This window comes from Marmota flaviventris, chromosome 2, assembly GCF_047511675.1.
Source record: "Marmota flaviventris isolate mMarFla1 chromosome 2, mMarFla1.hap1, whole genome shotgun sequence".
Taxonomy (NCBI): domain Eukaryota; kingdom Metazoa; phylum Chordata; class Mammalia; order Rodentia; family Sciuridae; genus Marmota; species Marmota flaviventris.
This window is the reverse complement of record NC_092499.1, coordinates 176,846,549-176,965,744: the sequence shown is the minus strand read 5'-3', so window position 1 is coordinate 176,965,744 and position 119,196 is coordinate 176,846,549. Positions and strand designations below refer to the sequence as shown.

The window sequence follows — 119,196 nt, the reverse complement described above, 5'->3', positions numbered from 1 at the left end:
GGCCCTGGCTTCCCTGCCGGAGGGGACAGAGGGGAGGGGAGGGGACAGAGGGGAGGGGAGGGGAGGGGAGGGGAAGGGAGACACGGACAGCGGACAGCGCACTCGCACCGTGTCCCAGCCTTCCACCCCTGTGCCTCCCGAGGACCCAGCCCCTCCCCCTTCCCAGCCCCTCCAGCGTCCCCTCTGGTTCCAGCTGAACTCCAGGGAGTGACCCCCAGCCCCAGAGCAAAAGGGGGAGGGGGTGGGGCGAGGCCAGAGAAGTGGGTGCCCCTGGGTGCTGGCTCCTGTCCTCACTCTTCCCTGGGCCTGGGGGATGTCATACCCTGGGGTGGCCCTGGCTCAGCAGCTGTGACACAGTGAGTTGTCATGTCCTGGGCTAGGCTGTCCCGGGGCGCCTGGGACTGGAGTGAGGCGGTGGATTGTGGGGAGAAGAGCTTGGGGTGCTCAAGTGTCTTGGCCGAGCCCCCCACTCCCACCCCCCAGAACCAGGGGAGACTAGAACTCAATCCCCCCCTCCACGCTTGGCCGGGACACCTCGGGTGGGCAGCTCTGGGCCTCCGTCCCCCGACTGTAGGCTGGTGTGACCCCGTCCCTCACGTGGGGAGGGCATGTGAGTGTGCAGGGTGGAGACTGAGGAATTCTGTTTGTTGGTTACAATCTGGCTCCACTACCTATCAGCTGTGTGACTTTGGAAAGTCACTTAACCTTTCTGTGCCTTCATGGTGCATGAAAATCAAATGGGTCTGGGAAGTGCTGGCACCAGGTGAGCACAAAGTCAGTGTTTTCTGTTTCATGTCTGTGTGTCTTCCTCCCCCAGCCCACGGAGTTCAGATCCCAGGGGGGCAGGTTGTGTCCCTGGGGCCACAGTTGCCAGGCCAATACGGCCAGGTCAGTGGGCTCTCCCGAGTGGGTGGCCTTTGGGCTCTGCCTGCTGGCCAGCTGGGCCTCTCTCCCTGCCTCTTTCCCGCTGCCCGCTGGGCCGGGCTGTGCTGTGTTTTCCTGAATCCTGGTGGAGATTTGAACGGACAGGGGTCCTCCTGACCAGGGCTCCCCCCGGGGGCCTGAGGACACTGAGCCAGGTGTGGGGCTCTGGCAGGAAGAGCAGCCACAGCTGGGATCAGCCACCAGCAGGGCCTGGCCTTCCTGTGTGCGCAGGGCCAGCGCTGCCTCAGTTCCCTCCAGGGTGGATGAGGCCCCGGGAGGGGGAAGCGCACTGCTACAGGGACAGATGCTTGCACCCCAGTGCTGGGTGCAGCCCAGCCCAGCCCAGAGTGGGTGGCGCTGTCACTACCACGGTGCTGGCGGGGCAGGTTGATGATCCCAGTTAGGCCGGAGCTTTATTCTCCTCATTTTATAACAGGGAAAAACTGACCTCCACCTGAGTGATTTGCCCAAAATCACATGGGGAAGCAGATTCACCCCTTTGCAGGAGGAATGTAGGCAGGAACACAAGTGCCCAGTGGATGTGGTGGTGTACCCCGTCTGCTTGGGTCCCAAACTGGGCCCCAGAGTCTCCAAGCCAGCCCTGCCCACCTCTGTGACTTCCCTTCAGCTCTGCCTTCTCAGTGCTTTGCCTCAGGACCTTTGCACATGCTGCTCTCACTTTCCAGAGCTTTGCTGACCACCCAGCACTGTTCCTTGTTTCCTTATTGCTCCAGTCACTGTGGCTGCCGACAGATCACCTCCGTGCTTAGTGTCATTTCCTCCTTCCCCTGTAGCACCTGGGCTGCCCTGGTGGCTTCAGGCAGCCGGGTGTCTCACAGGGACGCTGAGGGCTACGAAGATGCTCCCCCAGGAGCTGGGAGGAGACGGTATCATGTTCATGACCCATTCAGAAGCCACTTGCATTCTGTCTGGGGCCCATAGATTACGGAGCTGGCTCTGCCCAGGAGAGCTTCTCCCTTCCCCTGTCCTGTCCCTGCTGTCCCATCAGACCTCTGGCCCTTCAAACGTTTCTTTCCCCTGCCCTCTCCTCACTGTTGAGGGTGGACTGGAGCCAGTCTGTCTGGACTGGAATCCTGGTTGTGCCTGTTGGGTGTGGTTTTGCCCAATTTGCTCAACCTCCCTCTGACCCTCGGTTTCTTCTTCATTGCCTAGTAATGTTGCCTAAGAGGTTAAAAAGCTCATCCCCGGAAAGGGGTTAACACAGAGCCTGCTGCACACTATGTGCTCAATAAATGACAGCTGTCACCATTCCCCTCTGCTAGGATCTGAGTGTCGCCTGTCCTGTGCTCAGGCTGACTGCAGTTTCCACGAGCGTTTATGGAATGAATAATCCCCACTCCTGAGGGGGGCGGGGAGCTGGAGCTGGAGGCCAGGTTACTTTTCTCTGCCAGCCTGTGGCTACCATGGAGACGGAGCCTGGAGAATACACTAATAACATCTGAAGACTTTCACGGTTGCTCAGCTCATGGGAAACGGGAGCTTATTGGCCAGTGTCATTGAAAAGTTCAAGGGGTCTGGCTTCAGATATGGCTGGATCTAGGTGTTTAAATGCTACTGGGATTCCCGCTGCCCCCACCCCAGGCCCTGATTTTCCTCTGTGGGCTTCACCCTCTGACAGTTACCACCCCTGGTAGCAGCAGCTGCAATCTATCAATCCCCACCGCCCCTGAATGGAATGCCTGTTTCCTGATACCTCTGGGGAAAGTTCCACTTTAGGTCACGAGGCCATTCCTGGACTGGTCACTACAGCCAGAGGAGTGGAATAATCGGGTTCATTGGACTGGGCCATGGATCCAGGCCTGGAACTGTGGGTTCAGGTCAACCTCGTGGGACCCAAAGGGACTGAGTATGGGGTGAAGTGACCAGAGGGGGTTGGACGTTGGTGGGCACGAAGCACCTGTCCCCTGCCCACTGCCTGCCCAGCCTGGCCATTTGCCAAGTGAATCCATTTCCCCCCATGAACCAGGGGAGTGTCAGAGTCACTGGGGGTTCCAGGGTCCTCAGGGCTCACTTAGGTCACCAGGAAACTCATGTCCACCAGGAAGGCCACAGCCCAGAGCCACGCCAGGATCTCTTGTCCTGAAAGAAACTGATCTGTTCCTGGGAATGAGGGGGACCACAAGCTGATCTGGGCTCATCAGGTATCTGCATTCAGAAGAAGAGGATTGTCACCAGCCTGGGTCCCCACTGCTAGCTGGCTGTCATCAGCTGGACATCAGTTTCCTGCCGTCCGATGCTTCTCTGGCCCCACATCTCAGGGCCCAGGGTGGATGTGGAGGGTTGTAAACTGGTCAGCTTACGGCGGACCCCAGGCCTCTGTACCGCGCTGTTCGGTCCCCGAGGCCATCACCTGGCACCCCCACAGCCATTGACAGGCGTGTGGTGAGGTCCTGACAGGAAGCCCTGGGGCTGAGGACAACCCCGGGGGCCAGTCTGTCAGAGTCCCCAGGAGGCCAGATGTGAATCTTTGAAGCAAGTAATCAGTGTCCCTGTGAGTATGTCCACCCAAACAACAATCTGTCACCTGTCCCCTCTCTGCCTCCACCCCCAGACCCAGAGCCCCAGCACGACTGTGCTCAGGACGAGCCGGGGCCGGATGTGGCCTCCGCTGTGAGCCGGACCCAGTGCTCAGGAGGCCCCGGGGCTGAACCCTGATCCTGCTCCTTTGGCAGGTGAGACCCGGCTTCCGCGTCTGCGGGGAGAAGGGTCCTCCGTGGGCAGGCCCGGGGGTCTAGGTCCCTGCACTGGGTGGCCAGGCACCCCAACTTCGCGTACTGTGACGGTTTGGACGGGAGGCGTCCCTCGCGGCTCAGGTGTGAGCATGCAGGTGCTTAGTGTGGGAGCGCTGGGGCGGTGACAGCCAGGACCCAATCAGCGGCTCAATCCCCTGAGGTGGGTGAACTGAGGGTGACTGTCCTGAGGTGTGGCTGGAGGAAGTGGGTCCCTGGGGACGTGCCGTGGGCTTCATGCTGGGTCCCTGGTGAGTGGGGCGCTCTCCTCTCTGCTCCCCGGTGCCACACCAGGGCGGCTGTCCCCCCACCTGTGATGTCGTCCCTCACTTGGGCCATGGAGTCGGCTGACCGTGGGCTGAACCTCAGAAACCATGAGCCCAAATAACCCTTTCCTCCTCTCTGTTGTGCCTGTCGGGTCTTTGGGTCACAGTGACAAATCAGCCGACCTAAACGCTCACACCTCTGGGGCCACGGACAGGGTCAGCAGAGGCTCAGCTCTGTCAGCTGAAGCAGCAACTCGAAGGCTGAGGTCCCGAGGCACTGAAGCTCCTTCACCCACACAGCAGACTGTCACCAGGACAATGACATCCGCCTCCTCGCGTGGCCGGGGCTCCAAGAGCAAGAGTCTCCAGGGACAGTGTCGGCAGAAGACACGCAAAGTCACGCAGGACCGGGTTCCTCTGCCTCCTATTCCCAGGGGCAGACAGAGTCACGGCCAAGTTCAGGGGAGGGGCAGGCGGTGGCCCTCGATGGGGAGCATGCAGGATGGGAAACACAGCTGAGGCCACTTTGGGAGAGGTCCACTGGCCAGAGGAGGCTGGGTTCAGAAGGCCTTCAAGTGCTCGGCACCTGAGTTCTCCACGGATGGTGTGAGTGACCCCCTGGCTGTCACTGGAAGGACCCGGAGCCTCTTTGCACAGACCCGGTGACAGCTCAAGGTGCAGGAGGAGGCAGAACGATTCCCACTGCACCTGCCGGAGAAATTGGCCCATAAGTGTGTTGGGATTTGTCCCAAGTCACCCAGTCCCAGCGCCCAGTCCCAGCAGACGGGCCTCGGACTCAGCAGCCTCCGCTGTGAGCGATGCTGCCTCTCTTTCTAGGTGTCCTCCCTGGCCTCAGTCTCCCCTCTCCACCATGGGACTGCCTGGCTCTGGTCCCTCAGGGGAGCCGGGTGGAAGATCGGCGCCCTCTCGGCCGTGCCCAGCCCGGGCCCCCAGCCGTGCCCGTCCTCTCTCAGGCCTGGGGAGCTCAGCGGCCACTGAGCCCGCCTTGGCACTCACTCCAGGACATGAGGAATGGGCCTGCCAGGTCGGAGGGCAGGTCTGTTTTGGAACCTGGGACCCGTGGAGGCCCAGAGGAGCCTGTGACCCAGAGAACCAACAGCCCCTCTGTATTTTGTTTGTTGTTATTAAACAAGCACAGCGTGTCCCTCGTGGAACAGTCAGAAAGTCCACACTGTCAAGCGGGAGAAAATAAACGCAGCCTGTGCTACCAACAGCCAGAGGCAGAAGCACAGCTAAGGTCCTGGGGTTGTCCCCTCCACCACCTCCTGCTGCCTGTAGATGCATATGGTGGTTTGTTGAGGGGAGGGGAGTGTCAAAGATGGAACCCAGGGGCCCCCCGCCACTGAGCCACATCCCCAGCACGATTTTATATTTTTTTAGAGACAGGGTCGCCCTGAATTGCGTAGTGCCCCAGTAACAGCGAGGCACTGAACTCGAGATCCTCCTGCCTCAGCCTCTGGAACCACTGGGATTATAGGCATGCACTGCGCCTGGCATTGCATAGGGTTTTTTTTTGGTGGGATTTCTAGAAGGAGAAGGAGAAGGAGGAGAAGAAAAAGCAGCAGCAGCAGCTGTAAACCATTTTACCATTTTCTAGATTTTGTTTTACTTATTTTGGACTTATCTTTTGGGAAAAAAGATGAGACAAATTCAGGTGGCCCACGCCTGTAATGCCAGCAGCTGGGGAGGCTGAGACAGGAGGATCAAAGCCAGTCTCAGCAATGGCCAGGCACTCAGCAGCCCGGTGAGACCCTGTCTCTAAATAAAATACAAAATAGGGCGGGGATGCAGCTCAGTGGTGGAGTTCCCCTGAGTTCAATCCCTGGTGCACCGCCCGGAAATCAGACAAATGCTCAAGATCGTACAACATCCCCCACATCCTATCCTCCCACTGGGCACGTGTCAACCTTGGGCCTATTTGTCCTAGATTTGGAAAGAAACGAAAGGCTCCAGGTGAGGCCGGCCTCCTTCCTCTCCCTCCCACCCCTGGGGACACCGCTTAGTGCACCAACAGTGCATCATTTTTTTGTGTGTTTTCAAAACTTAAATACATGCTATTATGCAGGCTGCCGTGTTCTGCCTGCACTCTGTATTTTCCAGATTTATCCAAATTACACACAGAGGTCCTGTGACCAAGGTCATCTTCTCGCTGCTGCGGCCGCGGCATCTATCATTAGCCGCTGTTTGTTTACCCGCCCTCGGCGGACGGATCCCTGGGCCGGTTCGGTTCTTCTGTTCCTCCTCGCCTGCTGTTGCCGTCCACCCAGGACTTGGCTTTCCTGCGGGGCCAACCTGCTGGCCAGCAAAGGTAACCCAACAGGACAGTGACCTCTTCTCGTGGACTCTGTGTCAGGAACTGCTCTCCTCAGCGCAATGTCTGTCTCTAAGCGCACGTTCAGGGTGACGCGGGGGCTGCCTGCTGGGATTTCCCCCGTGATCCCTCCTGGTTGGACACCAGGGTTTGCTTCTGTGGGAGACTTGAACCCCACCCCAGACCCGCTGGTCCCTGCCAGCCTCTCTGCTGCAGGGCCTCCTCCCTCCGCCCTGGCTTTGGCCCTGTGAACTGTTTGGCCCATGCGACGTTTTTCCAAGGCGCGGCTTGGACAGGGTCCTGCACTGGGACTCTCCCGCGCATGCTCCCTGGAGGCGCGTGACCACCAGGTGAATGCACCCGAGGCCTCCATCCCTCCTCCCAACCCAGCAGCCCAGGGCCAGCCTAGACTGTGGCCAGCTGAGCTGCCCAGGCCAGAAGAACGAGCCCGGGGACCCAGAGAGCTGAGAAAGGGTGACTTTTGCTTTAAGCCACCAGCCTTGGGGCAGTGCTAGAGGGAAGAGCTGATGCCCCCCAGCCCGGCTCCCCCTCTGATGGCCCAGCTCCTGGCTGTGACCCTCAGGCTCAATGTTGAGCTTGTTTCCGGAGGATAAGGACACTTCCCCGCAGGCCTGTCCTGACTGAGCGGTGGTGGAGCTGTGTGCACGGGCGCCCCGGGCCGTCAGCTGAGCCTCTGGGAGGCCTGCAGGTCCAGTCTCGGGACTTGGCGGCCCTCTGCCTAGAACTTCCTCCTTCACGAGCAGGAAAACATTGCAAGCTCATGGCATGGAATCTTGAAGAGTTTGTTAAAAGCGAGAATATTGGGCGAAGAGATTTGTGGCCTATCATTAAGGTTTAAAAAACACAAAACTTCCGCCAAGACTTCTCAGATCAGGCGGTGAATCATGGAAGATGGGTGAATTAAACGTCATCAAAATGAATCATTTTTATTCCTCTGAAGATACTAATAAGATAATAAGGAGAAGAACAAGCCACAGACCAGAAGAAGATATTTGTAAAGCACAGATTTCATAATGTACGTCTGGAAGACGCACAGAGATCTCAACATGCGATAATAAGAAAACAACCCAGTGAAAAGACGGGCGAAGTTTTGAACAAAAGCTCAATGAAAGAAGAGACCTGATGGCCAAGACGCAGGTGAACAGGTGTTCAGGATCAGGAGGCACTGGGATGCAACCCCAGACCTAGCCAGGTGCCACTGCTACACACCAAATGACTGATGAAAAATGCTGTGAGCCTACAATCCCAGCAGCTCAGGAGGCTGAGGCAGGAGGATCGAAAGTTGGAGGTCAGCCTCAGCAATTTAGCAAGGCCCTAAACAACGTGGCGAGACTCTGTTTCCAAATAAAAACGGCTGGGGATGTGGCTCAGAGGTTAACCACCCTCAGGTTCAGTTGCTGGCGATAGGTGCTGGGGACGAGGGGAGGAGGTGGAACTCGGAGTTGCCCCATCACAGGTGGAAATGCAAAATGGTGCCACATTGTGGGAGACAGATGGACAGCTTCTCGTGAAGTTAACATATACTTACCTTATGACTCAGCAATTCCCCTCCCGCAGGACTGTGCAGTGGAGACCACGGGGCGCACGGGCAGGACGGGCCAGGCCGGCCTGGAAGCCCCGAAGGCCGCGTGCTCCTGCAGATGTCGCCTCCTTGGCACATCTGAGCGTTGGCAGCCGAGGAGGCCCTGCGAGGCCCACACGGGGGAGGGGAGGCCGGCGCCGGCGGAGCTTCCCCACCTCTCTGCTCATCTGCCGGCTTCCGGTCACTGAAGCCCACCTCGGGGCTCTGCATGGCTCTCCTGGGCCTGGAAGCGCGATTCCTGCTGCGTCTGGCCACCCCTGGGGGCTCCCAGGTCCCTGCAGGGGCGCGCCCCCATGAGCCCTTTCCCATCCTTGCTTTGGCGTCTCTGTGCCACCTGGCCGCCGGTCACTGTTCCCAGGTCCTCTGCTCGGGGTTTGCTGGTCCTCCCCCCCTGGGTCTGTGCAGGCTGTCACCAAACACCAGCGCCCGGGAGGCCTAGGAACCACGGCAGCTCGACTCTCAGTGCCCAGGCTGTGGGGGCCACGGGGAAGGCGCAGGCAGTCCCACACGGGGACTTCTCGCTGGGACCTCACGTGGGGGGTCAACCAGGCCTCTCTCATAAGGGAGCTGTTTCCAGCCAAGAGGGATCCACTGCAGTGGCCCAGTCACCTCCCAGAGGCCCCGCCTCCTAACACTGTCACCCTGGGGATTCCGCTGCAGCAGGTGAATTCAGGGGTGGGGTCATCGTTCAGACCCCAGCTCTCCTCCGTGGGGCCCTGAGCTCTGGAGAGCAAGAGCTCCACCTGAGCCCTCATCTCTGCATCCCACTTGCCTTCAGTGTACTTGCATACAGTAGGTGCTCAATATATGTTCATGGATTAGATGGAGGAAGTATTATGCTCTCTCATTCCGGCATTTCCTGAGCACCTACTGTGCGCCATGCCTTGAGCTAGGGACACAGAAATACTTGGGCAGAGTCCTCGGTGTCCAGAACACTGCTATGAAGGGAGGAGCTCCTAATGAGCCCCACAGCGGGCACGGCTGGAGCTGGCACCTCCAGCACCCTCAACTATGCAGACGAGCGGGGGCAAGGAGGCAGTCACCAGGGCCTGTCCATGATGGGACGGTTCACCTGCTCCAGTGACTGCTCCACACAGCAGCCCCCTGTAGAGGTTGAGCATCAGGAACTCGGAGGTGAAACCTGCCCAAAGCAAACTGCCGGCAGCATGAGGACTGGGACCGGACGGCCAGATTCCAAACTTTGAGGGCCAGCCTCTCCACCACGGGGCCTCTCCTGCTGAGGGGAAGAGGGCAGGCCCAGCTGCAGCGGGTTCAGCAGAGGACTGTCTACGTGTAATTATTATCGTTATTATTTTGCTTGTGTAATACAGACGTCCAAGAGTGGTGACCTTCAGGTGTGGCTGGATCCAGCATCTCTAACGACCTCAATAGAATTGATTCCATTCTAAGAAGGGGCTCTCGTGTCACAGTGGACTGTGTCTTCCAATCCCCCCTCCTCCTTCAAGGACCAAGACCCAGGGGTAGAAGTGCCTCATGGGGGATTGATTAATTCAGAGCCTGTCTGCCTCCTCCTGTCACCAAGGCTGGGTGGTCAAATGTCCCCCTTTCTGTCTCTCAGACAGCTGAGCTGCCATGTGACAGATGTGGACCAGTAAGCCCTAAGCTGGAGGAAGTGGCGGTTGTGCTTTGCGATCCCAGGGCAGCTGTGGGTGCTTCCCGGGCCGTGATGCCTCGAGACCGCTCTGTCGGGCAGCCGTGAGGGAAGAGAAAGCAAAAATCAAGACCCTGCGGCTCCGGCTCCTCCTCTCGACCCTCCTGGGGGAGAAAGCGAGTCTTGCTGCTTAAGCCAGGCACTAAGTCCCTGTTCCTTAGTAGCCAGACGCTTCCCCAAGGGATGTGCCATCCCGTCCGTCCCAAGTCCCCATAACTCCCGGGAAGTGCTGCGTCGGCCAACGGCCACTCTCCCTCAGGCCAGCCTCCCACGCCCTAGGCACCCTCCTGTCCCTACCGGGGACATGCGCCAGTTTCTTCCTCTGGTGTTGGAGGTGCTGGGGTCGAGCCAGGGCCCGGGTGTGCGCGGCAGCAGGTGACCCCTGTGGCTCCTTTACCCGCGGCTCCTCACGGGGAAGGGTGATTTGGAGGAGCTGTCCAGCGAGGGGACCGTCCTGCAGACAGAGGACAAGCCATGAAAAGTGCATCAGGCTCCTCTGGGCCGCGTCTGCCCCGCGCTCAGGCCCGGCGGTGGCCTCGCCAGGACACTGGCCCATCCTGACCCTCCTCTGTCCTGCGACCCCGAGAAGATGAGGACCCCTCAGCCCCCAGCCTCTGCCTGCCTGGAAGAGCCTCAGCCAGCACACCTGCGTCCCAACCTGCCTCCGTCTCGCCGGCAGGGGGTGACCTGGCACCCGGCAGGGGGTGACCTGGCACGTTATCGCACCTGTGGCTCCACAGAGGGGACAAGAGACTCACTTTTGTAGCCCAGGAGGCTGGCAGGAGAAAGGGGGGACCAAGCACCACCCTGGGGCCCTGTGGCCAGCAGAACACCGACGGCACTTTCTCTGCAAATCCTTCCCGGCGGTCCCAGGGCCCTGGATAGGAAATCTGCTGCAGCCGGGCATGGTGGCGCATGCGTGTGAGCCCAGCCACAAGGGAGGCTGAGGCAGGAGGATCGCGAGTTCAGAGCCAGCCTCAGCAATTTAGGAGGCCCTAAGCAGCTCAGTGAGACCCTGTCCCTAAAGGAAAAACAGAATAGGGCTGGGGATGTGGCTCCGTGGTTAAGTGCCCCTGGGTTCAATCCCAAAAAAGAAAAGAGAACATCTCCTGGCACCTGAGGCTGGACCCAGAGCAAACCCACCGGCCCGTGGCCCGGCCGTCCCCAGTCTCCCTTGCTGTGGCCATGTGACTGAATCCCACAGTCCAGTCCTTCCACGGGCTTGAAGCACTGGACCCGAGACCCCAGAGCCTGAGGGAGGTGTGGGGTGACAGGGGTGAAGGGAGGCTGGGTCCAGATCGCTGCCCGAGGCTGCTGCTCTGGGAGCCGGGCCTGGACTCTGGTGAACGAGAAGCAAGACTCTGGCGCGGGGTGCATTGTGTCTTTGTGGACTAATGCCACCCTGCAGCCACCGCAGGGGACACCCTCGAGAGGTTTGCAGGATGAGCACCGGGTGCGGGCAGAGGGAGAGGGGGAGAGGCCGGGGGCTGGTGGAGACCTCAGTGGGGCTGAGCCCAGACTGGCCTCGGGCCCCCACTGGGCTCCCTGACCACAGCCCCCGACGGGCCTCGGACAACCCCCACGCCCAGGACGGTAGTGACCAGGACGGTAGTGACGGCCGTTGCTGCCATTTCCAGGGCGCGAGCCGCTCGGCAGGGCCCCGCTGGCCGCCTCCCTGCATGGCCTTGGGCCTGTCCTTCAGCCCCTCGGGGCCGTGTCTGGGCTGAGCACGACGTGGGAAGAACAGGTGGCACCTGGACTTGGCTGAGCCGAGCCTCCAGCGCAGGGCAACGAGCACTCGGGCACCCGCACAAACAAGAGGACTCAGAGGAGGACGAGACCTGAGGACGCTGCCGGGCAGCCCGAGGAGCAGGGGTGGGCATCTCCATGTCGGGGACACGCCCCGCCACGTCCCCCAGGCTGCTGCAGAGCTGAGAGCATGGAGCCGAGGAGGGAGCCGTGGGAGGCTGCGGAGAGGCTTCCTGGCAGAGGGAGCGGCACGTGCAAAGGCCCTGAGTCTGGAATGGGCCTGTCAGGCTGCAGGGGGAGGGGACAGAAAGGACAGAGGCGTGGCTGGAGTGGAGGAGCAGGGGGAGCTGGGCCAGCACAGAGGGCAGGCTTTGGTGAGCAGTCGGTGGGGGGCACGGAGGAGTCCCCTGTAAGGACTCCTCTGTGTGCCAGCTCCAGGGTGGGGGTGGGGAGGGAATGTCCCAAGAGGAACAGGTCAGAAGAGGCTTTCTCCCTCTTTTTCTGTCCCCCAAGCCTCTGTGAGAAGAGGCTGGATTCCCTGGGAGAATGAGGCTCAGGCTGGGGTCCAGGCTTTTGGAATAACAGGGAGCCTGGCATGGAGCAGATGGAGGGCACTGCCTGGAGAGTCGGGGCCCCTGCCTTGCCTCTAACTCGCTGTGTGACTTGGAGTTGGTCTCTGCCCCTCTCTGGGCCTCTCTTTTCTTCTCTATTTGAGGAGGGGAGCTGGTCTCTCACCATCATTTTCCAGCTGTGTGTTCTTGGGCAAGTTATCAACCTCTCTGAGCCTCATCTCCCGGTTCCTGGGGTTAAACTCTTGTCGCTCTCGTCCTCTTGCTGCCCTGTGGCTTTTGCTAGTGTCGTCCGTTGGGCCATCAAGGCAGATCCTGGCTGGGGTCCCTTCTGGCTCTCACACTGGCCAGGTTCCGTGGTCAGTACTGGGGACAGTGTCCATCCACCTCTCCTGTCCTGCCTGCCAGCTCTCGGGGACACTTCTGCAGCAACTCAAGGTTTACTCCTGGAAAAGTTTCCACCAGGAAGGGAGGGGACGGCCGGGAATTGTCCCCAAGGCCTAACAGGCCACGAGGGCCGATGGAGGTGGAGGGAAGGAGGCGGACAGGAGGAGGAGAAGGCCTCCCCTGCCCACTGCCTCCAGCTCCCAGCCCCGCCTGCGGGGCCCAGCCTCTCCCTCCTTCTCCGGTCCATCCTCCAGTCTCCAGCAGAGCAGCAACTTGAGCTGGGCTCTCTGCCTGTCCATTAAGATGCAGAGGCCTCCCGTCCAGGACGCTTGGCTCCGCCGGCCGTGCTCACTCCCAGCCTTCTTGGCTGACTGGCCGGCGGCTCCTGGCTGCCCTTCTCCAACTCTGGAAGGGATGAGGGAGCAGGGGCCAGAGTGGACCACAAGCCAGGCTGCAGACTCCCTGCCCCAGGTCCAGGCCAGGTGGGAAGGTCTGGGGTGGACGGTGGGGTGGGCGGCCCGGGGTCCCCCCGGAGGCAGGGCTGGGCGTGGTTGGTGTCAGGCAGCCTCCGCCCGCAGCCCATGTTTCTGTTGCTCACTGTGAAGGGGGTCAGCCCTCGGGGCTTCAGTGTCCTTGTCTGTAAAATGGGAATGACAAGGACAGTGTCACGCGTAGGACGAGCCTGATGAGCAGGTGCTTGGCAGCCCCACCGGGGGACGCCGGCCCCCCCACTCCACTGTCCCACTGTTCCCCGATCCTGGCCCCAGCTCCCAGCTCCTCCACCAAAACTGCTCCTCACGAGGCACATGGGGCCACTTCCAGGGACGGGGCCTCCACACCTGTGCCCCAGCCCCGGCCACCAGGGGCTCAAGATGCCTCCCTGGGATTCGGGCTGTTCCGTGATGCTGGGGGCTGCCCACTCTCTGCACCTCAATATAACAATTGTTAGTTCTGTGGGAAAAAGTTCTAGAAGGGTTAAAAGTGCCTCCACCCCTCCCCTCCTGGCCCCCCGTTCCGCCCGCTCCCAGCTGCCTGTGCATACGGTTGCCCTGGTTGCGCACTGCACCGCTGCCCAGCAGCGTCCTCTGTCCTCAGAACAATGGGCTTGGAGGAGCCCTGTCGGCACAGGGGCCTGCGTCAGGCCTTTTTCGTCACTGCATAGATTTCCGCAGTGTGGCTGGGCCACCCTCTGGGCGCCATCTGCTGCTGAGAGACACCTGGGCTGTGGCCAGGATCCTTCAGTTCTGACAGGGCTGCAGGAAAGCCCTTGTGTGTGTGTCTCCTGGTCCTCATGGGAGGCCCCCAGGTGGGGTCTGTCCAGTCCTGCCTCCCCCCTGGGCTGACCTAGACAACTGTGCCCCCAGGGGCGAGGTGCCCGTGACCCCCAGCCCTCCGTCTTGGGCTGCTCCAGTCCCCTCCAAATGGCCACAGTCCCCCTAACCCACAGCTTTGGCCAGCAACACTGGTGGAGACCCGTGTTCATCTCCATTCAGGGGACACTGTCACAGGTCCCCCAGGCATCGAGCACCAGTGGGAAAGAGGTGTGGGAACACCGAGGCAGCACAGGGAGGGCCTTGCAGTGGGCGCTCCGGAGCCAGGTGCCCTCTGCCGTCTGTGGGCTGTGTGACGTTGGACAAGTTACTCAGTGTCTCTGAGCCTCAGAAGAGTCATCAGAAAAACCGAGTGGGAGGAACATGTAGCTCAGACGACTGATGTGCAGTGTGGATGGACTAGTCTGCACTTCTTGACTAGCCACCCTGGGCATGTGGGCTGTTGGGATTATTATTGGGTCACCTGCAGGGTGGTCCCAGGCCGGGAGGGCCATCCAGAGACAATGACCGCTCTCATTAGTGAGCGCTGACGTCCAGCGTACCTGGCGTCGGTGCGGGGAGCCTGTGAGGTGAGGGGCCAGCCGGCTGCTCTCTGGGCCACCTCTCCACGTGTCCCGTGGGGAGCTGCAGCGCAGTGGGGAGAGGGGACCGAGGGTGGCCCAGCGCGGCGGCGACTGGGATTCCAGGCTGGCCCCCCCGTCCACGGCTCCGGCCTGACGAGCCCCAGCTGCGCAGCCGGCCCACCCACCTCCTCTGCAGCTGGGTGGGGTGGCGATGGCCTCCAGATGGGCTCTGCCCTGTGCAGCACCCCAAGGGACTCCGTCTGGGTCCCCAGGGCGCCCTCCCTGGCTCTCAGTCCCTCTGGCCCTGTAGATGCCTGACACCGTCCCTTGGGAGTGTCATCTGTGCTCAGAGCCTCAGTTTCCCCGTGGGAGAGAGAAGCCTGCTCCAGGCACTGGCTGCAGGGAAGCCCGGTGGGGTCTGTCCAGCTGCAAGGCTGCCCACCCGCAGGTGCCCAGAGCAGGCTTGACTTCAGAATGGGTGATATGTGTCCTTGGCAAAAGGGCTCAAAGGGACACAGGTGACACAATTCAAAGCTGTCTCTCTCCCATCCCTGCCCTCTAGACCCCCGACTCCTCTTCCCCGACGCAGCCCCGTCACTCAGGTCCCGGGAATCTTCCCACAGCAAGCAAAGGAGCCTCACCCAGGAGCTGCACCCGACGTTGGTGGCCCGTGCCCTCTGCCCTGGGCTTCCTGACCTGGTGGCATCCTCTCGAGAGCTCCCATGTGGCTCCATGAACATGCTGTGTTCTTCTGTTGCCTGAGCAAGAGTCTTCAGAATGACCCCCGCTGTTCAGCCTGGACACCCGTCAGCTGAGTAGCTTCGGGCAGGGCGCAGCCTGTGGCGGGCAGGGGCCGAGGGCCGGACGCCAGCTCTGTGCTCGCAGTTTTCTGTCTCGGAGGGACCAACCGGCCGGCGAGGGGTCCTCAAGGGAAGGCCACAGTTGATTTCCCGTGTCTTCTCTTTCTGTCCAGGTTGTGAGAGTTGTCCATTTCATACCTTTGTGGGGCAGGATATGGAGGGAATTCTCTAGAAGTGAAATTGCATCCATATGTTAAAAAACCAACCCACCCCACCTCACGCCGCACACAGGGACTGACTTGAAACGGACCCAGATCCATTGTACCAGCACATTCCCACACAAACACAGGAGGAGAATCTTGGTAGCCTTGAATGAGGCAGGTTTTTTCTAAAGACATAAAAACTATGAATCATTAAAAAATGATGAATTTGACCTAAAATTTAATGGCCCGGCTCTTCTAATGACCCTGGTGATGAAAAGATAAGCCCCAGACTGGAAGAAGATATTTGCAAAATCCATGTCTGATAAAAGTCCTGCACCCAGAATACAGACACAGAGCATCCACGGCTCAGTCATCAGAAAGGAAGCAAGCCAGGAAAATGGGCAAGACGTTTAAAAGATACGGCTCCAAGCCAGGCGTGGTGGTGCACACCCGTAATCCTGGCTGTTCAGGAGGCTGGGGTAGGAGGATTGCAAGTCTGAGGCCAGCCTCAGCAACTTCGCATGGTCCTAAGCATCTTAGTGAGACCCTGTCTCAAAATAAAAAAAATTTAAAAAGGGTTAGGGGTGTGACTCAGTGGAAAATTGTCCCCTGGGTTAAACCCCCAGTAACAACAACAAAAACAAACAAACAAAAAAGATATTGTACTCCAAAATAGAAAAGTATCTGAGGGTGAATAAGCACCTGAAGAGATCCTCCACATTATTAGTTATCATAGAAATGCAAATCAGTGCCACAATGGGATGCCACAACTCCTGTATTATAATGGAAAACATTAAAAGTAACTGATAAGGAGGCTACTTAGCAACCGAAACTTTGGACAACAGTTTGGGATTTTTTAAAAATATGTTCTTAGTTGTTGGTGGACCTTTATTTTATTTATTTTTATGTGTTGCTGACAACTGAACCCAGGGCCTCACACATGCCAGGCAAGTGCTCTACCGCTGAGCCACAACCCCAGCTCCCAGTTGGGGAATTTTTTAAAAAATTAGTCACATACTTACGTGGGGACCCACTGTCCACTCTAAGGTAGGACATTTCCAGGAGAAATGAAACCCGCGTTCCATAAAAACCTGCACAGACGTCTTTACAGAAGTCTGTCTTCTCATCGGCCCAACTGAAAGCCATTCTCTGCTCACGGGGACAGACAGACAGTGGAGCACTGCTCATCGACCCGGCCCAGCCCGAGTGCAGGGCCCCTCCAAGGCCTGGTGCCGGCCAGAAGCCAGGCTCAGAAGCGGGGGCCTTCGTGATGGAGACGGGCCTTTGCAGGGACCACGGGGCTCGTGGTGCAATGCCACCCCTGGCTGAGGACAGAGGCCTCATCAGTGCAGGACAGAAGGAGAGACTAGGACAACGCGCAGCTTCAGAGCCTGGCCGCCCCTGGAGCTGCATGGCCTATGGAGGACCAAGTCCCTGTGCCCCTCTCTGTTCCCCATTCTGTGCCATGCGTCCTTCTCTGTTGGGCTGTCTGAGGGGTGAACTGTGGTTGTCACCTGGGGGTGCTCAGAAGGGACCTGGTGCTCCCTCAGTCCTCCCTCCCTGCCTTCCTTCCTTCCTTCCTTCACCCCGTGGCTGTGGATTGAGGGTCTGCCACGGGCGGGTGCTCATCGGGGTCCTGGGGCTGTGTCCACGAGGTAGATTCACCCCTGTGCGTGGTCCCCGGGGGAGGACAAGCAGGGCGTGAGCCACTGCTAGGTCAACAAGGTCATTGTAAATCACAGAAAGGGCTGGAAAGAAAAAAAAAATTAAAATGTGCTAAACAGAAAATGACTTGGACAGAAACAAGATCATTTAGATGACTTATCAGGGAGGGCCTCTCTGAAGAGGTGGCATTTGAGGAAGAGAAAGAGCCAGCCATGTGGGGATCCAGGGGGAGAGCATTCCTGGCAGAGGGGCTGAAGCCAGGAGAAGCTTATGTGCTTAAAGAACCAAAGAGGGTAGTGTGGCTGGCGTGGACAGCAGGGAGGTTCAGAGAGGGAGTGGGGGCAGGTGAGGGAGGCCCTCGGCCCCCAGGGAAGGACGGAGCTATTGCAAAAGCCAAGGAACACCAGCTTGCCTGGGCCCTGGCGTGAGCCAGGCACCCTCCGGGGTCTTGGTCCTGTGGCTCCTGGTCCCCCCTCCGTGTTTGTCAACATCTATGGACAGGTTTAGCACCCCCAGACCTGTCCCCATGCACTGCCCCATTCCCCATGAAGCCCAGCCTCGCCGAATGACCAAGTGCTAGCTAGCTAGCCAGGGAGCGAGAGATGGTGGACTGAGACGGGGCAGTCCCTGGGAATCGTAGGCAGGAGGCTATTCATGACCCTGCTGTCTCCGGGGTGTCCACCTAGAGAAAGTCTGCTGGGCAGGTGGAGCCGGTAAGGGGTCAGGGTCACTGCGGCAGCAGGTATGCCAGGAAATGTGAGCCTCGGTGTTTCAGAAACCCCAGTGGGTGGGGAGGAGGCAGAGCTAGGAGAGTACAGCGCAAGGCCACCTCTGTGCACGAAAAACCATACGCCCCTGCACAACGTCCCCACCTGGGTTAAAGGGATTTGTGCATCTTCAAGGACATAGAATGGGCTCAGGAGAGTGGATGCCTGGCGGGAGGGACCGGCAGGGGAGCATCAAGAAGGAAGTCAAATTAATTAAATTAAGCAACAGATGGGTTCAAAAGAATTGAGAAGGGTTACTGCGATTCTTGGCACCCACAGTTAACCAAGGTGAAGAGGTGGTGGAGGAAGGCGGCCATACCAGTGCCTTCCTCCAGGGGCAGCAGAGAGGCGCCGGTGAGCTGCAGCCAGTGGAGCACTTGGCAGGCGCCTGGCGCACAGCGGGGCTGCTCCGTAGGAGCTGTGGGCGGAGCTTCCTGCAGCCCCCAGGGAGAGTTCCAGCTCGCAACTCCGGCTTCCTGGGCAGTGCTGCCCTCTGGTGGCCGAGACAGTCATAGGGCTCAGGAGGAATGGAATTAATTAATTAATTAATCAATACCTTTCCCCCCACACCTTTGCAAGCATTTATTATTGCTTATATTCTTGATAATTGTCATTCTGACAGGAGTGAGATGAAATCGCAGTGTAGTTTTTTGTTTTTGTTTTTTGTACTGGGGCTTGAACTCAGGGCCACTCGACCACTGAGCCACATCCCCAGCCCTATTTTGCATTCTATTTAGAGACAGTGTCTCACTGAGTTGCATAGCACATGGCTGTTGCTGAGGCTGGCTTTCATCTTCCTGACTCAGACTCCTGAGCCATTGGGATTACAGGTGTGACCACTGCTCCCTGCTCAGTGTAGTTTGATTTGCATTTCTCTAATTGCTAGAGATGTTGAACATTTTAAAAATATATTTGTTGATCAATTGTATTTCTTCTTCTGTGAAGTATCTGTTCAGTTCCTTACTGATTGGATTATTTACTGATAAATAAACTGATTTACTGATTGGATTATTTGTTTTTTTGGTGTTAAGTTTTTGGAGTTCTTTATATATCCTGAAGACTAATGCTCTATCTGAGGTGCATGTAGTAAAGATTCTCTCCCATTCTGTAGGCTCTCTCTTCACATTCTTGATTGTTTCCTTTGCTGTGAAGAAGATTTTAGTTTGAATCCATCCTATTTTTTTTATTCTTGATTTACTTCTTGTGCTTTAGGGGTCTTGTTAAGGAAGTCAGTTCCTAAACATGGTGGAGACTGAGGCCTACTTTTTCTTCTGCTAGGCACAGGGTCTCTGTTCTAGTGTCTAAATTCTTGATCCACTTTGAGTTGAGTTTTGTGCATGGTGAGAGATAGAATTTTCATTTTATTTTGCTGCATATGGATTTCCAGTTTTCCCAGCACCATTTATTGAAGAGACTGTCTTTTCCTCCAATGTATGTTTTTGGTACCTTTGTCTAGTATGAGATAACTGTATTTATGTGGGTTTGTCTCTGTGCCTTCTATTCTGTACCTTTGGTCTACGTGTCTGTTTTGGTGCCAATACATGATGTTTTTGTTACTATTGCTCTGTAGTGTAGTTAGGGTCTGGGATTGTGATGCTTCCTGCTTCACTTTTCTTGCTAAGGATTGCTTTGGCTATTCTGGGTCTCTTGTTTTTCCAAATGAATTTCATGATTGCTTTTTCTATTTTTGTGAAGAACGTCATTGGGATTTTAATAGGGGTTGCATTAAATCTGTGTAGAGCTTTTGGTAGTAGGGCTATTTGAGCAATATTGATTCTGCTATCCAGGAACAGGGGGGATTCAGAACGATTGCTCTTGGCCTCACTTGCAGCTGCAGAAAGGGAGGCCCCCTGGGGTAAAGTGACTTGCCCAGGGTCAAGCAGCCAGCTGGGAAACCAGCTAGGGGGGCACCCAGATTGGCACAGCTGGTACCTTCTGTCATCCCACTGTGAGGGGACCAAGGAACCCAGGGGGCCCGGGCTCCAGTCAGGTTAAGATCGTCCCTGCGTCTGGGTGCTGGTGATGTCTCAGCACAGTTTCACAGCCCAGGGGCTGGAGATGGACCAGCGTGGACCGGAGGAAGCTGGCCATGGCAGGGTGTGGGGACTGGCCTCCAGGGCTGGACCTCTGCCCTCTGGCAGGCAGCTGGGCACCACGCACGGGGTTCAGGCTGGTGGTTCCCTCCCCAAGCTCAAGGACATGTCTCCAAGACGCTGAAAATTGCTCCATTCTGGAATTCATGCCAAAGTCCTCTGAATCCTTAAGGGTCTTTAAAGACCAGTTTCCAGGAGGTCCCCAAAGCCTGTCTTTCTTTACTGTTTCTATTTGATTTAGTCATATATTTCCTTGGCTTAAAATTCAAAAGGCACGAGGAGACAAGCCAGTGTCCTTTCCACCCACTGCCCCCCAGCCCTCCCTGCGCCCGTCCCCAGAGCCGCCAGGTCACTGGTTTCCGGTGTCCTCTCACACGCAGGCTTGGCGCACAGGCCAGTCCCACAGACCTGTGCACTCTCTCTCCTCCTCTCTTCCCCGCCCTCCGCAGCAGCTTTCTGAGCCCACGGTGCTCAGCCTCCTTCTCCTGGGGCCTCCGCTTGGGGGCCTCTCCCCAGGTGCTTCACAGCCGCAGGGCGCCCCCTGGAGGGCAAGGAGGCAGCTGCTCCAGACGGGAGGGTGCTTCGTGATCACACAGGCGCAGCGGGGCACCCAGGAGCCCGGGACTTCACAGGGACTGGGTGACTGGAGGACGAATCCGTAGAGGTGGCTGCTGGCTCTGGTCAAGGTCACACTCTTTGCAATTTTTTTTTTTTTTTTTTTTTTTTTTGTTACCAGGGATTGAACCCAGGGGTACTTCACCACGGAGCCCCGTCCCCAGCCCTTTTTATATTTTATTTAGAGACGGGGTCTCTCTGAGTTGCTGGGGCTGGCCTTGAACTCGCGACCCTTACAGCTGTTTTGGCAGCTGTTGCCCTCTTGCCCTCTGCAGGGCTGGGCCCGGTCACTTCCCCAGGAAGGCAGGAGAGCGGCTCTCCCACAGCCCAGCGGGGCCCTGTGTTTGGGCTCTTTACTAATTAGATAGGTGACAGGTGGCGGCTCTGTGTGGTCCTCTTGTCACGTAATTCTGGTAGGATAGAGCATCTCTTCTGAGGTCCCTAGGTGTTTGGATTCCTCTTCTGGACGCAGAGGTACCGAGCTGCTCAGCAGGAGGGACAGCAGTCCTGCCACAGGAGTCCCTCTCCCTGAGCGGCATGGGACTTGCCCCTCTGGGCACCTGTGTGTGAAGTGGCTCCAGTGCAGGGTTTTGGTTCCTAATTCACTACTCACTCTCCAAGCCTTGGATTCCCTGTTTATTTATTTATTTTTTAAAGCAAATAATAATAGAACTCACTTCAGAGGGCTCTGGGGAGGAAGGATTTGACCGTTTCATGCTGAGTGTCTGGCACAATTCCCTGCTCAGACTGTGTGCTTAGGAAAGGTTTGTTGAATGAATAAATGAACAATGTGTAATTTAAAAAACTTTTATTGAGCACGTATTATCTAAAACCTTCCTCATGCATTAACCTATATTAACCCCACAGCAACACCAAGGATGGTACTCTTATTCCTCCCTTCTACAGATTAGGAAGCTGAGGCTCAGGGAGACGTGTAGGATCTTGTGCATAGGTTCATAGCTGGTCAGGATGAACACGGCACCCGCGGTCCTGCTGTCTGCTCCTACACATCTCACTTTTGTCCCCTCACCCTAGGAGACAGGTGTCAGGATGGACCCCAGAGCCAGCTGTGAAACCACCCTCCCGGCCTTATACAGAACAGTCTCCGCTGCACGATGCGCACAGGCTCTGAGGACCACCGGGTGCTCCGACTGGGCAAGGAGGGGCGGCGTGTCTCTGCTGTAACGAGGGGAGGGGGGCTGGAGCTGCCGGACCAGGGACCCACCACCCAGATGGCTCCCGAGGTCTGGCTGGGTCTGTCCCACCTCGTGGATAGCAGTTTGCCTGGGAAGACAGGGCTGTGGGTGAGGCTGGGAGGCCTGGAGGCTGTGGGTGAGGCTGGGAGGCATGGGGGCTGTGTGGGGAGCAGCCCCCAGGGCCGCGTCCGTGGTCCATGACCGGCAGCCTCTGAGGTCTGGAAGCTTCTCCTCCAGGACTGCACACATGCAGCTCTTCAACATGGGACCCTCCCGCCCATCCCATCTGTGCCCTCATCCTTCAGTCCTCGGGGCTCTCTGGCCCTAAGAGAGGAGCTCCCTGACCCCTGGGCTGTGGGTGGGTTTCTGTCCCTCCTCCTAGGTCCTGTCCTCTGAGAAAGGCCTTTCACATCTACACATGGGACACTGGGGACAAAGCTGGGATCCTTATCACCAGCACCCTGCACAGTCCCTGGCACACAGTGGGCACTTTATGCATATCTAATGAAGGGGCGAATAGCTGAGATGGATGGATTTGAATGACTCTAATGCGAGTCTCAGTTTCCTTTTCTGTGGGTTGGCCTGCAGTGTGGCTGTGCAGGTGGAGACAAAGGACCCAGAGATGTGGGGTACACAGGCAGAAGTCAGAATGGGGGTTGCTATGATCTGTATTGAGGAGAAAGAAGCACGGGAAATGAGACAGGTGCACAAGGCTGTTTGCAGTGTCCCGCACATAGTAGGTGCTCACTAAATAGAAGACATCATCCTCATCCTCATCACTGTTATTATCATCACAATGCACATTCCCAAATCAGAAGGATCACACAGGATGAATGAAATTTTCTGTAGGTGAAAATGGAGAGGTGTGATGCTCCACATCACCCAGGGCTAATGTCTTGGCAGAAGTTCGTGTCATGGTGACTTTCCTAGGCTGCTGGGCACTCCTGGTCCTCCTCAGGTCTCTGTTCTGTGCATTGAAGGGCTTGGTCCTGCACCTTGGAGTCTGACATTGTGTGCTGTTGTGAACACTATTCACCAGAAGTCACCATTGCAACAGTTGCTGTTCAGCCTGAGCAGGGCAAACTGCCCAGCCCTCCAGGACAGCAACTTGTCCCCACTTGACAAAGTCACAGTGCCCGCGGCTGCCCTGTTCTTGATTGAGCAGCGCCCTCTAGTGGCAAGATGTGGATGTGGGAACAACAGGCAGCGCCTAGGTGAAGGGTCAGCCTGGGATGGGACCTGGCAGGGGCGGAGGGAGGAACCGGCAAAGGCCCTGGTGTGGCTCAGCTGGGATGGGGGAGGGGGGACCCGAAGAAGGAGGCTGCAGAAATTTCTCAGCTCAGGCCAAGCTATTCTCCCCCACGGGAATAGCATCCAGAGGCCCCCCCCCCCCCCCCCCCCCCCCCCGGTCGCCACCGGAGCCTCCCTCGGGCTTCACCCTGGCTGTCTCCATTTGGCTGGGTGACCTCCGCCATTTCCCGGGCTTCTCTGTGAATGTCTTCAGGTTCACCTGGCAGTAGAGGGTCTCCTTCTCAGGAAGGTGCCTGGATCCTCAGAAGTGGGAGCAGTTGGGATTTGAAAGGGTCAGGAGCTGGCAGGAGGGACCCTCTGGGATCCAAAGGTGACAAGGTTACACGAGGCCTTGGGCCTTGAAGGAACTTCATCCTTTTATGTGAGAACATTCCAAAACATGGTCCACAGCCTCCAGCCGGGACAGAGGACCAGGCCTTTCCCCTGGGGGTGCGGGGAAACACGACTAGAAAACGGAAGGACTGGAACCTTCTGCCCTTACCCTGGTCTTTTTAGAATTGTGGAGTTTGGACCTTCCCGCACCCCAGGGTCTGAGTATTAGCAGAAGATAGAATATACATCGCAGGACTCTGATGTTGGAGCCGCAGCCCTCAATCCAGGCCCCAGAGCTCAGCTGGGGAGGCTCTGGGAGGCGCCCTGCCCCCGGACCTCCTGGAGAGCAAGGGTCTCTCCGAACTTGCTCACCACCAGTAGGTCAGGGGAGGGGCCCTGGAATCTGAATTTCTAAAAAAAATCTCCAGGAGAGGCTGTGAGGCCTCCCAGATGTGGACAGCAAATTTAATCCAGTCTTGTCTCCTCTTCGTTCATCCAATGGGGACACCAAGAGGAAATGACTTGTCTAGACCTCACAACTAGCTGGTGGCAGGCTGGGACTCACACCTGGGCTTCCACGTCACAGGTGGCCAGTGCGTCTGGTGCTTTGTGGGACTGTCCACTTCCTAGATCCCCCGCCCCCGCCTGACCCTCAGACAAGCTGTAAGGAGCATACATGGATTCCTGGAGCCACTTCTGTGATTCAAGGGGCAGAGAGGTGCTGAGGACAGGGTGCTGCCCTCTCCAGCCTCTGGATGAGCCCACTTTTTGACAAGGGCTGGGAGCGGCTGCAGGCCCCTCCTCTTTTTTCAGCCCCCCTCCCCCAGCTGAAACCCTCCCCTGTCCCCAGGCACCCTGACCCCTCTCACCAGAGCATTCCAGCAGAAACCACCCCACATGGTTTAGATTCTGCTACTCCAAACTCATCAGCATCATGGTTTTGTAACTCCTGCTTGATGCCCAAATTTGCAAACGCAAATTTTTTCTTTTATTTAAAAAAAAAAAGTTGGGGTCTTAAAACAAAAAATGATAAAGCATTTCAGAGGCACACACTTCTGCAGATGGGAAGCCGGTGACCTGGCCAGGCGAGGAGGGGCTCTAGCTGTCCTCAGGGAAGCGAGATGAGGGGAGCGAGGGCCAGGTAGCAGCAGTGTTTGATGGGGACCCCGTCTGCCAGGTGGAGGGCAGGTGTCTCTGTCTTCGGTGGGGGAGGTGATGTTTCAGCAGTCGAGGCTTCACCCCAACCTGCAGCCTCTTCCTTCCCCACCCTGGGCCCTCGGGGCTCAGACTCTTTCTCTGCCCCCCTCTGCTCCCAGCTGCTGGAACCTGTGGCCAGTGCTAACCAGGAGGCCTGTCTGGGGGTTCTGGGGAGCAGGGGCTGCTGAGACAGACTGACAGGCAGTGAGAGCTTGGTCTAACCTGGAGCCTCCCCCAGCAAGCAGCCCCCCTGGGCCGTGGGGTGTCACTGTGAGACATAAAGGCTCGGGGGTATCTGGGGGTATCCTATGAATGTGGGTAGGTGGGGTCTCCTTGGCTTCTGACCCATCAATTTCCCTCCTTTCTTCCCTGAGAGACCCTCCAAGTTTCCTCTCAGCTCTAGATGTGCCGAGCAGGGCCACCGCCAAGAGCGAGCAGAACATGTGGTCCCCTTGGGACTTCCTCGGGCCTTCGATTCCCCATAGTATAGCCAGCAGGAGGTGGGGGTGGGGACGAGTCCCACTCTGCTTCCATGGCCTCTTCTGGTAAGAACTGCTCATTCCACCAGCAGTGACGCCCCAGCTGATCCAGCACGGGTCCCTGGAGGCCCTGGGAGTGCGGTCAGCTGGCAAGGATGGGGCCCTGAGGAAGGCCCTGGGCTGTGCTGGTGGGCTGCAGCAGGGGCCCCAGGGGCTCCCCCAAGCCAGCTGGGGAAGGTGTCCAGGCTGGGCCTCAGGAGGCCCCGCACCTCCTCCTGTGGGAGATGGTGGCTGAGGGGTGTGGAAATGGCCTCTTGGGATTGGCCAGGGGACAGAGGGGTCACACCCTGGGTTCTAGGGGCTCCCTGGTGTAGAAGCTCACGTGTGAGGACTCAGGTGGCCTGCCTGCTGCCCCTTGTAAACTGCCTTTCTGCCAAGGTGGGGTCAGGACGGGGTCAGGGAAAGATCTAGAGAAACCTTGAAGACCTTCTTAAAACTTCTATGAGATGCGGAGAGGGCCCAGGGGAGGGCAGAGTGTGGAGCTCTCTCTAAAACGTGTGTGTGTGTGTGTGTGTGTGTGAGAGAGAGAGAGAGAGAGAGGGGGGGGGAGGGAGAGAGAGGAGGGGAGGGAGGGAGGGGGAGGAGGAGAAGTTGATGGTGGAGAACAGGGAAAAAAGAGAAAAAGGAAAGAGAGAGAGAGAGGAGGAAGCGGGGAGGGGAGGAGGAGGGAGGGACGAGGAAAACAGGGATGGAAGAAAACAAGGGGAAAAGCGACGTCGCCCCAGGGAAAGGAGGCGGTGGCCGAGCGAGCAGGGGCGGGGAGGGGAGGCGGCGGCGGGGAGGGCCTGCGGAGCGCGGGCGCGGGTCACTGGTCACTGCGCCCCGGGCTGGCGTGGCCTCCCGTCGGGCCTGCGCTCCAGCTTCCGGTCCTTGCGCGGCCGCCCGTCCTTCCGGCCCTTCTTCTGGCGGGGGCTGCGTTCTGCAAGAGAAGCGCGGGCCTGTCTGTCCGTCTGATAGACCTGATGGACGGGGCGCCCTGCCCAGGCCCCGGGGTGGGACACTCGGGCTCCGGCCTGCAGGGGGCGCTGTCCCCGCAGCGCAGCGGCTGGGGGCTGGGGGGGGAGGGCTGACCTGCGGGGAGTGCCTGCGCTGGGGTCATGGGCGTCCCCAGTTAGGCCTCAGGGTGGCCTCTGGATGGCCTTTGGGTGCCCCCATAACCCTCGCGCGCGTGCCCACCTACTGTGGACGGGCTGTGTGCTGGAGACAGCACCTGTAACCATGTCCCCAGTCACCCCGAAAGAAAAAGGGGCAGCTTCCTCGTTCAGGACCCAGCTGCTGCCCCAAGGCTTCATGGATTTAAAGTCACAGAAGCCAAGAGAGTCAGGGAGGGCCCCCTTGTCCCCATTTGACAGGCATGGAGGAGGCCTGGTCCTCCCTGGTTCCCACCGTGGGGAGGGGTGTGCATCATGACCCCCTGAGTCCCACCCCCTGGATGTCTAATGTGAACATCCTACTGTCTGGGGGGGGGGGGTGGCGGAGGCACAGCTAGGCGGCCAGTTGCACACCCTGAACCAGAGTTTCTGGAGTCCAGTCCTGTGCTTTTCCTTCTAGGTGGCACACTAGGGCAGAGAGGACAAACTGAGTGACCATCGACCAGATGTGGGAGACATGGACATAGTCCCAGCACGAACTCTTTAAGAGCATAAGGGTTGGGGCGTCTCTGCTTCCTCTCCTCCTGGCCAGCCCAGTGCCAGTTGATGAACTGGATGACCTTGACCTTGGAAGGGAGCCCCCTTCCAAGGGCAAACAGCAGACAGTGATGAGGGGAGGGCAGGATATTCCTTTGGTGTCAACTGTGTGCCCATCTTCTCCCAAGTCAGGGCCACAGCTCCAGCCCCAACTCCCCTCTCCGCAGGGCAGTGTCAGGGTCACGCGCTTAGACTGGGCTGCCCCTTTCTGGGGCTCCCACACCCACTTCGAGTGCTCAGGGCCACTGAAGCCAGGCTCCCACTCTCCGCTGCAGGCTGTTAGGGCTCGGGTGAGCACAGCATCTGGGGACAGGCGTGGTGGGTACCCTTGCTGGTTTGGAGGTGGGGGAGCTGGGTGGTTGGTTTGGGTCCTCATCCCTCTCCTGTGCCAGCCTGACAGCTGCCCCTGTCCCATGCGTTCATGCACCCACCTGCCCATCCCCCGACCCTCCCCACCCAGCCAGCCAACAAAAGTTAACTGGACACCTACAGGCCTCGTTTGAGGCACAAGAGAGACATCTGTGCGCGAGGTGGGCAAAGACTTGCTGTCCTTGGAAACCGTGGTCTGGTGAGGACACAGGCTGCCACCAAACCAGCAAGGCTGCTTCAGAAAGGTGTCTGTGCCCTGGTGTGAGTGACGGGAAATGACTCCTGGGAGGGGGACCTAGAAGAGCTCTCTGCAAAGACCCGGATGGTGCAGGGAGCCACCATGGGTCATGAGAATCCGGGATAGTGCAGGGAGCCACCATGGGTCATGAGAATCCCGGGAGCCAGATTTACCAGGTCAGCCCCCAGCATGTGACCAGTGTGGTATGCCTCTGTCCCCGCTGCTGCTGCTGCTGCTGCTGTGGTCATCCGGGGAAGAGCTCTCTGTCTGCAGCCCCAACAGCCCATCAGCTGTCAGCTCTCAGATCCATGTGAGGTTTGGCCACAGTCATAAGTGCTGTAGAGAACTGTCGTCTGTCTGTCTGTCTGTGAGGCTGCTTCCCTGGATCTGGGGTATCCTCGTTTCTCTGGTCCTGTCTCCATCTCACAGTCTGTCCCCAGCTACCTGGCATGACTCCCAGAGGCTCCGTCTCTGCCATCTGCACTCCCAACTCAGACACCACAAGTCTTTCAGAAACCAGGGGTGTCCTGGGGTTCAGATCCTGGTTCCACCCTGTCCCGGCAGTGTGCCCTGAGTTGGCCTGCATCAGGTCTTTCACCCATAATCATGTTAAATTCCTCTTTGCACACACTGATCTGTGTTGGAATTCCAGGTCTACCTTTACCTGACAGTGAGGCCCTTTGTCAAGTGACTCAACCTCTCTAGCTAGGTCTCCATCTCCTCATCTGTAAAAGGGGCATATTTATAATACCTACCTCATAGCATCATTATGTAGATTAAATGAGTCAACAACTGTAGAAAAAATTAGTGCAGTGTCCTGGTATGTAGTATAAGCACAGTTAACATTGCCAATTCCATATTATTGGTGTCCACTGTCACATATGCCCTCCACCCCTGCACCCTCTCTTCTGTTTAAATCTGTGGTTCTTAATTCCTGCCCCCAGTATTTGGAAATCTGTGCAGGGTGTTGGCTGCCTCAATGAAGGGGGTCCCACGGCATTCAGTGGACAAGGATGGAGGTGATGCATGGGACAGTGGTCCCCTATTTCATCCACTCCACCCTCATGTCGCTCAGAGCTGAGCTGCTTCATGTGAATGCCGAGCATCTGTGACACTTTCTCTCGTGGAATATTCTAGGAGTGTCTGTGTGGCATCAGACAGTGTGACTTTCTTCATCACTGGTCCCCATTTGGGAAGCCACAACTCTGTTGGCCACGTGCACCCTCCAGAGACACTGGCCACAGCCGTACCCACACTCTGATTCTACTCCCTGAGTGTCCTCTCGTATGTGGGGCCAAAGTGCTTCCATCATGGAATTTATTTTCTTTCCCTTTTATATTCCACTTAGGGAGCTACGCGGATATTTCAAAAGTGACCTGTGTCAGTGGGTCACATTAACCATGAATTTCATTTCAGATCAGAAAAGAGCACGTTCCAAAGTCCGCGTGATTGAAAGGGGAGTGATCAGTGGGGAAGGGCTGAGTCATCTTAAGGAAGGCGTGGCTGCTGGAGGACTTCACCTGGCTTTGCAGGTACCATCTGTGGGAACAATGTCTCAAGGCCACTAGACGTCACCCTGCACTCAGGCAGCCCTGCACTCACCTCCTGGGCAGGGCCTCTGGAGGGGACATTTCCTTGACTCAGACAGCAGCTGGCAGGTGGCCGTCTCCTCCTGCCCGGCCCGGCCAGCCTCTCGAACTCGGGTCTCCAGGCCCCAGGCAGAGCCACAGGTCTTCCCATTGTGCGTGCAGGGGCTCCAGCTGCCCCAGGGGCCCAGTTCACATTCCTCTGCGGGGCGAAGGGAGAGACAGACAGACAGATGAGGCCTCTGAAAGCGAGTGCCCTTCAGGCCCAAGGTAGGGTCTAGGGTTCTGAGGACACCATCTCCATCTGCAATGGCTCAGTCTGTCGCTAGGAATGGAGGGACACATTCAAAAAGGGGACAATATTCTAAAGAGCCTGGGATGAAGCATGTGGAGGCTTGTGGAGCTTGCTCTGGGCCCAAAGCCAGAGAGAGGACCTTCTGGTTTTGAAGGAGGCGCCCCAGGGGAGGTGACACGCTCCTCCAGCGAGGGAGGGGAAGCAGGTCCGAAAAGCCCTGGCCCCGGTGCTGGAAGCTGGGTGGTTAGAGTTGGGGTGAAGGTCCAGAGGGGCGGGCAGAGATGGGGCTAGAGCTGGCTGGGAAGCCTTCCAAAAAAGACATGGGCTTTGCACCTGATCACCTGCCTTCCATCAACCATAATGTAGAAGCTACCCAAAGCTGCTGTGAGGGAAAGTCAGGTCCCGGACATGCACTTCTTAATAGAGGTAATTTATTTACACACGAACGCGCGCATGCGCACACACGCACACACAGTTCTTTTTTTCACATTTGACTTGGAGGAGACACGGAACACAGGAGGTAGTTGTGAGTACCCCCATTTTGCAGACGAGGACACTGAGGCCTGGAGTAGTAAAGGGCTTTGGTTGGGGCTCTCGCACAGCAGGTTTGAGATGCAGCGCGGCCCAGAAAGCAGGTTTCCAGAACTTAGGAGGTTGGTCCTGACACTAGATACATTCTGTGACAAGTCCAGAGTGCCCATGTGCCACTCCAGTGCCGTTGTGGGCAGAGGGCAGCTGAAGACAAGGCACTCAACCTGCCTCCTGGAAACTGTCACCAAAGACATCAGGCCAGGAGGGCCACATGCTCAGTGCACCAGGGAGGCACAAACCAGCAGAGGGGACGCAGGTCGCAGCCTGGGGGACCAGGAAGGCTTCCTGGAGGGGACTCCTGAACTGAGTCATTAAGTGGCACCTTGTGGGGTCGTCTAGGCACAGGGAGGGCAGGAGATGCTCCAGGTAGAGGGATAATCCCAGCGAGGTCCCCAGGGTGATTCCACCTAGGAGACTCCTAGAACGGGCAAGCTGGAGCCCGAACAGAGAGGAGTCGAGTGAGGGAAGGGGAGAGGCTCCAGAAGGGCCCAGACTGCCCAGCTAGGGCGGGGATGTTCTGCCCAAGGTCAATGGGAGCCACAGAAGGGCCTTGAGCAGGAGAGAAACCTGAACAGACTAACGTCTTGAAACAGTCACCCTGGCAGGACAGGGAGCCGAGGCAGGGAGACGGCAGAGGGTGGAGATGTGGGAGGTGGGGGTGGAGTGGGGATCAAGGGTGACAGGTGGGCGGGTTTGGGGGCTTTCTGCTGCTTCAGATTTTCCTCTGAAGTTCTGCCACCAACATATCATGCCCTTATTCTCCTATCTCCCCGCTGAGAGACCCGTCCATGAGAGCAGAGGCTGCTTTGCTGACTAAGGTCACTTAGGAAAGAGCCTGGCCAGGGCAGGTGCACTAGTGATTCCTAGATTGAGGGGGAGGGTGACGCCTGGGTCATGGGCGTGACCACCCAGGAGTCAGCTGGTTACTGATAGAGGGAACCCGGGAGAAGCACAAGCACATTCCCAGGGGACAGGGAATGAGGAGGTGCCTCCAGGGGGTGGGGAATAGGGAGGAGCCTCCAGAGGGGCGGGCAATGGGGAGGAGCCTCCAGAGGGGCGGGTAATGGGGAGGAGCCTCCAGAGGGGCGGGCAATGGGGAGGAGCCTCCAGAGGGGCGGGCAATGGGGAGGAGCCTCCCGAGAGGTGGGGAAGGGGAAGGAGCCCCCAGAGGCAGGTGGGCTGTGGGGCTGCTGCTCAGGGGGACAGGGAGTCGGGAGCCCTCTGCGGTTGGAAGGACCATGACCTTGTGCCCAGGAACGTGCGGGCAGAGATGCCTGGTTCTGGTCAGAATGCCAAGGCACAGCCCGGGGTAAGGGCGGACCACAGCAGGGTTTGATACGTTGCTGTCAGTAATCGGAGCAGCGATAATAATGACGCTAGCATGCACCGGGCTTATTAAGCCCCAAGTCGCAGCAATACATTTAATGTTCATAACATTTAACTCATTTAATTCTTCAGCCCTCTCCGTGGAGTTGGTTCTGGATTCTACTGTGATTTTCTTTTTAACCTTTGGAGAAATCAAAGGACAGGGAGCATAGTGACTTGCTTGAGGCCACTAATGGGCAGGTTTTAAAGCCGGCGTTTGATGGAGATCTGTTTGATTCCCAAACTGTAGCTCTCCCCAGATCACCCGCCTCAGTGGTGCTGGGCTCCCATGGCCCCGTGGCCTTCTGCCATGTTAGCTTCCTGGTCTCTGGACTCCTCTCCCCACGCCCCTGCTCCAGGGGCCCCACTCACCGTGGCACTCTCGCGTGTTCTGGTGGGTCAAGGTGCCTGGTGGGCAGCTGGGCAGGCACTTCCCCTTGTACAGGTAGAACCGCCGCTTGCACCGGATGCAGAAGTCCTGGCTGAAGCAGCTCTCACAGGTGGCCCCACATTCTGTAACAGAGTCCGGGACAACCCCGGTGAGGACTGCTGTGGGCGGGGGACCTCGTGGGTCTGCCTGAGCAGCCCCGGGTTAGGTGACACTGGCTCAGGACTCAGCGTCGCCTCTGAACTTCAGACTTGGCAAAGTCAGCCTGGACTGCCTGTGAGGAGCTTTCCCTTTCTCATCTGAGCTGAGGCTCAAGGGACTAGCGACTAGCTTGAAGTCACACAGCAAATCTAGGCTGGGAGTGAGGACCCCCAGGCTCTATTTTCACCAAGGGTTGGAGAGAGGGATGCTTTGTCCCAGGTCACAGCAAAAACAGAGTTAAGAGGTAGGACTCCTTTCCCAATTTGAGCTAATCCCAGAGAAGGTGAGTAATTGCCAAAGGCCACACAGCAAACTAGAGCAGGAGTCACAGTTCCCTATCTTGAGTGCTGATGAAGACAGAGGGGATTGGCTTGCGTAGGGCCTCAGAGACTGTCTGGAACCAAGCAGGGATCCAAGTTTGGCCTCAGGCAGATTCCAGCTCCCCTCTGGATGTGCTGGGGGACAGGGTAGGACAGCACTGCCCAGAAGCCCACCTCCAGCCCAGGACAAGAGAGGATCCACGTACTTTTGCACCTGTTGACCTCCTGGCCGCGGATGCCGAAGAAGCCGAGGGGACAGTCGTGCACGCACTTGCCGTACTGGCGGATTCCTTCCCGGCGGATGAACAGGAAGAGCCTCTGCTGGCAGGTGGAGCAGCCATTCTCCTCTGAGCAGATGACACAGCCCGTGCAGTTACCCCCCAGGCCAGTGCCCACTGCCAGCCAGACCAGGGAGGAAGGAGAAGGAGAGGGAGAGAGATGGTCAAGCCATATGTGAGCAGCTCAGACGGTCTCCTTGGGGTATTAACTGGGCGCATGGTACCCTAAAAAAAGACTACATTTCCCAGCTTCCCAAATGTGGTCATGGAGTGTAAGGTAAAGCACTGTGCTTCTAGAAAGCCGCCTTAAAGAACGAGGGGGGTGCCCTTTTGACATCCCCTCATCTTGTCTATTGGGTGGAATGCCGTAGGAGACCAACCTTACACGTGACTGAGTCACACTCCCCGGCTGGGTGCTGAGGCGCTCAGTCCCAGAAATGTGGCAGAGCTTTCCCCACCCTTCTAGGATTCGAGGGTCGGTGTCTCGTGCATGGGTGTGTCTTGCTACAGCCCCATGGGTGAAGCTAGGCTCACCTGTTCCTTTGTAATCTAACCCCTTGCCCCGTTTAGGATAGAATCTTCCATGCAAGTGCCTTGTGTGTGTCCCCTTCTCTTACTGTGCCCTTGGGTGTGGCCTACCCAGGTGTCAGTCAACCTGCTGACAGTGGACATCAGGAAGATAGACTCAGCCCCCTGAAACCTGACCCTTTGCCTCATTTGAATAGCTTCTCCTCAATAAAAGGGGTCAGTGCATGCTCTTGCTCTCTCTCTTTCTTTCTGTGGACCCTTAAGGTCAGAGGAGCCGTCACAGCGACCCCAAAGAAAAAGGTATTTGTGTCTCTCGTGTGGTTATTTTGCGCAGCCCAGTTTGACTGGAGTGACCCCTGAGCCTTTTATTCGCGAGAACAGAAACACGATGAGTTGCGAACATGATGGTTGGAGCACGAGCAGTCATTTTGGATCATAAGGTGAAATCCATGCCCCGAGGATGGTGGAGAAGCAAGATCAAAAGAGACTGGACCCCAGAGGAAGGCAGAACTCCTGTACCAGCATGACTGTGGGGCAGCTGCAAGGAGGTGCTGGTCTCTTCCGCTCCAGCTGGACCTAAGCCTTTCAGATCTGTCTCCTTTCCACACCTTTTTGAGCACAGAAAAGTGGCCAGGAGAAAAGGGCAGAGATGAGAGCAGAGACAGCAGCAGCAGAGGCCGCCTGACCTTCAGGAAAGGCACAAAGGGGCTCTTGGTGGCAAGGGCACCTTAGAGGAGCCAGGCTTGCATGGCCTCTGCTGCTGCCTCACACAGGCTGGTGGCTGGCAGGTGCCTGCAGAAAGAGGCAGCGGTGTAAGCCTCTGGGGGTAGGAGATGGGGGGAAAGTAAAGGCCATGTGCTTCCTTCAGGAAGCAACCCAGGGAACATTAAAGGGCTTCACGTTCGTCCCCACCAAGGGCACACTGTTTAATGAGCTGATCATACACCACAGCTCCCTGGTGCCACCCAGCAGGGGACATTCTTAGCTCTCGCACTCTCAGCCTCTCTCCTGTTCCTCCCAGTGCCCCATCCCCGCTATGGAGGCATCCCCCTGGGTGCCTGTCCCTGGAGCAGGAACCAAGGAGGCCCGGCCCTTCCTCAAGTCAGCAGAGGGTGGTTCCTGGTGTGGCCAGGACACACAGGGACGGGGTCCATGCTGGGGGCAGAGCAGGCTCTCAGCCCATACCTGTCTGAGACCTCTGTCTCCCCTCTCTGTCCATGGGATGAGCATTGCCCTTCCCAAACCTGATCTTCAGCCCCCCGATTTCATGAGTCCCCCAACTGATGCTGCTGATTACCTCATTTCTGTTGCTTGCAACTGAGAAGCCTGACTAAGGCAGACAGACACATACAGTAACTAAGATGCACCTTCATTCTCTTGTTCTAGAAAGGAAAACTCTAACAGGAGGGTAAAGTGTTTTTTGTTTTGTTTTGTTTTGTTTTGTTTTAATCTCCCAAACTGTAGGCCTGCAGGGCCCTGAGAACAAAAAGAAAGTGTGACGCTTTTGTAAGAGGGATTCCCAGGACCCTAGAGAATCACATCCACAGATTTTAACAGAGCCCAGTCTTCCCACTCACTTGGCAACACATTTTAAATTCTGTGATACCAAAGACGGCTCAGGACAAGGGGAACTCCTGCTTCTGATAGGCATGGAAACTTTGGGGAAAAATCTAGCAGTGTCTAGTAACTAGAAGACTTGCCTCTTCAAACACAGCAATTCTACATCTGCTATAACCCTTAGCACATCGCCAGCTCCTACCTGCAGAGCACAGAGTTCCACCCTGGAGCACTGATTCCGCAGGTCTTCAGAGGGGTCTGGGGATATGCATTGCTATCAGAATCCCAGGGATCTTATCCGCTGGTCCAGGGATCAATCACACTTTGAGAATCACTAGGCTGGAGAAACTCTTTTATATGTGCACAAAGATACATGTACAGAGATGTTTACTGCAGAATGGTTTAATAGCAAACAATTGTGAAAAATGAACTCTCCAGCAAAAAAATAAATTCTTGGTGGTGTAGTCACATACCACAATCCAAACGCCACATACACAACCCGGTCATGATAAATGACTGAGGTAGAGTTACAGTTATCATTGTGGCCCCAACTCAAAGACATGCCAAAAGGAAAAGCAACTTGCACCATGAATCACGCAGTAAGAACCATTTCTATCAAATTCAAACGGCTGCAGAACCACACTTTGTAATATTTATGATACAGAAATGTGCATGGAGAGTAAAAACCACATAAGGGATGAACACACACTGAATTCAGGATGGTGGCACCTCTGGGGCCAGGCATCTGGTAAGGGATGGGAAAGATGACCAGGGATTTCGTTTTATCTGTAATATTTCATTTCTTAAAATCAGACGCAACAGTGAATTCTCATTATTTTTTTTTAATTCTTCACTGTAGGTATGAAACAGTTCACAATAAAAATCCTCTTAAAGGAAAAGCATTTAGCCCCTCCGGAGCCCTTGAGCGGGGGTGGACCACTTTCTTTCTCTGGTTTCTTCCCCAGATCCCCAAGCCAAGCTCTGCCCCATCCTCAAGCTGAGATTTGGGGCAAGGGAAGGGGACCAATTCTGGAGAGTGGGAACTGCACTAGGTGTCCTCTGTGTTCCTTCTCCCTGTCCGTCTAAGGAACGGAACCCTGACTTCTAGAGGGGTTCACGCAGTCCAAGAAAGACTCCATTTCCCAGGCTCCTTTGCAGCTACACGTAGTCACATGTCTTGATTCTGGCCAATGGGAGGCGAGTGGGCGTGTCGGGGCAACCCCAGGAAACGTTTGCGCTCTTTGCTCCTAGCTTCCTTTGCCGGTCCCGCTGCAGGGTCGGTAGCCAGAGACGCGGCAGATTTGGGGGTTCAAGGGCCTTACAGAACTTTGTCTGAAACTGTCCCTTCCTCGCCCTCCTCTCCCTTTTGCCTTCCGCCCCTCCTTTGTGCTGAAGAGAAGCTCTCCCTGAGGTTTCAGTTAACTGGCCGAGGGGGTCAAAGGTCCCCACAAGAGGACACACCCACCTCGGTATGACCGAGGCCCCGCCCAGGACAGAGCCTTTCCGTTCGCGGTACCTCTTTTTTCTCTTAAAAAGCGTTTTGCGCCCTGAGCCCCCAACGTTAGAGATTTGGGGTGAAAACAAGCCCCTCTATCTTCTCCAGGGCTTTGAATAAGACCCGATTTCTTCCACCAACTTCTGGCTCCTGGATTTTTGGTCGCTAGAAGAATAGCGAGCAGCAGGGACATTTGATTGCCACAACATCACGGTGCAATTCCACCAGCCCGGGACTGCCTGATGCAGAGATTCTTTCATGGGACTGGGAGGAAAGCGTGGTCATCCTGTTTGGGTTACTGGGTCTTTGTGACATAGAATGATTGATGGCAGGTCAGAGTGACATCAGTGGGGACCAGGGTGCCCTCCTCGGTGCCTCGGCAGTGTGTATGCCCCCGGAGCCAAAATGCTCCAGGGCACTGACAACGGGCAAGGGTTCCCGTGATTGACTTGAGGTGATCCCTGACACCCCGCAGAACAGGAGTTCAAGTTAACGTTCAGTTGCGGAAAAACAAGGTGGTGTTTCCTGCAGACTGAGTTCGTGGACCGAGATGCCACGACATGGGTGTGTTGGCCATTTTTGCAGCTGAGGAAATCAGGCTCAGGGAGGTAAAATGCCACCCTGGGTCATGCAGAATCAATTGGGGCAGGGTCCCAGATCAGTCTGCCCCACGGGGCTCTCCTGGAGCATTTCGGGCAGAGTCTGGGGCAGCAGGGGTGAGCCACCCAGGGCCTCTGACCCACAACCCGATGGGAAGGACTGAAGCCACAGAAGTGATAGCAAAGAGGCTGAGCTAAGGGCCCCAAGATCAGGACAAGGCAAAACTGTTACACTGCTCAAGAGGTTAAATATCACTCAGCCCGATCCCTGCGATTTTACTGGGGACCCAGTTGAAAGGGGTGTAGCCTTCCCCAAGGAAGCCCCAGTTAGGCGACAGCACTATTTATGGAATGATGACTCAACGTGCTGAAGGCAAGAGACCAATTAAGACTTTTCTTTGACCTCGGAGGGTATCAGTTTGCGCGCGCGTGTGTGAGCGGGGGATGGATCTTAACATTTAAAGGGAGGTGGCTGTCTCCTGCTGCATCCTTGGCCCGGCAGTTGGTAGGGTGCCCTCTAGTGCCACCAAGTTGTAATGGCACCTCTGACAACTGAATTCAACAACCAGAAACCTCCAGGCTCCAAAAGATGGCCTTACTCGGGCCTTTTATCCCATCTCTGTAACTCATTAGAAAAACCCAATGATATCCGCCCAGGGTCAGGGTGTAGCTGTCATTACTTTATTTTGATAAGTGATGACAACTAGAATTCGTACAGTACTGCTCTAGAAAGATCCAAACTCAGTGGTTCTTCAGTTTGATCATGCATCAGAATCCTAGGGAGGTTTACAAAGTATCTGGTTTGGGTCTAGGAATGTGCATTTTAACAAGCCCAAAATAAATGTAATAGGTATCTGAGAGATGTCTTCTCTGATCAGTCTCCCTGTCTTGAGAACTGGTGCTAGCAACCATGCTTGTATTTTATGACCTTGTCTTTGACTGATGGCTCATCCAGGCTGGTCCATTAGTTCATCTCTCTTGAGATTCACTCGAGGATGATAAGGCAATCATCTGGACTGACCTTTTGACCTAAGGACAGTCCCAGGTGGGAAGGACAGCCTGTACACATTTTCCCCAAGGTAAGGCAGCTAAAAGACACCAGCAGGCCCCAGCACCAAGTGAGCAGGCCACTCACTTGTCTAACAGAGGCTCATCCTCCATGCTCCCTGACTTTGAGGTCATTGTGGGGCCGTCTCCACTCTGGCACACTGCACCTGGGCAAATGGGGCATCAGGTCCCCTTGGCCTCAGTGGCATAGGTTCAGATACAGGCATGTGTCCCAACCAGAGCTGGTCTTGGAATTTTTGCTTAAGTCAGTAGGAGTATATGTTTGCACATGCGTGTGTGTGTGTGTGTGTTTCTTGTCCACCCTGTGGATCTAGAGGATGTAGATCAGAGGTGGTAGGTGGCACCACACTAAGGAAGAGCCCCCCAAGAACGAGGCCACACACACACAACAGCAGCAGAGTGGAAATGAAGACAGATTCCAGAAGGAGCCATCTGCGCGCAAATCTAACGCAGGCAACCCAGACCTGCTTGTCTTTCCTCAAGCCGCTTTTCTGTCACTTGCAACCAAATGATTTCTGACTAATACAGAAGCAGAGAGAGAGAACAAACAAATCAGATGCAGAAAGAGAAGCAACAACCAGAAACCTCCCGGCCTCCAAAAGACAGACACAGCTTCTGAACACCTTCCAGTCCCTCCCAAGGCTTGGCCTGCCCCGTGGCTCTGCAGAAAGTCACTTTTCCACTTGAACTAATTCTGTTCTGTCAGCTTACAATCAAATGCACGGAGCTCACTAGATAGGAAACAGATCATCACGGAGCAGCTCTGCTTCTGCAGGATAGAGGGGTCTGGAGCTCACCCACCTAACCTAGTGTCCCAAGGAACCTGGGGGTTCCAGGGAGCACACTTTGAAAACCACTGGATCCTTCTCTACCTCAGGGGAATCCTGACCTCATCACTGCTCTCTTTCCCACTCAGATGTGTGTTTCTAGATAAAAGCCTTTAAGCTCTAATTGCAACCTTCTGAGTTTTCTTGGGGCCCCATGAGTAGACGGCACCTTATGTAACTTAGCAACTGTCTGCCATAACCGAGCCCATCTTCTCCAAGTCCAGATGCCAGTTGGCCCGCTGTGTATGGCCCTGCATGGCTCTAGCAGCTGGAGAGGCTTGAATGACATCTGAGTCACTTGTCTTTCCCCAAGCACCCAGGGGGAGGAGCTGAGACTTGGATGTCCATTTTAGAGAATGATAATCATGCGGACTTGACAGTTTCCACAGCAATGTCAGCTCCTCACCTCTGACCGCATGAGTTACCCCCTGGGTTGAGTGATTCATTCATTCATTCAGCAAATAGTTCTGGACCTCTATCATGGTAAGGTCCAGGGTTAGAGGCTTCCTGGCTTGTGGGGCACTGCTACTCTACTGAGCCTCAGTTTTTCAAACTGTAAAATGGGGATAATAGGGCCGGGTTGTGGCTCAGCAGCAGAGCGCTCACCTAGCACGTGAGAGGCCCTGGGTTTGATCCTCAGCACCACATAAAAATAAGTAAAATAAAGGTAAAGGTATTGTGTCCAACTAAAAGATAAAAATTTTAAAAAATGGGGATAATAATGCTTACCTTGCAGGATTGTCATGATTAAAGGAGAAGTACATGGAAAACTCTTGGAGCCCTAGCACATGGCAGGCACCCAACACATTGGAGCATTGATATTATGTTGAAGGGCAATGTGTTTCCCGCCTGCAAGGGTCTCAAAAATCCAAAACAGGTGTCATGGTGCAGGTGCCCAGGTGGAAATTCTGGCTTCAGCACTCATCAAGTGACCTTGGACAAGTCCCTTTATCTCTGAAGGTCTCAGTTTCTCCATATGACAGCAACAGTTGCCAATGACTCAGAAAGTGTCCTACACATATTAGGGGCTCCTCTATACACCCACACTCCCTTCCTGCTCCCCCACTGCCATGACACACAGTAGGACCGGGAACCACCCTTTGGCCCCTCCCTCCTTTCACAGAGGCCAGAGACGCTGGTGAGGCTGGAAGGTGAACAGCAGGGACCAAGGATGTGAAGGGTGAAGAGTCCCTGGCAGAGACACTGTGGGCAGTGTTGGTTTTGGGTGAGAGACAGGTTTATTCTTTTTGTTCGGTTTTGGTCCTGGGGACTGGACCCAGGAGCGCCTAACCACTGAGCCACATCCCCAGCCCTTTTTATTTTTTATTTAGAGACAGCCTCTCACCAGGTTGCTCACAGCCTCACTAAGTTGCTGAGGCTGGCTTTGAACCTGTGATCCTCCTCCCTCAGCCTCCGGAGCCATTGGGATTACAGGCGTGCGCCACTGTGCCCGGCTAGGTTTATTCCTTCTGTTGGGAACAAGGAAAGATGGTAGCTCTTAAGACAAATCCCCAGCCTCCCGTCAGCCACATCCTGAAAATGGGCCTCAGCATCTTGTTTTCCAGGAATCGGTGCCTCGACGTTTGCAAGTGACCTCTGTGTTCTTTTCCTTTTGGGTGGATCTAAAGTCACCTCTGCCACATCCACTTCCACCCTGCAGCTCTTCCCTTGAGGGGCTGCAGAGGCTGGGGGGCCCCTGGGCCCCTGTGAATGACCGGTTATCCCAGACAGCTCCCCGCTGCCCGGCAGGCCTGTGACTGGCATATCCTGGGAGCCCAGGCCAAGGCCTCCAGCCCCACTTTTTTAGGACTAATTTGGACAGATGGCCAACATTTATAAAATCAAGAGATTTCAAATAAAAAGTTGGAATTTGGACTTCTCTGGAAAAAGCCAGAACATCTGCCAATGCTGGGCCTGCATCCTCGCAGGGCCGGGATTGGCTGCAGTTACGTAACTGGAGGGTGTTGGCTCCAGCTAGCCGCAGACCTCCCACTCCCTCCTACCTCCTGAGGGCAAAGGTCACTGCTGATGGTTCTCCTTCCTGAGCTGCCTCCTGTGCCCTCTTCACCTTTAGGAGCTCATTCTGCCTAGCGGGGACTCTTGTTTTTTCTTTTTCTTAAGACACAGGTCTTGCTACATGGCCTAAAACTCCTGGGCTCTCGCAGTCCTCCTGCCTTGGCCTCGGAGTAGCTGGGACTACAGGTGAGCCACTGAGGAGTCCTCAGCCTTGGGCATGCACCAGATTCACCCCTAGAGCTTGTGGAAAGCACCGCGCTGGGCCTCCCTGCAGACCTGCTGCTCTGGCCTACCTGGGAGTTTGCATTGCTAAGGGGTTCCCAGGGGATGGCGATGCTGTTGGTCCCAGAACCACACTTTGGAAACCACGAGTGTGGAGCAGGGTTAAAGGTCAGACAGTTTGGGTTCCAATCCCAGCTCTGTCCCTTAGCCCTTGCCCATGTGACCTTGTACTCCTGGGTGAACCTCTCTGTGCCAGAGGTTTCCCACCTGTCACCCTGCTGGTAGGCTTCCAAGGCATGTCGTGAGGAGCCGGGCAGGGTCTGACCGTTTGAGAGGGTCTCAATGACATCACTGTTACTACAGCGACCTTCACCACCTGCCCTGCCTCCACGGGCATCTGAGATTCTGGAATGCCTTTGACAATCAGTGCTTTTTCTTTGACGCCAACATTTTTGGGGGTAGAGTTTCTTCATAATTGGGGTGTGCCCAGGGAAGCGCGTCTTGCATGAGAACATCATTAGTTATGGTGGACTAAGGATGTCCTACAGCTGTCCTGAAGGGCTCCCTGGGGCTGAGAGGGTGAGCGGGCAGAAGGAGCACTACCCCTCACCCCAGGGCAGTGAGCCTCCGAGGGCCAAGGCCCTGCCTGCCCTGTCCTGCTCTGTCCTTGGGATTCCGAGCCACACAAAAGGGCCCCACACAGACAGCGCCGGGCAGCACACCCCAGCTCCCTCCTGGCAATGGGGACGCATGTCACTGATGACCAAGGGAAATAAACAACATCTGGAGGCCCGCCGAGACAGCCACATCTGGGAGGCAGTCGCCACCACTGGGGGCTGGCTCAGGGGGGCCCCCCCGGCACATTCCCGCCGTGGGGGCAGATTGCGCCATGCCCAGCCAGGGGTGGGTCCTGGAGATGAGTCCCCCAGGAGACTCCAGGACGCAGAGTGCGAGGCCTCTAGCCCACGGGCCTCTTCCCAGGGCTGGACTGGTGGTCCCTGAAGGGCACATGTTCTGCAGACGGTGATGGGGTGACCTCCAGCCGTGCTGCCTCCAGCCAGTGCCTCCTGGGTGCCCCCTTAATCCCCATGCCGAGCAACAAGCCTTGCGAGCCCAGCTGCCCCGGGGCTGGGCTGAGGCCACTGCCCCCCTCAGGATCCACGTGATTTTAACGGAGGCAGGAAAGGGTGCCCAGGAAGGACAGGCCGCTGACCTTTCTCCTGCATTCTTTCCTCCCCCGCAGAGGTCCAGGGTGCATTCCACCAGAAGGAGAAGCCTAGGGGGCAAAGCCAGCCAGGTACTGAGGGATGGAACCCAGGGGCACTCGAGCCCCATCCCAGCCCCATTTTGTGTTTTATTTAGAGACAGGGTCTCACTGAGTTGCTTACGGCCTCCCTTTGGCTGAGGCTGGCTGTGAACTCGTGATCCTCCTGCCTCAGCCTCCTGAACCACTGGGATTGCCTGGCACCTCAGGTGATTCTGATGTGATGTTAATCTGAGGGTCACCATTGGCCAGGAGAGCAACAGAAGTAGGTTTGAACCCTGACTCTACCACGGCCCTCTCCATCACTGGTCCATTGAAAGCCAGTGTCTAAGACAGACTCTAGCTGGACTGTCCACCATCCCACCTCTCCAAGCCCAAGTGGGACAGTAAGAGCACCCTGTGTACCTGGGGGTGTACGGGCATAAACTTGTGACTCCCCACATCACAGCTGGGAAAGCAAAGGCTCAAAGGCCAAAACTGCATGTGGTGGAGCTAGACTGGACCCTCGCTGACCGGACCCCGACTCTGCCAGGTCACGGTGCCTTGCCCTTGTGTCCTTTGATGGGCAGGGGGAGGGCAGGTTGGGCTGATATTTGGGAGGGGCAACCTGACTCCTGTCACCACCCATGGGAGGGTCATTTTCCCAAGTAGCTTGAGTTGGTTACAGTCCTTGCTGTCATTGGTAGGAAGGACAGGGTTGGTGGGTCCCCGTGTGCCCCAGGACAGTGGCAGGCGTGTGGTGAGACCCACCCCTAAAGGACCCTGGTGCCCGGGGCTGAAGCACAGAGAAGGCCTGACCCCAGCCCTGGGCTGCCCCTGTCAGGCCTTTCTGGGACCCATGTGGGGACAATGGCAGGCAGAGCAGCTGCTGCGCCCGGCTCCCTCCCAGGCTGACCCTCCGCTTCCCTCTTGCTGTAGGGACCCGCCCTGGACCTACCAGATGGACTCTGCCTGCTACTGAGTCCTCATTAGGGGAAGAACATTTGTGCTCCTGGTGGTGAGCAGCCACCGTGTCCTTCAGAGGCACTGGATGGGGGCAGCGGAGGGGACGGCTGCCTTGGGATTCCTGTCACTAGTGCACTTTTTTTGGAGGCAGAGGAGGTTGGGACCCAGAGGAGGGAGCCAGAGCCACCTCTGCGGAGAGCAGCACCCGGTTATCCAAGAACACAGAGCTGTCACCAAGCTGTCCTGAGGGTAAAACTCAAAACATCAGTCTGTCTCTGGAGATGTCACATAAGTGTCTTGTGTGCAAAAGAGTCACCATGTTGTCGAATTTGTGACATTATGTAAGGAATCGTCTGTTGTGACATCGTCGGGCGGGTGTCATTGCCCTTCATCCAGGGAATAATCGAGAAGCTAGTTCCTTGTCATGTCTGAGTGACTGGCCACCGTGCCCTGTGCCTCAGCTTCTCCTGTAATGACCACACCTCGTCACAGTGGGTCTCAGTGACCACTTGCTGAGTGACTCTCCAGGGCCACAGAGATCCCCACGGGTTGTGGCTCTTTCTAATTGTGGCTTTGTCCCACAGCAGGGTGGCCTGGTGGTGACCTTGGGTAGGTCCCTTGCCTCTCGATCCTCTCTGCACCTAACCTCCGTAGTCAGAAAACACCGTGAGACCCGGGCCGGGCAGCCCTGGGGGACAAGAAACACCCCCTACTCATCCCTTTCCCCCCTCATGGGGTCTGATTCCCGGGCTCTGTAGGGTGGAGACCCCTCTTGTGTCTCCGTGGCTCCTTGAGAAGTGTCAGAGCTTTGTCGGGGGCAGCAGGTGTTTGCAGTACTCAGGAGCCTGGCAGGACATGTCCGGCCAATCAGGATGCTCCATGTTGCAAGTAGGGAATGGGGACGTTTCCAGGGTCCAAACCCAGGGAGCCCCAGGAGCCCCGGGAGGACGGCAGGGCCAGGACCCCTGAAGGCAGGAGTGAGGTGCTCCCAGACCCGCCCGAGAAAGACCCCCGTTTTGCAGTCTGCTCTCCAGACACCCGCTTCCCTCCTCCCAGGCGCGTCCGAGACAGCTCAGCGCTAGGACTCCTGTCCTGGCAGAGCCGTGCCACCCCGTGACCCTCGGCAGAGCCCCGTGGCGCTGGCCCTCGGTTTCCCCACCTGAAACACAAAGGCTTGTCTCCATGAAGGGCTTTGGGACTTTTTCTCAGCCCCTGTGGCCCAGATATGGGATGGGACCTCAACTAATGAAGCGGAGAAGCGCAGAGCTGCTGTGGCTGAGGCAAGGAGGGGGTCAGAGTGAGGACCTTGTGCCCGGTCCCTCGGCCTCCCTTTGTCCACTTCTGAGGGTAGCCCTGGAGGGCCTGGGAACCGGCCAGAGCCCCACAGTGATCACAGCAGTAGGAGAGGAGATCTGCAGAATTTGGAGCAGCTGGAAGCACCAGGTCTAGAGGCAGAGAGGCTGGATGCAAACCCAACCTAACCACCCCGAGCCTCAGTTTCCCTGTCTGTAAAATGGGGATAAAACTGTCTTCAGACATCCTCCTGAAGGTTCACTGCATCAGGGTGTTTGTGACTCACCCCAGAACAGCCTGGCAGATGGCAGGTCACAGCAGTGAGCAGCTGTGAGCTCCCACATGGGCCACACTGTCCCAGCAACCCTGGAAAGTGGGTATTATGAACTCATCTGAGAGCGATGCTAAGGCACAGAGAAGGTAGGTGAGTTACCCAGGTTCACACAGCCATGAGTGGCAAGCTGGATGTCCAGCCAGGCCGTCTCAGGAAGAACACAGACCACCAAACAGGTCCACTTTAAGCACCAGGGCGGGGCCTGGTCTAAAGGTCGGGCTGGTAGCCCCAGGGTGGCCTCAGCCCTGGACCCTGTCTGTCAGAACAGCCCAGCCCCTCTGAGGCAACACCCCTGGGGACTTTTTTTTCCTTTCTTTCTTTTTGGTAGCAGGGATTGAACCCAGGGCCACTTGACCACTGAGCCACATCTCCAGCCCTTTTTATTTATTTATTTATTTTGAGACAGGGCCTCACTAAGTTGCTTAGGGCCTCAAACTTGTGTCCTCCTGCCTCAGCCTCCTGAGCTGCTGGGATTATAGGCGAGCACCACTGTGCCCAGCTAAGCTCTGTGTTTTTAAGCTTATCTCTCAGCCATCCAGCAAATATTTCTTGAATACCTACTATGTACCAGGCTCTGTTTTAGACTCCAGGAACATAAGGGTGGAAAGAGACATGAAGTAACACTAGACTGGAAAGATGAACCTCCCCAGGACTTCTGCCTTTCTCGCCATTGACCCTCCAGCACCTGGTACAGGGCCTGCCAGCGTTTGTTGAATGAATGAACGAATGGTACTGACCTTGCTGTTGCAGAACTTGTGTCTTGGAAACAAAGCCCCGAGTCCTCCCTTCCTCCCAACTTATGCAGTAAAGGAAGCCGCCTCATGAATCCCAAACTGGGGCCAATACCCCCTCCTGGACTATGGGGCAGGGGACCAACCTCTCCTCCTGCTCCTTGTCCCTGCCCCCTGGCCGCCCCAGCCGTGGCAGCTCTGGCCTAGAGCACCTCAGGGTTGTCCAGGGAGCGGGGGGCAGGCCCTCCCCGCCAGGTGGGAAGGTAATGAATGGGCACTCTGACCTGCTGGATGACACCTGTGGACCCGCCCTGTGCCTACAAGGATGAGGGGGACTTAGCAGAGATGCAGAAGGGGTGAGGCCAGTCCTGGGGCAGCGGCACTACCCCTGGGCCGTTTCCTGTCCCAGTCAAGGGACACTGAAGGAGGCAGCTGGGGTTGACCCAAGCTGCAGGTTCCCAGCCCAGATGGGCGAGGGCAGGGGGCACGGAGAGGGCACCCGAACGCGTGGGCCTGGCCCCTTCTGTTGTTCTCTGGTGACGGGGCCCGGGTTGGGAGGCCACAGGAGTACCCGGGAGGTAGGTGACAGCCGTCTCTGTTCCCATCCCTGCTCCTGCTCCCCAACACACAGGGTGCCATGGCCAGGACGAGTGTCCCCCAGAGGTCCCTGTGCTGAAGGCTCTGCCCTCCCGGGAGGTGGGGCCTGGGAGGGCTGTAGGGGGGTGGGGGGAATTCCCTTAAAGGGGGACATGGGACTCTGACCTCTCTTTCTCCCTCTTTTGCTTCCCACATTGCCACCCAGCACCCAAAGCAAGGGGGTCACCCAGTTTGGAGTGGAACTTCCAGATTTTAAGCGCAATAAAACATTTCTCTTTTCAGTTAATTACCTCCCGTATTTCATTCTAGTGGCAAAAGCTGCCTAGCACCGGGGAGGAAGGAGCCTGGGAGGAGGAGGGATGGAGTGAGGGTGAGGCCCAGCTCCCCACAGGGCAGCCAAGTTAGTGCTGGGAAGAAGAGAGAGCTTTGGATCAGACCTATATTTTAAAATTTTAGCACTGGATTGGGCTACTTGATGCCTCGAAGTTACCAAAAAGCTCTGAGGTCTGGCCAAAGTGATTAAAGATTGGGTTTTAGAAATAAGAATTGGAGAAGAAAAAAAGCACACGCAGTGTTTATAACTTCCTGATCATTAAGCCAGTTACCCACAAAGCAAGCCAAGGGTAGCTGTCCTTAATATACAAAGAGCTCCTATAAATCAATAAGAAAAAGAGGGTGGGAATGGACAAAGATATTACCAGTATTTCAAAGAAGAAAGATAAATCAGCCAGTAACCACATGAGAAGCTGCTCCACATCACTAGTTTTCCTAACTGAAGATGAAAACAAGAATGAAATATTATTATGGCCCACAAGATAGGCAGGATCCAAAAGGTCTCCCATTTGGACAAGGGAGTTTGGACAGTGTCTGTTCACTAGAACACACAGGGTAGTAATGGCACTTTATAGATGGTGCCCTGAAGCTCAGAGAGGGGCAGGAACGTGTTCAGAGCCACACAGTGAGGGCAGGGACTCAGGTCTCTGAATGGGTGTGTTTGGCTTCTCTCTCTCTCTCTAGCTGTTCCTTCCTGCCTGGGACTGTACCCAGCTTGGCCTCTCCTCTGACTGGGGAGACCAGGTCTGCCCTTCCCATTGTTGCTCCCTGCTCTGGGGTTGAGGATGGCTGGGGTCTCTCCTTCTGCCACTCCGTCCCCCAGAGAGAGTGAGGCAGTGAGGCAGAGGGAGAAGGGGGAATCCAAGGTCTGGGACCAGATAAACCTGCTCTCCATCCCAGCCCACACCTGACACCCTGGGACAGTCATCTAACCTCAGCTTGCTCATATGGAAACTGAGACAATCGCCCACCCTGGAAGACTGTTCTTTCCACAAATACTTATGGGGGGCTCACAACAGTCATCCTTCCTATCCATGGGTCTCATGTCAAAAATACTTTGGAAAAAAAAGCCTAGCTGGGTGAGGAGGCATACGCTTGTAATCCCACTGACTAGGGAGGCTGAGGCACGAGGATCACAATTTCGAAACCAGCCTCAGTAGCTTAGTGAGGCCCTGTAGCAAAACAAAACAAAACAAACAAACAAACAAAAAAACAGACCTAGAGCTGTGGTTTGGTGGTGGGCTGCCCCTGGGTTCAAACCCCTGTACCACAAACAACAACAAAAATAAAATCAAAAGTCGGGACTGAATATGCACAGACTTTCTCACTGTCACCCCCGCCTGCCCCCACCCCCCCCCAAATAACAGAACAGCTATTTGCACAGCATTTGCCTTGCAGCAGGTATCAGAACTAATCCGGAGGTAGCTTCAAGCGGAGGGGAGGATGTGCAGGGTTTTACAGATCCAATGCCACCTGTGAAAGGGACTGAGCATCTGGGGATTGTGTACCCATGGGGGTGCTGGAGCCCATCCCTGGGCACATCAAGGGGTGATCACTGTGGGCCAGGCTCCGCTCTAGGCACCAGGGAGACACCAGTGAACACGACAGCCCTAACCCTCAGGAAGTTTCCATCCCAGCAGGGACACGGTCATTGCAGACAGTGACACGGAGCTGACCAGAGCAAACAAAGTGACAGGAGGGCCTGGGTCACCAGAAGTGCCTCTCTGAGATGTGCTCAGGGTGGAGGGACCAGGCACAAAGCTCCAAGGCGGGAGACAGCTCAGCCCAGAGAGGGCCCGAGACCCGGGGCGCAGGTGGACGGGTGGACGGCCGACCCCGTGGTGGCTCGGGAGCAGTCTGGGTGGTGCCGGGACTTCCTGGAAGCGGTCACCTTGAACGCTCCCTCTGGTGCTGAGGGGGATGGACCACGGGGTGGAGGCCCCAGGGACACTCAGAGTGAGGCTGATGGTGAGGGAAACAGGGTCCCAGGAAGGAGGACAGCCACACGTCACCCGTGGCTTACTGCAAGAACTGAAGGGCAGATGGCCTCGGCAGCGTCACACGGAGCAGGCACTGGGCAGATGTAACCTGTCCTTGTACTAAAGGGACCTGAGCCCACGACTGTCCACCCCTCGCCTCCCCTCGCCTCTGTGAATCGCCTCGGCTTCTCCCTGTCGCGGTTCCCGCCATGCCTCCTTGACCCTTGACCCTCAGGTTCTGCTGGGGCCAGGTACTGGTCTAGGTTCCCTCTGGTGGTGGCTTTTAAGCAGCTTGCATACCTGCTGCCCCAGCCTAGGGTGACACTCGAGACCCTGTCTAGGTGGCTCCCTAAGTCACCTTCCAAGTTGAGAACAGGTGGTGACTCACAGTGACCTCTGGCCAGGCCAGGCCCCCACAGTCCTGCAAGGGTGGGGCTTCAGTTAACCCCATTCTCATGAAGAACAACTGATGCTCAGAGAGGTCAAGGGGGTGGCTCCAGTATGCACAGCAAAGAGCTGTCGAGGGGCAAGCCAGGGCCTCAGTCCCCAACACTAGGCCGGGCCTGCTTGGTGGCCTGTCAGTCTCTCCGCTGACTCCTGCCTGGTAGGCTTTCAAAAGCTGGGAACTCTCTCAGGCCTGAGGCCCACCAGGGATGGACCCCAAATCGTCTGCAATGTAGTGATTTCTCCTCTCCAAGGGAACACATAGTTAGCAGATGGTGTCAGACTGAAGGAAGACATTGTCAGTGTCAAAATAAGGGGGGGTTGGGCATGTGAGTAATACTGTCCCTGGACAGAGGTCAGATGAGGTCACTCCAAGGGGACGGTGACCTCAACTAGGCCTTCGCAGGTTCTTGACTTACACGAATTTCAGAATGTGTTGAAAGCAAGGCCCAAGAGGACTCCTCAAAGGACATCAAAGCAAAGGCACCCCCCTTCCCAAGGTAGGGTGCTGAGCCCCCACCACCTCAGCCTCTCAGAGAAGACAGGGATGCACCCAGGGTTGACTCTCTGACTATAGATAGGATTTTCTTGGAGGGGGGGGGAGTGCAGATTCCCAGGTGAACCCATGTCAATCATTTGCTCTTTGGGGTTCAGAATGTTTCTTCCAGGTTAAGCCGTCAAACCATGAATCAGTTGTGTGCATATTGTGTAGGTGTTTGAATCTAGTGACATTTAAGTTGATTATGTCCTTGTTCTAATTAATTGATCTGGTTCAAGTATGGGCTAGAGGTCTCCTTCATCTAACTCAACAGACAACACGGAAGCGGGTCTATCCCTCTCCCTGACGGCCACCTCGCCCAGTCCAGGGAAGCCTTATACAGCCACAGAGGCAGGGGGATTCCAAGTTCAAGGTCAGCCTCCCTGTCTTAGCTGGGACTGTAGCTCAGTGGCAAAGCACTTCTGGGTTCAGTCCCCAGTAGCCGTCCCTAAAAGGGCAAAATTAAAGTTAAGTGAAGTTTAAAGAAAAACAAAAAATAAGCATTTTAAAATAAGAGGAATTAAAAATGAAATAAGGATAATTAAAAGAATGCTACAATAAAACAGCATTGCAAAGTTAAGTGATCGAATACAGATCAAGCAATAAAAACCTAAAAACAATATGTAAAAATGAAATAAAAAAGGAATTCTGCAAAATACATTTAAATAAATTATTCTTAAAATTAATAGAAACTAAAACTTTAAAAATAACTTTAGCAGGTTTAAATAAAAGTTTTAAAATAAACGAAGTGAAATCTTAAGAGTAAAATAAGAAAACCCAGCTACTGGTAACAATTATAAAAATACAGAAAAATAAAATGAAAACCCAAAACAACACCGAGGTCTTGGCGGGAGGACGCTGATAATGTGCTATGCATTAAGGAGCCTGATTGGCTCAGATGCCTGGGGTGGGCGGAGCCTGATGGACTCAGGAGCCTGGAGGTGATTGGTGGTTGAAAGGGGAGGAGGAAGGAAAGGCGTGTCCCAAATAAATCCGTCTGACTCGGGTTTTCCAGCGCGCTGTGCGCAGCGGGCAGAAGTCAGGCCCCACCGTAGCCCCAGCCGCAAACAGCCATCGTATCATTTATACGTTTTGTAATGTGTCAGCATCTCTGTCTCTGTCTCTCTCTCTCTCTCTCTCACACACACACACACACACGTTGCACCATGTATCCTCCCTGTCATCCTTTAAGAGGAATTTTCACCGAGGAACGAACAGAAGCTCAGAGAGGGTGGGTCACTATGACACAGTTGCACCGCACTTAGGACCACACTTATCTTGGAATCTAGGCTCCTTAAAATGACATTTTGACGAGTCTGGTCTGTCGAGGACCTTCAAACACAGCCAGGCCCATGTGTGACATCAGGCTTGAACATTCTGCACACGAGAAAAATCAACCTCCTATGATGCATGACCATTACAGACCATGAATTAAGTACCCACTGTCTTCCAGACGGGTCACATGCATAGCCTTCATCCTCAGGACGACCATGGGAAGCAGATGCTGTTCTTGGCCCCATATCCTGATGGACGACACTGACATTCAAGAGGGAAATATTTTCACCCAAGCCCGGGCAGTAGCGGAGCTGGGAGCTGAGCCCAGGCCTGACAAATCCCAAACCCCAGCCTCCCCGCCTGGCACCAGGCACTCCCAATAGTCATGGCCGAATGCTTCGCTTCCTATGTCCTGGGAACACATGGTTCATGTCCCGTGTTGCACATCAGCAAACAGAGGCCCAGATGCGGAGATGACCTCTCCAGAGCCACTCAGCTAGTGAGTGGCAGAGTCCCCCAGTGCCCGTCTGGACGTGCTGAGACAGCTGTGCCCACTCCCTACAACAGAGCTGGCTCTGAAGAGCCACTGTGACATTTCTCTTCATGTCCCCACCCTGGTGGATGTGGCTCTGCCATCAGGCTCCAGGGAAAGTGGAGGCCTCTGGTGAAAGGAAGCGTTTTCCCCGTGTGGTCTGGGTCCCCTGGCTCCGGGTGCCTTTCTTTTGAATCAGATTCCCCCAGCGGCAGCAGGCCATCAGAGCCTGGGGAACACAGAGCAGTGGCCCTAGGAGTTGCACAACCTCACTACAAGAAAGCATTCCAGGCAGATGCGGTGGTCCAGCCTGGGACAGCAGAGCCTGGGAAGAGCTAGCCTTGCTCATCCCAAGGCAGGAAGCGGACCTTTTCCTGTGGGATCTGGAGGAATCCCATGGGGAGGCTGGGGTGGGTGCGTCCTGGATGGTGTGGACTTACACAGGGCCAAGGAGATTCCAGCCCACGGAGATGTGGGGCCATCCTCAGGAGGGAGTCAGCACCCATCCCAACCTCTCCCCACCCGGGCTGTGTGACCTCCACAAGTTGATTCCCCTCTCTGAGCATGGACAGCCTCATCTGTAGAATAACAGGGAGAATAATAGGATCAAGCCACCTCGGGGGATGTGATGTGATGTGGATGAACTGGGAGAAGCCCAGACATAGTGGTTATGGACCCAAGAAGCTCTGCCTTCAATTATTGATTTAAGTTCTGGTTTTGCCAAATTCATTCTGTCAAGCATTTGAAATATGAAGTTGCTAACATTTGACTGTTTTCAACTTACAAACATGACAATCTCATACACTTCAGTGAATAATCCTCTCCCTTAGTTTTTCCTTTTCTATAAAATGTGGATAATAATGGTCCCTCACTGGGTGGCAATGAGGGGCAAAGGCGGCCACCAGGCAGTAAAGCTCAATAGTCAGGGTTGAGGCTCTGGGACCAGGCAGAATTGGACTAGGTAAAGTTACTTACCCTCTCTTTGCCCTGGTTTCCTCATCCGTAAAATAGGCATAATAATGCGCTCACCTCACAGGTTTATCAAGAGAATTTAATCAACTTGATACATAGAATGGACCTAGAACAGAATCTGACATTGCCAAACAGAATAAAATAATACTGGCAAGACCTGGCATAGAGTAAAGCCCAACCATAAAAACCGAATCAAAACAGCCTTTTTACCCTTTTGATGCCAGAGAAAGTTAAGCAGAGTCAGTTTCTGCATCCAAGGTTTTGACCAACCTCCAGTTGCAGATATTAACAAAAAAAAAGGAAATTGGGTCTGTAATGAGCATGAACAGACATTTTTCTTGATATCATTCCCTAAACAATAGAGTGTAACAACTATTTATAGACATGTTACATTGCATCAGGTCTTATAATCATTCCAGAGAAGATTTAAAGTAGATGGGGAATGTACCCAGGTTATGTGCAATCACTCCACTATTTTATACCAGGGACTTGAGGTCCTCAGATCTGGCATCTGAAAGCCTCCTGTCCTTACTTGACCTTCAGAGCAATTGCACGAGGAGACCATTATTAGCCACATTTTTCAGAGGACAAAACAGAATTTCGGGAGAGGAGTGTGGGTTGAAGCACATGAAACTGCCATTTCTGTAGGTTGAAAATTGGGTAATTCCTCAAGGATACCGAGGGACAGCTTTTTAAAATTTTTTTTAAAAACCACGTTTTTAAGAACACACATATGCGTGTAGAGATACCGGTGAGGCGTGGGCCTCTGGTTGTCCACCACCAAGCCTTGGGCCCTTCTGTGTCCAGGCAGGGTCCACAGTCCAGGGACCTGAGGGAAGGGCCACCTTGAGGCCACCATGGCTCTGTGTCTGGCACAGGCCTCTGCACCATCCCTCCTGGGGACCACAGAGCTAGGCCACAGAGCCCGTGGTGGATCCACACGGCTCAGGTAACTGGAGAGGCCCTTCAGAGGCCATGACCCTGGCCAGCCTCTGGCTACCTGGCCATCTCCACAGAGAGTTGATCTGCAGAAAGCCTTTTTCATTTCTTTGGTCTGACTTTTACCCCATTCTGCAGTGGGGGAAGGTGAGGCAGACTGAGCCCCCCTGAGTCACACGGGGGAGACATGTTCTGTAAGGTCCACCTTCCCTGTGGGCTCTGGAGGGCTGTCTTCTGTGTCCACGCAGAGTCCTCACCCTGCGCCGCTGCACCTACACTAGCTCCTGCCGATGACCTAGGACAGGTGCTGCGCTGGGGTCTCCAGCTGGACAGGGATGGGTCTTAGGGTCTCAATGGACCTATTCGGCCTCAACACCCCTCTAATCAATGATCCTACCCCACATGGAAGTCTTCAAACTATGAAGCGCTGTACAGAGGAGGGCTGGTTAATGGCAGCCCAGGTGGGCTTCTGGAGAAGTCCACAGTAGCCTTCATCTTCCGCAGGCAGGAGAAGGGCAGCTGCGGCCACCAGACGGGCCTGGGCAAGGACCAGGTGAAGGGACCAGGCCATGCCTGACGCACAATGGCTGTCCCTCGGTGTGTGATGCAGGAGGACACTGAGGGCCCTGAGGGGTCCCTCCACCTTCCAGGGGCTAAAATATGCTGGAAGGACATGGCCACCAGATTCAGGGTGACGAGAAACAAACCGCCAAACTAAGGACCCTCAGCGTCCCTGGGACAGACACCAAGGGCTCAACCCCCAGCTCCCTGCCTATCCCTGTGTAACCTGCTGGGCCTCAGTCTCCTCATCTGGAGTATGGGGATCCTCCTGCCTTCCCAAGGCCCCGCATCTTGCATTCATGAGGACCTGCGCTGGTCACCTGGCTGGCCGTGGGGGAGTAGAAGCAGCAAGGGTGACTGAGTGGCGCCCATAATGGTGGACAATGGTGAGAACTAGAGTTTTGTGTTAGTTCACACACAGCACCTGGGGCAGACACAGTGCACACACACACAGCACCATTCACACACTCATTGGCATCCACAGATGTGTGCACACACAGCCACCTCACCCCCTCACACACACAGACACATAGACACAGAAGCCAAAACACATTTCTCAAAATGATAATTGGCGTTCACGGTTGCGATGCATCCTGATATTTTCTGAAATGCAAGCTCATGGACCAAGGCCTATCGGCCAAATCTGGGAGGTTTTGCAAGCCCAGGAGCTGAGGCAGTGGAGTATGTGACACATCCTAAGGGACCCACAAAGCCCCAAATGTTTACTCCCTGGCTCTTAAAAAAAAAAAAGTTTGCTGACCTACTGTACTCTCTCCTCTCCTCTCCTACCCTAGTCTAGACTATTCTGTTCTGTTCTCTCTGTTCTGTTCCATTCCACTTTGCTCAGAAGTACTGGTTGCGACTAAGTTTATCTCCCTGACCCCTCGATGAGCTCAAACCTATTCGGATTAATGTGAACTTCGGTTTTTTCACCAGGCAGAAGATGGATGAATAAACTTTATCCAAGTGACACTTCAGCCAAGTGGTGTGTCCTCTTGGTGCCTCAGATTCCCCAGCTGAGCCTGGGACTGTGGCCAGCCTGCTTCTCTGGGCTATGTGGAGGAGAAACAGGGTCCTGCGGTGACGTTCTCAGTGACCCTGGAGCGCCATGTCTGCTGTCCTTTTCAGTGCCCCGCTCAGGGGAGGAGAGGCCCAATCAATAGTTCTTCATGATGAAAGTGGCAGATAGATCCACTCAAGCCTCCTTGACTAGACTCTGGCCCCATCTGCAACGGGACCTCCACTTCCTCCAGCCACAGGGTCTCTTGGGCTCTTCCTACGTGGCTAGACTCTCCCCTTGTCCTGCAGGAGTCCCCCCACCCCATTGCCACCTCTACCTGACTAAATCATGGTCCCTCCACTGTCAGAGTCACCCCCCTTGCAGCCACTCTGTGACTGCCAGCCAGGGACAGGAGTCATTTCTATTTCCAGGCACAAGCCATGGAGCCTCCCAAGCCCTGGATCCATGGCCCAGCTCAGCTGCTGTGAGCTCCAGGGCAGGCCAGGGCCCCTCTCTGAGCCTCTCTTATGTCTGGGAAGTGGGTGTAACACCAGGCTGTGACCAAGTGTGGATTCACAGTCAAGGAGCTCAGGAGTTGGACAGCTTCCATCCCTGGGAGAGGAGGCGCGCTCCCCAGGGCTCAGCAGCAGGAGGTAGAAGCAGCACCCCCTTCGCTTGGCTTCAGAGGGAGGGGGAGCTGGACGCCCGTGTGGAGTATCTGCTTTCCAGCTCTCAACTGGACCTATTTATAAAGAAACCCTGCCCTCAGGGGACAGGACGACCTGCCCAGCCCTTGCTGTCCAGGTGACCCCCTCCACTCGGCCCTGTAGCGATCTGCGTTTCCCTTCTTCTCGCTGCTGATGTGCACCTGGACCTGGCTGGGTCAGGGTGTCAGCATCCAGGGGACACACCTCGTTCTGTGCGAGTCATGGCCAGGCCTGAAGACCTGTCCCCAGTCCTGCCTTTAGACACCTGCTTGCCCAGGTGTCGGCCCCTGCTCTGTGCACAGCTGACAGTGGGGACCGTCTGACCCTGCACACAGGTTCTGCACTGTGCACAGAAGTGTCACCTGCTGTCCACCTCTCAGGCCTCCAGCGCTCGTGATTTCACGGTACATGAAAAAGAAGCTCAGAGAGAATGAAGGTTTGTGTGATGTCACAAAATGAGCCAGAGACACAGGTGACTCAACCCGTGTGAGACGCCCCTCCGCCCAGCCATGTGCATTCCACTCTGCTGTCAGATGGGAAGTGGCCGAATCCTTGTGAAGCCCCCCTCCCCTTGGGTGCCTTCTAGAACCTTCCCTCTGGGACGGTGCTAAATCTTCCCAACTGCCCAGAGGCAGGTACATCGGCTCCCATTTCACAGATGGAGAGGTGTGTGGCCTCCCCAAGATCATAGGGCGAGGGCGGGAGGGGCTCAGGGGGTGAATCCTCATCTACCTGAACTCCAGAGCTCCTCCCTCTGCCCCTGGCTGCTTCCAGTCTAGAAGGATCTAAAAGTCGCCTGTGAACATGGGGACCTCTCGCCTGCAGGCCTGGGGTGTTGGGGAAAGTTAGTCACAGTCTGGCTTCTCCTCATCACCTAAATTGAGCTCCAGATCTGTGGGGAGGGGATACAAACCAGAGCCCCTCACTTTGCCTGTCGCATGGCCAGGACACCCCGGCACGTTTCAAGAGAAACGTCCCCATCTGGTTCTCATTCATTTATACTTAATTAATCAAAATGTTCTGTAAGAGCCACTTGAGATCCAAGAACCTTTCTCAAGCCTTTTCTTTCATTCTTTTTTTGTCTTAGAAACAGAAAAATTGGGTTTCATCAAGGAACAGTGACGTGGGACCCGAGGAGGCTCGGGTCTGTGTGTGGGAGCCAGGCCCCAAGGGCGAAGGCTCAGACAGGGCGGCTGCGGGTCCTGCAAGCCCTTCCCCCGACCTCTCAAATGAGGTCACCGACTGTGGCACTGCGGGGAGAGTGGGGAAGCGAGGACAGGGCTGTCCCTGCATCCTGGCAGCCTTCGGAGCAGGCCTGGGTGTGTTCACCTTGGCGTCCCCGAGTTCTCCAGCACAGGGCCTGGCACAGAGGCTGCCCTGTCACACTTGCTGAATGAACGAGTGAATGAATGACTATGTACACTCACTGGTTTAGACTCACCCACCATCTTCCTGATGAGTCAAATACTTTAAAAAATTATATTATGATTATTATTAATACTGGAGATTGAACCCAGGGGCGCTTAACCACTCAGCCACATCCCAGGGCTCTTTTACACTTTATTTAGAGTCAGGGTCTCACTGAGTTGCTTAGGGCCTCACAGTTGCTGAGGCTGGCTTTGAACTCGCAATCCTCCTGCCTCAGCCTCCCGAGTTGCTGGGATGACAGGTGTGTGCCACTGCACCCGGCCTTAAAATTATTTTTATTCCCATTTTAAAGATGAGTCTGGGAGGAGAAAGCTTTTTTTTATAAAAACAACAACAACAACATTTTTTTACAATTGAGAAAGTTCTTAGAGATCTCCTACAGGACCTTCAGGTGGGTAAACTGAGGTTCAGAGCAGCAAGGTGACCTCCCCATGGGTATGCAGCTGGGGACACGGGGATTTGAACCCAGGTTTCAGAGTCCATGGCTCTGAGTCACTGTCAAAGGCCATTCAAGAGGGATGCCACAGAAGCTCCCAAGTCTCCCCAGCTTGCCTGAGGCCACCCATCTCTTCACTCCCTGCCTGTCATCTCTGTGTATCCCCTGCTGTGCACCCCACCAGCTCTCCACAGCCCCCTCCTTCCTGCTGCATTCCAGGAGTTCCACAGCATGAGAAGCCCCCCAGGGCAAACTGTCTCCCCCTCTTCCCCAGCTCAGATCCAAGCTGGAGAGACAGAAAACACGCATCCCACCAGGTGCTGGGGAGCCTCGGGTCCCCTGCTTTATAAAACGAGATGACGCCTATGACACAGGATATAGTGGGGATTCCACGAAACAGAGCACGGAACACCCTCGGCACAGTGGCTGGCACTTGCCAGCTGATTCTCAGACAGGCACCCTGGGGCGCCAGGGCTCAGGTGTGACATTTGCTGCTCTGCTCTCCTCCGCTCTCCTCTGCTAATTGACTCTGCTGATTGTCACCCTGCAGGGGCAGCTTCACACCCACCTCCTCAAGATCTGACTGTAGTAGTGAGACATTTGGGATAAGACCCTGAGGTGACCCTGCACGTAGCCCCCCCCCCCCCCCACACACACACATTTAGAATCTGAACCTTGGTCCTTCTTCTTAGTGGCCCTGGGAGGAAGGATGGAAAGACTGAGGCTCTTGGAGGCACTGAATTCCTTCCAGGTCAATCCCAGAATAAGTGAACTTGAACTCAGGTCTCACATCTGGCTCAGCTCACCAGAGGAGGCCCACCCGGGATCACTGCCTTCTGGGAGGTGACCCCATGAGTCAGGGTGTGTGATGAGGCTGGGAGCGGGACATCTGGATTCTCAGACCAGAGCTCTAGATGTCACCTCCGGACTCGACGTGAATGCTTAGGATGGCTTCTCGACCACTGTCTCCTAGCCCCTGATCCCCCAGGCTGGCTCAGAGTTGCTACGGTAGGGGAGGGGCAGGGGTGACAGGGAGCAAGCCCTGCTGGTCTCTCTCCTCCTTGGAGAGCCATCAGGTCCAGCTTGCTCAATGGCTCTCTTACCAGGTGCCTGGTGCCTCACTCTCCCCATCTGTCAGTTGGGTCTGACGTTTTCCTAGAGAAGTGACTAGCCCAGAAACCAGGCATCAGGCAGAGGCCCCAAGGGACATCTCCGATCGCCCCGCAGCGCCTGCCCTGTCGCACCTCATACCTTGCTTCTTCCTTCGGTTCAGGGCGAGCATGTCCACCGCGTGGGCGACGAGCAGCAGCAGGCAGAGTGGCGCCCGCATCTGTGCAGCCTGGTCCAGGCGGGCGCGGGGCTCCCCGGGCGACCCGACGGCCCGGCGGTGGCGCTGGGGCTGCTCGGAGAGCGCGGAGCGCATCCGCTGGGCGCGGAGTCGCTCCCGCCGTCAGGGACCCGCTGTCCGCCCAGGGGCCGCCGCCAGGTCGAGGGAGGGCGTCGGCGCAGCGGGCACTGCCCCCGCGGGGAGGAGCCGGCGCGCGGGGGCGGCGCGATCGCCCGCGGGGCCGGGCGCAGGGGGGTCGCTTGGCGGGTCCCTGAGCCTGGTCTGTCCTGCAACCCATCGCAGCGCCGGGTCCCCGCCCTCCCTCCACCCCATGCCCCCCGCTGTCCTCCGCACGTGGACGCAGCCCCGCGATCAGGAGCCCCCGACACGTGCCATGCGCACAAGCACCCGCAGGTACAGACGCACGGACCCGAGAGTCCCTCGGCCGCATCTTGACCCGCTCTTCGCCTGTGGCCTTCCTTCCTTTCCTCTTTCTGCATCTGCCTCCTGCCCCGAGGGCCACCCCTTCGCGTCTTCTGTTTTGCGTCCTGAGCCCCAACTCGGCCCCTTTCCCCCCAACTCGGTCTTGGTGACTTCACTCTCGCCAGTGTGCGTGTCCCTTTCCGCCTCAGTCTCCCTGCCTTCACCTGGCGGGGCCCCTGGCTCTGCCTGAGTCCCATCCCTCTCCACCTCCCTGCCTGTTGGGTGGCCGTCTGCGCGGCGCCTACTGCCCAGCTCTCTCTTTCTTTCACGAGGGTCCTGAGCCCCTTCTGGCCACTGACCCTGAGTGTTTCCTGCTGCAGCTGCCGGGAGCCTCCGCTTTTTGACTCAAAAGTGTCCAGCACCTCATAAATTCGCTTGTGACAGGTCAGAGGACCTGCACTGTGTTTCCTCCAACCTTATCAACAGGACTGGGGGCAGCTGGTTCCATTTTAACCCTTTCGGTGCCAAATTGCTCCTCCAACCCAACAGCTTCCTCCTGCCTCCAATTGTTCTTCTCACCAAAACAGAGAACAACATGCTAGCTATCATTTCCAAGGCCTGTGTGCTTGGTGTTAGGGGACACACTTTATAGATGGTTATTCTATACACAGATTGTTTCTGTCTTGTTGAACTACTTTTTAGGGGAGGAAAGGGAAACTCAGAGAGGCCAAGTGACTTGCCTAAGACCATACAGCAGGTCAGCTGTCAACCTGGGTGCAGTTCTTGCCTCTCCTAGGCACTCTCAAGGCACAGTCCATCGGAAGAGTGAGAGCCTTGGAGGGCCAGAAGAACTCACTGTCTTGTTGCATAATCTACCTGTGTGGCTTTTTTTTTTTTTTTTTTTAACCAGGGATTGAACTTAGGGGCACTTAACCATTGAGCCACATCCCCAGCCCTATTTTGTACTTATTTAGAGACAGGATCTCACTAAGTTGCTTAGTGCCTTGCAGTTGCATAGGCTGGCTTTGAACTTGCAATTCTCCTGTCGCAGCCTCCCAAGCCACTGGGATTACAGGTGTGCACCACCACACCCAGTTCTTGTGTAGCTTGATCCAAAAGAAAAGGAGAGTGTCTCTTCCAGTTATCCCAATGCAATGAGGGACACTTGAGAATGTCGGGGAGAGGGAAACACAGGGTGTGTGTGATACGGCCCCAGCTGGGCCATCCTTCCTGTGGGGCACCACACACACTGGAGGACAACAGGGGTCATTGGATTCAAGCTGTTCCATTTCACAGATGGAGCCTCAGAGGCTTCAGGCCTGGGGGTGCCTCGGTTAGGTCAGAGCTGGGGTGGGCATCACGGTGTCCCAGTGTGCTGTCTACAATGGCCTGCAAGGCCACATGGTCTGCCATCTCTGACCCCAGTCTCCTTCCCACCTCACGCTTCTCCCCTTTCACGCCAAAGAGCCCCCTCCTTGCAGTATTTCAGGCCTCTCACCTTGAGGCTTCCACAGAATGGTGGCCTAAGTCCCTTCCCCACTTCCCAGGACTCACTCAGGCCCAGTCCTCTAATGCCCCTCCTTCCCTGGTTCTCAGGCCAGGCCTGGTACCTCCTCTGGGCTTCCACCATGCCTTCTGACAGTTCTAGTCACACCAGCTGGGAACTACGGCTGCATCTGTCCCTCCCTCTACACTGTCAACTCTTCCCAGCCAGAGACGAGGTCTCCCCCCGAGCCCCAAGTCATTTCCGATCCAGGGGGGCAGTATCCACAGGAGCCAAGAGGGACAATGAGTCACGCAGAGACCAGGGCTACTCCAAGCCACACAGCTCTGCAGGATGAAGCCCTCTCCCCTTCTCCCAGTTCTCCTCCCCACCCCAGGCCTTCAGCTCCAGCTACCTGGGCCTCCTCTTATTCCCCAGACCCCTGTTACGTGTGCACAGGGGTTTTCTGTTCTCTCATCCTGGGAAACCCTTCCCCAGGTGCCCTCAAGGCTTGGTCTAGGTCAGTGCTGCTTCTTCAGGGACACCTCCTCTCATGGCACCAGGAAAAACAGCACACAGTTTCCCTTAACACCTTCTCTCGCTTTAGTCTCCACTCTGCTGAGTGCTGCTGGCCTACTCGTGTGGGGAACGGGCTTGTGGGTGGTTTCCACGAGACAGGAACCTTCTGTTTGATCCCCGTGTGCCTGATCCATGAGGAATTAATAAATATCGGTGTATTGAATAAAAGAATAGATGAATGGATGAATGAGAACACACGCGTCCCTGATTTATTAGGGGACGTCAGGATCCGTTTCCCTTTTAGTTCAATGGCACAGATGGGATTTTGTGACACCTCTTCCAGTCTTTCCAAAATCTGATTTCTAGGGTTCTAAGGCCTGGGGTTCAAGCCCCTCCCTACGATGCTCAGAGGCGCTGGAATTCTCTGGAGCTACCATGAGCTATTTGGATTTCTCAGCTGCCCTCTGGGAGGGGACCCAGCCCATCAAAACTGAGGAGAGTGGGAAGCTGACCCAGTCTCCTCCCTGCCTCACCCTTCTCCCTTTTCACCCCAAATATTCCCCAATGACAGTCCCCAGGGAGGACACTGGGGCTTGTGATGCAGATGGCATGCCCAGGAAGTGTGCATCCTTGGGATGTCAGTTATGGAGACACTAGACACTAGCAGCAGAGGAAGACAAGCTTGGCACGTGTTTCTAATAAGTCAGGCTTCTGTGGGATAACTGGGACTTGGGTTCCCTCCAGCTTGAGCTCCACCTCTTCAGTACAGGAGCCCCACCTCATCCACAGTGTCACTTTCCACAGTTTCAGTTAACTGCAGTTGACAGCAGTTTGAAAATATTAAATGGAAAATTCCAGAAACAAACAATAGGTTTTAGATTGTGCACTGTTCTGAGCAGTGTGATGACATCTCACACAGCCTGTTCCATCCAGCCCTGGATGCACACCACCCTTTTGTCCAGCATGTCCACTCTGTATATGCTACCAGCCCGTTAATCACATAGTAGCTGACTAGGTTATCAGACTATTATCAACTATTATCATCTCTCAGTGCTTATGTTCAGGTAACCCTTAGTAACGGCCCCAAAGTGCAAGTGTAGTGATGTTGCCAAAAGAGAAGCTGTAAAGTACTTCCTTTAAAAAGAAAAGGTGGAAGTACGGTGAGAAATTTTCAGAGAGATCATATTCACATAACTTTTATTATAGTATGTTGTTATAATCATTCTATTTTTACTAGTTATTGTTAATCTCCTACTGTGCCTAACTTATAAATTCAACTTTACCATGGGTATGTATATATAGGAAAAAAATATTATAAAAAGAGTTCAGCACATCTGCAGTTTTCTATGTGGTTTAAATCTCACTGAGAAGGGGTAGGTCTTGTGGAAGGAATAGAGCTGGTCTACCCACATCCTATTGGCTAGAACTCAGTCACATGACCACGTGAACCCGCAAGGGCAGCTGGGAAATGTAGTCTAGATGTGTGCTGGACTATACCCCAGAGGAAAAGCAAATGAGTCTGGTGAACATCTGGCTCATTGGTCACATTGGGCCTTCATTTCTTGTCCTAGTGATAACAGTTTCTCCTGCCTGTGTCTTCTGTGGCCCCCACAAGTTCTTTTCGCTAAGCAGCCTGAAAAACTGTATCTTCCACCCGGTGAAGACCAAGCTCTTCCCCAGAACGACCTGAGGGTCCTGCCAAAGTGACCTACTGTTCATATTTCCCAGGGAAGAGTGGTTTCCTGGGATGCAGAGTTCTCTCACGTAGAGTTTGTTATAAGCACCACCAAGTCAAGATGCCTAACTCCACCACCACCACAAGACTCCGGCACACAACTGGTTTATGGTTCTGCTCTCTCCTCTCCAGCCCTAACTCCCTAGCAACCACTCATCTGTTCTCCATCTCTGTAATTATGTTGTACACAAGTTTTTGTTTTATAATGGAATCATGCAGTATGTATCCTTTTGAGATTGGCTTTCTTAACTCAGCATAATTTCCTTGAGAGCCATTCCATTTTTTGCATGTATTTGCAGTTAGTTGCTTTTTTGTGCTGAGTCATCTTCCAGGGTATGGATACATTATATCTGTGTAGCCATTCCTCCAATGAAGGGCACTGGGTAATTTCCAATATTTGGCTATTAAGAATAAAGTGGGCTTGTGCTTACTTCAACATTTACTAAAAAAAAAAAAAAAGGATAAAGCTACCTTAAATACTTGTGTATAAATTTCTGTATGTTCTCTTTGATGAAGGGTGTATACATATTTTTTGCACATTTTAAGATTTTTTTTATTGATTTAAAAAAATAAATGACAGCAGAATGCATTACAATTCTCATTACATATATACAGCACAATTTTTCATATTTCTGGTTGTATATAAAGTATTTTGACACCCATTTCTGTCTAAGAATTTTTTTTTGGTATTTTTTTTATAGAAAATGTAGATTTATTTGTTATGTTATTACAAAGACAAAACAATTATCATTAGAAGTGCTTGGAGGATTTTCATTTCAGTTCACTGTTCTGTTACAGAAAACTAACCTAAGAGGGTGGAAATTAAATGATATAACCTAAGAGGCTATACAGGGTAGACTGGTAAAAGAGGGCAGAAGGAGCAGAAGGTAGCTAGAAACACTCTTGTCAGTGGCAGGATCTGTAGCTAGGATATTTCCCAAGAGGCTACTACAGAGGCTTGAATTAATTAATTTGGCCCCCAAATCAGTAAAAGACTCTTGACTCTGTGGAGAATAACAAAGGCTGATCCCTCTGAGATATTTGCCTTTTCTTCCCACACTCCAAGCTCCTGAGCATGTTTACCACAGGCCTGCTACTATACAGATGATTCATACAGCAAAGGCAGGAATTATAGGCTTACTCATAGGGTACCTAACACAAAGTTTTGGGGTAAATGATAAACTACAAGTACCCCCTTGGATGAATTAATTCACCTTTGGTAATAAAGTTCGTGGTTCCTTCTGCTGGTGACAACTTGCTGTCTCAGTATAGTCTGTCTTGAGAAAGAACTGATTTAAATGTTGAGTTTTGGAGAAGGAAAGAGTTTCATCAACCCCACTCCAAAGTGGAAGAGGCACCAGGTTCTCTCCTAGTTATAAGCAGAACTTTTAAGCAGCATAAATCATTTTCAGTGATCAACATTCGCATCCTCAAACTGTCCAGCAACTGTTGGTGTGGTGTCTACCTCCATGCCATCTTCATAATCTCTTATTGAATCTTCTGTGGGGATCCCAGCCATGTTATAATGGCTGCTCACAGACTGAGAAAGCATTCCTTCTAATCTCTCCAGTGTAGCTTGCCCTTCTGCTGTTAAATGGGATAATCCTTCTTCATAGGTATAAAATGTAGGAATATCCCCCTGCCCTTGTTCATGTGCTTCCACATCATATTCTTCTCCATCATAATCATCTGAGTCTTCATCCTCAGGATCTGGATGCAAAGCCTAGCATTCACACATTGCAGTGAACATCACCTCCAATGCTGATTTATCACTAGGCACAAATCTAAATTCAGTAATAGGTTCAACATCATCATCACTGTCTTCCTCCTCTTCATCAGCAAGAGATTCTTTTGATTTTTTTCTCCAAAATTGGCATTCACCATAACATACAAATGCCCTCGAGGATAAGCATTTAGGTCCCTGGACACCGCATGTAAACTAATGGTGGGGTATTCCAGTGAGAATCCTAATCCAGAAACATCTAACTAAGGCGGCTCTCGGTGATGTAAAGAGTGCCAATACCCAGGCCCTTTCCGTTCAGCACAGCCTCTGTATCTGGCTGCTATTGCCGAAGCCCCTCATCCTGCCCCTGCGGCGGGAAACTCTTTAGGAAGCTCATTGTACCCGGGAGCATCGAAACAGGTTCTCAGAAAGCTAAGACACAGCAATACCCCTGGTGTTTTTGTTTATAGTTGGGCCTTAAGAGTTCCCTGCATATCCTAGAGAGAGAAACTTACGATTTGCAAATATTTTCTCCTGGTCTGTAATTTTCCTTTTCATCTTCTTAGTAGAGTCTTTCACAGAGCAAAGGTGTTTAATTTCTATGGGGCAGGGGCCCACTTTTTTTTTTCTTGAATTGGAACCCGGGTTTGGTGTCAAGTCCAAGAACATTTTCCACTCCTCCGTCTCAAAGATGTCCTCTCCTATTGCTTTCTAAAAAGCTACATAAGTTCACATTTAACTCTACTCTCCATTTTAAGTTAACTTTTATGTAAGGTGTGAGGTTTAGGTCCAGGTCCACATTTTTACCTGTGAATGTCCCTTTGCTCCAGTGGGATTCCATATAGAGGTTATCCTACATCCACTGAGTTGCTTTCACTCCTTTGTCAAAAATTAGTTGGGCCCATTTTTGTGGATTTATTTGGGGTTTATCTATTCTTTTCTGTGGATTGTATATCTTCCTGTCTGCCAGTACCACACTTTGTTTATTATTGTGACATATGAAATCTTGAAATTAATTTGGCCAATCCATCTCAATTAATTCTTAATGTCTTTTTCTAACTATCTTTTCTAGTTCCTTTGACTTCACATCTAAATTTTAGAATATCCTCATTTATATCTACAAAAAAAATCTTGCTAGGAGTTTGGTTAGAACTGCATTAAACAAGTATATAAATTTGGAGAAAATTGACATTTTACTATATTCAGCCTTCTAATCCATGAACATGGTAAGTCTATTAATTTTTTTTGGGGGGGGTACCAGGGAGTGAACCCAACCACTGAACAACATCCCCATCCCTTTTTAGATTTTATTTTTGAGACAGGGTCTCAAGTTGTTTAGGGTCTCACTAAATTGCTGAGGCTAGCTTTGAACTTGTAATCCTCCTGCCTCAGCCTCCCAAGACACTGGGATTACAGGCATGCACCACCATGCATGGCTCTCTGCTCAGATCTTTATTATTTTTAACATCAGTGTTTTAACATTTGCAGCATAGAAGTTTTCTACATGTACTATTATATTTATGCCTAAGTATATTCTTTCTTTTTTTAGTAACTGTAAATGCTACTTTGAATTTTGCTGTCCACACATTCACTGCTGGTATACAGAAATACAGTAGAGTTTTGTGGGTTGATCTTGTATCCTGTCAACTTGCTGAATCCACTCATTAGTTTTAGGAGTATTTTCATAGATTTTTTGGGGGTGTTTCTACATAGACAATGATGTCACCTGCAAATAGGGACAATTTTCTTTCTTTCTGATCTTTGTGCCTTTATTCTTTTTTCTGCCTTATGGAACTGACTAGAACTGGCCGAATAAGAGTGATAAGAGCAGATGCCCTCGCCTTGTGACAACGTGTTCAGTCCTCAGCCTCAGCATGCAGTTAGCTGGCAGGTTTCTGTGGATGCTCTTAATCAAGTTGAGGAAGTTCCTATTGCTATTTTTTTCTGAGAGTTTTTTTTTCATGCCTGGATGTTACGTTCTGCCAGACTTTCCCTGTATGTTGACAGAATCGTTTCATTTCTCTCCTTTTGCCCGTGGATGTGGAGCATTACGTTGATTGCTTTTCAAATACCGACTCAGTCTTCTCGTGGTGGAATGAACTTCATGTAGCCATTGGGTTTGATTCTTTTTGTCATTTATTTAATTGTGTCAGTTCATATTGTGCTAGGGACTTTCGGGAATATTTCCACCAATGATATTGGTCTGTATTTCTTTTGTTGTTGTTCTCTCTTTGTCTGATTTTTTTTTTTTTTTTGGTATCAGTGTAATATTTGCCCCATAGCACCAGAAGAACGAACCAGACCAGAACAGACAACTGACCGGTCATTGCAAGGACAGCCACAAGAGCAGACGGGAACCTACATGCTACACCTGAACGGCAAGATGCCTGTTCAAGGAAGAGATGTGAGAAAATCTAAAGTGTCCTAACATAAAAGCCAAAGTGTCCTGTATAGAATAGGAAATTACCTCCCACAACAAGAATTGGGATAACAATTTTTAGTGAGAAAATGCAATGAATGGATGCCAATATTAAGATATCAATTGGATTACACAAAGGAGAATAAAGGGATGGGAATAGGAAAGAAAGTAGAATGAATCAGACGCATCTTCTCTAGGTTTACATGCGAATACACGAGAGTATAACTCCACATCTTGTACGACCACAAGAATGGGAGGTTATTGTAATTGTAAATGCTACTTTAAATGTACATATTAAATATCCCTAGCAAAATATACACCCACTCCATGTATGTATAATAGGTCAAAATACATTCTCCTGTCATGTATAACTAAAAAAGAATGAATTCAAAAGAGATGAAGATGTTGGGATCATCTGAAAAAATATTTTAAAGCATCCATCATAAAAATGCTTTGGCAAGAAATGATGAATTATCTTGAAACAAATGAAAACATATAAGATCTCAGCAAAGAAATTAGTTATGAGAAAGAATCAAATTGAAATCATTGAACTGAAACATGCAATGATTGGGAAAAACCCACCCCACTTGCTAATGGACATGAGCGATGATGGACAGACACCCCGACTCCCTCATCCAGGGGGCAAGAGAGCCCAAGGCACCCAGTGCTGTCTCCCAGGACCAAGGGGACCGACCTCCAGCTGCCCGTGGTATGCCGTCGGGATAACCCACTGCCTCCCCTTCCTGTTCCGCTCTTTCTGTCTCATGCCATGTTTCTTGGGGTCATTTTCCAATTCTTGACTTAGATCTTGGTGTCAGGGTCTGTTTCTCAAAACCTCAAACCAAGGCATCTCATCCCTAAGACAACCTCTCAGTAGTGCAGGCCAGACCTAGAGCAGCACCCAACCCAGAGGGGGGTCCTCCTGCGGCTTTGGTGGTGCGACTCAGCCTGCTCCTCATCTGTAAAACAGAGACACTGAGCTAGGCCGTCCTGCTCCCCGGACTGCATCTTGCTCCTCTCTGAAATCAAACTCTGCACCCCGTCTTCATTCCTCGCTCCCTCTGGCTTTCCCCAAAGGAAGGCAGACGGCCTTGTTCCCGAGGGACGCTCAGACACACAAAGGAGGTGCTTCCTGCCAGCGTCCCCTCCTGCACCCCCCACCCGTGGAATTGCAGCCTCCACGGAGGGTCGGGTTGTCATTGTTTTAATACCAGTGTGAAATAAATTGAAAAATTACCCATAAAATACAGGTTTTCAGCAGCTGGCTCGAAATTTCTTTCCATAAACAAACAAGTTTAAAGAGATGCCTGAAAAAGCCACCCGCTAATTCTTCCCCCAACCTTTTCATGTCCCCGTGTGGAAATGGGGTCTGCTGGGAGCTTTGGCCTCCTGGGCCAGTGCAGGCTGTTGGGGGCCACAAGTCACCCCTCGGCCTTTGAGATGACTTATCTCTCTCAGTCGCATCTGTCTGCTCCACAAAGAACCCCCAATACTCACCCCCGACCCCCATCCCAGCTCCCACACTCTGCACCCACTTGAGAGCCAAACTGTCCTGACTGGAAGCAAGGATTTCCCAGTTATTCAGTGTGACATCGAGCAAGTTACTTAACCTACCTCAGCTTCAGCTTCTCCACTGCAAAGATGATGCCAAAACTGTTTCCTAGGGTTGTTAGAGGATGAAATTAGTCAGATGCCCATGCAGTTCTCAGAACATGGAAGCCGGCCGTGCTGCAGGACTGTTCGCTATTATTAGATTGATAGGCAGAAGAAAAACTAGCATAGAAGAGGTGGTAGGAGGCTTAGTGACATTTGGACTTGTCCACAGTGACCTCTATCCTTTGGGGTGTTGACAGAAATGTCTGCCCAGCACTCTGCAGTTTGCAAGGCTTGCTGGCACCTGCCACCTCATTTGGCCTAATATTTGACCGTGGAAGGATTCAGGACAAGGGTTATGATTACAGAAGACAATACTGAGGTCTCATAGATAAACAGACTCATGCTCTCAGAAAGTGGGAGTGAAAGCCAGGACTCCGTTTTGGTTGTTTGAGGACCTAGGAGGAATCCTGACCCTGGACACCCACTGAGCCCTATCCTGGTCTTACACTGAGCCCTGATCCTGGTCTTAGACTGAGCCTTGATCCTGGTCTTAGACTGAGCCCCATCCTGGTCTTACACTGAGCCCTGATCCTGGTCTTAGACTGAGCCTTGACCCTGGTCTTAGACTGAGCCCCATCCTGGTCTTACACTGAGCCCTGATCCTGGTCATAGACTGAGCCTTTATCCTGGTCTTAGACTGAGCCCCATCCTGGTCTTACACTGAGCCCTGATCCTGGTCTTAGACTTGAGCCTTGATCCTGCATCACACACTGGAACTTGAACCTGATCCTAGACCAAATCAGAACCTTGGTTCTAGGGGGGGCTCTGACCCTATTTTGATCTCATGTGGCCCCAGTCTTGATCAAGACTAAGTCAGAACCTTGAATATTATTTTTCACACCAGGCCCTGACTCCAGCCTCAGACTGATCCCTGATCCTTTCTATAGATCGAGTCCTAATTCTGACCCCACATTGACTTATGATCTTGGTGCCATATTGAGCCCTCTACTCTGGTCCCAGATTAGCCCCCAATGGGAACCTCTAACTTGGAACTGCACTTCTGGTCCCATCCTGGATCTTTTCAAGAGATCCAGAGAAAACGTCAGGACCCTTTGGAGGAAGCCCAGGCAACCGAGCAAGACGTACAGTGTGTTGCAGGAGGCTGGATCCCCATTTCACCTCCTGCATTCACAACCCCTCCGGCCCCACCCAGGGGGCACAGCCTCAAAGACCCGAGTCCTCCCGACGCCAGAACTCCGAGGAGTCCCAGTGTCCGGGTGGTTTTCCTTCTGATTATTTAGTGCGGTTGTCTCTGGTTTCACATTCGCAGCCCTGGTCAGCCAGGGGCAGTTTTTCTTGTCCCTGTGGCTGAAGTTGAAACGGTATTTCAAACAAAGGAAAAAATTTAAAAAACAACAGTGAAAATATTTCCAAAATGTGTCCACAATCAAGCTGATCCCTTGGTAATTGGATGGGGAGAGTGGGGAAGGACAAAGAGGTTCTTCATAATGAGGGGACAACAGGTCTCTGGTGGCTGGGGAACAGGGACGTGGGGGTCAGCCTGGCTCTTGGTCTGCAGGTGGTGGTGACGGGTGTGGAGAAGACCAAGGGGGGAGCTTGGCCTGAGAAGGTGAAGGAGAAAAGCCACGGTCAAGCCTCAGGAAGGAACTGACACCAGAGCTGCCCCTTGCTGGGTGACCTTCCCTCCCTGCCTCACGTCTTCCTCCACTAAATGGGGTCAAGGGGAGCAAGGTGTCTTTAACGCACCCAGCATAAGTCCTGACCTTGAACCGATGCAAGTGACAGTTGTTGCCATAGTAATTATTTGTGTCAGCTGAGAGGCACTGAGGCTCAATGGACCATGGAGACCAGCCAGATACCGGTTCTGTCGCTTCCTATGTATGTGACCTTGAGCATGTTACTGAACCACTATGAGCCTCAGTTTCCTCATCTGTACAGGGGCTTGACCAGTATGAGGATTAAGGGATTCAATATGTCCAAAGCACTTAGAACCTTGCCTGGTGCCCAACAGGTGTAAGCTCTTAGTTCTGTTCAAAAATATTTCATGCAGACCTACAATGTGCAGCCTGCAGGGAGGGGACTTCACATGGGGTGCAGGGAGGGGCACTGGGCGCCCATGTCCTCCTGCCCCGTACCTCTTACTTCAATTCCTGCCATTAGTCACTCGCGGATGGATTTATTCCTTCATCCATTACCAAGCACCCACTGTGTGCCGGGCAGTGGTGAGAGCTTAAGACACTGTCACTGCTGTCACAGTCCTTGTGGCCTGGCAGGGACACAGAGAAGCAGAGCCTGTGTTTCAACAAAGTTAGGTTCTGACTTCCAGGCCTGTGGGGGGAGGGGTCCTGGGTGCCCCAGGCAGTGCCCGACAGGCTGGCTGGACGGGGCACCTGCAGGCTCCCTGGGGTTAGACTCCTCCATTCAGCAAGTCTTTACTGAACCCTGGTCCCTGGGTCGAGGATCTGGCCAACGCACTGTGTTTCATCCACCTGGCTGGGCCGCTCCCCGTAGGTCCTGTGGCCGTCCCCAGGCCAGTATGTCTAGAACCAGAATCAACCTCCGGTCTCCTGGCTTCTGACCCCGGTTGCATCTGTCTGTGGAGGCTGGGCCTCCCCCTCAGGCACCTGCTCCCTACCCCCTGACTGCAGCCTGCCCCTAACCCGACCCCAACACACAACTGCTCAACTGTGACTCCTAACAGACGGCTGGGTCACCCCACCTGTAGCACATACTGTCACTGCCCTGTCTCTGTCGCCTCAGCCTTCACCTTTGCACGCCCAAGGAGCCTTCTGCCAACACCCCTGCCTACGGCTGAAGGTGCTGGGGGTTGGTGTCTGCCAGCAGCCCTCGGCCACCGACTACCAGGAGGTGGTGGGTAAGCAGCCCCGTCCTGGCTGGGGGCGCCTAGGATGATGCTCTTCTCTGCCTGCAGAGGGCCCCAAGGGCCCAGCCGAGCCCACGTCAGTTACTTGCTTAACAAGCATCAGTGGCTTTGATGACTCACTCTCTTCATGGCCTCAAGGCCACAAAGGTTTTTGAAGGCCACAGCGGCTCTCCCCAGGGTCTACCCAGGAGCCTCTCCAGCTCTGTTCAAGAAGCTCTGGTCTCCAGGATGGCGTCCCATCCTGGACCTTCAAGACCCCGACCTGCTGACCTCCCTACCGTGTGTCCACCTTCCACACTTGGCTCCCGCGCTTCCCTGTGGCCTCAAACAAGCCTCCTTTTTGCTGGCCTTGAGTTGTACCTACTCTCCAAGACTCGGGCCACGTTCCTTCCCCAGGAAACCTTCCGACCTCGTTAATCCTGGAGTCTTGCTGCAGCCGCGAGAGACAGGAGACAGCTTGGGCATAAATAGTGCCTCGAGCTTTACTTGATCTGTTCCTCTAAACATGGCTGGGTTGAGATTTCTCCATGCCTGTCCCTGAGAGTTGGGGACAAGGGATGCCCCAGTACTGACCCTGCCCTGAGATCAAGCAGTCCAATGGAGGGACACAGGAGAGGGAATTGGCAAGACCAGTAACTCACCGAGAGACGCAAGGACCCTTTATTTTAGTAGCTTGAAACGAAAGTTGGTCAGAGAGACCGCAGCCCTTGGCTGGTTTAGACAGCAGTTTCGTTGGCACACAGTGACATAAGTTTCTCAGGTATGGCTGCTCTGCACTAAAGTGGCAGAGTGATGGTGACATACGACCCGCGAAGACGATAAGATTTACTGTATAGACCCTTACAGGAAAAGTTCACTGGCTTGAACATCAGTAATTGATGATTAACTCACAACAGTTCCCAAGGACCAGGGATTCGGGAGGGAGGCCTTAGCTGGGTGGTTCTGGCTGCAGGTCACTCGGGGGGTTTAGTCTGGGGGTCAGTTGGGACTGCACACGCCAGAGGTTTGCTGGGGCTGGGGGACCTGCCTCCAAGAGGACAGGTATGTGGCCAGGGGGTGGGTGCTGGCCCAGAGCTGGGCTCTCAGTCCTCTCCGTGTGGACCTCCCCTGGGCCACTCCAGCTTCCTCACAACATGGCGGCTGGTTCCCCGGAGAGGGCCTCCACGCTCAGCCTTCACACCCACTCATTTAGCCCTCACAAACCTCCCTAAGGAACAGAAACAGTGATAAGCAGAGGAAGCCCGAGCTCAGGCAGGGGAAGCAACTTGCCCGTGTCAAGGTCAAAGCTAGGACTCCCGTCCTGGCTCCAGAGCCCTGTTCTCAGCCGTTGGTCGTCTTTCTTACTTCAGAGTCCCGCCGTGGCCATATTCCCTCCCAGTCTCAGGCTTGAGCTACCTGCTCTCCCACCTGGAGACAGTCAGAGGGGCCACGCCTTCTGCTGAGCTTCCTTGGTTTGACCCCCTCAGCTGACCTGTCCTCTGCCCAGTCTCTTGGATGATGGAGATGCACGGAAGGACCCCAGAGCCACAGGACGTTCCTAGACACACCTCAAAGTACTAGAAATGGCACCTTCTGGCCAAGCCCTATTGCTGATAAGTCAACAAGGTTAATAATAATAATAATAATAGTTATTATCATCACTACTTTTGTGGATCCCTCTACATCCACAAATGCCTGGCCCTTGGTGTCAGGGGGACTGGTTTGATTCCTACACGGTCTCTGCTGACATGTGTCCATGGGAGGCCCCGGTCTCCCCTTTGGCCTCAGCCTCCTCAGTTCAGCTCCAGTGGGTCAGGGAACATCGTACTGTCCCGTTTTGGACGTCAAACTTGGTGCATAATAATGGCTAGGCTCATGGTGCAAAGAGCATTCAGCTCACTTGCTGGTAAGGGAGGCGAGGGGTTGAGATTCAGGACCATCACCCGGAAGCTCTCGCCCCGATCAACAGAGAAGAAGCAGGCGTCCAAGGGAAGGAGCCGCCTTACCATCCCATCTCAGCAGCCCGCGGGCGGAACCCACTGTGTGTGTCCTGGGATGTGTGACCAGGGCTCAGAAACTCAGCCAACTTCACACAGGGAGTGGGAGGGGACGGGAGCAAGGGCCAGTGTCTGACTGCAAAATCCAGTGACCTTTCCTCGCTACTCATTGGCCCAGCCTCCCACCCGTGCCCAGCCAGCCTCCCATCGAAGACCACCCAGCCTCTCTGCCCCCCATTTATTCCACGATTGCTGAGCACCTACCACATCACTAATCCAGGGACTGAGACAGGACTCTGAGCTGGACAGAGTCCTGCCCCACACAGCTCACATTCTGGTTGTGGAAATAGTCAAACAAACCACGTCATACATGGGCTGTGACATCACAGTGCTAAGGCCAGGGGTAGCCAGGAAAGTCCTGACTGACCAGGCGACTGTTGAGCAGGTACCTGAGAAAAGGGAGAGAGCAAGCCCACAATAACATGGGAGAGGAGCGTTCTGGGTAGAGGGAACAGCTGTGCAAAGGCCCTGAGGTGGAATGAGCTTGATGCGCCAGTGTCGATGGAACAGGACGAAGGAAAGAGGCGGAGGAGGCCAGGCTGGGTCACAGCAGCCCTCACCAGGTCCGTCCTATGGGGAACTGGACTTTATTCTGAGTGAGTTGGCTCACGGGTCTCCCCAGGGCTGGAACAGCCACAGAGTGCTGAACACAGTGCTCCCTCACCCTCCTTGGCCAGCTGGCCCCCTGGTTTTCACACCTGGGGCCAGAAATGGAAGTTTAGGAGGCCAAGATTTGGCCCTGAGGTCTGCAGGAGGTGAGGCTGCCTGCCAGGTGAAGAAGAGAGGGGTGACCGTGACCAAGCACCATTCCCATACCATCGTACAGAAGAGTAAGCCAAGGCTCAGAGAGGTCATGCAGCTTGCTTGAGGTCACACAGCCAGGAGTTGGCACCAGAATCACCCAACTCTTAAGTCCCTGTTCCAGTTTGGATCCTGAATGTCTCTCAAAGGTCTCTGTTTGAAATCTTGGTCCTCGGGGGTGGTGCTCTTGGGAGGTGATGTTTGAGAGGTGGGGCCTAGTGGAAGGTTCTTAAGGCATCAAGGGTATGCTCTGCAAAGGGACTGTGGGACCCCAGTCTCTTCCTCTTCCTCTTCCTCTTTTGCTTCCTGGTCTTGAGGTGAGCAGCTTGCTTGCTTGTGCTCCCCACCCTTGCCCTCTGGCCCTCACATCAAGGCCTGAAAGCAGTGTGTTCAACCAGTCACAAGCTGGAAACTGAAACCATGAGCCAAAACAAACCTTCTGTCTTTGTAAGTGGATTATCTCAGATATTTTGTTATAGTGACAGAAAGCTGACCAACATAGTCCCCTATCAAATCCTTAAAAATAGAAATGGTTTGTTACCCTCAGAAGGAAAGGCCCTGTGGGTTCACTCACTCCCTGGGAAGGAAGCTCCCACCACCTCTCTGCCAATGGACAAACAGAGGCTCAGAGAAGACACACCTGTGGTCACACAGCTTAGAGACGCTGAAGCCAGGATATTCAAACTCGCTTCTTCTAGTCCCACTCGGTGTGGTAGGAAAGGGAAAGGCCCACGGTTTCCTCTGCAACTTTAGTAGCTTGACAGCAGATGTGTTCTTTGACTGCTGGCTGTGAAACAAAGTGATCTTGTCATTGTACTTTGGGACATGGGCCGAGGACTTCTGAGCGTCCACCTTGGGTCAATGAGTGCCCAACAGGCCTACCCAATAGCAAAGGAGGGACTTCTTCATTCATCAATAGGCATCGTAACAGGTCCATCGATTGATTTCTATGTCCCTGTGGCACAGAGGGCTTGAGGTGTCCCAGGGAAGGAGTGATGGCTGGGAGCTGGTCATCTCTCACTGGGGACATGAAGGAGAAAAACCCAGCTGTTTCATCGCTGAGGACTAAATTCTGGGTATGGAAGTAATTCTGCTAAGGCTGGCCTCCCGGAGCACATTCCAAATGCTTTCTGTATTTTCAGATTTAATTGGGAGTCATTTCTGTCATGTGAATCATCACTTAATAATCACAGGGCGGTGTGTATTAGAGGATGGGTGGAAAGAGGACAGGACCCCCGGACAACTCAGATCCCAGTTCTTGGAGACTCTGGCTGTGTGATCTTGGGGGAGCCACTTTCCCTCTCTGAACTTTAGTTTCCTTGTCTGTAAATTAGTATTTACTTGACAGCGGTTGACAGGGGTGGGGACACTAAAGCAGACTGGGCACATTAAAAACGCAGGCAGGCACACAGCGGGTGACTAATAGTCATGGCCTTCATTTCCTGGGGATCAGGATAGGTGTGTCCTTTGCCTTCTCCACTGGGAACTTTGACCTCTCTGAGCCCCCTGAGCCACCCCTTGGAAGGTGCATTTCAGTCAAATCCAATGCACCAGCAGGCAGCAGCGCCCCCCTCTTCTGGCCGAGCTGGGCACAGTCACGGCTGTAAGAAAGGCTGGCGTCTGGCGAGGTGACAGGAAGGGGCAGGCACAAGACCAGAGCGGGCAGGCGGGTGAGCGGACGCCCTTGTTGGAGGTGCCGACGGTACTGGCCCCCAAGGCCACTGAGAGCTCAGGGTGGGAGAAAGACAAGTCCCCGTTACAGAGAGGCCAGAGTCCATCCTGGGGGCTGTGCGCTTGGGACCAGCGTCGCTTTCCTCCCCGTGGGGAGCGCTCTGCTTCTCAGGTCTCCACGTGGTGCCCGCCCGTCACTTCCCAGCCCCTTCCCCGCCTCTGGGGGACTCTCCTCTGGTCCAGGATTCTAAATGGGAGGGCCTTCCAGGCAGGGCCAATCAGAATCCTTCCTGTTGTTGGGGCCTAGGGGAGGGGCTCCCTCTTTATACTATCCGGGTGTAGCCTTGGGTCTGCTGGTGCTGCATTTACCTCTCATGGAATGAAGCTGTCTGAAGCAGGACAGGATGATCTCACCAAGCAAAGAGAGGCAGAGAAGCCAAGCTGAGTGTGCAGGGAGAGAGAGCCCCCGTTTCCCCTGTGCCTGGATCAAGCCATGCCTGCAGCCCATTGAGTTTGCCTCTTTTGTGGATAAGCAATTCCCTTTGCTTATTTAACAGGATTTCTTTCACTGGGCAATGAAAGAATTTTGGCGAATACCATCCATACCTGATGGATGGTTCCCCTCTTCAGATACAGAACCACCAGGCATGGAGAGTTAGTCTGTACATCACTGACTCCCGGCGGCCCTGTCTCAAATTGCTGCCTCTCTTGGAGTAGCATCGTGCCTGCTGTGAGCAGGAAATAAAATCATTTATTTGTGTTCCACCATGTCGTAATAATAATAATAATAATAATAATAATAATAATAATAATATTAAACAAAATTTAGTTATCTGTTTATTGCAGACATAATAAAACCAGAGACCAAGAGAAGGAAAGAAGAATGAAATTGTGAGAAGGAACCGAGGGAAGCTCAGGGGGGAGCCAGGTTATTGAGCGCCTGCTGGGACCGCTGGACAGTTGCTAGAGGTGGATGGAGACATTCGCTGTGGGACTCCCTGTGGCCATGGCAAGAACAAGGAAGCACGTTGCATGGATTCATGGGGGTGGGGACACACACACACACACACTCACACATAAGAACCTAACTTTTCCTGGAATAAATGATTGAAATAAATTTCGTCTTGGTTCCCCCATCAAAAGGACTTTGTGAAACTCCCTGAGCAAAGATAAAAGGCAAGCGACCGGCTGGAGCGAAGAGTCACAGCGAGTTAATAGTCAGAGGATTGAAATCCACAATAAATCAGGACCTCCTGCAAGTCAGCAAGGGAGACAAAACACCCCGTCCTAAAGGGGCAAAGGGGAGCCCAGGCTCAGCTCACCACAGGACACAGGAGAGGCAGCTGTTGGATTAGCAAAGGTCTAAAGACTGGGCAACGAGGGTGGGAGGGGGCCATGGGGGACGCGCATGCTCAGACACCTTCATTTATGTTAGTGCTTCGCATGATGGTGGGGGGGGGGTAGGGTGTGTTTATGTCTTCACTTGTTTGAGGCTGTTTCCCCAACCAGACTGAGCTCCATGAGGTGAGGGCTTCCTCTTGGTCACTGCTGCATTCCCAGAACTAGAAGCAAGGTGCCCGGAGGAAGTGTTCAATGACAATATGATTAAGTGCAAGAATGAATGAAGGGACGCGGGTAAGCCAGGGTGACATTTTGGTGAGCAATTTGGCAACAGCCTTTAGGATTTAAATGCACACACGTTGATTCAGAAAATTCCTCCTTCAGCCATTTGCTCAATGGAAACATAACAAGGCTCCAAGGAATAGGCAGAAGAATGCTCCTCGCAGCGTTGCTTAAATGGCAAGAGCTGGAAATGACCTCAACACCCAGCAACACGACGCTAATGAAGTTAGTTATGGTATATCCTCGCTCTGGAGCACCATGTGTGTTTTAAAAAGGAGCGCAGGGCTGGGTGGGGGGTGTCCTTAAGTGGTAGAGCATGTGCTTAGCACGCGCCAGGTCCTGGGTTCAATCCTCAGCAGCAAGGGGGTGAGGGAGGGAAAACAGATGTTTTATATGGATGTGGTTGGCTCTCTAAGACATGTTATTAAAAGAAAATAGCAAGTCACAGAACAAGCCTGTAACATTTAAGGGACAAACAAAACAAATTCCACCTAGATAACTAACTATCATCCGTCTGTGTACTCACCCACCCCGTCCATCCTTCCATCATCCATCCACCCATCCATCTGTCCATCCATCCATCCATCCATCCACCCACCCATCCATCTGTCCACCCATCCATCCATCCACCCGTCCATCCTTCCATCATCCATCCACCCACCTATCCACTCATCCATTCATCCATCCATTCACCCACCACCCACCCACCCATCCATCTGTCCACCCACCCACCCACCCACCCATCCATCCTCCCATCATCCCATCATCCATCCACCCATCCACTCATCCCCTAGAATTATAAACAAATAGAAAAATATCTTGGAAGCAAACAGAGAACTGTTAACAGTAGCAATTCCAGAAGGAGGGAATAAAATAGGAGATAGGCTATTTTTACTTTAGAAATGTATTTGGGAGTGATATTTTTTAAAATGTGTGCAGGTAGGTGTGCAATTGGTAAAACTCCACAATCTCTACACACCCCTGGAACCGGCACTTGTATCCAGGAAGAGGCCATTGCCATCTTCCCGCTGTCCTCTGGAGGATGATGATCACTGCCCTTCTGTTTCCTTTGTCACCCCAGATGAGTTTTGTCAACTTTGGAGTTTAACATGGATGAAATCATAAAGTAGACGTCATTTTGTTTCTTCGTTCTTTGGGGACAACATTCTGCTATGATTTTTCTTTTTTTTTTTTTTTTGCTAATATATTTCTGTACCTTTCAAATATTCGGAGAGATGTATCATTTGTGTTATCCTATGTGAGTTGGATAATTACAACGTATTACATTAAATCGACCAACACCAACACTGTGATGCAGTGGCGGGGGAGGGGGTCACAAGATGGGGCAGGTGACCTGTGTGGTTGCAAAGGTCTGCTTGGCTACTCTTTCCAGACCCCCTTATCCTAGAGCAGGTGCTTGGAGTTCTGGAATCTGTTTTGTGGGGTTTCTTTGAGCTGTGGTTGGGGCTTCGGTGAGACTTGGCCAAGGGTGCTCATTTTCCTGAACAACAGCTGCCGCATGTCACATTCCGCCCCGAGGCTCCAGACACATCACACACGTTTGCAAGCTCAGCTCAAACTCACGAGACAACCCAGAGAGGAGATGCTTTGACAGCAGGGTTCAGGCTCAGCTCTGTCTGTCTCAGATCCTCAACCCCTGGCCCTGTTTTAGAGTTCAATGGGAGGCCAAATGTGCAGCCAAGGAAAAGACAAAGCCTTGCTGACCAAACATGCATCTGCACAGAAATCCACAGCCCAGGGGCAGGGCCAGGTGTGGCATGAAGAGAATGGGATGGTGGTGGCTCTGGGGCAGCAGGGGACAGGGATGCAAAGTGAAAAGAAAGATCTGCTCGCTGGAAGGAGAGAGGTAGCAGTGTGGATGGGCAGCCAGAGGTCGGGAGATCTGAGTGCCATCCTAGTCCTTCCTGCCCTAAGTGGCCTCTGTCTCTGCCTCTAGTCGTGGAGAGACAGGCTTGAACATCCCTCTGTCCTCTGTCACCTGTGATCCTTCCTATGCATTTCCAGCAGTATTCCAGGACAGCCGTATGAGCTGACGGTCAACATTTAAGGTAAATCACCGTTTTGCTCACACACACACACTTATGCATGTGTATTTATTTCTGGTTACTTCTTCTTTCTCCTCTTTTTTTTCTTTCTTCTTCAAATAGGTTAAATACATATGTACAAAACAACAGCACAGAAGTGTACCCTGCAGAAGGCAGCTCCCCATGGCACCCCCACAGCCCCGCCCCAGGCAGCAGCTCATGTTTCTACTAAAAAATGGTTGATTGCTTTATGAGCACAGGGACATCATTCTCCTGGCTTTGTTTCTTTATGAAAGGGTGACACACTCACGGGGCTCCCCGCTGTTTGCAACCCCTCCCCTTTAACACCTTTGGAGAGCCTGCAGCTGCTTCTTAACCGCTGCCTAAACTCCACAGCTGAGCTGCTGGGTTCCCTCTTGACAGATGTCGTTACCAGGAAGATTCCACATCACTTTGCAAATACTTGAGAACGTGCAGAATAAATTCTAAGACGCAGAATCATTGGGGCAAAGGGAATATGTATTTCTTTGTAACCAGGAAGATGTGGGAAAATGGCCTTGGAACTGCGACCGGTGAAGCAGGCGGCCTCTTCCCTCCCAAAGGCAGACACCCCGCACTTGCTCTCTAATCTGTGGTCTGAGTTCCAGCTTTGTCAACAGGCTCAGCAATGTCCCTTTGGGAATTTTTTTTCCAGTGTAGGATCCAGTTCAGGGCCCATATTGCATTTATTTGCTGTGACTCTTCAGCCTGTCTTTCTATGACTTTCATGATTATTGATTTAAAATAAAAGCATGGGTTTGTTGTTTTAAGGAAAGTTATGTCCCTCAATTTGGATTTGAATGATATTTCCTCAATATTAAATTTAAGGTGTGCATTTAGGGCAGAAATATCTTGGAATGCCTTAGAAGTGATGTCGTATTTCTCTCAGTGCTTTGCATCAGAAGCTATGTGAATTAATCCACTGATCTGGATTCACTGGGTGGTAACTGTAGTCAGGTGTGGCTGGAGGATGTAAACCTTTGGGGTTTATATTTTGTAAATGGTGAGTAGAGTTCTCTCTCTCTCCCTCTCTCTCCCTCTCCCTCTCTCCTTCCTGGTTGCTATTCCTGAGCTGCCTTCCTCTGCTCTGCCCTTCTGCCATGATGTTGACCTCACCTAGGGCCCAGTGGAGTCAGCCCAGCATGGACCAAACCTCTGAAACCAGGAGCTAAAGTAACTCTTCCTGCTCTCAGTCGTTTTGTCTTTGGGTCACAACAATGAAAAGTCTGACCAACACACCCTGCGTGGCCCAATCGGGGGGCGCTGCACACCTTTGAGAGGGGCTCAGTGGAAGGTGGTCAGGTCCCCAGGGGAGTGTCCTGGAGGATGTCCTGGGTCTCTGGCCTGCCCTCCTCTTCACCTTTGCCTCCTGGTCATGCGGCCAGCTCCCACTGCTCTGTGCTGACTCACCGCAGGCCCAAAGTGAGATGGACAATTAATGGATCGTGGGCTGGAATCTCCAAATCTGTGAGCCAAGATGGACCTTTTCTAAGTTGATTATCTCAGGTATTTCACTGATGCTGTCTGTGGAATACCAGGCCCCAGGGGACCCCACTGTCTCCTGTCCTAGACGCCCAAGGCTGAGAGGGGGAGGAGCGCTCCAGGGGTGGGGACAGGCAGGCCTTTTCTGTGTGGCCAGGGCTTAACAGGAAGTTCTGAGGCCATGTCGGCCCCTCAGCCCACATCACATGCAGTGAGTTTCTGCAGGGGACCTGCAGAGCCCTGGGAGGGGGTCTACCGTGGGCGACCTGACCTCTCCTCCCAGCACTGGGACATCCTTGGTGCTGGCTGGAGAGGGGCAGCTGAGTCCACGTGTCCACTCTGGCACGTGGTAGCTGTGGGATCTTCAGGGGATGACTCCTCTCTGGGCTTCAACTTTTCCTCCATAAAATGAGGAGAGTCCTCCTGGCAGCCGCGCATCCCGCAAGACCACTGCACGGACCACTGTGAGCAGAGGGGGTGGGAGAGGGCTTTTCAGGGAGTCCTGCCCACTTGTAGTGGCCACTCTTATTAAAAGGGACATAAAATCTTATTGAGAAAAAAAAACTCCCAAGAACAAGCTATCCTGTGGCTTTAAAAGAAGACCAGAGAGTGGGCAGCCTTCATGCATGAAGTGGCCTCTGCTCCTCCTCTACCTGCCAGGCTCCCGCACGCTCCAGGGAGGTAACACCTCCCCCCAAAGCCCCCAGGCTGCACTGGGTCCCCCACCTTGGCTCTCAGTGACTGACACATTCGATTCCCCTGAAGTCTCCTGGCTCTCCGTCTGGACTTGCTCTGGGTAGAGACGTCCCTGGTTCCTCTGGGAATCTCTAGCTCTTCCCACACAGCCGAGCACGTGCGAGGCTTCGAGTCATTTTGGGACCCAGGGCCAAGCAGACCTAGAGGTGAAATGTGGGGCTGGGCTTGGGGAGAGCCAGAGGCAGCAAGCTCCCTCCCCGCACCTCACGCTTCTCCAGGTGACCTCCTCCGTCGGGGCTGCAGGTGAGGTGGGTCTACCCTGGTCTCCGGGCCAACGGAACTCTCCTGGAGGTAGGCTGACTTGTCCTAACCTCTCAGCACTTTCCTGGGTTTGGCTTTAGAAGCTCCATCTCCCAGGTTCACTGGGGCCACTGGTCACCCTGCCCTGGTCACTAAATCTCCATGGGGGGACATGGAGGCTTCCCACCTCCTGGACATCACCCTCTCCTTCTGTCCCTCCCTCCCATCTCTCAGAACAGACGCTGACCCTGGCCGACATTTTCCCGGCCTCCTGTGTGCTTAGGGTGGCCATCTGACCAGGGTTGACCCAAGAGATGTAACAGGAGGTCTGCAGGGATCCTCTGGGCCAGGGGTCACACTGTCTACCAGGACCCCCTCTTGTTTCCTGCTCCTGAACACTGTCATCTGAGGTTGTGACTTGAGCTGTGATGGCCACCTTGGGACCCCCTTGGCACACTCAGAGGGTGGCAGAAAGAAGGATCCCAGGAGCCGGGCACCTCGGGGACATTAATGACCCTCTGAACACCCTGGAGCTGCAGAGTCCTTATTAGGTTGGATGACAATAAATTCCCTTGGATCTAACAATCTTTTCTATTAAGAAAATATTTTACTTTTTAATTGTTACTTTAATTGTGCAGTTTGATAGGTGCTGTCTGATAATTTGCCAACGTTGCTCTCTGCTACCGGAACACTTAAAAACCTTATAAAATACACAACAATTGCATGCATTTCTGAAGCTCAGTGTGGCGTTTCTACCCGTGAATTCAATTGTGTGCTGATGAAATCAGGGGAACGAACATTCCAAGTTCCTTACCACTGCTTTGAGTTTGGGGGCTCTGAGCGCCTCTCTCGTAGTTGTTCATGAAACACATAAAGGGCTACTGTGAATGACAGGCCACCCACTGCACCGTAGAACACGACAGCTTATTACTTCTCCAGAGTTTTGGTATCTATCATCATTAGGAAAATACATTAATAATCTCAGTCGTCATGACCCAGGATGACTCAGAACACAGAAAACATCATTAACAAAAGAAAAGATCGCCCTGCAGGACTACATTAAAATGAAGATTTCCATTTATTCACAGGTCAGGCTTCGAAATTTCGGGGCAGGGAGGGGAGAAGCAGTTGGGAAAGAGGCCCAAGGTCACACTGGGGTATCAAGTGTCCTCTAGAACTTGTCTAGGGGGTTGGTACATGTGGGAAAAATTCCTTGAATTAGCCATTATTCAGAGGTTTTCTGAAGCACACGTATAAATGGATGGTCCCCTACTCCAGTGTCAGCTGTTAATAACGACCCATGTGGCTGGAGCCCATTTAGGCACCTTGTTCCTTGCAGCCTAGAGCACTCCTAATGTACTCCTAACCCACCTTGGGGGTCAGCAGGGGCGAAGGTGTTGGGGCTGGATGGCATTCTCACAGGGGGCAGAGCACCTTCATACCTCACCCCAATCCTAGTGGGGAGGGTTTGTTGGTTTCATCAGACAGATGAGCAGACTGAGGTCCAGAGAACCGCACTGACCTGCCCAGTCACGCAGTGAGCCTGTGGCCAATCTGGGAGTGAGGCCCGAGGTTGTTTCACTCCAAATCCAAGCCCAGTGTGGTGACACGCACCTGTAGTCCCAGCTACAGGGGAGGCTGAGGTTTTGAGGATCAGTTGAACCCATGAGGCTGAGACCAGCCTGGGCAACTTAGCAAGACCTCAAGAAAATAACAACAACAACAAAACCCTGAGTACTTTCCTCTTCACTTCTTTCACCTCTGGACACATCTATCAATAAACATTTGTTGAGCTCCTGTTGTATGCACTTCAGGGAAACATTTTCTGATCTGCATGGAGCTTACAGTCTAGGAGAAGAGCAAGGATTTTCTCTAATAATGATATTTATTACCTTTTAAAAGTACCTACGTTTATTGAGCACCTGCTATGCCCTAGACCAGAATTTCCAAAGTGGAGTCCACATACATACCGCGGGATGTACTTTATTGAGTAGCCAGAAAAATAATCAGTAATTTTATCTATACATTTGATCTAATCTTTTAAACATTTCTATTTTGTGTGGATTATATAAGATAATAATAAGCACTACCCAAGGTGGTAGTGGTGGGAGGTGGCAGGATTGGGGTCGGGCACTGGGTCACCCTCCAATGGAACTGGGAAGTCCATCACATGGTTCCAGGGAGACCCTTAGGCCTAATCCCAAGTTCATTTGGATACTTTTCAATCTGTCTTCTGGGGTTCACATTCATATTTCCAAATCTAATTTACCTGTAGCTCTTCACGGACCCATTTCAGACACCACACGTTCATTTACTGCATAAAGGAGGGATTTTAACTTGATTATACTCATCCCCCCCATCCTCCTAGTAGAGCCAAGATCAAGATTTTATTAGTTTCACATTCATGGTCAAGGTCATTATCATGACTATGAAAATACCGTCTCCTGCTAAGTCCTGCCCGTAACAATATTTCCTTTCTCTAAAACTTCCAGTTCCTTTCCCTTAAATTATAATTGCCTTTTAAAAATAGTTTTCTTTGAACATTTAACCCAAGCCTCCCGTCACCCTGAACACACCCTATAAAACACCGCTCAGCACGATTTCCTCGCAGACAAATCTGATAATTTAATGTTGCTGCCATGTTTTTTTCCTCTCTCTTTTCAGGGCCTATCCACCCAGACGTGATTTGCTCTCAGCTGGTGGCACAGAGAACCCTGGAAACCCTCTGGTCTCTGCTGCGTTGAAACCACAGACTCCTGTGTCTCAGCTCGTCCTAGGAGACTTATAAAACCAAGATGGTAGAAACCCAACCCCACACCGACACCCCCAACCCTCCGCGCCTGTGTCCAGGCCCCTGTCCAAGCTCTGCCCACAGACTCTGGTCATGTGACTTGCTTTGGCCAATAGGATGATAGTGAACATGTCACAAGCAGAAGCTGGGAAGTGTCTTGTGCCTCTGGCCCGGTGCCCTCTCACAGTTCTGGGGAACCCATGTCCACCACCCGCTGGCATGCACCCAGGCTTATTTCCTGGGGGGTCAGAGACCCAAGACTAAGCCCTGTCTGTTACCCCAGATGACATCACCCAGCCACCAGACAAGCGCCTGATAGCATCGACACCAGCCATCCACAGGACATGAGAGAGGCCAGCGAAAGCCACATGGAGCCCGTTCACACCGGTCAACCATAGGTCCTTGGGTAACTTCAGAGTGGAGTGTAAGCCACTGAGTTTTGAGGCAGTTTGCTGCACAGGAAAATGTAAGTTTAGAGCCTCTTTCTGGTAGAGCACATTCATGTCCCATCAGCAGGACCACTTTAAAACATGTCCACAAATCCTTGACATTTGTCCCATTTGTCCTGTAACAACCTCCTCTGCTTGAGCCTTGAAGTATGTTGCAGCCCCCTCCCCGTCACAGAGCCTTGAGCCTTGGCCAGCCTTAGGAATGCAACAAAAGGGACACTGCATAATCTTTGATGCTAGATTGGAAAATGCAGGGCACTTTCCACATGGCTCTCTGGGGGCATTCGCTCCAGGGGAAGCCAGCTACCCCATTAAGACCACCATGCCAGAAAGGCCACACGCAAACATGCCCAGCAACCCTCTGAGCTGAGACCAGCCTCCCAGCCATCCCTGCCAAAGGCACCAGACCTGTAAGTGACACCCTCTTGAACCTTCCTGACCATCTCATCCACCAGCTGGATGCCACCTGGTGAGCTCCATCAACACCCTGTGGAACAGAGCACTCACCAGCTGAGTCCTGCCTGAGTTTCTAACTTGCAAGATCAACTCTCTTGTTTTGGGGGTGCTTTGATATGTAGCCACAGAAAACCAGAACAGAGTCCAGTTCTTGATGAGGGGAGGGGTCAAGTCTAATTGAGAAGGGGGAGGAAATCTGGGGCAGAAGAAACTTGGGGCCATTTATACAATCTACTTCATGTATGTTTCACATTGACTTTCTTCCTCTGTTCCTTTTTAATAGCTTTCTGTTCATATTTTATGAATACTATATCTTTCTTGTTCAAAGAATAACAATTTTAGGATTTATTTTTAAGTTCTCTTCTGTTCTCTGTATCCTCTTCTTTTCAAAGTCTTTTCCCCCAACCTCATGGTTTTCTGTGGTCTCTGCCATTCATGTTGGAAATTTCTTTATATATATGATGATTTCCAGCTTCCATTCACGTCAACACAGATTGGAATCTGTGGTTGGGGTTGACCGACTGCTGGGCTTCTGTATGGGGTGGGTGGCCAAGTGGCTGGTTGATTTTTTCTACAGAACCTTCGCTTTCCATGGTCAAATTGGCCTCTCTCTAGGTCACTTTCTTGGAAATGGTTCCCAGGTAATTTTATGCTTAGGGGACAAAGAAGATCCAAAATAGTCTCCTGGATATTCCAGAGTTAGACAGGTGGAGGGGGTTGAGAATCTCACCTTCTCCAGGCATGGTGTCCCTGCTTTGGGGGATCTCCTAGTTTATCTTTTTCCAGACAATGAAACTATGATGTTAGTGGGACTGTGGGCTGGCTGGGCATGGTGGGGGCGGGGACTGGGGACAGACTTCCAGATCATCCCTCTCCCAGTGTCCGCATCCCCAGCACTTCCCCTGCTGCCTGCCACCTCCAACTCTTCAGCTGTCAGGCGAGTCAACTTGTTTCTTTGTATAGCCCTCGGTCACAGAGCAGCCCCCTCCCCATCACAGAGCAGCCCCCTCCCCATTGTCACAGAGCAGCCCCCTCCCATCGTGCAGGGTGGCTCCGTCTGGAAGTCCCTGGGGGTCCCCGCGTCTATTTTCCTTCTGGTTCAGGATTTCAAATCTCTCCTACTTTTCTCCCACAAAAAAAATTGTATTTCTGTTTCTTGATCTTGTTTTGGGGAGAATTTTTTTTTTTAAGCAAGGGGTGTAGAAATGTCTAATCTGTCATCTGAAAAGCACCATTTCATTAGAGTTTAAAATAGAAAAACACCCTTGGATTAGACAAAAGCAATGTCAGAAAACCATCTCATTAGAGTTTCAAGTGGAAAAATGCGGCGGTAGTGGACAGAAGCACGTGAGCCACGTGGTTTGAAGCCTCTCGCTGGCGGCCAGCGCTCTGCCCTGGGACGGCTTCGTGTTCCGGTCTCACAGACGCACTGGGCGCAGTGGTTAAAACAACAGATCATGTAGTAAGGACCACGGATAAGCCATTGCTGGGGTGCCAGTGGGAAGGGACAGGACAGTCCAGGCGGCCCAGGCATAAGTCTCAGAGGTGGAGAGTGGGAACAAGGAACAAGGCCCACCGTTCCTTGCTAAGGTGGCACTGCCACTGTCCCCACAGCTGGCCCCTCTCTCCTGCAGGCCTCTGCTCAGAAGTCACCTCCCCAAAGGATCCCGCTGCCCTCCCCCCTGACTGAGCGGGTCTGGTGGCCGTGGACCCCACCTGGCCATGTTCATCCTTGGTGCTGCTGCCCTCTTGGACCTGCTCTCCATCACGGGGAAGCACAGATTTTCCTTTTTGCCTCCTGGCCCTCAGGGCCTAGCACAGGGCCTGGAATACCTGTTGTGTGGACGAATAAATGGGTGAGCGAGTCACAGCTGCACAGATCCTGCGAGAAATGCTAATGGAAGCTGGGGACGGGGGGCTGAGTCTCACTCCACACACAGTGGCCCAAAGCTGTCCCCATGGTGGCTGCTGCTTTGGGGAAACATGGTGGTTTCTCTCTACTCAGCCCCTCCTTGGGGGCCAGGGCGCTGTGAGGACGGGAGAGAGCACAAAGTTCCTTTATTCAGGGGAGTGGATTCCATCGCAAGACAAATTGTTACCTCCAAGGCCACCAGCTGCCCGGCCTGCCCGTCCCCATGGCCTCCCTCTCGAGGATGTGGGCACAGGCCTGGCGAGGCTGGAACTGCACTGGAAGCTCATCCCCCCTTTAATTAACAGGGAGAGTGACGAGGCCTGCTAACGAGGTGGGGTCAAGTTCAGAAAGTCCCTAAGGGATCAAGGCCTCCTTGTTTATTTTCCCGAAAACGTTCCCCTTTAACCAGAACAGGGTGGGGGCCCGGCCGGCCGCAGGCAGGGAAAAAGCTTCAAGCTCCTGCCTGCCCAGCTCGGCGCGTCACAGTTTGACTTGCACTTTTAAATAATTACAAACTTAATGAAAAAATAATCTAACCACAAACAGCCCAGGGACCCATGGCTGGCATTGGCGGGAGCCCCTGGCAGCTGTCAGGACAAGACACAGGGAAACTGAGGAGCCGCTGGAAGGCCGTGGGCTCCTCGGCCTGGAGGCTGCTCTCTCTCCAGAGCTAACCTGGGCTCCCTATTGCCTTCGTACGGTGACCCAACGTCTCAGCCTGTGTCTTACACTGACTTTGCTCAAGCCCTGCGCGGAAGACCCTGGAACCCAAAGGGGCGGCTCTGGCTGTAGGAGTGGTGTGGACCCAAGGGAGAGAGTGAGGTTGGCCAGGAGGAGTCCTCCGAGAGACAGCTGTGCCCTGGTTGCACGTGAGCCCTGGCTGAGGTGCCCACCATGCCTGGCAACCGGCCCTGGCAAGGGGCACTGGGATGGTTCATCCTGTGCACCCCAGGACTCCGGAGCAGGCCTGCCTGGCTTTTTTTGCCACCACAGTGAGGGCCCCAAAGGAGTGGGGGTAGAAACAAAGTAACAATGACAGTGACAATAATAATAGCAGCTGCCGGGGACTGCAGACTTGCCGTGGGCCAGACACTGCTGGGGTCTTTCCATCACCATCTCATTTAAACCTCACTGGAGCGCTCTATGGTGGGCAGTGCCCACTCTACACTGAGACCAGGGCGTCGGCCCAGAGTTCTGCAGCCGGGAAATGGCCTGTCCTCCCAGCCCTTAGAATAAGGCTCACGGTGAGTGGGATCTGAAATGAGATTTGTAAGCATCCAAGATCAGGGACCTTGTCTTCCTGATTCATGTTTGTGTCCCCAGGGCCCCAGAACAGAGCTTGGCGTATAGTAGGTGTTTAATAATATTTGTGGTGTGAGAATAAATAAAAAAATATTTGTGGTGTGCTTCTAGACCCGGAAGCAACTCTCAAGGGGTCACCCTGATTCTCTCTTCCCATTCCGTCAGACCTCGACTTCCTTGAAAGAAGACAGGCTGTAAAGGGACTCCAAAAGGCGGGCTGAGAAATAAGACTCCATTTGAGGAACAGTAGGGAGCCAGAGCAGGTTCTTGGGAAAGAGAGTTCCAAGCTCTGGGAAAGGTGATCTTCCTGTGTCTTCCTGTGATCTTCCTGTGTCGGAGTGACGTAAGGTCAGTGAACTTTGGTCAGAAGGTTGTCTCCAGGGGTTGTGCAGGGAGGACGGAGAAAGGCACCTCTCAGGGGTGGAGGGTACCGAACGCGTCATGTTTGTTGGTTTGCTGGCCGAGAGCCAGGATCAGACTGACCTGTCAGGCTCCCCAGCTGGCCTGTGGCAAATCCCCATGATCCTGGCTCAGGGGCACCACAGTGTGGTGTCTGTCCCCGGCCAGCCGACAGAATCACAGCATCAACAAGTCTTTGAGCTATAGATTCTTTGAAACTTATGTCTCTGGAGTCTCAGACTCTAAAGCTGTAGAAAGTTTTCTTCTTAGAATATGAAATACGGGGAGGCACCAGACGTTCTCACAGACATGAATTCTCTGTGTTCACAACCGCTTCATGAGTGAGTGACTCGAATGACCCCCACTTCACAGCTGTGGAAAGGAGGCACCTGTGGGTCCTTAGTGGGGTGGGGCTTGTGGCAGGCGAGGCCAGGCCACCTGGCTGTGGAGACTCAGCGGGGCCTCACAGGCTCTGGACATCACTGAGACTCAGAGCCTTCAAAGTTCAGAATCATAGGAAGTCACAAGGGCAGGGTGGTAGAGCCGCGGGATCTTACGGTCACAGCCCCATCACTGCCTGGTCAAACTCAGTCCCAAACCCTGGGCATTTATAATCCCGCCATTACAGGTTCTTGGGACTTAATATCCTGGGATATTAGGTGACAGAGTGGACCTCAGGCAACAGACCTGAGCCCAGTCCTCTCATGCGGCCCACGGGGACGGAGGAAGACGTCCAAAAGAGGCAGCGCTGGGGGACCTGAGGCCGGTGCATCTGATGAGCACAGGAAGGGCCGGCGGCCGGGGCCGGGCTCTGCTCGTGATTAGCCGCTGGTTTTAATGCGGCTGGGGAAGGCGCCCGGCTGGTCACTGCTGCCCCGCAGGTGGCTGCCCCCTGCGCCCCCCTCAGACGCCCTCCTCGGAGCCGTCCCTGCAGGCTCCGTATCCTGTTTACACCACCAACAAATCTAATTTTCAGAAGTTGGCCAGCGAACGGAGCCGGCGTCACCGCTGAGGCTCTCTGGGCTGGCGCTGTTTGTTGGTGGGACATCTGCTTCCCAAGAGCCGGAGGAAGCCCAGAGAGGTCTGGACGCTCCAATCACCAGGCCAGGAGGGATGAGGGACAGGAACTGTGGGTCAGGTGGCTGGGGGCATGGCCAGGCCCAGGGGTAGGATTAGAGATGGAGTGTCCCCACGGTGGAGGGGACAGGTCCACAGGGGTCTGCGCTGCTCTGGTCACACCTGGGAGCATGTGTCCTATTTGGGGCTCTTGATCTTTAACCAAAGGGAGCTTGTCTAGAGGAAGGACAGGGCGAGTTGGGGGGCACCCTGTGCTTTGGGAGGAACCCCTGGAGCAGACGGGGAAGAAGCATGAATCCAACAGCTCAGCCTCTGAGACCTGGAGCGCTGGCCGCCCAGAGATAGGGAGCCCCCAGGCAGCCACAGACGCAGGGAGGAAGCTCTCTGCAGAAGATGTCACGCCACCAAGAGCAGCGGTTCATCAAAGTGTCATCTGGAGCCCCTGGGTTCCCAAGAGGGTGTCTACAAGGTCAGACATGTTTTCATAATGATGTGAAGGCACTGTTCGTCCTTTATACTCCCAGTGGGGTTTCCAAGTTTGAGGTTGTGATTTCCCGATTGCTCGAAGAGCAAAGACAAAATGAACGCAAACAGTTCACGATGCACAAAGACCCACGCCAGGTGGATATCGCAGCCTCGGGCTTCCATTTGTGTTTGTCAAAATAGCAATTAAAAATCTTTATCTTAAGGACTGAGATTTTTGGTGCATTTACATTTCACACTCAAGGCTCCTGGAATTTACCTTGTCCTTTGCCACAGTCTGGCTGGGCACACAATCACGAGCCACCACACAGCTTGTAGATTCAAACAGCAACTCTTTATTCCCGAACTCACACCAGCCGTCTACAATCACGTTCTGGGGAAATCCAAGTTCTCTGCCCAAATCCACGTTCTCTGCCCAAAATCACCTCCACTGGGCATCTATCTCCAAAATATACTGTCTGAATCCCATGAGAACTCAAGGGGAACTCAGGCAGCAGAATACGCCCTATTCCCAGGAGGAATAATCTTAAACCTTAAACCTGGAACCCAAACTGGGAACGCCCTAAACACGATTATCTTAAACCCGGAACACCCTAATCCGCCCTGGTCCTTGAGCAAGGTCACCTACATTCAATGTCACTGCAACATGGGGTACGCTGGCAAGGAAATTGTCATACCTACTTACTTGGCTAATGGCTCCCAGCAGTCCTTGGTGTAGGGTGTAGTTTATATGAAACAGAACTCTCTGGGATCCTAAATGACTTTTAAGGGTGTGACAGGGTTCCGAGGCCAAAAAGATTGAGATTCACCAATTGAAGGAATAAGGCGCCTTCAGCTCAAACTATCCAACAGGGGTAGGTGTTGGGTTCCAAGGTGCTGAGCCCAAAGGATTAAAGGGTCGGGAGGGGGCTGGGAACCTCACATCTGGCATCTCTTGTCCCGTTGCCTCCTGGTGCGTCTCCGCCCCTGCAGCCAAGGCACCTTCTCGTTTCCAGTGGTTTCCTTTTGCACCCAGAGCAGGAACCAAAGCCTTCCCCTTGGCCTCCTTCCAGGCCCTACGCACAGCTCTCCCTCACCTGGGGGCTTGCACACGCTGTCCCCCCACCCCAACATCTCCCTCCTCAGTCTTCCACTGAATGTTTTTTTTCATCCTCCAAGTTTCTTTTTGTGGCTGCATTTCTCATTTAGTTTTCAGTGGACACTTCAGACAAAAATCACATGTCTTTATGGAGCACCATGTGATGTCTTATGTATACACTGTGTCATGCTTAACTTAGGGTAAACAATCCCCTCCAACATTTATTATTTCTTCATGGTGAAAACCCTTCTAGCTTTTGGAAATGTGCAGTATGGTGTCAATACTTATGGTCACCCCATTGTCCAGTAGCACCCTGTTTCCTACTCCCACCTGACTGTGGCTTAGAATCTGCTAACCAGCCTCCCCCACCCCTATACGCCCCACCTCCGGTATTCAATGCTACTCTCAACTTCTATGAGATCCGCTTTTTCTTATTCCACCTATTTGTGAGATCAGGGGATGATTCTGTTTCTGTATCTGGCTTCTTTCATGTAACCTAATGATCTCCAGTTCCATTCATATTGTCTTAAAAGGATTTCATAATTTTATGGCTGAATAGTATTCCACTGAGTATATATGATCTTTTTTTTTTTTTGGTTCATTTATCTACTGATGGATAGTCGCGTGGTTTCCATTTCTTGGCTGTTGTGAACAGTGCTCAATAAATATGGGAGTGCAGACATCTCTTCCACACAACTGATTTCCTTTCCTTTGGATGTGTGTCTGGTAATGTGTCCTGTGTCAGTCATCCTCCAAGTTTCAACCTGGATGTCGTCTCCTCCAGGAAGCCTTCCCTGACAACCCACTGAAAGTAGGATTTTTGGACTGCACCTCTCAACCTCTTGTCTGCTTCCTTCAGGGACGTCATTGCCACCTATTTTATATTTATTATTTGGGATGTTCTCTCTCTTCTTGCCGTAAGACCCTGAGCTCCTCCAGGGCAGGAAGACCAACTGTCCCAACACTGGGTCTCAGCATGGAGGAGTGTTTGTTGACCTAATAAAGAAATTCATTAGGAAGGAAGGAAGGGAGGGAGGGAGGGGCCAGCAGACAAGAGAAGCCCTCGACTGCTGGTGCCCCGCCCTCGCTAGGAGACCCGCAGCGATGCAGACGGCTGAGACACCAGCGTCCAGCCTGGGGGGTGGTCACCCCGCCACCCATCAGCACTAATCGGGTGGGAGAAGGGACAGATGGGCCTGGCTGGAGAAATCCGCTAGAACTTGGATGATCTGAAGCTCCAGGCCTCTGCCGAGGAGGCTGCCCCCTGGACCGCCCACCCTGTGTCCCTTCAGGGCTCAGCTCAGGGACTCCTGCCTCTGAGGACTTCCCTGCTGTCCTTGGGGCAGAACGAACCCCCTCCTTGCCATGGGGTGAGATGGGGGTCTTTGATGAGGACAACCAGGCTCATTTCAAGTCATTAGCTTAGAGGAAGATCCAGGCAGCCTAGGTGCATGGTCAGCGCAGCCCTGAGAAGAGCTTGCATTCTAGAAAAACCCAATGTGAGCAAAATAAGCAAATCCCCCCCTGCCAGGGGGAGGGAGGGGGAAGGCCTCTGTGAGGGGGCAGGGAGACGCGGGCTCAGGTCCATCTCATAATATTAGAACTAAGCATATAACTGGATGATGAAACCCAGTTAACTGTTGTCACCCTCCTTTAGCTAGCAGTCCCTTCCAGGAAGCCCACTCCCTGGGGACAGGAACCATGTCTGTCTATTCTCTGCTCTGCCCCAGCATCTAGAAGGGCGCCCAAAGCAGAGTACACATTGTATATAAAGGACTCAGGATTCGGGTCTGCCAGGCCACCAGGTGTTCCTGTGGATTGTCATATTGAACCATGATGGTTAATGAGGTAAGGGTCACTCGTCATTCCCAGTTTATCAGTGGGGGAACTGGCACTGCCGGCCAAAGGCCGTGACTTCCCTAAAGCACACAGCTAGTAAACACCGGAGCCAGACCTGACCCACACAACGGGACCTCAGGACCTTACCCAGGTCCCTCCTAAGAACCTTTCCTTAATCCTCTTCGAGTCACCAGAGTCAAGGTGCCCTCAAGGAGCCTGTGGCCAGCGGAGATGTCCAGTCACCCACACCAGACAGACAGGTGTAGTCAGGGCTGCTAGGAGAGGTGACCCGAGGGTGGGGTGGGGGCACTGGGGGAGACAAAGGATGCTCAGCCCCAGTGGATGGGAGACTGTTCAGGAAGGGAGAGGGCAAGGGTGGTTCTAAGCAGGGAGAGGAGGAGGAGGAGGTGAAGGAGGAGGAGGAGGAAGAAAGAGGAGAGCCCTGCAGGGCCCAGCGACCAGGAGCTTTTTACCAGGACATCTCTGGGAATCCCATCCTGTCCCTGTCCGTGCCTGCACCATGCCGTGTCCCTGGCGGCCCTTTCCTTTCCCTGGTGTTCCCCAGTGTCCCCCATTCCGTCTCCTGGAGCTCCACTTCCTGCAGGGAGTCCAATGGCCACCACCCCTCCTCTTACCCTGCTGGGTCTCTTCCCCTCCTGTGCAGAGGCCTGTGCTGCAGCCCCAGCTCGGCCACTCTTGAATACCAGGTCAGCAGGGACCCACTGGGTGCCCCTGAGCAGGGCTGCGGTGGGACCCGTGTGGCACCACACACAGCACAGGTGGGACTCTCTGTCCTCACATGGCCCACTCCTCAGCCCTCTGAAGGCCACATCTGGTAGAAATTGGGGCTTGGAGTTTGAATAATTGGCATCAGGAATGACATCTCTGGGGACAGTCCCTACATTCTCATGGAGCAGCCAGGACAATTCTTCATAGAAGAAATTACAAGGCCCTTAATTAAAATTGCCCTCGAAACAAAAGACTCTGAAGCAAGAGTTTGGACCCCTTTGGAGCCTGACTCCAGCTGGCCCGCTGCACAGCACAGAGGCCGGACCGCGGGGAGGAGAGGCGCAGGCGCAGCTCGGCTCGCGGGGAGGTTCACCAAGGCCGCCTCTCGGACTCTACTGGCTGCAGAGAACCGGCCACGTGTGCAGGGTGTGAACTGGATGGGAAAGTCCAGGGGCAACACGCGTCCTTGGGATGGCGTCTCTCTCCACTTTTCTGCTCAGCATCCTTCAAAGTCAGCTGCGTCCTCTGGTCTCTGGGGAGGCCAGAAGGCTGCCTCTGGAGCCAGTTACCAAGGCCAAGGGGGACAGCAGCCTGACCGGCAAGGCCTGGGGTCCTTCCTGCAGGTTGCACTGGTCACAGGCAGGAGGGGGTTCCACAAACAGAAACTGGTAGAAGGAGGGTTGGCTCCTGGGGAGGTGAGCACGTGGCATTTTCTGTAAGGACCAACTGTCCCCTGGGCAGCCATTGTCCTCTTTCTACTCACCGAGGAGGAAGGAGCCTCGGTGACGTGCAGTTGCTCTCACAATCAGGAAGGGCAAAGGCAAGTTCCAAACGCAGCTCTGCCTGGCACTGGGCCCCGCCCTTCTCAATCCAGGCCACATCTGTTGGAACTCGGGGCGTGGTGTAGGGTAATTAGGAGAAGGATGACATCGCCAGGGGCCCTCCCTTGACACCCGCTCAGACAGCCTGACACTTGGTGGCATTGGCTTCAATCAAAGTCACACTCAGAGCAAACCCACTTGGGACTCTCTGGGGAGATGGAAGAGCTGAGAGGCCCGGCCACAGCTGGATCCAGAGGGACCTAGAGCCTCCGTCTTTCCTGGGCTTCGTGGGGTAGGACTGAAACATGGTAAGTAACATCTGGACAGCACATTCGACCTGGCATGGCCACCGTAGGTCCTTTGTTGTGTCTCCCCTTAGTTTTCTCCAACAGTCCTGCGAGGTTGGGGCTATTCTCAGTCCCTGTTGTTGAGCTGTAGGGACCGAGGCACCGTGTGGCCTCAGCTCAGGGGAAGAGCTGAGAAAATGCTCATGTCCGTAACTTACTGCAGAAAGACAAACGGAAAAACCTATCCGAGAGAGCAACGTGAAAGGAGAAAGGTTTATTTTGGCTCTTGGTGTCTGTCCACAGGCACTTGGCCCTGCGGCAGCACAGTCCCTCATGGTGGGAGCATGTGGTGGAGGAGGGCCCTTCACCTCGTGGCAGACAGGAAGCAGAGAGAGAGATGGGAAGGGGTGCATCTCCGTGTCCCCTTGAAGGGCACAGTCAGAAGACCTCACTTCCTCCCTAGCACTAGGCCATGCCTCCTAAAGACAGCCCCACCTTCCAATGGCACCATGGTCGGGTGACCAAGCCTTTCACATGGGGACACTCCGGATAGCAGTGCTATTGTTTATGGCTGAGTCTGAGCATCTTTCAGGTTCCTCCAAGCCCTGGATTTTGGGGTCTCTCCAGGACTCAATTTCCCCTTGCATAACTCTTTCCATCTCTCCGAGACTCGAGTTTCACCACATCATGGAATCAGCTCCTCCCATTCCTTTTCTTCTCTCCTTCTCTCCATCCACCTGAGCTTGGGAAAGGATCACACCCCACTGACCACAGGGACGGTCCACTCAGGGGCGGGGTGGGGGGTGTGTGTGACAGAGTTCTAGAAAGACTGTTGTTTCTGGTATTGTCTATCATAGATGGTGATGTCAAAGACACCCCCAAGAGTCATGCAGTGCGCAACCTTTACTACCTTGTACAGTGGCCCAGCCAAGTGTCCTTGTCTGTAAAATGATTCCTATGGGAGTCATCTCAAAAAAGTTGCTGGAAGAATCAGTGAGCCATCATCTGCAGATCACTGAGCACAGTAGGTGCTCAAAAGTAAAGATAAATTTCTTTGCACAAAGTTATCTGAGGTCACAAAGTTAAGAAAGGCAGAGCTCAGATTCACACTGAACCTGGCAAGTGACACTTTTCACTCTGTGCTTTTCACCAGATGGCTGAAGGGAAGGGGATGAAGGATTTGCCCCGTCCTGTTTTAGGCACAAAGTTAGCATTTAGACAGATCTTGGGGGATTAGTTTTAGACAGATCTTGGATAACCTGTGTGATTAGATGTGTGTGTGAGTGTGTGTGCGTGTGTGCGTGTGCACAGATGAAGAGGTGGAAGGTGGACAGACAGGTGCTTAGGAGGAAGGATGGACATAGGCACAAGTAGGTAGACACTTGGACACTTGGATGGGTAAATCCATGGGCAAGTGGAAGGGCAGGAGGAGGAGGCCGTGGGCAGCCAGATGGGCGGGCGGACAGAATTGTGCTGACAGCAGCACAGGCCGTTGTCTCTGGCCTTTTGGCCACCTCATCCCAGCTGCCTTTTCCAGTGGAAAAATTAAAAATCATGGGCCTTGGAAAGTCATTCCCTGTGTGGTCTGTTAATAGAGGCCCAGAAAGGCCAGCTGAGGTTGTCAACTCGCCCCACACCAGGACCCTGTCATTAGCCCCGTTCCCCCTACCCTGCCCTGGAGTAGAAGTATGAGCTGGTGGCCACGGAGGGACCGGGCCCCTCATTAAGCCTTATTAAGCCCACGGCAGGGGAGCGGGAAGGGGAGGGGAACTTTCTCCCAAAGGTCAGCAACTGGAAAAAGAAGGTCTGGACATGCTTTGGGTGGCCATCTGTTCTCCAGGCTGTAAATGTTCCTGGTCCAACTGGCCCCACCTCACCTTGCAGGCTGGGAAACCGAGGCCTGACCAGGAGCGGAGAAGGGCACTCAGAAGTCAGGACAGAACCAGCCCAAACTCAGACCTCTGGACCACGGCCTCGCCTCTCCTGAGACTCCCAGCCTCGAGAGACCAACATGGAGAGGGAAAGGAGGAGTGCGGCTCCTGCTGTATGCCAAGCCCTCGGGCAAAGCATCTTCTGTCCCTGAGGCCACCGGCCTCCTCTGTGTCCTCACTAATGACATGGAAAGTCTTATTTCTTTGCCCTTTCATTGACTCAACAGACTTATTAAGTAGGTATTATGGGTCAAACCTGGAACTCGGTGCTAAACTGTGGCGTGCACTAGGCAGAGTTTCCACCCTGATAGAGCTTGCCTTCTAGGAGGGGACGGGGACAGCAATAAGCAGACAAGATGTTCTAGGGAAAAAAAAAATGCGACTTTGATTTCCCACAGAAGGGACTTTCTGTGGAGGTCAGGGAGGGCCTCTCTGAGAAGATGACCATGGTCAAGGGGGTAGTTACCTATTCACTAACTGCACTCTCCCCTTCTCTGGCATGTGGGGGGAGTCTCTTCGCATCCAGGTGTGGTCACAGTTCTTGCCAATGGGGTGGGAGCAGAAGTGGTGAGTGCCACTCCCAGACCTAAGCCAGATGGATAAGCTTCCTTCAGCTCCTCTTTTTCCCCCCCTGGCTGAATGCAAATGGCAACAAGATGCCAGTAGAGAAGACCCACAAGATGAGAAGAGCCTGGGTCCCTGCATCACCACCTGGAGGAGAGCCACTCATGGCCCTGGGCATCAACTGCACGAGTGAGAAACAAACTCCTAGTGTGCTAGTCACACATGTGCTAGTCAAACATTTCAGGGGCAATTTATTACAGCACGTGAGCCTGGCCTAAGTCACACCACAATGTTTGGATTGAGACCCAAAAGACACGTGACCCACTGGGTTAGGGCAGGACTGAGCTGGGCATGTTGGGAGGACAGAAAAGTCACCAGTGCGGCCAGAATGCATAGCGTGAGAGGTGGGGGAGGAGGTGAGACAGGCAGCGGTGGCCTCACTCAGGCGTCTGGATTTTGGGGTAGGTTGATGCTGTGGGGCCTTCAACAGGGAAGAAATGGAGAAATGCCACCTGGTTCATACATGCAAAGAGCCCTCTGGTTGCTGTGTGGAGATGAGCTGGAGTGGACAAGGGGCGTGGACAAGGGGACCTGGTGCAGTCCTCCTGGTCAAGGCTGAGGGCAGAGCAAACTGAATGGATTCAGGATCTACTTGGGAGGACGTGCTGATGGGTCGTCGTGGAGGGCGAAGGAACCTAACAACCCACAAACGCTGGACAAACGCCAATGCGGAAGCCAATATATATCCACAGACACTTTTGGGGGTGCCTTTCCAGCTCTGAACACTTCCGACCCGTGCTTGTCTGATAACCCAGTTTACCTGGAAACCTGGCTCCTCCCCTGTCCTCGCTGATTGGACCAGAGATGGGTCACTGGCTGGGGCTCAGCCAATCAGATCATTCTGTGCATCAGAGCCCGGAGCTCGGTTTGGGCGTGGGTGGGGCCAGGCTGTCGGGCGCCGTACTTGATGGAGACCCCAGCGAAGGGTGAGCCTAGAAGCTGAGGAGGAACGAGCCCTCCGAGGACCATCCACCCGCCCCTAGGACGGGGGACATGTATCTTCGAGTGGAGTTAACCTCCCCCGTCCACAGCTGGAGAACTGCAGGTGCTCGAAACTGCTCCTCTCTGCTCGCCTGCTCCAGGAAGCCCTGGTGGGGTTCCCAGTGTCCACTGACGGTCTCAGCTGCCCCAGGCCACGCTCCCCAGGGCCCCCTCAGCTTGTTCCTCACAGTTTCCTCCTTCCTGCTGAGCAAGGAAAGCGGGGCTCCTGGGGATCCCCACTTTCCTGCGCAGCAGAGGAAGGGTCCTGCTTGGGCTTGGAACACGACCAGTCCCGAGAAGGGCCCTGCTTCTCTGCTCGCCGCTGCACTTGCCCCTGAACAGCCCACAGAGGTTTTCCGAGTTGCTGAGGGTCCCACGGTCAGAAGTCATCGGATACTCGGATCCCCCACCCCTCCTGGGTGCAGGGGCCAGAGCCATCCCCCTGCGTGATTTCCACATCTGAAACGCTTTCCCTTCTTCTCCTAGAGCTCCCCGCTCCAAATTCCTCCTGCTCCGTTATTAGTATATATACAAAATGAAAAAAATTAAGTTGTCTTAATCTTTTTCCATTTAGCTGACAGCAGGCTCCCATATGCCTGGGGTGAGACCATACCTCCCGGCCCCACCCCAGCTGTTCCAAAATAATTACCCTAAACGAGGTCCAGTTGTTAAAAACCCTGTCTTGGGGCCTCCACAGCCCTGTCCCCTTGCCTGGCTCGTGTGACCTGGGTGGAAAGCAAAGAATGGAAGGTCTCAGGTTCCAGTAAGCACAGACCTCAGGACTGGCTGGGCACAGTTCAAATCCCTCATCATTGTTCATAAGCAGGGAGTCCCCATTTTTTCTCTGTGCATCCCAAAAAAGGAGAGAGTAAAAGTCTGAGTCCAAACTCTAGTTCTACAGCCTTGGGTGGGTCACTTTGCTTCTCGGTGCCTCAGTTACTCATTTGTGAAATGGCAGAGATGATGGTGCCAACTCCCAGCATCTTGAGGAGGAGTCAGGAAGATGGTGACAATGACAATGGCTAACACCCAGCAAGTCCTGCTGTGTGCCTGGCACTGACCCAGGTCCCTGCCTGCATCTCCTCACATGATCCCATGATCAGCACTTGACAGACAGGGAAGGAGGGCGAGTGGGGTGAATTCTCCCAGAGGACAAGCAGCAGGGACAGGAGGAACCAGGTGCTAATGCCAGCATCCTGACCCCATCCTGCTGCTTCAGGCTTGTCCCAGTTTGGGCCCTGAGCAGCTCCACAGTGCCCACCCTCTTGTTCCAATTGCATGTTTATGGGTCTTCCTTTTCTCTTGGCTTTGGACCTGGTCTTCAGAGATTGACAGCTCTGATGCATCCCACCCCCACAGCCTCTGTGGTGGGCATCAGGAGGGTCAGTAAGAAAGACTCAGGCAGGTCCAGCTCCTCACTGGCTGCTTATCAAAATCACCTGGGGACACCTAAAGGCACAGACACCTGTGCCCCATCCTGGGTGTCAGAGAGATAGAGTTTCCCAGTTGAACTTGAACCAGATGAGAAGTCAGAAGCCAGAGGGAGATATTCTATCTTCCCAGACCTCGAACTTGAAGGCTCTTTTTGTTTTTACTTAGCTGTGAACCTTTAATCTTTGGGGAAAAAATGAGTCAGTTTCTAATAGACATCCCCAATATATCTCTTATGATTTTGCCAAAATATCCAAAATAGAACTTTACCAAATTAGCCACATCTTCTTGAAATAATTATAGCTACATGTCATAAAGACTTCTAATATTTCCTCTACACCCTTGATCCAAACCCCAGTGTGTCTGGGTTCTATGTTTTAGGTACTCTTTCTGAGCCTGCACCTTGCCTGGGCCAGTTTTTAGCCTTTCTGTAGCTCTTTGAGGGAAACATCATTTATCTCCATTTTACAGATGAGGAAATTGAGGCTGGAGTAGTTAAATGACCCATAGGAACCAGGGTCTGGATTTGAACTCAGGCCCAGCTCCATGTTCTTGCTAACACAGCCACCTGCTTGGTTCCTCAGGAGGCCCTGGCCAATGAGAAACGGCCCTGTCCAATAATCCCCAACCATGATCCATGAACTTTCCCTCTTGGGGCCAATATGGCCTCTGTCCTGGGAGGCTGCTTGGTTCAGCCACTCACTAACCACAACATGGTCAAGTCCTTTGCCTCCTCTAAATGGAGGAGAAATAAAACCCTCTGCCATTCAGGGCTGTGCTTGGGAATGGAACAGTTGAGCACCTCAAGTAATGCCACAGAGTGGCTAGAATTCTTATTTCACTTCCAAGTGACCAACCCCAACCCAATGTGAAGTGAGGTCTAGGGCACAGGTGCTCAACAGCTCCTAACAGAGGACAAAGGAAGTCTCGGAGAGCAAACTTAGGGACTGGGAAGAAACCTTGCAAAAGGTTGGGGGAAGTCCCTCCGGGTTGATGATTTTTCTCTTCTGTTGATTTTTATTTTTGTTTCTGAAATCTCAGCTTGCAAGAGGGTTGTGCTGTTTCCCTGTGTGATTCTGTGAACCAGGAGATGCACTGTCAGCTTAGCAGTGGTTTATCAGGAGCCAGAAGGACCCTCCCCACGTTGAACTATAGTATAGGACTTACTCTGGTAACAGAAAAGTTGAGCTCTGTAAGGGGAGAAAGCAAGGTGTCTTGGAATCAAGGAAATGTGATCTGAAATCAAGCCATCGAGCTGTGGTGTTGGAAGGTGGCTAAGGATAAGAAGGCTCATTTTTATTTTGGGTGCTGGGAGTGGAGCCCAGGGCTTTGCACCCAACTGCTCTACCACGGAGCCACATCTCCAGCTCCCAGGTGTATTTTTTTAAAAAAGAATATGAGCGATCTTTGTTGATTCCAGAGCTAGCTATGGAGGGTCAGATGAATGCCTACCCACCTGTCTCACCTCGTGAACTTGACAATAAATACAGGTGCCCAGGTCCTGCCCTCGTCTGAGCGGCCCAGCATCCAGAGGGGCTGGGACTTGGGAATCTGTGTTTCCAGCCACATGAGGATCCTGGGAACTATGCTGGAAACGAGTGCCATCCTCTTCCTACCTCCCTCTTACAAATAGCTAAGGCCTTCAGAGCAGGAGGTGACCAGGACCCTCCTTCTGCGTCCTGACCTCCTCTGCTCACAGGGTCCTTCTTCCCTGGCCCCAGCCCCTCTGCCCAGTCTGGCTCAGTCAGCCAGAGCCCTTTCTACCCACTCTCCCTGAGGGAGTGTCCCCTGTTCCTCATTAAGGAGACTCTTGGTATTTTTGTCTCTAGGAGAACTGTATTCTATTGCCAGCAAATAACTTTAAATAGAAAAAATATGACCGAAATTAGACTGGAAAATAGAAAATAAATAGGAAGGGGTGGGTCGAGTACCAATCTACCCTCTGGGTGAGGAGTGGTGCTCTGACCCTCCTGGGGCCCCCCCTATGCAGTGTGGAGACCCTCATAGTGGCCAGCCCATGAGGATCTGCTGATAAAATACATACAACACATTTGGCACAGAGTATTGAAATGCCCATCACCATCCCAAGTCACTGGGCAGGCTCCCCTCTTGGATTTGGAGATAATTGTGCAGAGAAAGTGTTAAGGGAGTCAAAGTTTCCCAGCTGGTCTTTCCCAACCAAGAGCCCCTTAGAGCATGGTGACATCTCTTTATGGATAGGAACTTAAGAGCATGTCTCTACCTCCTTCCCCACCCCAATCCAGCTGCTTACAGCTGCAAGAGTGACCTTCTAAAGACCTCAGATCACGTGATTCCCCGCAGGGTATGGTGGCACGCGCCTGTAATCCCAGAGGCTCAGGAGGTTGAGGCAAGTTCAAAGCCAACTTCAGCAACTTAGCAAGGCCCTAAGCAACTTAGCGACTGTTTCTAAATAAAAGCTTAAAATGCGGGTTGGGGAGGCAGCTGGGGATGTTGTTCAGTCAATTCCCAGTATAGAAAAAGAAAAAAAAAAAAGATTCCCAGCTTTAAAATGTCCCGAGTTTCCCACTTTCCACAGAACCAGCTCAATACCTGCCTCAGAGTCCTCTAGGACAGGCCCCCGGAGAGGTTCAGAGCTCATCTTCCTCTACTTTGTTTCACTCTTTTTTTTAATTAATTGAATAATTTTAATTAGGTAGATATGACAGCAGATGCATTTTAATTCATTGTACACAATTGTAGCACAACTTTTCCTTCCTCTGGTTGCGCACCATGTAGCGTCACCATACCATATGGGCTTCTTTTCACTCCAACCCCTAGATTTGCCCCTGGGACCCCAAATGAGATGTCCATTTCCTGTTTTCTCCTAACTGGAAGCCAGGCACAGAGAGTTAGTCACTCACATGCCCCTCGCCCAGCCACTTGTCCCTGGAGACCCTCTGTTGTTGCCGTATAATAAGAGGTGTGTTATCTGTCCCTTTTACACCCCACCCTACACCCATCCCTCCTTGGTCTCAGCACCCGCATATATTTTTAAATATGCATATGCCCTTGGGAACTAGGCACCTGGTGTCTTCTGCATGTATGATTTTAATTTGCATAAATGCCATTAATATCATTGCTGCTTAGCTTTTACTTATTGTTTTGTTCTTGTTTTCACTTTTGTTGTTGTTGTTGTTCTTTTTGGTACCAGGAATTAAACCCAAGGGTGCCTAGCCACTGAGCCCCATCCCCAGCCCTTTTTTATATTTTCTTTAGAGACGGGGTCTTGCTGGGTTGCTGAGGGCCTCCCTACGTGGCGGAGGCTGGCTGTGAGCTCAGGGCTGTTTTAAGATCCGCACACGTGTGCAGCCGGCATCCCAGCTGCTGAAGCATCTGCCCAAGTCAGCTCCCTCCATGTCCAGCTGCCACCCCCGAGCCCCACCATCAACCTCTGGGCCACTCCCTGAGTGGGAGAATGTGAGGACAGCTCCGAGTTACACCTGAGCCAGTGTCGCTCAGGGATAAGTGGCAAATGCCTGACTAGAGCTTGTTGAGGCACAACTTCCCTGTGCATGTGAGACAGGTGAACCCCATCTGGACTGACGGGGGCACCGGTGCTGCCGTCCCAGCCTCCCACCTGGGCAGCGCCAGGGAGAGAGAGGTCCCTGCAGCAGCCATAGCCACTACAGCCACCACAGCTACCACAGCCAGCACAGCCTCGGCCTGGCTTTCTTGACGGTGTGTCTCTGGTTTGTCCTGCCTTTGGCTCGCTCCCCAGATCCATGCCTTTGGGAGGGCTCCATGGGCTCCATCTCAGGGCTGTCATGAACTTGTGTCCCCTCCAGACTCAGATGTCGAAGCCCTAACCTCCAAGTGGCTGTGTTTGAAGACAGAATCTTAAGAGAGGTCATTAAAGTTGAGCGAGGTCATAAGAGTGAGACCCCAATTTCATGGGGTCCTCCTAAGAGGAAGAGACCCCAGAGTGTTTCCTCTCCGTGTCCACGCATAGAGAAGCGCTCCTGTGAGGACACAGGGAGAAGGCGGCCATCAGTAACGAGGAAGAAAGGCTTTACTGGAAACCAAATTTGTCGACACCTTGATCTTGGACTTCTGACTTCCAGAACTTGAGAAAATAAACGTCTGTTGTTTGCACTTCCCAGTCTGTGCTTAGTGATGGAGTCTCTGCAGAGACTCATATAAGGAGAAAAACCGTGATTGGCAGTTTTCCCCATCTTTTCCTCATTATTGCCCTCCATTTTTGACCCCCCCAGGTATTTTAGAAATTCTTGCTCTTACCACTGGCTCCCCTAAGATTGTAACACCAGTTCATACTTACCTCAGTTTGTGCATTGTGGTCCTTTGGGGGGGCTACAAATCATTGTAACATCCAAGATTTTGTCACAGCCCACCCAAAACCCATTTTTGCACCCTTGGGAGCAATATTGCTTCCATCCAGAATGCCTTGTCTAACACGACTTCCTCGTGCTTGTGAGGCCAGTGTGGACCGTAGATATGATGGCCACGGAGGAAAACACAGTCCCTCTCCCCCCTTCGGTCTTTATCATGGCTGGGTGTGATACCTTGATCGGCAGCAGCCATCTTGTGACCATGAGGACAAAGCTGATGGGATTCAGAGGTCAAAGAGAAGATTCTGTTTTCTTTTCTGTGAGTTCTAGGAAACATCCTGAGGTAGGCTGACATTGATGGGCCTAATTAGGCCCAAAGCCCACCCCCGTGGCCAAACTTGCATTCTGCACCCACTCACCCTGGTAGCTTAGGGGTGGGAAGGGTGAACCCCATGAGAGCTAAGAATGGGGCCATTCCTCAGTGCAAGGCCAGGCAGGCATTTCCCAAGTGCCCACAGATGCTGTGAGGGCAGAAGGGACAGTCGGGTTCCACGCACACTGTCCCTTCTCCTGAGATGCTCCCTCTCCAGCCCTACATCCTCTTCCTAGGGCGGCTCAGGGCTCCTCCCCGGAAGGTCCCAAGGCCCAGCTGAAGTCAGTCCTTGTCTTCCAGGTGGCGCTCACTGGGCACTAGTGACCTACCTTTGCCATTAGTGGCCAGTCATCATAGTGCACAGTCATTTGTCCCTCCCCCACTCATGACCACTGACCAGAACCTCTGTGGCCATGCCCGAGCCTTGGGGCCAACCTAGCAGGAGGCACAGGTCCTATCTCAAGGACTCACAGCCAGGACCGGCAGGGAGGCCCACCAGCACCCGCCCAGCACACCCGGGGTGAGTAGAATATTCCTTACACCCAAGGAGCTGCGCAGGGGGCTCCCAGGCCCTGAGACCAGCACCAACCAGTACAAACCAGAGGGAGGGACAGAAGCCACCACCCACGGCTCTGACTGGAGAAATGACGAGCTTTCAGGCTCCCTTGGCCAAGGGAGGGCATGCTGGTGTGTGGAGGCCAGGAGAGTCGGCTCCGCTGCCCTGGGACAGGCCACCGTGGGAAACCTCCAAGGCCTGACGGAGCCCCTCCCTCCCTCTGGGTCCACTGAGCTCGTGCCTGGGGGACCTGCCCAGGAGGAGAAGTGGAAGGGCCAACCCCAGCCCCTCGGAGTCCGCAGGAGCGCTGCAGGTTGGTTGTGGGCAGACGCCAATTCAGGGTTTGGGTGCAAGGGGTTTCTCAGAGATCGATGTCTGTGTGGGGAAGGGGAGGAGGTAGGAGCCGAGGAGACGATGGGCTGCAGTGTGACCCTAGAGAGCCTGGCCAGCCTGGACAGGAGGTCAAGAGCAAGGACGACCCCTTGGAGTGTCCCACACAGAAGCCAACACCTTTGGAGCCCCACCTGGACCTTTTGTGTTCACCAGATGGAAACTGCCCAAGAAGGGCATCACCTAGGAGATCACCACCCTCTAGAACTGAGGAGACCCTGAGGGATGAGCCCAGGGGATGCCCCCAGCACTCCCGTGGGGTCCTTGAGGGTCAGCCTCAACTCACAGGGCCGGGCCCCTTCACTACGGTCACTTATTTAAAAGGACTCTGGGGACTGGGGATGTGGCTAGTGGTAGAGATCCCTCACCCTGCATGCTTGAGGGCCTGGCTCCATCCCCAGCTCTGAAAAAAAAAATGTGTGCATGTGTGGCCTCTGGGCATGTTGTCACACTGACCATCACAATTAGGGACACCTGTTCTCCTGGATCAGGGTGGCTGGAGCTGGAGTAAGAAGGCCCTTGAGGAATAGAGTCTTCATCTCCTGCCCCTCCTGCCCTGCCCACCCCACCCCACGGCTGTGGGGTCTTGGAGAGAGCTGGGATGTGCACATTTGGGACTGAGCCCAAAGCACCTTTGAAGAGCTCATCCTTATCTAGAGGTGACACTGGAAACCCAGAGCATGTGTTCAGCACTGAACACAAGCCAGGCGCCCATCCAAACTTCTTACCTGCATGAGCCATCGTTACCCCATGAGGGGACAATGACGAAGGCTGGTCATGTAGGCCAGAGAGAGTGAAAACCCCAGAACAGAAGCCCAGGGCATCAGGGGGCCCAAGAAGAAGGCCCTGGACCTCCCCCTCCCAGGGCACCTGGGGTTCAGCCACTGTCACTCTGCTCTGACTGGTGCTCCAGAAAGCCACTGCAGTGCTACAGGAGGCATTATGGGATGTATCAGGCAGCATGTCTGATGAAGAAGTGCCTGGACGGCTTGCGGTGGATGGAATGGGAGCCTCAGCCAGATACACCAAGGCGTCCCCATAATATGGGGAGAGGCTCCAGAGACTCATGGGAAAGAGATTTGGAATCTAACCCAAGCTGCTAGCTCTGACTGTCACACTCCCATGAAGTTTGCCAGGAGCAAAGCACAAGGGCACCAGGGTGGTTTCTCCCCAGCAGAGCAGGAAGCCTGTGGCCCCCGAAAAAGAGCAATGCCCAGTCACACTGGCCCCTGGGCATTTCTGCTCACACCACCGTGCCTGGGGACACTGGGCACATGCTGTACCCCGGCCAGGCCCAGCCTGCACCTGCCTCACTCCATCCCTCTGGGTGATGCCAACACAGCCTCCAGGGAGCCTTCTCTGAAGACCGCTCTCCATGAGGATGGGCTCCTCCTCCTCATCTTCCTGCAAGTCCCTGTCCTACCCCATTTCTGGGCCAGCCACAGCAACGCTGCCTAGCAACTGCCCAAAGGCTTGTGGCTCAAAACACAGCAGCTTATCCTTCCTCATGAGGCAGGATGTCAGCTGGGGTTCAGCTGTGCAAGGGTTAATTTGAACTATCGACTTGATGGGATTAAGAGTTACCGATGATTAAGAGGCGTGTCAGTGAGGGCGTGTCTAGGAATGATTGGCATGTGGGATAGCCAACTGAGTGGAGACTCTCCCTAAACATGGGCAGCACAGTCCAATAAGATGATGGCTTGGATGGAATAAAGTTGGAAGAACATAGAAGCAGCAGCAGATGCAAGCTCCATTCTTCCTGAAGGGGCTCTTGGATGGTGCTGGGATGTCTGAGGATATCAGATTCGCTCCTTCACTCTTCCAAAGCGGACTCCGCCAGTGATTCTCCAGGGAGTCTCCAGTTACCTTCGGTCTCCTCCTGGGGGAGCACCATTGATCCTTCTTGTTCCGAGGCTTCAGCTGCTCCTCCAGTTCTCCAGCCTGCGGACACCCAGCTTCTGGTGGTGTAAGCCAACCTAATACATCACCCTCCTGTTGGTCCTGTCCCTCTAGAGAACCTGACCAACACAGCCGAACTGGGCTAGTTTCCAAGCTCAAATGCAGGTCTGCGACCCACGACTCTCATTCTCCTTGACCACCGGGGTCAGGTTCCTCACCCGGCCAGAAGAGGAAGTGCAAATATGGGGACCTCTCAGGCCTCAGCGGGGTAGCACCATCCCTTTGCCCACGTTCCCCTGGCCGAAGAAAGTCCTGTGGCCAAGCTCAACATCAGTGGGATGGGGAAATGTGCTCAGTGGACAGAGGGGGAAGTGGACAAGTCACGTGGCGAAGGGATGGATACAGGAAAAGATGAGGGACTAGGAGGGATATCATCTATGACCCAGGGGTTTTCTGGTCAAGCCCAACCCCTGCCCCCATCAACTTCACCCTATGACCCTTCCTCACCTGCCCAAGGCTCAAAGTCCTTCCTGCCAACTTCGGTCCTTGTAGCTAATTACTCACCAACATCCTCTGAACACACTGTACTTTCTGTCTGAAATGCCCCTTCCCCCATCCCACCCAGACCTCAGCCCCAACGTTGTGTCCCCAAGATTTACCTGGACCTGGGCTTTACCTGCAGGAGAGAGTGACCTGAGAAGGAGCCTGGGAGGGTGAGTCCAGGAGTCCTCATCTAACGTGGCCCTGGACCTTCAGAAATGTGTGTGTCCTTCTATTCCTATTTTCCCATCCTTCAACTGTAATGAAGAATACTTTCCTGTGTCAGTTAGGAATGCTCACAGCTGCAAGTAACAAAACCTCTGACTATCCCTCCTAGTCCTTTGCCTTTTCCTGAACCCATCCCTTCGTAACTTCAACAACAATATCTTACACACAAGGCTTCTGGAAGCAGGAAGTTCTAAGGCTCAGTGATGTCATTAAGGACCCAATGCTCACCCATATGCTCTCTCTCCCTCTCCTCTTTCCCACTCCCTATTTTGTTTACAGTCTGCCTTCTATTAACCTTTTGCCTGCAAATTTGGTCACAGAATTGCTGCCTCGAATCCAAATAGCACATCCATATTTAAAACTAGAAGAAGGTGGAAGCTTGTGTGAACATCTCTTGGAGGCTTGTTAACACAGATTGTGAGTCTTGACTCCCTTTGTGTCTGATTACACAGGTCCAGGGGTGAAACCTGAATCTTTGCATTTCTAACTTCCAGGTACTGATGTTGCTGCTGGTCCTAGAACCACACCTTGAAACCTGTCACTCTTCCATCTCAATCGGCACACAGACAGTGCCTTGATTCTCAGCTCTGGCAGAATATTGGACTCCCCTCGGGAGATTAAAAATCCTGATGTTTGGGTCCCCATTCCCCCAGAGATTCTGATTCTAATGATCTGTGTTATATCCTGGGTGCCTGCAGTTTAAAAACCTCCTGAGGTTGAGAACCCCTGGCTAGAACACTCCTTAAATATTGCTGGCTCCCATTTACTTCCCTTTCTCAGATTCGTCCCCTGAGCTCAGCCTGGCACACCCAACTGCTCACTCCCCCTTTCCATTCGTGGGCACCTCAGTCACTGGTGGGCACCTCGGAAATGGCACATCTGCAATGGGCCTGACTCTCTTTCCACACACGCTGCTTCTCTGTCTTTCCTGTCTGAACCAATGGAAATGCCATTCATCTAGTTTCTTGGGCTAAAAACCCCGAGTAGTCCTTGGCTCCTGTCTCCCTGCAAGTGCCACACACAATCTTGGAGCATATTCTGTCTCCTCTGCCCTCACATACGTCCCCATTTCTCCTACTTTCTTCACCAGCACTGCCAACGCCCAGGTCAGAAGGCTATTAAATCTTGCCCCGGTAGTGACCACAGCATCTTTGGATTAGTTCACTTTAGTTATACATAGCGTTAGGGTTCAGCGGGGCACGGTAGCACACGCCTGTGATCCCAGCGACTTGGGTGGCTGAGGCGGGAGGATCGTGAGTTCAAAGCCAACCTCAGCAACTCAGTGAAACCCCATCTCTAAATAAAATACAAAAAAAGGGCTGAGGATGTGGCTCAGTGGTCTAGGTTCAATCCCCAGTACCAAAAATGTGTGTGTGTGTCCATTCATTCTGACATAAGTCCCGAAACGTGGAATATAATTCGTGAAATATAATTGGCTCTAATTCAGTCCCCAGGACTCCCCCTTTCCGTCCTCTCCTCCCTCTCTAGTTACTTCCCTCTACTCTGTTGATCTTTCTTCTCTTTATTTATAGTTACTTAAAAATGGAGCCTTGTGCACGGGGTGAGATTCTCGTGTAGCTACACAGGAAAGTGCGGTTAGATTCATTCCACCATCTTCCCCCTCCCATCCCTCGTCCCTCCCCTTCAGTCCCCTTCCTTTACTCCACTGATCTCTCATATTTTCAGTTCTCTCCTTCCTTCTTCCCTCCCTCCTCTCCTTCCTTATTTTACTGTAGCTTCCACACATCAGAGAAAACATTGACCTTTGACCCTCTGGGTCTGGCTTATTTCACTCAGTGTGATGGTCTCCAGGTCCATCCATTTACCAGCAATACCCTCAGTTCATCCTCTGAGTCCCACCATCCTGACCCTCTCCTGACTTCTGAGCTTGCTCCTCTGCCAACATGACGGTCCTCCCCAAGGCAGCCAGAAGGGCCTCTGAACATCATAGACAAGACAGGGACACATTCTCCAGAACTCCCGCTCTCCCTGGCATCCAATCCCCGCTCTTGCTCGTGGCCCTTGTGCCGCAGTCTGGCTGGGCACAATTCATGAGCCACTTGTCAAGCAGGAATGAACTTTATTTTTAGAACTCGCTGCACCAAGAGCTCTCCAGGAATTCCCTCAGAGCCCAACTGCCACCACCGGCTTTTCTGGTGAGCACACTCAATGGGAACCCTTAGGTCCCGCTCTTGAGGCTGATTGGCTGGGTCGCGTGGGTGGAGCCAAAAGAGTCCCCCAATGAGCAGCTCCGTGGTCTGAAAGGGCAGGGAAACAGCCCAATGAGCATCACTGCAGAGGAGCCAATCAGCTGGAAGTTTGCTGGGGCCACAGTGACTCTCAACACCCTTGAGTTCTGCTCCTTTCCTCAGCGTGTCTCGGCCCCTCCCCCTGGTGTGGATGCGCCCACCACACCACTTCCCTCTGTGCACTGAGCACATCTGGTCACTCAGTTGCTGTTCCATTCATCTCGATTTCTGTTCCCTGGAGCTCTGTGTGGTTGGGTGCTTTCAGGTCTGTCATGTGTCACCTCCCAGAAAGAATGTCCCCAACCCCACTGTTATTCTTTATCTGTGTCCTTCTCTGCACCTTTCAGGGTCTGTGGTCATCCGATTTGTAAATGTGCTGGTCCGTCTTCTTCTTCCTCACTAGACGGAGCCCTGTGGGGCCCCATGACACACAGTGGGGCCTCCAAATATGCTCGAGGAAGGAGGAAAGGTGAGGAAAGGGCAGGGAGTAGAGAGAAGGAAGGAAAGAAGGCTGGCAATCCTCAGAACGGTGGCTGCCCACCGGACGCCCCTTGCCTCCACCCAAGAGGTGGGTCATTCTGAGATGAGATTTCCAGTGTCCGGCTTGGAAGCTTGGAACTGCTCCTCTGAGAGGCAGCAAAACAACAAGGGAAAGATGTCTTTGGTTCCTTAGCAGAAATCACATCTCGTGCATCCTTTGATGATTGGAGTTTGTGCTAATCCTGTCCCTGGCCCTGAGTGGGGGTTTGGGCACTGTTTTACGAGGGATTTAAATGGCATGAAATTGAAAGGACATTTTCCTTTGACTGAAGGAAATCTAAGACAGTCTTGTCTTGTTTCCCCAGGCAGGCAGTTCTGAGCGCTCATTCCACAGGGCAGCTGGCAGTCACCTCCACCTGACCAGCTCCTTGACACATCGACAGCCCCCAACTTCCCAGGTGACCCCAGTGGACCAGTGGGTCCCAACAGCTGCAGGAGGGTGTCTAACTGCCCTTGCCAGGGCGTAGCTAATATCCCGGGGGGCTTCCTCTAATTAAAACCCAAACCACAATTATAGTGCGCCAAAGCATACACACATGGTGCCACTTAAAGACAGATTTACAAGGTGTTAACAACTCCAGAGTCAGCCCTGCCCCAGCACCAGGTGCTACAAATCATCAAAATGAGAACCAAATGAGTCACTGGGATTCAAGATCCCATATCCAGTGAGGCCTGATGGGTGATCCAGCCAAAGATCATTTGAAAAACACTAACCATGCTCCTGCCACAGGGCCTTTGCACTCACTGCTTGGCTCCCTCTACCTCTTCTTGCCTAGTTCAGTAGAAGTTCGAATCTTTACTCAAACACTGATCCTTCAGAGATGCCTTCCTTTCTACACACATATTTTTTCATAGTACTTATTATCATCTGTTATGATATATTTATTTGCATTGAGAACTACAGCCCAATATCATTTGCATAAATTTAAAACACAAATATACTGAGAACTTTTTATGATTTTTCGGAGATACATATATACCAAAGAAGACCCAGCATAAACTCTAAGATAGTTGCCTTTGTACAGTGTGTGGGACAGGGGATGTGAAGCAGGAGAACAAAAAAAGTTGTTCAGAAGGAAGAAAAAGAAAATAAAACAAATGAGAACATTTAAACACATGGGTGCCAGAGTGAGCAGTCATACCCTGAAACTATAACCTGTTGAGGCCACACCCCCAATGACCTAGGGACCTCCCACTAAGCCCCACCTCTTAAAGGGCCACAGTACCTCCTGAGAGCACCACGCTGAAGACCAAGCCTTCAATATATGGACTTCAGGGGCCACTACCCTTATTCAAACTATCACCCAAGGTCATCATACAGCTTTGATTCATGGCTGGATCAAGGAGATAAATCCCACTCTCTGCCTAGCAGAGGGCAAACCTTCTCTGGAGAGAAACGTGTTGTCTGGAGTCTCTGCATTGTGAATAATGAGTGGCATTTGATTAAAATTAGTAGCCATGCCATAACCAATGAGACCAATGCAGTGGACAACGGAAGGAAATTTGTGACCATGATTTCAAAACTCTAACATCAATATGTTCAAAAATAGAAATACATACAAGATATGTGAACACATGAAGAATAGCACCAGAGAAGTGAAATCTATCTATAAAAAAGACTCCAGCAGTAGCTGTGGAGTGTAAAAATATAAAAGCCCACATTAGAAACCCACTAGATGGGGCTGATGCCAATCCACACTCTCAAGTCTGCCAATGCCCAGGAGGGAAAACAGATGACACACAGAAACGCGGCAGTAAGACCACCAAAAAGCAAAGATGGAGACACAACGTTCCAGCAGCCAGAGGCAGGGGGCACCTCGCCCACCCAGGAGCAGCCGTGAGACCGATGGCAGACTTTTCAACAGAGAGGATGAAATCCAGAAGATGCTGGAAGGACATGTGTCAAGTGCTCCAAGAAAATAAGCATAGACCAAGGCATCCACATGCCGTGAAAATGGCCTTTAAAAATGAAGGCAAAATAAAGATGCTTCCAGACAATTTATTGAAGACAATTTATTATATATTATATCAGAGGGGGCCTGAAAGCATTTGTCACCAGAAATCTGGCAGTAAAATAAGTAGCTCAATAAGGCAAGTTCCACAAGCCAGAAGAAAGTGATCCCAAAGCACAGAACTTCAGGGAGGATTAAAAAGTGACAGGAACAGCCAATCAGAGAAAGGGAAGAGCAGGGGAGGGGGAGGGGGAGGGGGAGGAAGGGGAGGGGGAGGGGGAGGAAGGGGAGGGGGAGGGGGAGGAAGGGGGAAGTCCTGGGGAACGAAGTGGATCAAATCATGTTATGTGCATGTGCAAATCTATCCCAACTAATCCCACTATTATGTGTAAACACAAGGCACCAAGAAACATTTTTTTTAAAGTGATAGGAAGGAAAATTAAAGCTTATCCTGTTCCTCAAATCAGGCCCCACTCTCAAATTTCCTTCTGTTGTCTACTGTATTAGTCTCATATTCAGATCTGTGGTCCTGGTTACATCATGGCTAATAATTTTAATCAAGTGCCACTCATTATTCATAATGCAGAGACTCCAGACAACACGTTTCTCCCCAGAGAAGTTTTGCCCTCTGCTAGGCAGAGAGGGATTTATCTTGCTCCAGCCAAAAGTCAAGGCTGTATGATGACCTTGGGTGATAGTTTGAATAAGGGTAGTGGCCCCTGAAGTCCATATATTGAAGGCTTGGTATTCAGGGTGGTGCTCTCAGGAGGTACTGTAGCCCTTTAAGAGGTGGGGCTTAGTGGGAGATACCTAGGTCATTGGGGGTGTGGCCTCAAAGGTTATAATTTCAAGGTATGACTGTTCACTCTGACACCCATGCTCTTGTGATATGCTGCCATCTTTCCTCACCAGACACCACCAGCAGTGTCCTACCCAACTTTGGACTTTGGATTCCAAAACTGTGTGCTAAATAAACCTTTTCTCCTTAGGTGTTTTGTTGTAGTATCTAGTCCACCTGACTAGTATCTAGTCAGTCTTCCTGTGGTTCTAAATCATGCACTGACCTGTTCTTCTCAGAGGCTTTATTCCTAGTTTATAGTTCATGCATCATCTAGCCCCAGAATCCAGCAAGTGTCCTGAGAGACTACTGGCTGGGAGCCATGGCACCCCAAAATCGTCCAGAGGCTGTGCTGGTTTCTTCCACAGTGGTTCACCATTCTATAAACCTGGATTCTCACATCCTTCATTTTCCTGTAATTGGCAAGTGATCTGGCATAGATGAGGCCACATCATTGAGCTCCCTCCCAGGCTGTTCCGTCCTCCTTCACATTTTAGCACACTGTGTTTTTTCCAGTCCTGTGCAGCTGGTGACCCCACCAAGGTCTCTAGTACAGTTGCACTTCTACTCTCCTGGGCAAGCATTTCCTACCTTCTCTCATTTCCTCGGAATAAGACTTTTTTTTAAACTTCTGCATTCTCCCATCCCTGCTTCTCCCCCCCACCTCCTCCTCTCCCCCCTCCCCCTTCCCCCTCCCCTCCCCTCCCCTCCCCCTCCCCCTCCTCCTCCCTCTCCCCCCTCCTTCATGTGCTTGGATCCCATCATCTTTCCCCAAATCAATAACTTGGCTCCCATAATTGCACCATGTATTATTTCTCCTGTCCACTACGTCATTCCCATTGGCCCGCAAATACCCCATCATTCCCCATCCATACTCTTTAGAAAAAAGTCACCTCTCATAACTCAATATCACCGTCCAGTTCCCTCCACATTCTGCAGAACTCTTTAAAAAAATGTATATATAGGTCCTTTCCTTCCTCACCAATCAGCGTTCTTTCCCGATCCCACCGAAGCTCCTCCCACCAGGGCTGCAACTTGCCAAGCCCAGAGGCCCCTCCACAGCCCGCCCCTTCCTCCATGGCTCCTGGGTGCTTGGTGCGGTTCTTATCCGTGGTCTCCCCGAGGTTCCTGACCTCTGAATGTTGGACACCCCAGAGCTCAGTCCAGGGCTCCTTCTCCTCCTTCTATGTATCCTTTAAGCTGCTTCTGCCTAGTCTTATGAGTTTCAATATCATTTATATATTGGGACTCTCAGATGATACTAGCTAGGCATTCTCTCTTGTGCTCCTGACCCTGGACACCCAGACCTCCTTCTGCTTCCTGTCACCACAGCCACAGCAAGGAGTGTATACGAGCCAGGGAATAGGATCAGCCCAGGTACCACAGGATCCGAGACCCCCATCTAAGATCATATGGATGGTATCCAGTGGACCCCAAAGAGAAGCCCGGGTTTTTACTAATGCCCTTCCTTTCAGCCAGAATGGAGTTGATATTGGGTGCAGTTTCCGGGGGGGGGGGGGGGAGGGGGTTGAGGAGACCTCTTAAGGAGCTCCCAATTCTCCATTCTGCTCAAGTTTCCTGAAGTTCTGCCGTGGCCGGGTCACAGCATGGGCACGCACTTCGGTGGAACAGGTCTAGCCAGACTCTTTTCCAGAATGGCTGCTCCTGCCCGCACCTTCCCAGCAAGGGTGGCCTCTTGTCTCCACACCCCGCCAACACTTGGCACTACCAGCCTCCTGGGCTAGTAGATAGATGTAAAGTGGCAACTCAGCGGTGTTGTATTTATCAGATTACGAATGAATTTGAGCACCTTTCATTCACCGGCTTGTTTCTTCCTCCATAAATAAGGGATCCATTTCCCTTCCCAGTTTTCTGTTATATGACATACTTTCATTTTGCCAATTTCAAGGACTTTGTGGAGTAGCAGTTTAGTGATTCGTCCCTTGTCGGGTTTAGAAATTGCAAATACCTTTGCCCAATCTATCATCTGTCTATTTTCTTTGTTTACATGTCCATCCTTGAAGAAAAATACTTATAAAAATTTCAAAAATGTTATTGTAAAATAAAAATAGATACAGAAAAATCACACAAAACAAAGGTTTAACTTAGCCAACTATCACACACCGGACCCTTGAGCTATCACACGGGTCGGGCTATGTCACTTTGCTGTGCACTCAGAACTCCTCCAGCATCTTGTCCTGCTTTTCTCTCCAAAAGTAGCACTATCCTGACTTTTATATAGTAACCACCTTCTTAGGTTTCTTTCATCATCCAAGTATGCATCCTGAGCCACTATGTTTAGTCTTGCCCATTAAAATCCATCTGTTGAGCCTGTAATCCCAGCAGCTAGGGAGGCTGAGGCAGGAGGACCGAGAGTTCAAAGCCAGCCTCAGCAAAAGCAAGGTGCAAAAAACAACTCAGTGAGACCCTGTCTCTAAATAAAATACAAAGTAGGGCTGGGGATGTGGGTCTGTGCCCCAGAGTTCAATCCCGGTAGCCCTTTACCCCTGACCAAAATCCATCTGTCAAAGAAGCTGGGCCACATGATGTGTACAGAGTCCCAAAGCCTGGCCTTTGTTGACTGCACCCTCCTTGGTCTGCTGTGATCCCTGGTGCTCCATCCGGTCCCAAAGCCAGGCTCTCCCATCAGACGGCACATCACGTCTGGCTGTCTCTCTCTGGGAAGCTGCTGGTGCTGAGTGCTTCAAGCCATGGATTCACTGGGGATTGGAAAATGAGGATGTTCCATCTTTTAAAAATATTTTTACTGGAATGATTTCAGTATAAAAGATTTTTGTTGTTGTTGGCCATTGGTTGCTCTGTGGAATGAATTGTGTCCCCTTTGTCCCAGCTCGTATGTAGATGTCCTAATCGCCAGTGTGACTGCATTTGAAGGTAGGGCTTTTAGGGAGGTGAAGTTAGTGAGGTTGTGAGGGTGGGGCCCTAATCTGATAGAACAGGGTCTTCATTAAACGGAGAAGCGACAACAGAGATCTTAGTCATTCTCGACATCCGCACAGGGAAAGGCGGGAAGACACAGATGGCCGTGGGCAAACCAGAGAGGGAGACTCATCAAAGACCGAATTTCTGAGCACCTTGATCTTGTATTTCCAGCCTACAGAACTGAGAAAAAATAAATATCTGTCGCTAATCCACCCAGTGGGTGGTATTTTGCTGCCCAACAAGCCAAGCTACTGGTGATCAGCCAGGTTACCGAATACTCACTTTCTCTTGCCAACAGCTTTCCAGATACTGAATCTTCCTTTCATCCAGAGGTTGCTATTTAGATTCTTTTGTCATTATTAAATCATGGATTTATGAAATTTATGGATTTCTTTTGATCCTTTGCATTTTGATCTTGACCCTCAAACTGTCCCATCTTTGGCCAGTAGAAACTGCTGCACATTGGTACCTGAGTCCTTTTCATCTCTGAAGCTTCTTTGTATCCAACATGACAAAATAGTCCAGGCTTCTCTCATCCTCCTTTCCTGCCTCTGACCCAGAACCCGCCATTTCTTCGAGGGCCGTGGTTCCGTGAAACAGCCGTTCAAGGCTACAGTCTAACTGCTGGGGAGGCTCCTGGCTCCGGGGCTGGCCGTCATCGTTAGGCCTGTTCAGTGAACGAGGGTCACAGACAGTCTGTAGAATAATCCAGAAGCTCACAGGCGCTTTCGTTCTAGAAGTCATATTGCTTTGCTGCTTTTGTACCCTTTTTTTTTTTTCCTAACATCCTGAGAATTCTGGCTGTCCACGTCACCGTGGATGATGGAACTAGAATAGCAATGCTCTATCACTAGTCATTTGCTTTATCCCATGTGACACACATGGTGATCTTAGTTAGAGTCACTAAGAACAGTTTAAAAACTTTGCATATGTAATCTCTTTCCCTCTCCCATTTTTAAGCTTCTTTATCAGACCATCAAGACTTTTATAGTCTTCTCTCTTCCTTTCACCCATCAGCTGGCCTTAATTCTACCAGTAGATATGAACCCTCACCTTCAGTTTTTATATCGATGCCTCTCCATTTGTTTTTGTTGTCTCTAGTTCATTTTCTAGAAGATTCCTCAGGAAAGGCCCGTGGGGAACTCTCGCCACCTGCACCACAGTTAATACAGGAAACCGGACCAGGGGCAATGGGGGATTAGAAAAAACAAACAGACACACATAGATAGAAAAAGGGGGCCCTGTGGGCACCACACTTGGATGGGGTGCAATGACTGTGATGACCATGAGTCAGCTCAGCAAGTTTATCATACAGATTGTTTCATTAAAAAGGATTCATATCCAGAAAGTTTCTTCCAAGCACTCAAAATGAAGGGTAAACTTCTGTGCATCTTCATTATAATTATCAGCTTGCACCCATAATTCTTTACCCCCAGGCAGCTGGTGTTTGAACCCAAGGTTGTGAACTGATAAAATTCTGTGGCTGGAACAGAATCTCCCCCTTTTGAACAGAGCATCACCATAGCAATGGGGCAGTCTTCGATTGGCGCCTTGGCACCAAGAAATTCCCAAGAGAGGTATCGCCTCTGTCTCTGAGCAGTTCAAGGACCATAATTCATTTTCCGCTCCCTACAGGAGAAATATTTCCTGAGCTCTTCTTATATGTTGATAACAGTCTATGCACTTTTTATCTGAAAGTCAGATTTGATGAATGAAAATCCTTGGTTCATTTTCTTTCCTTGAAATTCTTAAATGTGTTACTTCATTTTCATCTACCATAAAGCACTGATATAAAAAAAAAAACCAACGATGATAACCTAATGCTCTTTCTTTGTGATAAATACCCTTTGCCTAAAATACCCAGGTTTTAAATTTTTCTTTAAGGTCTATCCATTTTACTGGCATGTATACTGTGTCAGGAGAGGTCGATAGTTTCAGGTACAGAGTATGCTCTTTCAGGATGTATTTTCAATTTGTACATTCAAATATTTTGTTTTGAAGTTTTTTTGAATTATGTTTCTTAGTACTTATTCTGGTTTTGCCTTGATTTTCTCTTTCAAGGACTCCTATTATCCATGTGATGGACCTTCTTTGCCTACGGATATTTATCACTTTCTCTTGCATTTTTAAAAATATATTTTTTTCCTCCCTATTCTCCTCCTCCTCCTTCTTCTTTATTTGTTTA

The 119,196-nt window shown here is 53.1% G+C and overlaps 1 protein-coding gene and 1 pseudogene across 1 annotated transcript; both read right to left on the bottom strand.

Moving 5' to 3' along the window:
• Nucleotides 1-25,656: 25,656 nt before the first annotated feature.
• Rspo4 (R-spondin 4) lies at nt 25,657-58,113 on the bottom strand. Its single transcript, XM_027945108.2, has 5 exons — nt 58,035-58,113; nt 32,092-32,280; nt 31,349-31,489; nt 28,742-28,927; nt 25,657-25,763 (listed from the first exon to the last, which is right to left on the bottom strand). The coding sequence occupies exons 1-5, from the start codon at nt 58,111-58,113 to the stop codon at nt 25,657-25,659; spliced, it is 702 nt and encodes a 233-aa protein (XP_027800909.2).
• Nucleotides 58,114-63,631: 5,518 nt separating this feature from the next.
• On the bottom strand, nt 63,632-64,390 carry LOC114100603 (methylosome subunit pICln-like; annotated as a pseudogene).
• Nucleotides 64,391-119,196: the final 54,806 nt, after the last annotated feature.

Coding starts and splice junctions, on each gene's coding strand:
- Rspo4 (XM_027945108.2), bottom strand. CDS start 58,113: ATGCGGGCGCCACTCTGCCTGCTGCTGCTCGTCGCCCACGCGGTGGAC. Junction 28,928..31,348: donor GAACACGCGAGAGTGCCACG/GTGAGTGGGGCC, acceptor TTCGCCCCGCAG/AGGAATGTGAACTGGGCCCC. Junction 25,764..28,741: donor CCAGAGGCCCTGCCCAGGAG/GTGAGTGCAGGG, acceptor CTTCTCTTGCAG/AACGCAGCCCCCGCCAGAAG.